We start from the raw sequence: 122,618 nt of genomic DNA, 5'->3' as shown, positions 1-122,618 counted from the left end.
TCATAGGCAGTGCTGTGGAGGGGCTGCCGGTGCCTGAGGAGAAGCCATGGGCACAGAGCTGGAGGGAGATCAGCCCAGACACTGCTGGGTTTTTTTTTTCCGGTTTTCTTTTATCTGTTTCATGAAAAAATAGATTAGAATTGAATAGAATAGACTAACGTCCTAAAATCCTACAAGATGCAATGGTTTCTGCAGTAAAGCAGGAACACCACCATCCGAACCCTGCCAGTGAAATCTCACTCAAAGAGGAAGTGGCTGCTTTTGAATGAACCCTTGTGGGCTTAGACTGCTCCCAGAATCAAACCCAAAAGCAAAACCTGGACCAGGCACAGGTTAAAAGGAGTGACTAATGTCTTGTGAAGCTTTAACAACAGCTTTGAGCACAAAAGGGTAGCAAATGTTCAGCAGTGACTAGCAGCACTATTGGCACAGAAATTCTCCAAGCGTTAACATTTTTCTTAACTCTTTCATTTTGACACCATGCTAGAACATGACTTCAAGAGGGCTGGAGGAAATACCCAGGATTGAATGGGGAGGCCACAGTGCCCTCACTGGTGAGGAGGAGGAACCAGAGGTAGTGTGGGCTGTATTTACCGTGAAGGGGACACTGAGGACCAGTGCTCAAGGAGATGCTGATGCCCCAGGCTCCTGTCCTGGGGGACATCCCTTGTTTCTCTTTTTACTGCCATGAAAAACATGCAACCAGGCAAAACAAACCTGCCCTTCCTGGGAGATCAGCCTTAGCATCCTTCCCACCTTTGAGTGCACAGTGAGGGTCTTCCTGCCTTACAGCTGCCCCTTGGTGGAGATAACAGCACTGGTGAAGGGTGGCTTGGTAACCAGGATGCTCCCCCATACCTTACTCAGGTAGAGAGTAGTTCATGGCTGTGGGCTGCCCCTGGCCTGTCTTCGTCTCCTGAGCCCTACTGCCAGCTGCACATCCCTCAGGAGGCAATTTGAGCTGTCCTTACCTGTGCAAGTGAGAAAAGGGGCAGACAGATCCCTTTCAGCCCTGCAGAAGATGCAATCCCCACTGTGTCCCACTGCAGCTAAGAGAGCTAGCAGATGAAAAGGGGTAACAGGACTGGCTTTAAACCAGTGACTGATGAGAGGAAACAATTTCAAGAAAAAGAAACAGTTGTGCATCAGCCTGTCCTTCCCTATGCATTCAAGGGCTGTGGCTGGAGCCCTGCATGGCACCAGCACCCACTGCCTCATGGCCAAAGTGTTCTTGCCCATTGCAGGTGCCAGAGGGGCTTTTCCCTCTCTAGAGGGAAGCCAGTACATTAACCAGCCCTCCTCAGCTCACCGGCACCAGCAGGCATGATTACAGTGTGGGAGGTGAAGAATAGCTGGTGTTTTACAGCAAGTTCCAGAGAAAAATGCAATTGTGACAAGCTCTGTTTTCAGCAATGATCAAAAAATACAAGCTCAAGAGCAGAACCCAGCAAAGAGCAGCATTGTCCAAGGCATAGTAGCCATTGTGGGGAGGAAGAGGAGGGAAAAGAAAAATGCCATGCCTTTGTAGATTAAAGAGCTTTCTTCTCAAGGCTAAAAACAAGATTTCTGTTTAAGATACTGGGAAATCGGCCTTTGACCAGCACAGAGAACAAAGCTCCTTTAAGCACTGGTGAAACCAAGCCTACAGCCTTGTGTGCTGCCTAAAAGGAGCCTGTGTTTCTTGCTCACAGCTCGAGTTCCCAGTTGCTTTCAGTGCTCGGGGCCCAGGGAACTGCCCTGCTTGCTGCCCACCCAGCCACCGCTGCCCCAGCAAGACACAGGGAGAGGTCATTCTGCCCCTCACACGATGCTGACATGTGACAGTGTGTGCTGCCGAAGGGCTGTGCCATGCCTGTTTTCTCAGGCTATGTGGGAATGCCCTTTTTGTGCACAGTTACAAACTGAAACCTCCCTCATTCTCTGTTACTGGCCCCACCACACCAAACCCTCTATCATACCCTGTTTATGACCTCAGACAGTCTCTCAGCCTCAAATATGCTGCGTGAAAAACAGGTGTGACCCCAGTGTGTACTGTCACAGGGGACAGGAGCTTTGTCAGGTGTAACCACTCTGACAGGGCACCACCATTACATACAGATAACCAGCTGCAGCCACCTCTAACACCCCTTTGAAAGAGCTACAGAGAAGGAGGTAAGGTATCAACAGCCATGTCTGCAGCATCACCCTAGGGAGCCTTTGTGGAGGAAGGTGTGGTGCCAGCCCCCAGCCTGCTTGGGAGTGACACCACTTCTGATCTGAGGCTGTGAGACCACAAGTCTAGCAGGCAATTAACACTGCCTTGCCACCCTCCCTTTGCAGCACAGGGGCCAGGGAAAGCAGATGCAGGGACACAGATGTGGTGCTTGCTGGCATCTGGAGAGCTGAAGGCAAATGGGGGACCAATGTAGAAGAGAGCAGCCAGCTCATCAGTCTCGCACGGGGTGCGTGTGTGGGCAGCACAGGGAGCAGAGCTGTCACCCACCCAGAACACACCTGAAAAGCAGTTACACTCCCACAGGAGCCCAGAGGAAGCCGTTTGTGCTTCTTGCAAACAGCACGACAGAGCTCAGCCCTTCTGTTAAAACAGAGTAAACGGGGGATTTTTTTTGTGTATAAATAGCAACAGCAGCATTAATTTATGCTGAGGTGCACAGAGCTGATCTGCCTTCCTTCCTCATTGACATGCCTGGCTGATGCTGGTAGAAATCAGCTAAGTGCTACAGAACAGCAGGAAAGCCCCATAACCAGCAGTGTGGTGTCAGGTACTTTTGGGAAGCACTGGAGCAGGCTTATTTGCACTAATGGAAATCATGCCCAGCCACTGCAATTTATTTGCCCACACACTGAATCATTGTCACTGGTTTATCTCCCATAGGTACCTTTCCCTTGTTCTGAATGAGTTAAAACCAGGTGTATTTGACAGCTGCAGCCCACCTGCTTTTCTGGAGAGTCAGAGAGGGTCTGCATGGGCTGAAGCTGGAGCTGAGAGCTAAGGGGTTTCTGAAGGACAAAAGCACAACCCTGGATATAACAGCAGAGTCAGAGATTAGACTGACACTGCTGTTCTCCTGTTCTATCTCTGAAGCATCCAACAGTGCTAATCCCAGAAAACAAGTCCCAGGGTGACTTACAGACAAGTTGCAATGCTCCTTCTCAGCACCACACTGTGTTTTGATGAGCCCAGGTTAACCATTCAAACATTGCTTTGTTCAAACCCACAGCTACAGGACAGCAGAAGGCAGAGCTGTGCATGGGCAAAGGACCTATCCCTGCAGCTGAGCATGGGCATAGAAGGACCCAGCATGGCATGCAGCTGGGCTAGTCTAGTCATGCTGCATGTCCTCCCTTTCGGTCTCCTCTTTGCCTGGCAACATGGCCACCTTCTTCAAATACTGCTGGGTTTTGCCTTTTCCATGAAGAGAGCCCCCATAGCACAGGGGAAGAGCAATATGCTGGAAACTCCTGAGCAAGGGCCCAAAATTCCGAGCCAGAAGGTTGCTCAACAGCCAACACAAAGCCAGTGCTTGCAACTCTGAGGAAAAGCAGGCATCAGACATAAACCCCATGTGCCTCAGGCTATCTCAGCGTTTAAGAAGAGGCAAAAGATGAACACTGGAGGAGGGCACAGAATGGGGAATCTCACAGCTGTCCCTCCTGTGAGGTGGATGATACCAGCCCCTGGGCCTCACCAAGGATGTACTGAACACAGCTAGTTAGAGCTGCTGCAAGCCGTCATAAAACAACATTACCCTAACCACTGCTTTCTGAAAGGAGTTCTGCATGCTAAGAGCTTAAAGATACATTCAGCAGCACTTGCTGGCTTGCCTCAGCATTGCTTGCAAGGAGGCCAAGTGGTCATGAGCAAAACCCAGCATCGTCCATTGTACCACAAAGTGCTGGAAGCAACTGCAGATCCGGTACCTGATGTGCTCAAAGCTGGCTCTGGCTTTGAGCACATCTCCACAGCAGGAAGGATACAGAGACAAATTTCAGCCTAAAGTAGCCCCCAGCTTCATCTCTGCAGAATTACCCACCATGTGAAACAAGTTTCAGCAACAGCCCCACAAAATCACCATCAGCTCAAAAGGAAGGTGGAAGCAGTCACAATTCAATGGCATCAAGCATTTGGTACCCATGCAGTAGCAGGCAGAGAACATCCTTTCCTGCATTTCAGCTTCAAGCTATATTTTTGTACAGCAGTCCACTAGCATATATTTGAAAAGAATAAATCCCACAACACAGCTGAATTTCTCCCAGTGTCTCTTTAGCTGTGCAGAAGAGACCCAAGGAAACGCTGAAGGATATATCCTCACTGAGCATCTCCTGCTTTCATCTTTAGACAGTTGCCTGTAACTTGGCTGTAATAAATCAGAAAGGAAACTGCGACATTGGGGCACCTCTGATTCCTTCACTTTTGTTAACCTGCTCTTCCTCTATAATCAACATTCCTCCATAAGGAAGGCTTTGCAAGAGCTTCTTCCAGTTCTTGCTCCCCATAGCCTTTTTGCCAAACATCCTCACTTCTCCAGTGCTCACCTACTCCTCAAGACAATCAATAGCAGAAGGGACACTTACCTTCTCAACTGCACCTGGCAACCCCTCATTAGTTTGTAATTATACTCTCATGGGCAGAATCCAACTGAAGATGTACCCTTCCACTGCAAGAAATCAATTATAATGAGTTTAATGATCCAAATAACTTCAGAGTTTTTTCCCCTCAAAGATGCTGCAAAACTTTTACTGCAGTTCTTTAGGAAAGTGTAAACCCCCACAAGCATGGAGTGATGTTTATTATAGCTTTATAACTCTGCAAGAAATGAGTAACCTACTATAGAGGCACAAAGCCTTATAGAATGACAAAGTTCATTGGAATTTAGTGCTGACACCCATTAACTTTCCCCACAAACACTGATGGAACCACTGCCTGCATGGAGCTGCTACAGCAGCCTCCAGGGGAACCCAGCTACTAATGGCTGCCACACAGATAACTGTAGGAAATGTAGTTTACTCCGCACCCTTCTCCAGGTTCCTTACATACAAGAGCAAGTCTGTTATCAGGGTTACACCATTGCTAAATTCCTTTTTACTCAAAGTACTGTCCTTGGAAAACACAAGATAGAGCCAGGCACTTCAGACAGTGACCAGATGGACACTCACCCACATCCGCTTCCAAGAGCCCTCACAGACCACTAGTGTAAAAACAGGATCCAGCACCTACAAGCACAGGAGCAGCCTGCAGCTGTTGCCAGGAACCACATTCCAGCTTCAACTTCCCTGTATTTTGTACTGTTTGCTAACTCAAAAGACCCCAAAAGGGTCAACAGACTTCAGCTGCATCATCTGCTTTGGGATTCGTGTGGCCTTTTTTAAGGCATTATTGAACAGCACAGCAAGAAGTACTATTTTTGTTTTTTAAATTCCTCTCTTTTACACACAGGGATCCTAAAAAACTGAAAGCAAGTCCTAAGAGCAGTACTTGTTGCATAAATAGCACAGGTTAACTAACAGGGGTGTCTCCGTACATTACAGATATGCAGATTCACAACCTCTTGTGATCTTCAGTGCAGCAATAGCAGGAGCAATTTTGTTCTTGTGGTGGGTGTGCACCTTTTACAAAACTATTCATAGAGGCAAGGAACTCTCCTCAGGTGCACGACAAAATGGTTCATGAAGAAATGGGGAAGATAACTCAGTTTGTAAGGCTTTAGAGTAATAAATATTCTTGTCATTTCCATAGCACAAGTCACACGGTGCCACCTTCGTTTTTGTTCTTTCCAAAACTCTAGCCAGGTGAAGACACAGGCAAACACCCAGATGTGAGGAATAACTGTGATAGCACATACAGAGTAAGGTTTATAACAGAAGCATAAGGTTTATAATAGAAGCACTTTCAGCAGAAGACAACTGCAATAGCAGAACTGAAACACGAAGTCAAGGCACATAAATAGAAAATTCAAAACTACAGGATGAAGCTGTATCCTTTATGAATTGCTACAAATATTCTCACACCTGGGAGTTGCAAAACCAGTTAATGACACTGTTACTAGAGCCACGGAAGTGTAAGCAGTTACCAGTGAGTCACCATGGAAGAACATGGGACAACATGCTGAGAACTTCATGTTATTTTCCACAGGTGACTTAATCAGGATAACAATAAAGGCAGGTAAACTTGCACTGTTGTGTATTAGCAGCATGCAAGAAATTCTATTTTTTGGAGATGCTTGTGGTTATTCCTGCTCACTTGCTCTTAAGTAAAATGTTCTTTCCAATTCAATAAAATCACAGCCATGTTTGGGTTAGAAAGAACGTTAAAGCTCACATCTAGCTCCAAATGCACTGACACAGGCTGAGACACCTTACAGTAGATCAGGTTGCTCCAAGCCCCATTCTACCTGGCCTTGAACACTGCCAGGGATGGGGCAGCCACAGCTTCTCTGGGCACCCTGTGCCAGCGCCTCACCACCCTCACTGTAAAATACTGTGGGCCTAGTTCAGCCTTATAGTCTCTGAAGAATGGCAGGGTTTTTCTGTATTTTTCCAGTCATCACTGAGATGATGTGTGACGAGGGACCGGGCTCTGTAACATGAGAAACCCTCTGCTAACCCTCTTTTTCTCTTCAGCCTCCCTGGCAGCCACCACTGGGCGACCAGAGGGCTCAGCTCCCTGTGCTACCACCCCTGCTCTGGGCCCGAGGCCAGGAGCCCCCACATGGCTTCTCCACCCTGTGGCCAAGCACGGTGTAACACAGGCCTTCACCTCCCGTAGTGCCAGGGCAGCATCTGCAAACAAACTCAGGGTATAATTGTGAACACACATATCACAGTAATAAAGCTGTAAATTTCTACAATCATTTTTATTAGTTATGGAAGAATTCCCCACTAGTATTTACATAGTGCAAAAAAGCTGTTATTACTCCAAAAAGTACGGTAGACAGAACAATTATCCTTCATACAGCAAAAAAGAAATGGAACAAAACCCTTCATATTGTATTTCATAATGATTTTTCTACTGCTTTAACCTAAATATTACTATAAATTTTAAGACATTAAAGATTAAACAGCTTTCCTTAGTAGAATCTATTTAAAAGTAAAATATATGCACTATTTATCAACATTTAGAAGGTGGGCTGTGCCAACTGGGTTTCTACTTTCAGCTTTATCATTCATTGGCGAGGAAGTTTTGGGTCTGACATTCTTGTATTTCCTTATGTGTGGCAGGGTGGGTAGCAGACCCACGTTACGTGTTTCTATGGCTTACCTTTGCTGGTTTTTGTTTCATTAACAAATTGTCATGTCCAATTTTTAAATGGCTAACACTGACATCAACTCAGTAAACTTTCATTAGTTGGCACAACTTCACAGGAAATACTTAATGACAGTTCAGCAAACAGCAGCTTTTCAAACAATAATACTTTTTACATATGATTTAAAGTAACATTATTAAAATTGAAGCTTGTGTTAAAGAACTGGACAGAATCACATTGTGTAAGCTCCCACCCACCCAAATAAGCATAAAAACACCTCTTATCTTTACCAGAAGAACACCAACAAGTGCATTACTGAACATTTTCTATAACAAGTTTTTAAAACACAGGTCAATACACTCTGTCACTGTTTAGCTCCAGTCTTACAACTACCTGCGCACAACTTACGCAGATAAGGCCATCAATTTAAGCCAGTGGAACTAATGCTCTTAAGCATGTGCTCACAGGATCAGGTCCCTAACCGTACTCGGACATTGTTACTTGGTCCACCTAAGGACAAAGTTCTTCGGATTTTTCCCTTTTACATATTTGTAACCCACTTACTTTGACAGAGATACTGAAAGTATTCATATAAATAGGCTGTATACATAGACACCTCTACCAGATTTAATGATCCCTACCCCTACCACAGATACATTAGTTTGGATTTTACCAGATAAATTAAGTGGTGAAACAATTTCTATAAAGAATGTCTTAAGAAAAGTAGATTTGTTTTCTGAATAATTATCTTCACAACAAAAATATCTATAACACCTGTAAATACAGAAACACCTCTTCCTGGGGACAGCAACAACCTGTATAGTACACTGCACACCTTTATACTGAAATAGAAATTCAGCTACTTGTAAAAAAAAGAAAAAATCATGGTATTGTAAAACATTTGTAGACTTTCTTTCTAAATTCTGGTGATAACAGAATCAAAATTACCACAGTGAGATACTCTCTTCAAGTGCTTCAAGTGGCAAGGAACTTCCCTAATTTTAGATGCAAATGGATCACTCCCAAAGGAATTGCAATTTCATTCTCAGAGTTATTGCTCATTCCCAGCTTATCAGAAGGAAGCACTAAAACCAGTTTCCTGTACTCAGTTTCAGTTTGCTCCTCTAAGGGTGATCTGCCACATTTGAAAAAGAGACTAGTTCCTTATTTGCTGGCAAACTGAGAGATATTAGAAGTGCTGTATCACCTTCAAGAACTCTATTAAACCTGTAGCAAAACTGCAGTTAAATAGTGGGCTGAATATTACAAGACTTCTTTGATACAAACGTCAGAAAATTTTAAAATGACAGTCCAAGTTCAGAAAAGACATATAAAAAGATGCGCCTTTGATGTTCATACTTCAAGATCAAAAGTTATTTGAATCACTGGCACTGAAAAAGCAGAAGGAAAAATTACAAACACCTTTGTTTTTTTGATGTTCTGGTGAAGTTTTGCCCTCAGTGCATACATGGATCTCGGCTGGTGTCGAGACGTGCTTACACATCCAAGGGCAATTTTTGCTTGTCAGCAGTTCAAACACTTATCATTTCCTAAAGCAAAAACTCTTTCAAAACATACAGACGGTAGAAATCTGCCATTTTACATACAGTAAAAGGTTTAACATTCAGGAGGCATCATTCCTTAGTCTTTGTTTTCCTATAAAATGCGTGTTGTAACATCTAGGAAGATTACATTGAGGAACTAAGAACATGGCAGAACAGCCAGTTGTCCTAGCAGCTCTCTATACTGCTTACCTACATAGCATTTGCTATGCCTATCAAAGCATTATTTACATAATACACACAGTTCCTATTATACTCATTAGCATCCAAAAAATCCAGGGGTAGATGATTTCTAAACCTGGAGTCTTATTTTCCCAGTGCAACTTAAAATGCCAGCATCACTAGTACTTTAAGCGTTGGTCCCATATTAATATGTGTGGATTAAATACCTAACTAAGCTATCCATTCCTTGTGGGTTGGTTGGGGTTTTTTTCAGCCTACCCAGAGGATTTTTATGCAATTTGATACAAGTGATAAAGAAAAATGAAGTGAAATTAAAAAAAAACCATAAATTTACTATAAAAGTGTTACTCATGTGAGTGACTCTTTGGCTACTCTTGTAGTGAAGCTCCTGCTGCTGGCAGTTTCAGTACTTCCCTTGCCAATATAAGCTAAAAATGGAAAATATACTCCTTACATGCAACATTTAGACACATACTCCATCTTCAATCTAAAATGAATTCATTATTAGTTAATGGATTTTGCTTAAATATTCAGAACAAAACATGGAACAATTCTCCGGCAACATGTATGCTTCAGAGAGGGCATATTTTATTTTTACCTCAGAACCACTGAAATACCTCCCCATACTACAGGGCACTTCCTTCTTTCCTGGAAAACTACTTCCTTTTCTACTCTAGAGATCAACTCCCAAAGTTGCTACAACTGCAAGAACAAAGAGAGATCACATTCTGAGTAAGAATTGTTAGGATACACCCTGAACTCAATACAGGGGTGGCCAAGATCAGAGCATGCAGATGAACGTGTAGATACACTGAGCCACCACATCATTCACTCTTGCTGCTAAAGGATTACTCTTGCTTTTTGCAATGTTATGTAGGTTACAATATGCAAAACAGCATTCCTGAGGTAAGTGACAGGAGAAAGAGGAAGTCATCAGCTTACTAAGAGCCCTGGATAGAGATTATGGTTAGTGATTCACTTTGTGTGGTTTGGCAGACAGCAACTGGAGAGAAATGAGGAATTTGTTTTCTTTGCTGCTTTTTTTTTTTACGCTGTATTTTCACCTTGAAAAAGACAAAACAAGACCACCACATAAAAACCACAACCCAAAATATTAATTATATCCCTCTGGTTTGAAGTTTTTCTGGAATCAAAGTTGCTGTAGCTTATTGTAACCATCTCAACTATCATCAGCTTTTTAATGATGCTTTCACTGAGACCAACTAAAAAGCTACATCTTGGCATAAGAATCATGCATACATTTCTCTACTATTTACTTTTCATTAAGACTGCAAATGGGGTTTTACAACTTTTCTTTGAAGAAAACTAAAATTTTACTTCTAGATGGAACCAGAAAAATCACAGCCAAATACACTGATGTGCCTGGCATAACAGCGTAACACCAATGTAAAGGGTTGGTCATTTGTCAGTCTTAACATAGGTTATCTGTGTGAAAATGAGCTAAATGGTCACATCTTAATGAATGTTGCTTAAAACTGATCCATTACAAGATGTTTCCTTTTACAAAAGATCACATGAATACTTACGGACAAATTTTCCACACAGTTTCTATTCTGGGAAAAATATACTGATTAAAAGCTAAGTTAGTTTTTAAATCAAGTAACAGACAACTACAAAAATATTGTTGTGGATTAAATACACATATTAAATGTTTAACAGTGCAAATGTTGAGATGAAGCGTACGAAATAATGGCTGCAATCTTTACAACAGTTAGTTTTAATATTTCTAAAAAGTTCCTGAGTTCTTGCTTATTTTTCACGGCATATAGATGGAATCTGTGTGTTCTTTATTCAAAGAACTGCAAATTGTGGGTTTATGTTGAGTGGTACTTGCATGCTTATCATTTGTCCATTCCTCACCATCAGTGGCTGGATCAGCCTGCTCAGAAGTCTCTAATTCTTCCTCTTCACTTTGTTCTGTGTTGTCTTCAGCACCGCTAAGGGTCTTCCCAAGCTGAAGAGTCTCCATAGTTCTCTGGGTCTCTGAAACCCAAGATTCAATTCTGCTGTTAAGCTGAACCTCTGCAGAGATTGGTTCATGGGCATAATCCTCATCATCATCTTCCTCCTCCTCTTCCTCCTCTTCTAGCATTCCTGGTACAAGAGTACTGGTGGTACTGGTCATGGAAGAATTCAAAAGATCTCGGCAGCTGCCATCCAGTGATCCTGTTTCTGTACTCTGCTGTGAGGCCCATTCCAGATTGTCATCTGGTTTTACCTCATCTTTGTCACCTGGTGTGGCTTTTCCATGATTTGTTGCTGAGGTAGTGCCAGTTGTAGCCAAAGGTAGTTGTTTATTAATAGTGGCTTTTTCGACTTGCCCGTTACCAGCTTTTTCTGTTACTGCAGTCTTACATGAGGATTCTCTCTCATTTTCAGAGGTTTCTAACCCATCAGATGTTTCCACCATATTTCTCCAGTTTGTTTCTACAAGTTTCAAAAGAAGTAGAAAACATTAATTCTATCAAAAAAGAATTTTCCCTGAACAGCCCAGGACTGTTTAAGTAGCAGTAAGAGCTAATGATTTTAATATTATTCTATGCATGCAAGGAAAATTTCAATTAGAAAAAGAAGAGAAATAGAGAGACAACAGAAAGAGCTGTGAATAACTTCAGGTTTTCACAGTGTCCTTAACCAGACATTACAGAGTTGAAACTTTGTGCACTTAGTTTCCTGTGTAAGCTGTGGAAGCACGGGATGTGTCAGTCAGTGTGGTCAAGGAGGTTACTCTCAAGTATAATTTAAAAACAGAAAACTGCTACAGTATTAAATCATCTGCTTAAGGATTTTTTGAAAAACATATAACAAATAAGTCTACAACAGCACAAAAGAATTTATTAAAACCAAGATAATTTTCTTTTTAATACACCATAACACTGGAAAAAAAAAAAAAAGAGGTTATTTGACTTCAAACAAGCATTCTCCTTTTTATCCCCTCTGTCATCTGGGCTTAAGCAACTGGCTACATAAATCTGCTTTTTGCTCACACTGGAATCACCCACTGCCATCTCATGTTTCAATAATTAAGCTACATATCCTTTCTTCAGAGGCTTCAATAATTTAGTTCCTACCCTCTGTCACATAATAATCAATTCTGCATTTGGTACCGGTGCTACAGCAGTTCAATAAAACTGCAGAAGACACCTCCACTAATGTAAGTTAGGTAACTAATGCTTCCAAGGATTAGAAATTTGAATTACTGTTTTTATATAGTTCAGAGAAAAAAATTTCTTATAGAAGTGCCTGAAACCCATTTTCTCTTATCCCTGAAAACTGCAGAACACTGTAATTTATGAAGAAATACTTTATTTTTGGCTACACTTGGCAATAAGCATCATTTGAAAAATTCCAGCTTCTAGTTACACAAAAGTAAGTTTTACCATACTTACCATATTCTTTCTCATTCACTTCAGATATGGGTTCAGAAATAACACTACAGAATGAGATAGCACTTGCTGCAGAAGGGTTACGAGAATGGCCCATATGATGAGGTGCCTTCTTGACATTCTTCAAGGCTTCTTCTGCCTGCTCCTGTTCCATTGCAGCAACCATATCTCTGTATGCTTTTCTGGCCTCTTCAGTCAGTGATACCAGCTTATTAAACAGGTCCTAAGTAGAAAAGCAGTTTTTATAATCAGTAGTTCTTACTAATAATTTCCACTTTAAATTACTCCTTTTAGTCAGAGGTATACCACATAGCAAGCCTTAAGCTTATTAGTTACCAAATACCTTTACTTCAAGTACAAATTATTCTATATATTAAATAAAAATACCACCCTGTGTTTATGTAGCTTTGAGGAAATATAAAAGATACTGGATTTCTTTTTTTTTTTTACCATTTTAAGCCTTCCAAAGAGTTTTGGCATTTAAATCTATTTGAAAGCTACAAAGATGTTGCAATTGAAGTATTTCAACAGTCTCTCAGTTCTGTAAATACCGCCTTCCAAAGAAAAACACACTCATATAGGTCAGGTCAGAGCCATTATCAAATGCATATTAGTTAGGTGGGCTCTCTATGCCAAATAAATTCTTAAAGGCACATAACTGTTTACTCCAGCCATTTACATGAATGAATTTACTCACCTCAGCACCAGAGTAGTTGAAGATACCCACTACACTAACAGGAACCAGCTTGTTCACACAACGCCCAAGAGCTTTACGGCCAAGAGCAAAGACAAAAGGAATTTCTTGTTCCCGTGCCATGGCTATTACATTATATAGAGCCTCATCCAGTCCACCTTGGAGAAAGCAATTTAAAACACATACCTAGTCAGTTAAAAGTCACAGTATGGTGCTATACAACACTATCACATTTGAACTGCAACTGGTTAGTAAAACTTCAATTATGCACAATCACCAGCTACTCTGTCCTACACGATAACAAACTGTACATTTCAAGTATAATCAGTATAGATCAAGGCAACACTCTCTACTCTCTATTAGTCCTGCACACAAATCAGAATTTTTCATAGCTCTTTTCTTGAGCAGAGCTTTGTTTTCTCCTATCTCAGGATGCCTCTATCTACACTTCTGGCTGTAGCAAAATGTGTTGGTTGGCTAACTGAACAATTCACATTCCTCTCAAGGAATCCTCCTCAAGAGCATCCAAAGCTCAGAACTCTAGCTATACCAAAGACTGAACAGAATAAAATTGAAGTTTATTGTGTTTGTTATAATATCTATTTTTCTTTAAGCTTTTCACCTCTCATGAACAACTTTCTTCCAGAATTGTGTGGAAGAGAATGAATGTGGAGTGCCAGTTACATGATTGATTCTGGGCGTTATGTCATACATAGGAACTAAAAAATGCTTAAACCGTGCTAATCAGCATAAGGAAACTGTAAACTGTTAAATATACCACTTATTTTTATCATTTATACCTTTTGACTGGATTTTCTCGCAGTTGGGAGATATGATTACACACTTAATCTTATTTAGCTTCATATGCTTAGTAACCTCACGCAACCCCATAACAAGTCTTCTCCTTGCTTTGGCTCTCATGGGATCCTTTTGATAAATACGTTCCTGGAAGCTGACAAGCTCTTGCAACAGGAGAGTCACACACTCATCTATTTCCTTACTTAGCACTTGGTTACAGTATCTGTCAATTCAAAAAACATCCAACATTAGCACAGCACATAATCGATACTATTGCACCAAGCCTTTTCTTTTACCAAGTTATTTTACTTCCTAGGAACAGTTACTAAACTGCTATTAAAGTTATTAAAAGGATTTAAGACAGTAGACTGTATATTGTAAGATAAAAATCCATCCAGGAAAATTTGTATTTCCACTAACATCCCTCACCTCAAGAAGTCAGCCAAAAAGAGTATTAAAAAAATACCAAAATTACTATACCAGGTGCCATAAGCCACTGTTCCTTAATTTGCTTCTTTATAAAGACCGATTAAGAAAAAAACAGTAATATAGTAAGACTATTACAATATTTTTAGCATTCATAAGTATTCCATCCAATCCAAAGTGTACATAGCCCTCCTTTAAAAAAATTCTGGAAAATACTTCTATCTAACTTACATGTTGCATCAACCAAAGTAGTCCAACATGCAGATGTGTACATACACACACACACATTTATGTACATATACACATGCACAGAGCAAGTCATTTATGACAAAAAAGAACACCTACAGAAACTTCCATTGATGAAAGAGAAGGTTATGTTCATTAAACTCCTCCTAAGCCTACTAAAGCTATCCACACTTAAAAGACAAAGATGACTGATGCACAAGCCTTGAATTTATATTAATAATGGAAAACTCTTACTCTCTGAATCTCTTGCTGTGAATTTTGGTTATTGCGGAAGATGCCATTGGACTGCCTATTCCAGAACTAGCAGGTGAACCTTGGGACACTGGGGTCATGCAGTATGGAGAATTCTGACTTGCTGGTGAAAGTGAAGTATCACTAGTCATGCTTAGTCCAGTTTCTGAAAGACAATTGTGAAACATTATAAAAGGCAAAGACATTTTCATATAAAAGAAACAGCATCATACTTCTGGATCACTCCCTTGCTTTTCCCAAATTATGTTTGAAAAACTGAATAGCGTTCTACCCTGGAGTGGGGACAAGAGGAGATCAGGACAAAATAAGCCCATACCCAACATTCAGCATGGGTTAGCTAAATAAGCAATATTTGATTATTCATTTAAAATTTCCAAAGCTTAGGTCAGGAAACTGATAGAACAGAAGGAAAAGGTTGCCTAAATACAACTTCTTCCAGTATATCTTTACTATTTAAATATATGTAATATTCAGCTAACTTATTCCTAGAATATTTAAGCTTTTCACACTTCAGTCAGGCAGGTTACTCAGAAGAAAAGTTTTGAACAAATACATTTGGAATCCTGACAGACACCTCCTCCCTGCCCAAATTTGTCAAAAAGTCTCTGGAGTTTCCCAGTTGCTCAGAGCTGTTGCTGCAAATCAATGATCCAGACATTGCAGTTGACTGACAAGACTATTTTAAAAGACTGCAAACTGTAAATAAGGTTTTACAACTTCTGTATCTGGAAAACTTCCAGTCTTCTCATTATTATAAACCACTGTGATCAACATGGCACAGTTGACAACACGTTGCATTTTGTCTGCTTATCAAAAAAATGCTAGGAACTCTGACATGTTGGGAAGATCCACTGAAGAGGAATGAATTAGAAGTCTGTATGGAGATTACATACTTAGAACTCATACTGCACTCAGCCTTTCACAACTGAGGGACAGACAAGGCATTTTAGAAGAGGGTTCTGACTTCTAGTATTTAGTAATGTTAAAATATAACATCAATAAATTATGTTGCATGAAAAAAATACAAAATAAGCCATTTAGTGCATTTATGAGGGAGAAAAGGGGAGTTAGAGAGATAGAGACCAACCTTCCTGAGAGGCCAGCTCCTGAGACTGATCAGCAGTCACATTTATATGAACCTCTTTTGGCTCACCAGATCCCAACAGGCTGTGGTCAGATGACAAACGGCCTTTCTTCTCTTCTCTCTCTTTCAAAATGATCTAGAAACAAAACCAACAGCTATCAACACCTGAAAACTGCAAATAACTAAAGAAAAATGTCTTTTCCTTGAATGTAACACAAAATAAACAAGTTGTTTTGAACTTTCCTACTCATGCCAGCATAGAAAAAAAACCCTGAAATCATTTCAATTTCCTCTTTGATCACAAAGAGTATTTCATTTCAGCATTATACAGATTGTCTATACAAGACTCATACTTCTACCTAAATAGTGCTTCCAACAATTCATTTTAATATTAACTACTTTCACAATTTTTCTGACACATAGCACTCTCATTAACAATTCCTTCATTCCCACCCCTGTAAAGAAACCTTATGCAAGAATACTAGTTATCTTTGTGAAGCACCAGAACACAGAAAATCCTTTCTACACAAGAAAAGACAGTACAAAGGTAAGTAGCCATGGATAGATCTGTATTACTATGATAAATAACAACATAAAGGTATTGACAACAAAGAGCTAGGGAGGCAGGGAGGGAAGTAGCTTAGCCAAAGCCAGCCTTTGTACAGGCACAGCTTTACCAGTTCTAACTGCCCATATCATAAAGTGATCTTAATAAGAAATGTGGTGGTTAAAAAAGGCTTTAATTTTTCCCTTCTGATTTCTACACATCGTGTAGTCTGTGTACGTACCTGCTTCACATGTGCACATACATACATGTGCACAGCCAATCATTTCTAAACTTGACTCAAAAAATAATCTCTAAAACCACAGGAGGAAAACATATGGTTAGCATGCTATGTTGCACTACAAGCTAGGATACAACATGAAAAAAAAACGTAAATTCTCCCATATGTCCTAGTGCTTATAGTAAAAAAAAATTAAAAAAAAAATCCTTGCAATCTGTATTGAGAAAGATTTGTACCATCTACAACTAATTATGGGACTATGAAAGTTATGTTGCATGCCTAGATCCAAACGACAAGATATTGGTGTAACAAGAACTAGGAGGTAGAAGCTCATGACTTTCTTACCCAATGCTCATGGTCACAAGTCCTCAAGTAAGGAAATACCAGTTATTTTTGAAGAGTCTGGGTCAAGACACGCCCCAGGTTGACACATTTACCTTTTTAAGTGCTGTAGGGCGCTTCAGTTTTGCAATCTCCCTTTCCTTTCCTCTTTTCACTTTTGGAGCAGTTGAATCCAAAGGATTAAGGCAACCCATTGATGGCTGTCCTTTTGTTAAGGACTTTCTGTTGGTGGATTCTTTGGTATGAAAGGGAGCAGCACTGCCAACTAAATACAAGAAAGATATTAATTCCACCAAAAGACATGTCAGCTTCATTTCAGCACTGTTTTCAGTATTTCCACTGATGAATTCTCAAAGTACATTTTCCTTCCTTGGAAAAAAGCAGCTCATAATGACAGGAAAATTACATCATCAGATATTGTGCTCCCAGATGGTTTTAAGCTTTCTTCAAACTTAGCCTCACATTTTAGGAAGCTACGGATTCCAGGAAATTAACTACTTTATTGGTAAGGGATCTCTCTCAAATGAATTTTATTAGTAAGATTTTAATGGCAAGTTAAGTTGCAAATACTTATCCAAACATTAAGTTTTAGTTGCCCAAGACTTGATTAGTCGACAGGACAAAACAGAGAAGAGTGAAGCATGTAATTAGTGTATCTTCTGCAGGAAAGAATAAAACAGATTCCAATGGAAATGTCAACTGTTTTTTGCTGAACTTTGTTTGATACAACCTTGACAACATGAATTAATGTTTGAACACAGCTGAAATTCAAAGCAGGTAAATGAAGCAACACACAAGAAGGAAAATGGTAACTATGGCCATAACAATGGATTCTAGGCTACGTATTACAGCTCAGGAATGAGAGTCATCGGTTACAATAGGTAACTACAATAATGTCAACTCTGTATTCAGCAGCAAACATTACAAAAGAAAATTTAATGTTAATTGTTGAAAAAGAAATAGAGGGGAAAAAAAAGCCTAAGTAAACCATTGTATATATCCATGATAGAACTATAACTTAGTATTCTGTGCATGTCTGATCTTCCTTTATTTTCAAAAAGATACAACAGAACTACAAGAAGGTACAGAGAAAGCAATGTAGAACATGCTTCCACAACAGAATAACTAGACCAGGACTCTTCAGACTATGAAAGATTTGACAGACCTTTAAAAATCAGAAGAGAGTAGGGGATGATTTTTCAGTCTTTGTAACAGAGAAGCTATGAAAGCTAACAAAACTGCAGGTGGGGCACAAACCAACTTGACCCTGACCTATACCCCCAGAAAAAAACCCAAACACCCCAAAAAAACACACAAAAAGAAAAGGAAAAGCATCTTCACACAGCATGCAGTAAGTTTAAGACATTCACTGCCATCAGACATTATAGATAGTAAAAGCATGCGATACAAGTGATAGAAGTGATGGACAGATTAAGGAGGAAATTTGGTTTTAGAAAGCCTTGGATCAGGAGGCCTTGAACTACAATCAGCAGAGGTGGAGAAATATCTTGGAGAGGTATCCCTCTGTATCAGTCACAGGTATCCTCACTAAGCTGCTTTCCAAGGGAATTTTGTAATATCTACGGTAATTGTTTGGTTTGACCTAATACAATTCTTCCCATATTTATTTTAGCACTGAATTACAAGACATGAATCCCGAGTTTTGAATAGTAAATCTTCCGAGAAGTTTGTCCTCAATTATACATGGACTTTCACTGCTGCATACTGCAGCTCAGAGGAAGACAGCACAGGTGAATTTTGAGAACACATCAAGGAAGTCTTCCCAGGTTTTTATTATGTTTATATTCGAAACCGAAAACTTGACAGAAAAACAACCCATATTTAAGATGCTCAGACCCGTCACATTTATATTATCACAAAACACATTCAGCCATGGTCAGGCAGACAAGAAATACCTGTGTATGAGAGAGGCCTGGTGTTGGTGATCTGACGAGCTTTCATTGCTTGCTGCTGCTTTTCGAGAGCTGCTAGCATATCCCCCAAATCTAACTGAACAGGGGTCTTGCTCTTCTTTCCAGCTGCTTTTGATAGAGCCTCCTGTAACACAAACATCATATGCTGATAAATACAAATAAATAGTGCCTGCAAAACGTTCTTTACAAGGAGAATCTTGGCATTACGGAATAAAGACGACCAACAAGTAACTGATACACCTCTTTACCAACTGCTGCGGAGGTGGGGGTCTGCTACTCACTTGAAGTTTTTTCTGCTCCATGCTTATCTCTGAATACTCTTGAGCTGTTGCAAGTGCTGCTGCCAAGGCCTTCTTCTTCTGACTTTTTGCACGCTTTGGTACAGAGGTTGTGATGGGAATTGGAGTTTGGACTATATTGATTGGAGAATTCTCTGGCAAATCATCCAACTAGGATTTTTAACAAAATGCAAGAAAAAACACAATTAAAAGGCTTTTCTCTAAAAAATATAGGAAATGTGGCACTTCAGAAACCAAATGAACCATTTCAGTGCTTTGGTCACTAGTATGACATCCCAATTAAATACAGCAAAATGACACAGTAAGTTAACTGAGCTAGAAACTCATGTATTTCTTTCTTTGCATGAAAACACTACTATATTTATCTTCAATTGTGCCTTCAGAAGGTTTTCTAGTCTGATTGCTAAATAAGGGAGTGTTCTCGTCCCCTCTTGCAAAGATTAAGTAACCTGTATGTATAGGCCTGCAACAAAAACATTTAGATCAAGATATTAAAAGAATATATTTTAAAAAGCCCTGTTTCTTCACCCTGAAACAAATAAAGTTCAGTTGATTTTCATTTCAAAATAAACTACACAAACTGTAGCTATTTCAAAAAAATTACATCATTACTACATATTTGTAGACCAAACAGTTTTAAGCAAAGTCTGCACCAAAGGACCAGTCTGAACACAAGTCCTTTGGGTCACAAAGAATAACCAGGATATAGTTTATGTATTAACACAAAAAAAGCTTGATAATCCTCAAAACTATCTTAAACTCAAAAAACCTGTTGCATCTACTGTTCATACAAAATTTAGCATGTGACTTCAAAAAGCACAAAACTTGTCAGAAACCAGTGAGCTGGTGAAGCTGGGAGCTAGACTCAATGACCCTTTTAAGTTGCTTCTAACTTCTGATAGTTTATGATACCAAGTGTCTATCTATCCTAGAGTTTCACTTCTTAATCTCATTAAGAAACAGAAATCCAGCTGTGTTTTTTTAAAGATGGGTTCTCTGCAACACTCATTTTAACTGGCATTTCTTTAGCATCCAGAGCTGGTAATGCAAATACTCCACGAAGAGCCCAGTTACTGTATTAATTATAGTAGTGGAGAGTGATGAATTACACATATTAAGTAGTCTCAAAATAACTTAGAAATGCTTTGCAAAATGAATAATAACTTACTACTTTGGGTGAAATCTTTTGCTGAATGTTACCACTTTTACTGCTGCCATTGTCACTATTCAGCTCTGGAAATTCATCTTCATCCTAAACAATACACAAGAACAAAGAGAATGGAACCAAGAGTCACATGACAAGCATCAACTGAAACAGCTGAAGCTAGAAGAATAAATTGAATCCTGAAGTCCCACATAAGCTAGAAGGGCTTAAAAGTGACAGAAAAATAATTAAATAACAAAGCATTTTTGTATTCATTTACTTTTTTTAAAAAAGACTAATATTTTAAACTAAAGAAATCCAATTCCAATTAGGAGGAAGCATCACTCATTCCACAACATGCACCACTACAGCACAGAAACAGTTTTCATACAACACTACCTCAAAGTACAGAGGCTCAGGACTCTGCTCTGTTCTGCTTGACTGGCTTGCAGTTAGAGGTTTTTCATGTCGTTTCTGCAAATTCTGCCTTCTTTCTGAAGATGTGCTGTGGTCTCTGCATCTGAATCCAGACTGAAAATAAGGAACAGAATTGGCATCTTGCAATTGCAGTTTTTCATGGTGTGTGTACATGCATGTAAGGCTCTCATGTCTGCCAATCATCAACTAAGGCAACACAGTTTTGACAGAATCAGATTTAAGTAAGCTGTGCTTTTGTGTTCTCCTGGGATATTTCTGCTGTTGTTTTGAGGTTTTGTTGTTTTAAAATCTGTACTAATATATTCTACAGGTAGTACCAGATTATTCCCCCCTCTCAAGTCACATGCAACATCACAAAATACATTAACTTCTAAATTTCTAATTAAAACCAAAACAGAACACAAAAGGTTCTTTCGGCCAAACACGAAGAAAACCACAAGAGCTGCTGGTGAGTATGTAATTCAGACACTAAGCTTGAGAAACTGTCTGTAACCATGATCAAAAGAACTATCTCCCACTATAAAACTGTTCTGCTTAAAATCTTTCATACTAATGTATTTCTGAAGAAAATGTCCTATAGACCTGGTAAAAATTTAGTTTCAAAGGAAAACAGTTTCTAGAACAATTCTGCCCTGAGGTACAATGAATTTGGCTGGGGAAACCTAACTTAAAACTCTATGCCTGCTTTGCTTTTAAATATCTAAAATAACTGCCAGACTTAAGAGTCTAAACTATAACTAGATGAAAGGAGTTCTGGTTCTTCCTACTCTCCCAATTCCACAAATGACAAACAGCAGTTCTAAAAGCATCTGATTTGACTAGAGATTATAAAAAGATTCTGAACTGCTACACTGCCCAATATGAGCATCAAGCTTCTTTATATAATAAACCCACAGATACCAAATGGAAAGATTCAAGACAAATAAACAGTTGCATCTACAAAATGAAACAGGGCAAACTTGCTCACATATATCTGAGCATACAGACATCTATGACAAATCTCCCACTTCAACCTCAGCTAATCTTGTCTGCAATAACTGAATTCAAGCAAAACTTATGTTTAAGCAAAGGCAGATGTTTCAGTCTCCTCTCTGTCCCCCTCTGCATATCACTCCTCCCCCCCCATCAGAGTCTCTCTTTAGCAAGTTTGAGGGAGGGTTGTTTTGGTTTTTTTCCCTTTGGAAGTGTGAACAGGTCAAAAACTGAAGTAACTTTTCTGCACCTACACTGTCTTCATTTCACAGATTACTTCATATATGCAATGTTCTTCCTAGGTAGATACATATAAAGAACAGGCTTCAAGCAGAAAACTGCCAAACACATGAAATTTTATTTTTATATACATAAATGTGTATATATATATGATATAGTGCTAGGCTGAATTGCAACACTTTGCATTCACAATTTTCATTAACTATTCTTTGCATTTTAATTTTATAATGCATTTAAAATTCCTTATTTTCACATAAGAAACTGAATGCTTACATTTTAGAACCATTAGCAACATACCTGTGCACTATTTCTTTGCTCAGCTTGTCTTCCACCTCTAGAAAATGTCTGAGTTTTTTCAATCCAAGGTTTTTTTTGAGTTGCCTGGGAATTTACATTAGTCCAACTTACACCAGCTGAAAAACAGAAACGCCATCATTGAAAAAATTAGTATGACAGAACACGTCATACAACACACATGCCATCAGAGCCAGGAAAACAATTTTTATACAAATAAGGTTCTCTGGGAAAGTCTGATTCTCCTCTGACAAGACTTACTTCCGCAGCTGTATCCAGACATCAGCAAAATTAAGGAAGTCTTAATGGAAAAGTCACACTACAGACATTCAAACTGCCAACAACCGATCATCAGGAAGTTGTCAGCTTTATACTGACATTCATACCGATTTGGGTCCAGTCATTAATAGCAGCCACTAGCCCTACCCACTGCTACCAGACTAAAAATATTTGTTCATATTACCATACTTCTTTACAGCTTCTATAAAAGCAGCAGTACTTCTCAAATAGAGAATGAGAAGTCATCAATTCTGTTTCTACCCTAGCAACTGGCATTTCACAGGGTAAGGAAGCTTGAGGATAAAACACAACAGAAGCACAGCTTTATCTGAATGCTTCCATTGGAGTCTCTGTCTTTAATTCCTTAAAAGCAGCTGTTGACAAACCATTAGTGATAGCTACTTATACACTCATTCACTTGACAAGTAACTGGGGCCTTAATGGAGGTGGTGGAAATCACAGTAAAGACATATCTTCAGAAGTATCTGATCAATCAGGGTAGCATGCTGGAAGCAGATCAAAGATGATTCCTAGCAAAATGTAAAGAAAAATAAATACAAAAGTGACCCAGCTAAATTTTAAACAGCTCATGAGCTAAGACAATACTTACTTGTACTTATTGATGGTTCTACAACCTGGAAAGGGAAAAACAAAGTTTTCAGTAATTTTTACTAGTCTCTAGGAAACAAATATAGTTAATTTATTCAGTTATGTACTACATACATTAATCGCACAAGAATCTGTATTTCTTGAAGTCATGGCTGCAGCCTGGTTATTGCCATGCTTAGGACTACAATAGCCACTGTCACTGTCAATGTCTGCTTCACTTGCGCCCTGTTCACTAGAGGACTCTGCAGCAGGGTGAGAAGTTCTTCTGCGCCTGCCTTTTGACTTCCAAAGCATTGTAGAAGTGCTCTCAGAAAGTGACTTATTGGCTATATCCGAAGGGAAATCTGCAAGAAAAAAGTAAATAAGTAAGTTACTTGTGCAGGAATTGTTAAAGGACATGAAAAACCTACACATCTTAAAAGATTCGGGAAAACCAAAGTCTTCGCACATGACAACAATCTCCTGAGAAAATTAAAACCAGCACTATATTTGAACATATTATGTCTAGGATACAGCTATTAATAATAATCAACTCTTTCAGGAAGAACCTGCTTTTGACAGGGGAAAGACAATCCCTGCAGAAGTATCCTATCATTGCAACGTTACAATGTGACATATTGAGTATGTGTCTGCAACTATTAGCATGTTTTCATTATATTTTTGATCCACAAAGTTCTCTTAAAAGCCACATCTAAACCAGAACCACCTTCTTTTAGGAAGGATGGTGACTGACATGTACTACTAGCTATTCTGTACACCCAGAAGACAAAAAAAAAAACATTACCTGTTTGCTGTGATGCATCAACCAACAAAACAATCTTTGATCTGTTCTCAGGACCTGAAGAACTGGTCTCCTTTTGAGTGGCAACATTTTTCACTGGAGGACGTTTACTTTTTATGTGCATCTGTAACTGCTGTTGCTGTTTTAAAAGATTAGCCACACATGTCATATGATTTGACTTCACAGTTGTAAACAAGGCAACTAAAAGTTCTAATGCTCTCTACAGAAGCCACATGTTTAAAGACAAAAAAGATTAAAGGAAGTATTAATAAAAATATCAGACTTATTTGCAATATTTTCTGAGTGAATTGGGTTTTATAATATGGAAATACATTAAAAAAGGTAAAAAAAGTATGGGCATACTTTATTTGCTCTCTAAGGAAGTAACTCTAAACTCAGACCAAGCAAGCAAAGACACAGTGGAAGTTTCCCACATTATACTTGCCTGCTCTATAAATTCACCAAGTACTTTACCAAGAATTTTGTTATTGTCCCATTAATACCTACCATTTCTGCCCACCTTTCCTTCCATTGATACTACTGCCATACCTGTTTTTACTGAAATAAGATGCATGTTTCCTGGGCAAAGATATTTGCTCTACACAGTTTTACTTATCCTATTAAAAAACACTCACTTTTTGTATGACTGGTCCCCTGTTGCTGCTTCTGCTCCGCTGACTGGATAACGGAAAGACCTGTCCCGATGGGTTGGGACGCTCAGTGCATTCTGTAGTAACTGTATTTACAGTATTTGCTGTTTGAAAGGGTGCAGAATAAGGGGTAGGGAAAGGATGATAGAAACCCATGACCTGAGCACATGGTGCTGGCATCAGCTGATAATAAGTATATTCTGTAGAAACAGGAGGTTGTGCAGATATTATAGGATAAGCAAGGTAAGGTCCTGCAGGATTTGGGTTGGGTTGCTGCCATCTGATGTCATTGTTGTATAATGGAAACTGTCTGTAAAAATCAAAAGGAAAGGCAACTGCTCAGTAAGTTTCAATCTTTACCACCTCCTAAAAAAAAAAACAGAAACCAACCAATCTCAATTCATTTGTTTCATGAGCTCTTAGCTTTTAATAACTAAAAAATTTATTAGGACTTCAAAATGGCGATCAACTGATTCACAAGCTCACATTACATTCAAGTGCAAGACAAGTACCTTTGTTGATCTTGCATTTGTACAAGTTTGTTAAATTTCCAATATTAAATAAAACATAGGCATTTATTTTCACAAGTACTTTGGTCCGATTACAATTTCAGTAATATAACTGATGTATGTACCTAAGTTTACACAAGGTAAGCTAGGAGGCACATAGAACAGTGTCATTCATTAGCCAACACAAGGCCAAGTACTTAAGTATGTTGTCAAGTCACCCTTGTTCAGAATTCCTACGAAATTGCAGGCCTTAAGCAGCACACATGAAAACAGGCATTTAGGACTTTACTACTGAAACCAAGTGCAAAGACTTCTTCCTGTGTTTATTTGTGATACAGCATAATAGAAAACCCCCTTGGAAACTATGAACACAGGTCTCTCTCTCTCTCTCTCTCTCTCTCTCTCTCTTTCCAAATCCCCAAGAGACTGGGAAATCTACATCGAAAATGCAAAGGCCAGAATATTAGAGAAAGAGTAAGAAAAGGTCCAGGATAATTTTATAGGTCAGCAGCAGGCAGTTGCTAAGTGTTATTTTTGTTCTTCATATTCCAGTACAGCAGCACCGAAGTGCTGTCCTAAGCAAACACCAAGTACATTTTTCAAAACCAAACAGCAATAATTGTTTATGCCTTCAGAGTTGATTATTTATATTGAAGTTGTACATTTAGTGAATACCACATTTGCATAAGGATAAAGAGCATGTGGGTTAGAATAAAGGAGTTCCTAAACAAAATGTATTATAACTCATTATGCTAAAAAGACAACCCTGGATACAGCTACACAACGCAAGTGTCAGCTGCATAGTGTTTTGCACTGTGACTGAATCCAAGTTAGACACATGGAGCCTTGCTTCAGCATTAGAGGTTCAGATAGAGACCTACTGACTGTCCTAGAAGATGCAAGAGCACAGCAGGTGACATTGTGGGGAATTTTGAATCAGAGAATTTGTACCAGACCTCTGCAGCCAGGGCAAGAAAAGCTGCAAAGAGTATGAATAGAGACAAGTAGAGGCACAGAAGTAAGTAAAAACATCTGGGACAAAGAAACTTCACCCTCGCCCATGAACACTCACAAAATTAAATAAAGTGAACAGAATAAATATGCTCCCTGACTCCTCTCAAGTCTACCAATAATTTAAATTCATCTAAAAACACATCATCTTTCATGAAGAATACAACTATTTATTACCTATTGGGTTGGTTTTCCTGTACAAATGGATAGCAAGTGATCAGGTAGCTAGGAATAGGAGTTGGTTCCATGCCATTAATTCCTCCACTGTCGTTAGGAAGCGCCATTGGGATCATTAGTGTTTCTGGACCCTTCTTCTGAGGAATAAATGGTTCTACTTCAGCTGACAGCTTGACATTCTTAAAGAAAATAGAAACAATATCTTCATTAAATACAACCATAGATTGGTTGGGAAAATTCAAATTCATAATGTTGTACAGTATATACCACAAATAGCAGGCAAATGTATGACAAGACTACAGGATTCAGTAAACTGGAAGCGTCGTAAAACAGTTGGCAAGCACTTATTACATCCTTCCCATCACAGGGTGTAAGACAGATCACCAACATTTGGCATTTGTATTAACCTTTACATTTCAAAGTACAAAAACTAATTAATTTAAAAGGGACTGAAGTTCAGATCTTGCAGAGGATATACTAATCTGAGCATAGAAAGAAATCAAATTAGCACTGTAGGTGGAACACAGTTCTGGAGACTTTCAAAAGTGAAACATATGGAAGATATAGTAATGTCTGGCCTGCTCTACAAATCTGACCATGTTCCTAGGCAATTATAAAGAAGATTCTTCAGCAGTAAACCATAGGTTTACTACTAAAATAGATGGCATATCACAGAACCACCCCCCACACATATTCCATCTGCACAATTTTAACATATGTTAAAGTGTTAAGAATATGATTATATTTTGCCATGAAGGCCTTAAAGACTGCTTAGAAATTAAGTTTTAGAAAGCAATTTAAAGACTGCTTTCAAATAAAAGTATCTCCCTCAATCCTGAAGGTCTCCTCAAAAGCTTATATGGTGTTTTTACCCACACTTTTTGTCTTGTACAGAATAGCTGGATCTTAAACAATGAAAAATTCTCTATTCAGTATGACAACTGCAGATCCAAAGTACCCTAAATTCTGTACTCCATTTTAAGTTACATTCCGCCAAAAAGCATATTTTTTGTACAAAGATTTCAGCTCATTTATACCTGTCTCACGTTAGTACCTCAACAAATACCAATTCTCTCCAAAGGAGGCAAGGATTCCAAAAACTTTTCCTTCCATCCTTCCATTTGTCTAAAAGCATTACAAAGGCAGTGCATAACCTATACAAGTACATGCTCCTATTCTACAAAAGAAGAGCCTGTTTGAAGTGCTGAGGACAGCCTTATATCCTTACCATTACCTGTAAAACATACACATGAACAGAAACAGTTAAGCAATGGGAGCCTTGAAAATATCATGGCTCGTAGTCCTGTGCCTACCACACACTTCTCAGTCCATGTCCTTGCTCAGCACATCCAGAGGCAGCCTTCCTGTCCAATATCTGAATCTATAAACCTACTAGAAGTCCCCAACATTCATTTTTTTTAGTAAGATCCTGCATTTCTTTAGCAGCTTGGAGGTGAAGGGATGAGTCCACAAAATGTTTTGAAAATACAGTTGTTCCAGTGAGCAAGGAAAGCTACTTTTACTGGATGAGTAAGTACTTTAATATATCAGCGTGAACTAGAAAAAGTGAGGTCAAGACCCACTCATGCAGAGTACTAGATCCCTGTTTAGTTAGTCTGACGCGCTTACGTACAAGAAAATTTAATTACTAAGCAAAAGGTAGAATCATCATTAAGTAAATTACTAAGACCATGAGTTACACTGTAATTCACCAAACAAGTTGGTGTTTAAGTACTTTACTGCCACATACTCTTCAGATGGGAAGGGAAAAGAAACACGCCATAGTTGAGACTGTAAAAGCTCCCTTTCATTTACTATATTCACTATTAAAACATCAGAACTACCAGAAGTATTTTCAATACAGATTACCTATGATTACAGTATTAGAATTCCCTGCCAATTTTGAAAATGAAACCAAACATTTTGCTCAATCCATTTTCAGCTCCAAATACAACATTCAAGCTAGGTAATTGCAAAGATGGTCATTCTGTAGCAGCTATTTGGATGACTAGTACAAGTGGAATCAAACTTCTACTATAAAAAGTGTTATTACATATAAAGCATCTGCCTCTTTTTATTTTTACCCTTCCATTATCAAATTTGCCAATTCATCCTTTCATGACATTTTATGCAGTTAGTTACAGTATTAGCTCAAATTTTACCAGCCACCTCCCGTAAACATCAGTTCACAAAAAAATTTTACTTAAACATCATTCACTTTTTCCAAATACTGAGCACCTAACTAAAAATAATTTCATAAACACAGTCAGAAGCTTTCTAAGCGAAACATTATGTAGGATAGCAGAGAGTTGTCTGCAGGATGTCTGCAAGTATTAACTTGAGATCACCCTTAACAACTTTGATGGCAAGATGTTCTGCAAGCCACAGTGACCAAAGGCAAAGCTTGGTGTAACTGGACTGAAAATAAAAAAGTTATACAAAAAGAGGGGATGGGAAGCAAAAATAGTGAAGTAGAGAGTCCATTGTTATTTTTAACCATTTCCTGAGAGGCTTCTCTGACTTTGGGCTTGTCAAGGTGTGCTAAGAAAGCAGAAATATCCCTTCCAACAAAATGAGTCTCTGCTTTGATAAGCTTATTTTGTAAGAACATCAGTCATTTACAGATAAAATTGTAGCATAAGAGACTTGAAGTTTAAGCAGCAATCAAGAGAGGAAAACAAAACATCTAAATAAATAAATGAAAGGATAAAAGTAGAACTAGAGTGGCAGAGGGGGAAAGGGCATGTCTTAGTAAGTGACAAGATATGCTATTCTTGTCACAAAGTGGCTATTAATGACTGTTGTGAAAATAGTTATGGCTACAAGCACCAGTACAAAAATATCACTACCTGCTATGCAACAATGTCTACTTTACAGTGGAACAATCACCTTAGTATTAAATAAATAATTTTCAGCTCCTGAAGTTACATACAGAGTACAAGCTATGGTGCAGGTACAATGGCAGCACCTAACTTGGACAACACAAGACAAACACTGCTCTGCAGGGAGCTTCCTCTGACCTCAGGCACATCCCTCCACAGCTGGTGACTCACCAACCCCTATGCAAAACTCCAAGGCATTCTCCTCCACACGCAGCACCATGAGGATAAACACTTTCCATTAAATAACTAACTAAAAAAAAACCCTCTAGTGCTTACGTACACTTACACATAACAGAAATACCAACACTGAAATCCCTACTGGAAACTAAAAGGTTTTTTTTTTTTACGCTATTTCAAGATCACGAAGCAAAAATATTTAAGAATAGATTCAGTTGTGGGCTGGCCTACAGAGCTGGACAGCATAAACTTTAAAGGAATACACCAAGGCTGTCTCATCCATAAGGAATTCAACAGTAAAAACTGGATAAGTGCTTTATAAATATGGTGTTTTTCATGAAGTTCTGAAAGCTTTCAAACAACTACCCCTAATCTACTGGTCAGTATCTCCCAGCAACATGTCAAGTGAACTTTATCCAAGATACTAATTATAAACCACCCTAGTGCTGGTTTGGAAAATAATTTTATTTGTGATTGAGGTTGGGAAAAGATCCCTTATTTTAAAGGTCCTTCCTGTCTGTCTGTTCTTTCCCTATATTATTTTGGAAAAATGATGTGGAAATACAAACATCATTCCTTAATGGCAAGTCACTTAAAGAATGAACTCATTACAGTGTTTTTTGTGATATAGTATTATACCATCATTCATTATTAGTGTTACGTGAGAACAGTCTTCCACATGAAGTATTAAAAGGAGACATAACTGATCAAAGCAGAAGCCAAATGACTCCCATCAGCAAGGCTGCCTTAGCTAAGTACTTCTTGTCAATTTGCAAAGATAATCCCTACCTCACTTTTCCATTTAAGTATTTTGGATGGGATTCGACTTACTTCAATCCTTCCAGCAAAAGTAGAATTATATTTTGGTTTTGTTTGTTTTTATTTAAACAATAATTAAATAAAAAACAAACCCCCCAAAGAAACCCAAACCCCAACTCCTTTAAGTAACTTTACAAGTTTAAGAAAATTTCACTTGATTTCTTCTGCTTGATTTTGCTAAGCTCAAACAACTTTGAGATGCCCAAAGTAGAACAACTTTAATATTTCCTTGCCTGTTGCTTGGCCTCTTCTACAGCTAATGATTACCTATTGCTACGACAGAGCAATTGGCTGATGTGTTTAATTACCATTTTCTGTACAGCTCATAACATATGTAGCTTACCTGTAGTGCTGAAGTAAATATACAGCATATCCTGTAATCATAAACACATATGGGTGTATTTGAAAGTTAATTTCTTTTTTCGCCTACAGAACTTATATAGGTCTGTTATTTAAAAGAATCAAAACTGCATTTCAAAAATCTTTTACATGCCTTGTATCTTAAACACAATTTGCTTGTGCAATTTAACCTGTACCTACAGGTTGGGTCAGTCTGAGGTTTGGTTTTTGTTTTTGTTTTTTTTTTTAATGCTTGTAAGAAACTTGTTTCAGCAAAAAGACTAATTTAAGGTAAAGCTCTGGTTTTCAATTTTGCAATTTGCTCTGTAGGGTATAAGTGTGTGTGTGTGTGTATGTGTATATATATATAAAATACATATGCTAACTCACCAGAACAGCAACTAAAACCTTAAAAACCTTAATACAAGTGTTTCAAAATAATTCTGTAAGCATAATATAAGCAGTACTCAGCACTACTGATACATTTCATGAAACAACAAATCCCCATTTCCACTTCACCGTAAAAAATACAGACAGCTCAAGTGTATTACCAGCTAAACAAATTAACTTCAACATATTGCTTCCTTATAGTACCTTACCAGTCCCTCTAAAATACTTAGAAGTTCCTTTTTACATAGGCTGCATCTTCAGATGAGGACAGTGAACTTTAACTTGAAAGCAAAAAGGGGAAGCAGATGTACCAAGTCAGGAACCAAACCAAAACATAAACAGAATTAACTCTCCAGTGTGATTACCCAGACATTTCAGTACTTTTCACAGAGGGTTAGTGGTTTCATCTGACACCTGAAGGAAACAAAATAGCAACGCCAAGTAATTTGCCCAAAGTCATCTAAGCAGATTTTTTTTAGGACTACCCTGTACTCAGCTGGGAGGGAAGACTGGTGAAGAGACAGCAAAGTAACTTCTCTTTTTATAAATAGCATTTTAGGTCTCCTAGCTCCTAGTAGGTTGCCAGAATAACAGACATAATATTTCCTTAATAGTGTAAGAAGACAAAGTGAAACAGAAAACAAAATAAATAAAAAATAATTTAGTAAGTAAAGGTGCTGCTAATTTCTTATTGTGCTGGGCAAGCAAAAGGTATCTCCAACAAAGACCTTTTATTTCTTGTAACAGGTTGTTTCTTTGGCCAAACACAGAAATAATGATAAAACAGTTGTTGTATTTGGTTTTTTTAAATACCATGTTGACAGGCTTAAGACTCAATGGAAAATGCAACCAATGACAACTGAAGTGAACTTTTAAAGAGACAAGATCCTTTTTTTAAATAGTATTTTGTTTCAGAAGCAAATACTAAGTGCATAAACAAAGTGATTGCAAATATGTATGAACACAATTCCTCAAAGACTTCATCCACACAGTACAAATGGAGTGACAAGTGCAAATGAAGAAAACCAGCAGGACTGACCATGCCACTAGGTCATAACCACAAGCAAGCAAAAAGAATTAGACAAGAAAAATCTGTTAAGCACTGAAGGATTTGAGGGAAGGTTTCCACACTTTTCCTAATCCTTTCACACAACACTTATGCTACTAACTTATGCTCTAATTACACTCACAGTACTAAGATTTATTCTAGCCTGCATCCACTAAAAAATTAGTGCTTTGCCACAGACAACAACAAAAACAGGGTCACACCCTAAACAGTTAATACAGAGTATAGTTTTGATCAGGCAGTCTAAAGGCAAACACGCAAATGTTGCAAGACCGAACTTTATTTTGGAATGTAACCTTTTCATGTTTATCCAACCTTTCACATCACAAAGCTAAACAAAGCTTTATTAGAATTCATCTTCCATAACCAAACTCAACTCTAAATATAAACTTAAGTCATGCTGAAACATCAGATTTTCAATCACTTGCCTATCAATGGAAGCACACCCCTTCAAAAGAAGCCAACACTTTTACAGAAGTCTCTTTTGTAGATATGCCTAGTTTCGATTTACAAAATGTTTTGCAGTAGCTCATTACATATTTCAGTCCAACAATTACAACTCTTTCAAGACAGCATATATACTGAAGTGATCCTTTGTTTCCTATATAAAAGCTACTGTAGTCATCAACAGCTGCAAAGACAGAAGATGACACAAGCAGGAACAGACTGGTAAACTTTGTCCTACAGTTATAGCACTGTATGTTTAATCTTAGAAAAGTTTTTGTTCATTGTAGCTTAATGTCATTCAGCATTTTCCATTAAATAGTATCTCTGTCAGCATGCTCTCAGAAAAGAACACTTGGATATCAATCTTGCCATTTAAAGGGTGAGAAAATAGACACAGATGCCACATTTCAGAGGGCTATAATAAAATCAGCTGCTTTGCTGTCTCAAAGTCTGGAAACAAGAAGTCTCATCACAAACATAAGATAAAAACATAGCTCCAAACTTTCCTGGTTTTACAAAAACAATCCTACTTCCGAATTTTTAATGTAGTATTTTAAAAGCCATTTTAGTAGTAAGACAGGTCACATTTCCTCTATTTTAAGAGAAATCTCATAAATATAGAAGTCACTGTTTCTATAATTAGTTGCTTCTCAGTGGCAATACTTCAGGAATGGTAAATATGCAGTCCAACTGGAAACACCAGCGGCAGGCCATTTAACAAAGCACAAAATTTAATCCTCCCTATTTAGATTTAACACAGTAATTTCAGTGCAACACTTAAAGTAAATACTCTATGAAGTTAGTCTTTCCCTTTCCCCTCAGCTCATAAGGGAACCATGCATAATTATCTTCCCTTTCACAGAAGAAAGTACTGCTCCAAATGTAACAAAGGTAAGTATAAACATTTTTATGTATATGTAGAAATTGGCAAGTGACACAATATGTGAAGTTGCCATGTTTAAACACAAAACAAGAATATTCTAGGGGAAAAAAAGGGGGCTGGTGGTGGCAAAATTTAATGTTTACAGTTACAAAGCTCATCCAAAGATTTAAAAAGGCTACCAAGAGGATCTTCTTGAGTTTACAGCATTCAACAGTACATACAAACTTCAAAACTCACACTACCTATGTGAGGTACTAATATTTGAATGCTTTGTAACTTATGTACTAAAAGTATTAATAGAAACCATTCATGTAAATCAGCTTCCTCATCTCCACAAACTAGTCAAGGACAAATAAATTTGATCAAAAAGATGTTCATATATCATATCAATAACATTCAAATTTACTGGAGAAGATGTTCTCTAATAAGATAATGTGAAACTCACAAACTCTAAGTTCTGCATTTTCAAGGTTCAAGAGAAAAAAAAACCCACACAAAATGTACAGCATGGGAAAATCAGCCTTTTCCAGTTTGCCTCAGTTGAAAATTCTGCTGTGGGTAAAAAACTCTGAAGGAAATTGCAGGGGATATATAGCACAAAATATAGAACTAGTGCTATTTCTATGGTAAGCATATTACCAAGCCAGCTGTTGAATGGTCAAGAATAGTAGAGTCAAGCAGAACAGGCTGTCTTTAAGCAACACCAATACAAAACACAGGTTACTGATTTTGCAACTTTACCTGATTTCTCAACTGCACTAATAGAACTAAACGTCTTAATCATAGGGCAAGACACGTGTTAACACTTAGAAAAACCAGAGCACAGCAGTGTCTTTGAGAGGGGAAGGTGTAAGTTGTTTCTCCTTAGCTTTCTATCACAATCAGCTTCAACGGAAAGAGTGCCAGAGGTCATGCGGCAAGTTCTATCTCTTGCACAAATGTAACTTACATTTAACTGCTGAAACCCATACACTTTTTAATGGGAACAGTTACAGTTCTGATGTAGACAAAAGTAAACTTCCACACCCACCACCAAAATCACAACACATCCTGTCATAAAATATTTGTTTTTAAACAATATGACTATGTTTTCATCTGTGTCAGCTGTCAAAATATCAGAGCATATAACAACAGGCAAAGTCATACCAGGATTTAGGTAAGAGACACCTGAATGGCTATTTAGAACTTTGTCATTCAGTTTGTCCAAACGTTCTTGGTGCATGGCATCTCACAGGGATTTACTGAGCCAACACCACAAAACACTGTTCAAATACATTCCCCCAAAAGCATTTGCTGTCTCCCTTTACTCTAGAAATACTATAATGTAGTACAATACTCCTTCACATTGTAATTCCACAGCATGCACAGTTACCATATTGCAGCTGAAAGAATATTCAGGGGGAAAGAAGAGTGTAATCACTGTTAACACACATCTGCCTGCTTTAGTATTCATATATCAGATGCCATGCAATAGAGGTGCAGAAAGGAGCCTATATCAAAGAAAAGATGGAACAGCACCCAAAACTGATGTAACCTTATCAAATACATGAGAAAATGAGACTACATTCAATTGTTACAGCATTAAAGGTTCAAACCTAAAGCATTTAGGGATCTCCTAATCATGATGCTACTGTATAATGACGAGACAAAAGATGTAAGATAGTTGAATCATTTTAGAAACTCATCAGGTGTCAATTACTTGTCTGCCTAGAAGCCTTACTAGTGAATAAGGAACCGACAGGACTAGATATGCTGCAAACAGAATAAATAAGACGGTTCTTCCTCCAAAGATCTTAAACACACCGCCAAGTCAAAATACTGGACTTAGTTAAGCTAATCAGATAATCAATATTTTACACTATGAATAACACAATGATTCCCAGTTTTCATGAGCTATTTCCAACAAATAAAAAGAGAATGGCTTGACAGGGGCATGTGCGTGAACCTCCAGTAAAGAACTCAAGCAACAAGGAATAAATATTTCACAAGTGTACTGCAGTACTAATTACAGATGAATCGGTGGGAGGAAAGGAAGCACACATAAAACCTTAAACCCAAAATTTTAAAGCAAAAAGGTTAGACTAATGTTAATCTTACAGAATAAGATTAGTTCTATATGAAGGTAAATAAGAAAGCATGAAAAGAAGTGAACTTAAAGTAATTTTCACACCAGAAGGTTTAGTAAGAAAGACACAGTGGGAGCCATATTGTAATAAGATACACTGCTCACCAACTTCCTTAGATATACGTACAAATTGAAAAGCAATATATCTTCACAGAGTGCATTCTTACTCAGTATGTACTTTGCTACAAGAGCTTGTGTTATTTTACTTATTAACCCAACTTTATAAGAATCCCTGGAGATGCCAAGGCTGAAAATTACAAGAAAAGCGCAGTAATTCATGAATTTTCAACACATTCTGTGGAAACAAAAGCTCAGAAATAAGATCAGGTTGTTATGGATGGTAGTATTCATTCTAGATACACCTTTCAGAGCTGCCTCCTGATGATGAAACATTTTATTGCATATATGTAACAAATCCTACAAACTCTTTTAAGTCCCAGCTTAAGCATCTTCCTAACTATAGTATGACAAGTCTTAAAAATAACTCAGATTACCTCGACAAAGATAAGTTAAACATCGAGGGGGAAAAAAATAGCAACTTGTAGGATTAATGAGTTATACCCAACTCCCTCCTTCTCAACTAACCAGCTGCGACCAACAGCTATGTCCCAACACTGAGAATTTCAACCTGAACCTGGTATTGCAGTATCTCAACAGGAGTGACACATCTCATGTTGCAAAGTTCTCAAAAAGCCCGCAAAAGTCTCTTGTAGTGACCACGCAAGTTTAAATCAAATTTCACTAAATGCAATTACTGCTTAGGCTTGAAACAAAGCCTGCAGAAACAAGAAAGGTACAGGCCAAGTCAGACCTACGCACCCCTTCGCGAGCACCGACGGGAACCGCACGCTGCACAACCCACCCCGGCAAGCCCCTGCCCGGTCGGACACCTTTCGCGGGCGGGCAGCCCCCAGGCCGGCCGCTCCACAGACCCAGCAATACACGCTAAGCTCCGGTGCGCAGCCTGAAAGACGCCCCGTCTGAAGCCGCAGAAGGGCCCTTCTTCGGCAGGGAGGTATGTCAGCCCCCACCCCGGCACGGCAACCCCTTCGCACCCCTCGCACCAATCACCGGCCCCAGCAGGCCGCGGGCCGCGCCCTGTCCCTCCGCTCAGCCGGTGCCCGACGGGCCGGGCCTGACAGCTGCGGGTCTGACAGAGCCGGGCCGCCGCCCCAGCGCTCCCCTCCGTCCCCCACCCGGCCGCTCGCCCCCCGCCCTCACCGCGGCGCCGGAGGCGTAGCTTGCCCCCTCCCGCCACAGCTGTTTACGGTCTCCTCAGCGCCGAACCCGCCCCTCACACCTTGTCCGCTTTGTCCATGGCTCCAGCTGGGCTGGGCGGTGGCTCTAATAAGGACGGCGGAGAGCCCGAGACGCCCCCGCCATGGCGCCCGCTTCCCCCGCCGCGTTCCCGCACACACCCAGCGCGGCGCTGGCCCCACTCGCAGCTATCACGGAAACCGAGCCCGGCGACGCCACAGCTGGAGGCGGGGCGGGGGGCGGTGGGGCGGGAGCCGCAAGGACGGAGGCCGGGCGGGCCCAAGCGGCGCGGAACGCCTTCACCCCAGCGCTGACAGGGGGTTGTGGTGGGTGCCCCCTCCCCGGCGCGTTCCGCCCCCCGAGAACAAGCGCGGTGGTGGCTTAAACGTTAGGCAGAGCTGCGGAGGTAAAGGGGGGCCCGGAGCTGTTCCCTCCGCCCGAGGAGTACGCGGCGCCGCAGTCTGCGGCAGGTGCTTCGCAGGGCCCTGCGCTCGGGGGCGGTGTCAGGGGAGCCTCGGGCCGGCGGCGTCCTGGAAATTATCTGGAACATGGAAGAAAAGTGAAAAATTCCGTGGTTCACTTAGAGGCAGAGACCTGAAACTGAGTCAGGAGCGCCTCGGGGCCAGGCGGGGCTGTGAGCTGGGCCCGGTGCGGGCCATCGCCAGCACGAGAGAGACGGTGTAAGACACGGGCTCCAGCGCAGCTCGTGTCTCTTTCATCGCTGTTTTGGTTCTAACTTGTATTTAGTTACTGTAATGCCAGCACAGTCCATGAAACTATGTTCACCACTGAGACTGGGGAGTACAGCCAGTGCTAACAACAGTCCTCCCATACACACATCCAGTGTGTTACTTTCCTACCTTTCATGAAGCTAGTATGCCCATTGCCTTGGGCTTAGTGGACACCATGCTATATACACATCACTAAATAGTGGCAAAGAGACGAAAAAGTAGAGCTAGACTACCCTTGTAAAAGACATATGCAAAGGACATTCTGGAGCAGACTCTTGAGCACTTCCAGGTGAAGTGCTTTTATAAAATATGTAAATGCAAGAAGCAAGCTTCTGCTTGCTGGAGGTTCTTGTGAAGAATACATGGAAAGGGAAAGAGCAGACCTGTACCTGAATTTGATGGCAATAAAACCACCTAAAACATCTCTACAGAGCAATTTTGCTAGAGCTTTCTAGATTTAACCTGTATTTTATAATTATTTAATCTTTCCCTATTTATGTTCATTATGCTGTGTAACAGTTTGTATTTTCTAAAAAAAATATATTTCTTGGATTAATCATCATAATCCCTTAGTATTTTCTTAAGCATTGATCTTCACCATTGTAACTTTGTATGTAACATATGGTATTATGAAGATGGCTATTACATTGCACAGCAAGTTCTCATCTTGTGAGGTGAGACTATCAGTGCCTCCTCTGCTATACTGTCCACAGTAGGAGGATTGCCATCCAAGTGTAACTTTTGCCTGGATGCCTACAACATTACTTACATTCTGTGCCTTAAGCTTTCATGGGCTTGCAGCCAACAAAATCATAGGTTCCCTGGATCACAGGGGGAAAGAGAAGTTGTAATCCCAAATGACTGGATTTCTAGTAACTTCAGTGAATACAATGTTCTACTACAGGTGGAGAGAACAGACTGGCTGCTGCTTCACCCTAATTGATAGGGAAACCTCGTCTTCAGGGAGAAGCTGCAGCAGTTATACACTTGATATGCACTTCTATATCCCAGCACTTAACAAGATTAAATAGTAAGCAGAACTAAAACAAGTGTTCATAACCCTAGGATGACATTTCAAGGTAGCAATGCAGATTAATTTGAGGTTATGATGTTATGTTCCCAGGGGCTTTTACACAATGACATTTTTTATTTCAATGCAAGTCACAAAATAAAACTGAGGATTAAGCTGGTTCTATCAAGAGCTTTCAGCTGATGCAATGGAACAGCATTTCATCAGTAACTGATGAACTTCAATAGGAGATGTAAATCTACAGATGTATCATAATGAAACATAAAATAAGCCACCTAATCTTTGTAAATCAAACAACAAATCTCTGAGTGAAATGTATTTTATTCCCAATAGTTGAATGTGTATTGCTTTTCTGTGCAAAATTACGTTGACTCCTTTAAAACTAGTAAATTATCCTCTCCCAAGTAATGTGGGAGAACTTGCCTGACTGAACAAAAAACAGTGAAAAAAATCCCACTGAAACAACCAGAACAATGTATTCTTGTATTAGCACACCAGCATTTTAGTGTGGAATGCAGCTTAATTTGTCCAAATTGGTGCTGACCACAGAATATATATTATGACATTTGCTTAAGATAGTTGCTGTATTTTTAAAAAATAATGCCTCATTATGGCAAGGCTTTTCATTATGAAATCCTTCTTTTGTTCCCAAGATACATACCAACAGAAAGGTCACACTTGGAAGGGCTGTTATGCATACTTAACCAACAATAACAAGAGCTTCTAAGATCTAAATCGGGCAGTGATTAAAGACATCAGACCTACATAAATCTACAATACATGTAATACAGAAAGTCATGCTGGGTGACCTGAGTGGCCACTTGGGTGAAAAGAACTCAAGTCTCCCATAAAATTTAACTCTGTGTTATCAGTGTAAAGCATACCAAAGCACTTGGAACCAGTTATGTTAGATCCTCTGTCCACAGCTATCACAACTATGTCAGGGTATCTGGTTACATCGCTCTTGATCCAGTGTTGTGTAAGAGAACTCAACAATGTTACAGTCCTTAAGGAAGCCGTTAAAAAAGTTTTAAAACCCTGTTCAATTTAAACACACTGGTAATTGCCGTAGCTGGTTGTGAATATTCAGTCCTAAGGGTCTAGTTCTCAAATCTGGCAGTTTGTAACAATTACTGCTACTTTTTTATTGCAACATGGAGTAAGTAAGTGAATAGTCTGGAAGCAAAAATTATGCTCCAATCTAGCGGGTGCTGACTGCAATTCTGCTAATGAGTTGTTTCTAGTTACATCTGCTGGATAGTGGAGATACCCTTCCGGAATACAATGGAGGGCACTGACCAAATGAAAAATTAAATCTAGGTCAACACAAAAATCAAAAAATGGAGTCTAAACCAATATTTCTCAGCAGTATGAAAAGGCACTTGGTAATGACTGTATTCAAATTACAATCACAGGATTACAGGGAAATCTAACAGCATATGCATGGTTACTCACGCTCTCTATTTAAACTGGCTCTATTTACGTCTACTAGGTATAAAGTCCTGCAAAACATGCAAGGATGTAATTAAGCATGTCTCACTGAAATCAAGGCAGCTTCTTATACTGAAAGCTGAACATACATATAAGCTTAATCGCACTGGCATGGAAGTATGAAATAAGGGTTGCTCAGTAACACCCCCCTCCACCCCGAGGTCTAAGTAGGCTGAGACTGAGCTCCACAAATATCACTGCAACAGCACTGGCAGGTTTGGAGGTGCCACAGGGAGCAAGTGGAATAGGCAGCAAGAATGAAGCTGACTCCAAAGTGACAGTTTTAGTGGACTGGGACTAAAATCTTCAGCCTAATTATAGAAAAAGACCAGTACAGAAAGCAAAGTATATCTTAGCAAATAACATCTGTATCTGTGATGAAACATGTAGCATCCTGCAGAGGCAGCTAAGGGCAGATGCCACAGAGAACATAACCAAAGTGGGAAGGTAAGCTGGGAATCAGCACATGAAGCTAAGAATCATGACTCTGATAGCAACATGAGATTACTACCTGCCAGAGTGAGCCCAGCACTCCCACTGAGAGTAGCTGCAAAGAGGCAGCGGAGCCAACCAGGACAGATCCTGCCTTGCAGCTCCTTGTAATACTGCCAGAAAGAGATTAACCTTTACTCTTGCTGTAATGCTTACAATCCTTGCATCTGAAATTTAGTGCTAAATATGCAGTTATAACACAGATGCAGTTTGCAATCTACCTTTCCACAGCTTTAAAAGCACTTATGGCAGCAATAAACATTTCTGTCAATATCTTAATTAATACTTTATGACTAGCTATAATGTAGTCTTGTACCTAGTTCTCTAATCTGTTTTTAAAACATATTTTAGCACTTTGAAAATAATAAAGTAACAGCTAAACTTTTAAAGTCTATATTAACATATCTACATGGAAATTTAGTTCAAATAACTGCTGTATTTTCAAGAAGGCAAAGGGGTACTGTCCAGAATGATGTCATTTTACTCTTAATCCATATTTATGCAGTTCCTGCTCAAGTTAATTAATTCACCACCTCTCAAAAAAGTGAAAACACAATCTTCAAATACAGACATATTTTACAGCTGACAATTTCTCAGTAATTACAAAAATCACAGTGTTTATTTACAGACTACAATTCAAATACCTTCATTATATTATTCTGCCAGGTGCATTTCAGCTGTGTTGCCTTTATTATGTTTTCTTTTTGCTTAATATATTTTTAAGCCTACTTAAAATGAAAATTAAATCCTCACTACGCCACAGCTGCAGATCCAATCCATCAGATGACTTTGAGATGAGTAAAAAATACATTCTTCCAAAGTATGTTTGATAAAATACTACTACTAGAACAAATCTAAAATGCATGCAGACACAGCACACACATCCTCCCAGATTTCATTTGCAATGATGTTCAGTTTTAATGCATAAGCTGCCAGAAACTTAAAAGAGGGGTTTACATATACACAGCTGAATTACTATTGTAATCTTACATAAGATTACAACAGCCATTAAAATGCTCATTTGCAAACACTGTTACTGGTACTAGCTAACATACCAGTTTGTCTTGTACCAATAGCAACAAAAGGTGTACAAAACCATCAAAAAATTCATGAAAAGCGTGGTTCTGACAACTAATGACAGTTGCAGAAATTTAATGACTGGAACCAAGACTGGAGAATGCAGTGAGGCTGCTCAGCACTCCTGCAGTGCAATAATGTTATTTGAAAAACAAATTCAGTCACCCTCTTCCTTCAACTGCTTATTCACTTTTCCTGAGGAGGCAGAAATGACACCAGAGCCACATCTACCATGGACTAAGTGGGCTAAAGCAACTATTAGCAGTTTCTGCTGCAGTTGTATGACAACACAGCTCCTCTGTATTTCCCTGCAGAGAATTCTCATCTTACAGGTTAAGAACCATGAGAACACAGAAAAGGGACAGAATCCCTTAGGGATTATATATATCTTCATTATATGCCTAGAGCACAGATGCTAAGGCACTATACGCATGAGTAAGAACTGAAGTATGCCAAAACACACAAGAACTTATTAGAGGTAGACTGACACTTTTTCAGTCTAAAAACACAGTGTTAACCCTCACTATTGAAATCAATACCTTCATTAGTTGGACTAGTCCTACTACAATTAGTCCTTCATGACAAAAAGATAAAACAAGGGAACTAGATGGATAGGACAAGGTTAACTGCAGTATTTCTATTTCCTTCTTGAAAAACCCAACATGCCTCCTCAACAGACATAGCTGGGATGGGAAAGGTTACATCAGTTACAACAGACAGTCTAGACTTTTTTTAGGTGATACTAAGTTTATGCACAGTTCTTTTCTCCCCTCCTTTAGAAGAAAATAGTTGTTCTTTCCCACAGCAAGTGTGGCAGGAAATGGCAGAGAAAGAAAATGTGCTGAAATAGCTGTCACGATCCCTATGGGAAGGAGAACCTTGAAATAGCTGTCACAGTCCCTTGTCCCTAAGGGAGGAAGGACCTTGCAAGATTTGCTATCCAAATTAAAGTCTATCTGTAGAAAGGGTCCCAGTTAATGTGCAGTATTATTAAGTTCAGTTTCACAGCACCAGATCTTGGTGAAATTTTCAAAGTAAAAACTATGCTGCACATTACAGCACTGTATGTAAATACTATCTACAGATTTTATGCAGAAAAAACTTTGCATAAAAACTAAGCTCAATTTTACTATTAAGTGGATAAATTAGAAACACCTATTGGTAAAAATATGCACCAGTGAAGGAGAAATGGCTCACCCAACACTAAGCATCATGCTACTCATGCAACACATTTAAGTTTTACTGTTAAATTCTAGGGAAAAAAGTCACTTGCTTTGACAACTGCAGAGCAAAATAATTTTCTAAGGGACATAATTACCCTTCAGATGAAAGTTAATTTTATCCTATTTAATTATACACTGTTACCAATTTAAATCCTGTCCTAGAACATTGAGTTTTCCATGCTGTCTTGCATGTATGTGATTGCCATGTGTCATTTATTAGGCTTTTTCATTATTTTTGGAGTAGTGTTAATGGCTCTGCATCCATTTTTTTTTCCTTCTACTGTACCAGTGACTGTGTGTGGCACTGCATTATGCACTATTACACCATACCCTTAGCTTTAAAATGGAGTAGTTACAGTTATGGAAGAAGTGACCCTACAAAATTTCTTCTACATTTCTGAGACCTGCAGGAGAATTTCTGCCAGCTCCAGAAAACCTGCTACAGGAAGGTAAGTACTGCTGGGGTCAACACTGCAGCTCTATATTTTAAATGGACCTGATGATCCCAAACACCTTCAGACATGAAAGGCTCGTGCCTACTATGTGACAGGACTTCAGAACTTGAATAGCAGCTCTGAAGGGACTACATTACTATTAAGCATTTAAGACGGAACAGATGTGTCCCCACACTATACACACAGTGTCATTTTATATACACTGAATTTGGTCAAAACCACCACAGATTAGGGAAAAAAGAGAGATAACAATCAGGGTTTGCATTTCTATTCCCAGGGTACTGCTTGGCAAACCTGTATTCTTGAAGTACTGAAATAAATACCAAGCATATTCCTGAGAAACACCAAATACTCACCAACATCAACTAGACAGTTGGGTGTCTTGCAAGATACCTGCCAGCTTTTAAACTCTTACATATTTATGCTTAACTACTTCAGAAGGGAAAGGGAGTAGAGAAAAAAGTAACAATCAACAGCACGCATACCAAGGTTTAGCCTTAAAAAATCTCCATATTGTCCTTCATAAGTGGGGTGAAGATGAAGTAATACCTATTTTTTTAAAAAATAACAAAAGTAAACAGTATAGCGAAAGCACATCAAGAAACAAACTGTACAATTTCTGAACTGCACTGTTTATTTTGCTGCTTGAAACCTAAGTGACAGTATGCCACTATAATTATGGGGTTTCTTCTAAACCTTTACTACACTGCAGGTACAGAAATATACGGACACATTTTTGGAGAACTGACATTTTGCAAAATGCAGCAAACATTTCAATTTATACATGAGAAAAGGAAGTGTTCCAAAGGGTATGCATTTCAAGTTATTGCAGGTTATTTCTGTGAGAGAATTTCTGTAGGTAAAACATGTTTAAAATTAACCAACTGTAATGTGTCAGTGTATTTAAAATCATGACAAAAATCTTCTCTCTGGTCATTAACTGCCCCTTTGACAAATTACTACGATGTTGTATGTTTAGGGCAAGATGTCAATACAGCATAAATCCCGTGGCATTTTGGTTTTCTTCTGGAGATTAAAGCTGTTTTTTTCTTGGGATAAATGCAGCAGCAAAACACAAACCAGCTGATCAAAAAAGCACTTCTGCCATAACTCCAATAATTTCAGGGCACACCAACCGACAGTAGTTTTGCCATTCCCAGTTCTTTTAAGGTTTACATCACTGCACTGTTGCCTTAAGTACGTTTGTAAAAGCTTGTTTTCTGTTAAGCCAGCTTGCTGACTACAGCCTGGTTGAGAGAATTTAGTTGGTTGGTCCATTTATCTAATGCAGTATATCGTGCACCACCTCTCTTCTGATGATCCAGTTCTAGGAGCTGGTTGACTTGATCAATTCGGCCATGTATAGTGCTGGAAGTAAGTAAGTAAATGAATAAAATAAATCTCTAATGCACATGGAAATAGGCAGGAGCTAGCAATAAATCAGAAGTAAAACAAGAGGTCATTTTAAGCACGACAGACATAAAAGTCCATTTCAAAATTCAGCACTTCTATAATATATTGACTTGGGTAGTCCTGCCTGTTTAGTTGTCATCATGATTGGAAATAAAGTTAACTAACTCATTGGGCAATGCATATTTCATCTGCCAAGCTACAACCCACATAAGAGTCTGAAGCAATACAAGGTAAACAGTCCTTGAAAGTCAAGAAATTGTGGAAAATAGTGATTTATGCAAAAAGAAATTAAACCCACTTATGGATTATATATTCCTAGTAGCTATAACAAGTTATCCTCAAAAAAAAGATTTTACAAATTGTAATGAAGTTTTTAAAGTCAAGCAGAGCAGACTGCTGATCTGTCAACCTGAAAACATACTCAAACATACATGGGGATAAGCAGCAATTACTAAGAATAATATTTTTCGTAATTTCGTAATAATTCAAGTAAACGATTACGTAAATCAAAATTAAAGTACAGACACGCTGCTCAATCTCTCTGTTTAATTTTCTTGGCTCATGCCTTACAAATATGCTTTACTGGTTATAAGCCAAGCAAATCCAAAGTCAGCGTTATTATCTTTTGGTTCTAGAATCAACTACTATTGTCACAATGACACAAAAATACTGTTTTGTTGCTTAGTATATACTTTGATTATTCTAAAGTAATCAAATACCAATGATCAAGAATAAAGTACATACTTATCCAATATGCACTGCACAAGCAAGCTTTCCACATCAGCTACATCTATGTTTAACTCCTAAAAGAAAACGAAAACTCATTATGCTGCTACTTTGTTTTGCAACATTAAATCCTTCCAGTCTTTATTTTTATATACAGGATTTAATTTGTTTCTTTGTGTTCAAAAGAGTCAATTAAGTAATTAACTACTAAGCAAAGAAACTCCACCCAAAATATACAAAGCCAATGATCAAGAAGAGCTCAGTAACCTCTCAGAAAAGGCTGAAAAGCCTAAAGCAAAACTCTTGCAAGCTCCAGAAAATGAGTTCCTTTGCTAACTTACTGGAAAACAAAGAAACAAAAAATCACCACCATCACCACACCACCTCCCCTCCAAACCTCACGCACACACAAGAAATACAAACCCCAAAACCAAAATCCCTCCACCAAAACCCAGGAAATAAAAAGAAATAATTTTCAGAAAATAACTGGTTTGCAATCAAAACCATTTAAGGGCTACTTGCATCTTCTAGCTCAGGCAGGTTCTACAAATCTTAGGTTATCTTAAAAAAAGGCATACAGAGCTCTAAAGAGAATTTAAGCATAAAACCCAGGCATCTCTACGACTTCATGACATGTTTTGGAATGCTGTGAATTTTTGCAAGAAAAATCACGGACTCACAGGAGATGGAAATAGTCATCTATTGTCACTGGGTTTTGATTTTGTTCTTTCCAGATTAGGGAATGAAATCAGTGATTCTAGTATAATAGTTGGTTTGTTCTATTACCACAGTTCTGTAATTCATACAACACAGACATCTGATGATATCTTTTGAAAAAAAGGAATTAAAATTTGGATTTTTATGTTCACAACATTTATATTCATAATTACATTTTGAGTTACACAAATTTCACTTTTTATAGCTCTCTTTGGAAAAGTGCTTTTCTATACCAAGTATAACATGGTAATTAAGTATTTTAGAAATGTATCATAGTACATATTATAAAAAACATTGGGATGACACTTGCAATTTACATTTTCACACTGCAAAGCTGCCAGCAGTGCCTCAGTATTACTTCATGGTTTATATTTTAGATGTTCTATTTCTGGAAGCACTGTATTTATTTAAGAGCTTTTATTCACAATTAATCATTTACTTAAGCAAATGAAAGGCTCCACTGACACATACCTTAGAAATAAAAGGAATATGTATTCTTGTGTAAGGCTTAATTAATTTTATAAGCACTTGTGTTCTGATGTTTCGTAAAAGCTCTGTAAAAGAAAATAAATACTGTAAAAATAAGAGTACTGAAATAAAGATGTGATACAGATCCATACAGAAAGATATCTTAAATACCATGATCTTTTAAGGTAGTAATTCATTGAGGAGGGGAAGGATAGCAAAGTAAAGGGACCCTTTTTTTTCCAGGGATCCAAGCAACATGTAATTGTGAAGATGGACAGATAGAGTTGAGAACTGTTTAAACACTGAGCAACATACTCCCTAGTAAAAATTTGTATTATTCAAACTGGATAAATGATACAGATTATTGCACAATATATCTGCCCCTCTAATTGATGGATGGAAAGCTTGTCTTGTCCAGTAGTTAAAAGTGGTACTCTTAAGGCTCTGAAACTTAAGTCTGTGCGCACATAACTCCATGGGGAAAAATGAGATTTTAAGTTAGAAGATCAGGGCATAATGTTATAATTATGTTGAGGAATTGAAGTATAAAAGAGTCTCCATGAAGTGCCTGATTTTGCTTTGATAAGATAGTGCAGCCATTGTTTTAGAAATTTCTATATTGATAAATTTGGATAAAATGAAAGCACAAATTACAACTGTAAACAGAAAAAGAGCTACATCTATTTTTACCTAACTATTTATACAACCACTGTTTATATAATGAAAATAATACTGAAGTCCAGCTTATGTATCTCAACAAAACTAAGGAGATTAAAACAATGAGGCAAGGAATGTAAACATTATAACCATGAATGTACATTCTGTATCATTGCAGAGTGAAAACGATGAGAAATAACTAGCATGTGAGGGGTGAAACTCAAATTCTCTTCAAACATTTGATTCAACTGTCCTCCATCACTTGCTTTCCAGTTCTGTTATACTTTGTTCCTTAAGCATCCATCTCTCTAATCTTACAGAATCTCCCTGCTAGACTTTGAAGCTTACCAGTAGTAGTTGACATGTAGCAGCAGTAGAGGGGTTATATTTAGCTTCCCCTGCTGTTTGCCATGTTCTCTTTTGCAAACAAGAAGTGTAAGAAAACCAGGTCTTTGCTCTTTTGTTTCATGTAAATATCCAGGTAAATGACCTTGCTATGCCACAGTAAGCCCTATTCTTGATTAAAACAGTAGTTACCTGAGAAACTGGACACTATATTCAAGTGAAGAGACTTTTAAATTATCAGATACATGGTAAATGCAGGGGTAACTGTATTTTCTTATGTTCATGGAATGAAAGAGCATTATTTAGTGTGTTTCCCTAAGTATAAGTACTAGAAATCCAAACATTGTTTTCTACATTAGAATTATGTGTCTTGTTACCCATTTTATTACTACACATTGATTAATACAACCTTCATTACAATGTCTACATAATTTGCCTTTAATCTGAAGAAGAAAAACTTATGAACTATTAAACATCTAACTGTTGAGACTGGCACAAACCACCTTTACAAGTAAGGCCTGCCCTTCTTCCACCGTTTCAATGGAAAAAAAAAAAGCCACTACTCAAAACATTCAGTGCATAACAGCACCGTAGATACTATCTTAGAATATACACTCTTGCTAGAACTTTCCCAGTCATTCCTGCAATTCTTCACGGTCATTCTGCATGCCTGAATGCATGTTGGCCTTGATCAACTTCTAAAGAACTTGGAAACAGTAAAAGAACCATCCACAAGTAATTACAAAGAATTCTTATTCTACCAAGTAATGAAAACAAAAAGGATTAAAATAGCCTGCAAAAATACCTTCAATGTGCTCCCTTATGAAGGGATCGTCCATGATGTTGCTGTGATTTGTTTTCAGAATCTTCTCAAATTCCGTGATGTCATTATTCTGATAGGCACTGCACAAAACCCAAGAGATTGAATTATTATTCTTAAAAGTTAAACAGACTCCTATGAGTGTGCTCTATGCTTCTAAAAAAAAACCTTGTAGTAAGTGTTGGTGGCAAATAATTTTATTCAGAACCTTTACAGGGAAAAAACTATTTCAACATGAGATGCAACAGAAATGCCCTTTCTCCCATTTCCATTTGAGCAGTATTCACAGAAGCTCAGTACAAGCATTTGGTTATTCTACTAGCACACACTAATTTCAAAACTTCTGTAGTTTAAAAAGTTATTCTTTAAATAAGCCTAGACCCTAAAAATAGTCAATTTTGAAAAGTATCACTGCTTGAATTTTGGCTTCATGAAGCTATACATTATGGAACAAATGTGAGCTAAAAGGAGCCTAGAGGATTGTTGCTGTTTGCAGAACGTCCATTTTAAGCTGATTTCTAAAAATGTGAGAAGATGGAAGAAATCCTGACTGCTAGGATCAACCATCAGTAATTCTGGCATAATACTACCTTTTAGGGTTTTATTTACAGTTACTTTTTAGTTTATATATCACTAAACTAGTCAATCTTGTTATCTGAGAGCAGATTACAAAAAGGAGGTGAGTTCGAACACCTGTTGTTCAGTAGTGGCATCACAGCATTAGTTAAGAGCATTAGGGTAAAAGCTGTAACCACTGAAACAAGACCTTTTTGTTCAAATATAATGGGTTTACAATTCAAATCTATCATCTTTGCCTACAAGAACAATCAGCTATAATAGGAACTACCTATTAACTAATTAAACTTACATAGTAATTTAGTTATACCAAGCTACAGGCTATCAATGTTTTAACCTGGAAGACATAGTGTTCAATACACACTTTCAACTTCTGTTTAATATTAAAATAAACAATTTAAGAACAACATTATTTTTCCTTCATATTCTCTGCATGGTTTTAAATTGTTTTTAAGCTGGTTAAAAAAAAAAAAAAAGGTCATCCTTTAATATCAGTAAAATGGGCAAGAAAAAGACCTGTTAAATTTAAGGTGGAACTCGATGAGTTTATAAAGAGTTATATGAGTGTAATGAACTGTATCACATGAAACCAGTAATTTTTACTTCATAATTAAAAGGAAATTCAGTCAAGTATATTTCCTTGCTTATTCCTCAAGTCTCTTTTTAACATATGTAAAACATTCAAGTTCCCAAAGTAGAATATAGGGAGAATTAAAAACATAATTTTAATCTTTGGAATTCATTTTATCTTCTGCATATTTCTTATCTACACTGCTTTAATTGCATTATTAATTTTAAAGAAGTTACACTCAAATGTCAAGATAAAAGATATAAATTAGGAATATGAAGAAAATCAGATTGGGTAAGGCCATCTGGAGTTCCTTCTGCCTCAAATTCACACGGAACTATGACAGTGAAGTAGGAAAGACATGTCTGAAGTGCAGCTATTGGAAATAGTCCCGTAATAAGCTGCTAGATAATTTATTCATGATTATGTCAATAATGAATGAACAGTCTCACTTTCAGAAACAATTTGTATGCATACAGTGGTACAGCACCACAGCAGTATCAGAGTCAGGGTTGTTCCAACACGAGATCAACTGTGTATTTTAAAGGGTGAGCAGGCATTACTTCTTATGTAATGAAAAGGTGGAAAAAGTTTTTCTGCATGTTGTTTTTACTTATTCATTGTTTTTACTGATAAAGCAAAGGCACGATGCGTGGATGGAACCGGTTAGCTTCAAAGCCAGTATACAAAAACTGACTCAGTTCAATTTATTTTACCTAGTGATCTTAATATACTAAAGGTTCTCACATCACTGTTGCATCAAAGAGGTAATGAAGACTTCTTTTGAATTTCACATGTTTGAAAGCTAGAGGAGATGACTTCACAGTTCAGCTTCATATTCCTAGATCATGAAACTCCTTTAGTAATCATGCCCATGCATCCAATTAAGTCTGTTGGCTTTGGTACGAGAGGTCAATCTTACCTCAATTTCTCATATATCACCATCAAAACACAAAGGCCAATTGCAGTGCAAGGTGGGACAACTTTTTTTAAGGGAGAAATGAGGTTTTTGCCACTGCACAAGAAATGCAGCATAGTAGAAGATAACAGCACATTCCTGTATCCCTACCTGGTACAGTATATATATTCACTGGCATGTCACAGTAAGTTTCTTAAGAAAAACAAACAGTGTACAAATATTTGCCTGATAGCTATGAAATAACTACGGTAGCTGTGTAGAGAAAAGCCATGTCTAAAAATGCTCCATTTCTGGATTGGACTCTACATCTTCTTATTTTTGTTATCCAGAAAAATTAAAATCTTACCTTACTAAATTTGTCATTGCTAGAATTTCTGGATCATTTTTGTATGGTTTTGCCTAAAGAGAACAGAAAGCATAATATGCATGTTCACATTTTAAAGATTTTTTGTCTTTTGGATAATTTCTCTATCCATTGTGGGGGAGGGGAAGATGAAAAATTTAAGAAATACCTCCTGAGAGTCAAATGGATTTATTCCAGATTTCATGAGCATGTTTGCTAAGACCAAGTATTTTAAGCAAGTGGTTCTTCTGGGGCTCCCTGATTCATCATAATTCTTGAACGCTTCAAAAAAATCAGTATGTGCCTTTTCAAACTCTCCTTCTCTTAAGTGCATTTTGCCTCCACATTCTGAAAAGAAAAAAATAGATGAAGAGAAAAGGAACACTGTGTGCTTACTGCTGACTACAATAATTGTACTCAGAAGTTCAACGCTATTTCTAAATAGATTACTGAAATATTTTCAGGAGTCTTTTCATTCTCTGAAATTACTAGGGGAAAAAAAAAGGCATTAGGGCCTTCACATGCAGCATTGCCATTTGAATAAACCCATTCCAAAGAAGAAAAAACAAAACCCAACCCACACCATAAATCTGAAAGAACACTAATCCTTACAGCCAATAATTAGTTTAACCTTACGTTAAAATACTAGAAAAACCAAAATGGAATTTATCTCCATTTCAGAGGTAACAGACTTCCTGTATTTATGGAACTCTTCCTATCTGTTGAGCAAAACCACACATTAAAAATGAGAAATTATCTGTCTCCTTTTATTTCTGAAGTACCCACTGCTGCCCAATTATCTGTGCAAGTGCCTGCACCGGGGAAGCAGAAAGGCACTGTATTCTGGAGAGTTTTTTCAAGTTGAATAGCATATTTCCACTATCGTTCATCATTATAGTTAATAAATAACATTTTCAAGAACATCTTTAAGCCCTTCAGTTTCTGATTAATTTCACTGAGGTAAGACACCAAGCACAAATTTATGAAAGGGGACTGCAGAAATAGCTGCCCCTTCTGCTAGCAGTCCTGTCTAGCCTTTTTTTTTATCCTTTGCAAATGCCTTTGCATGTATCTTTTATTGCTTGCTGTGGTGTTAAACGTTTAAGCTCAAGCCTTCTTGTTCTTCTATTACTTCTCTCCTACACTGTAAGTAGCCACTGCCCTGCCCTTCTGACCAGTACATCTGTTACTTAGGCACCAAGAACAGCAGAGCTGAAGTCCCACAGGAGGCAAACACTGAATGAGACTGTAGCCAATGCATTTGTAGTCTGTCTGCCTCTCGACCTACAGCTGGAACTAGAAGAAACATTAATTATCCAATTTTCATAAAACCCATCTCTGCAACAGAAGTTAAATGAAAAATTCAAGATTAACTTGCCTCTGATAACTCCCATGATCAGCGGATGAGGAATGGCTGACTTGATGTGCAATGACTGTTCATATAGTGCTTTAAGTTTTTTGTTATTTTTCTGTGCTGTATACATTTGGATTTCCAAAGCATAGATTTCCAGTAGTTGAGTACCTTTTTTTAGATCATCTTCCCCATCATCAGTCTAGGATAGATTAAGTAATAAATACTGTGAAATTTTAAGAGAACAGTGATTTCAGTTTTATCCTATTACCAAACACTCTCAATAATTTCCTATCAGAAATAAGGATATTCCCAAAGTTTAAAAAGTTTTGATATAGCAGCTAACACAAAGCATAATGCTCAAAGAACTTATCACAAGCCAAGTTTTGAAGATTGTTACTAAAAAAAGTCATTATTTTTATTTAATTAAATCTTTTCCTCAGAACTTTGCCCTTTATTTTCTGTTTTCCTTAAACCACACTCTCAGCATATAAATGCAATGACTGACACACATACATATATATATATATATAAATACATACGACTCTCCTGCTGCCTATAACAGAACCATTTCCCAGATATTTGTAACCCATTTTTCATGCTGGAAGAAGAAAAGGGGACACACACAGGCACAGCAGGCAGCATGGCAAATTTCCACCCGCCTTCCAAATGGAAAAGGGACAACTGTACTTTCAGTTTTTAGTAAAGCTCACTGGGAATCTGCAGTATATTTTAAAATAAGTGTCTGTGCATTACAGATTATTCATAATTATTCATATGTCCTTCTCATCCCTGCAGCTGACTAAAAGGAAACTTAATCAGCAATTGTGACTATCTTTTAAAAATCATCTTCAGACAAGGCATAAAACACATCCTTTTTTGTTCATGTTACCAGACAGATAAAATAAAGCAAGCACATTATTTCTTCTCTCTCTACTAAGGCCCAGCAACGGTGCCTCAAAGGCCAACAACAGATGTAAAAAAATCCCTACCAAACAGAAAAAATAAAATACCCCTACAAAAAAACAGTGCTGTTTACTAAGCTACAGTGATTTGGTATATAAGCGTACCTGGCATGACTGATGCAGCTGACGCAAAATCTTTTGTAACTTTCCATATTCTTCTCGTTCTAAATATAATTTGCCAAGCTGTAATGAGGAAAAAAAACCAACCAAACAAAAAAAAAAGCTGAAGTACTAAGGTCTACTAAGATTTCACAAATATAATTTATAAATAAGAGTTAGCTGAAGGTGTCACAAACAACAGTAAAGAAGGGTAAGTTGTACATTTTACCTTTGTGTTTGTCTTAAACCACAATCTATCATTCTTAGCATCTTTCAGAGCTTCAAGTGTTGTTTCATAGAATTCCTGAAGCAAATCCATCTGACATAAAAAATCAGAATTCTATAATTGTAAACAGCAAATTTGTACCTGTTAATAAAGTCAATCTGAACAAACTAAAAGTGCATGCTTGAACTTCAAAATAAGAAAGGTACCTGCATCTTACTGTCTGCTTTTAAACTGTAAAGACCTTCTAAAGTAACAAAACTAAGTGCACTTGCTTCTCTTATATGAAATAGATATTAATATTCACATTTTAAGACTTTAACCATCTATCATGCCAGTGAAAATGCAAGTCACCTTATACAAGCCCATCTTATATAACCAAGCAGTAACATTCTTGTGTTGTGTAACAGAAGACTAACACTGGCAGCATTGCTCCTACTTAAAAGAGAAAAACAAAAATAATTTCCATATCAAAAAGCAAATACAATTTACAATGAGAGAAATGGTCAAAGGAAAAAATGTTTTCTCCTTTCTACACTACCAATGTTGCATCACAGAAAGCTTTTGAGCACATCAATCATTTTTTTGCATAAAACCTCCAAAATGGAAATCACGGTACTGAGTGTGACCTTTAACAAAGATTCTACGGAAAATGTATTAGTATTGTTTATGGGCATTGTTCTTTGGGGGACAACAGATCTGTGGCTATACATCAGGTTCGGATTTTCGGATTGACCCTTCAGATCTGGCTCCAACTGCATTTAGACCAAATACACTGGCCTCTGCCAACAAGCTATAGTCTAAGACAATCCTTCAGACATTAAGAGGAAACCATCATTCAACTATTAAACTTTCATTTCCTAACAGTGGTAGAACAGGAAGGAATGTGATAATGACAGAGGAGTCATCACTAAAGACCAGTGATCCTCCTTATGCAGCTGCTACTTCACATAGTCAGTTAGGGGAGGTTTCTACTCTCCATAAGGCTTCTACATCACCACAAAAGAGAAGGGGCTGGGCTGTCTATCTATGAACATGTACCTAGCTTGCACAGTATACCTGAAGACAGGCAGTATTTAACATCAACAATTCATTGCTACTTTCTTCTTAGGTTCCCTCCTCCCCTCAAAAGAAACAAAACAAAACAAAAAAAAAAACCTCCCACACAACAAAAAAACCCCAAACACCCCCAAAAACCAAACACAAAACCCCCAGAAAAGGTATTGTTTAATTACAAATCATATTTCAGAACGCACTTACACGTGTAGCTGCCTAAAAACCATGCTAAATAACAAAACAAAAAACCCCACAAGAAACCACTGGCATTTACTTTACTTATTAGCATAAAGATACCGGGTAAATATTGCCAAAAAAACCCAAATTTATGAAAAAGTTACTTGTGTAGACAGAATCCATGAAACGGGAAAATCTGTTTTAACATAGGACAGCAAATTATTACTGCATATGTCCTCTGTTAAGATCAATAAACCCCAAACCAACATAGTAACATACACAAAAAGGTCCATAGTTAAAAACACAAAATGGAAAACCATGAAGAAGAAAGAACTGATGATCTAACCTGCTTGGAAGTAGAGATATAATCAAGAATAGAATTGATTGATTTTTCAGAGTAATTCCTTGTAACTGCACTCCGTATGTAGGTCAATAGCTGTTTATATCTGTTCATCATTTCAGGAAAGTTAGTCTAAAACAAAAACAAAATTATTTCAGTTTTTATTTTAATGATTAAAACCAGAATTATATCTTGCAAATAAACATACAAAAAAAGAAAGCATAACAGAAAAGACTATGCAGCAATGCTTGCTATTAGGAGCTTTTACATCACCACTTTATTCATAAGCAGAATGACAAATAACCTCAGGAAGACTGCATAGAATAGGCATTTGTCTCAATGAAGAATGCAGAATTGGATATACAACTGTTTGGAACGGTTGCATATGTAGAATATAAATTTTTCACTGATTTGTTCTGGTGAAGTACACATATATAGAAACATTACTGGTTTCAGTGGTATGATATCTCAGGAGAGCAAGAACTACAGCAGCTATTTTGCATCCATTTTGCGTTCCGTCGTGGTTTAAGCACTACCTGTCTGTAGTAGCCATTAACAGATGCAGAAGACAGGTTCTAGCAGATTCAGTTGTCATAGCCATAAATTATAGTAACAATATAAGATCTCTGGCTCAAATACATATTTATGCCATTTACTCTCAAGTGATAACTGTAACTCCTACCAATTTAAAGTTTATTTTTATCATCTGTTTCAGCGCTTTGAATCCCCATTCTCCTTTTTCACCTTCGAGCTCCAAAACCTGAAATAGAAGAATTTTTTAAATAATATTTATAAAAGCTTTATTCAAACCTAAATTGATTTGCACCTTGTTTAAAATGTACATGTCACATACATGCCTTTTCCCCTTGCTTTGTTCCTTTCAAAATAATGTTTCACTCTGCCCTGCTTTTCAGTTTTACTCTTCCCTGATATTGAGAAAGTTAGTGAGAGGTATGTACCTTATTAGTTTTCACAAGCTGGCTGATACAGGGAGAGTCAATTGTTATTCATGGGCAACAGCAACAAAAACAAGTCTAACAGCAAACATTAAACTTTAATGCCACTCCATAAATACACATACACGAGAAAGTTGTAACACCCCCTGCAACACTGATTCAACCCACCCCCTTGACTAAATTAATCACAAATTTACACTTCTGGGTTTCTCTATTTTCTTCACCTATCAGAAAGGCACCTGAGCTTTAAAGTAACATAATTAAGGGAATGTCTTGTAAGTAAAAATTTTAGCAAGTTTTTGTTTAAGTCATGTATATAATACTGTTAGACACCATGAATAAGCCAAGAGATGCAAAGATCTATTTTTTGCTCTAAGAAGTTTCATATATTGCTTCTTGGTGACAGTGTGCAAACATTAAAAACTTCAAACTGACATGAAGGAAAGAAAACTGTGTCACTTAGTGTTTATACATTTAATCTTTGGAATTAGATAGCAAACTAAATACATAAGACACTGGGGGAAACACCATGTCGTTCTAAAAAATAAATGTACCTGGCTTCTATAGCTGATACATGAAAACACACTTAGGACTGTTTAATTAACTTAGTAAATCTTGAAGACTAAAAACTCAGTTCTTTGATAAAATAGGACTATTCCCTATATCCCCAAGAATGATCCTGAAAGGCAGTCAGCCAGCAGTCTAAATCGTCAAGTGGTAAACTTAGCACAGAATATGTTAAAATATAAACAATACTCTTAAAATTGCAGAAAATAACCCAAATGATAACAAATATTTCTAAAATGTGAATTGTTGTAAGAAAGAGAATATAAAGAAAGAAAACCTTCTGAAAACTGCTTAATGCTGCTTTGGGATCATCTTCCTTCAAAGCTTTGGAATTGTAGTATTGATTTTCCAGATCCACATTTGGCTCCGAATTGCTGTCCTCAGAATATTCCTATATTTTAAAGAAAAAAAGAAAAAAAATCAGAAAGAAAAAAAGTTCAGACCATTTAATATTCTGTAAAAAAAATACAGTAAGGTATATTCCTCAAAATGCTTGTATATTAACAGAAATCTTCCAGTTCAGAGCATGTAACAGGTATGGACTCTTATGAAGGTTTTGCTTCTCTCCTATTACTACAGCAGCCTCACCATCCACCAGCACTTGCTTGTCAACAGATTTCTTTCTGGACTGACAAACTCATAGCTCTGCAACTCCACTTTTATGACAAGTACAGACTGTATTATTAAAATTCTGCCAATTTTTGATTTTAAGGACAGATGCCTAATAACATAAATGATTTCTGTACATGGATGTAAACATACTGGCCACCACTCTTCAAAAGGCACTCAAGTTATATGACCATTGCTATCCACAGAAAAGACTCCAGCTGAGCTGTCACACAAGTAATGATTCAGCTACAGAGGATATAAAATGCTGCCATGAATCTCTCTCTAATCTGCCTTTTTATGCAGTAACGATTCATACTTGTCTAAGGAAATTAAAAAAAAAAGAAAAAGAATAATGATGATAACAGCAGCTGCTTCTGTGCTGAGAAGCAGGAGATGATTGAGAAAATGCTACAGAGAGTGCCAAAGAGGGTGGGGTGGGGCATAGGCACAATAATTTAATCAAATAATTACCCATCATGTACACCAGCGCCAAACAAATGGAATAATTTACTTCTACCAATTATTACTTCATTAAAAAAAAAGAGAGTACTCAGAGGCTTCTTCTGATGAAAAACCCCTAAATAATTTGACTTCTTTTGCTGAAGGACAGTGTTGCATGTCTGAATAACAAAACACTAGCTAAGCTTAAATAATAATTTCATTTGAGGTTTACACGCTTCAAAACCATTTCCTACCTCTGCATTTTCAAGCCAACTTTTCTGAACAGATTGCTTAGCTATTTGGAGACAAACTGTTTTAACAGAATTTCTTAAATCTCAAAAGTTACTGTTGTCAGAGTACCCTTCCCTTGTAAACAATATAAACTGCATAGTCAGGTGCCCTTCTTTAAGTTTGAATTTCTTCTTTTACTGTATTCCTTCACCACACACATCACATTTATTCTTTTATTCATTCATGTATTTCTAGTATTAATGGACTTCAAAACCATGAGAAGGAATGAAAAGAAGATGAGGCAAAAAAGCTCTTTTAAATTTAAATTAGCTCTCTCTTCCCTACAGTGCAAGCAAATCTTTCATAAGTTTAATTATTTTTTAATTTCCAATGGAAAAACTAACTATGGGAGCTTACAGTTGGCCCAAATTTTATGAAACATGGTCCTTGAAACATTTATCCTTCAACCTGGTAGCATTTCTATTTGTTACAGGCAGAGAAGTTGTTCATGTATGTATGTATTTATACTCACATGACACATTAGTATTTAGTGAGAATGAAATGGACTTTAAAGCCTAGTGAATCCCACAAACCTGTCTTCTAAATTCCCAGAGAACTACAAAACTTGATATTGAAAACTGCAAACAAAACAGGAAACAAGCGTCCTATTCCATTGGGCAGACTTTAATTCTGGTTAGGCTGGTTTCAGTAATTCTTTAACCCTATTGATCCAACACTGATGGAGTTGCTACAAGAACGTACATATGATGTCAACAGCTGTAAGCACATCAGGCTTATGAAGATCCAGGCTGCCTGGATAACATAAACAACATAGCATTTAAGATAGATGTAATCAGCTGATGTCTTGTTTATACTGAACTTGAGCAATGGGGAGTATTTTTGGCTTAAGTATCTATTTGTAAAGATAAAAGGACAGCAAACTAAATTAATTCCTTTTAGGAAGCAATGTGCTCTGTTAGCCTAAAGCCAGAAACATCTGAATTTTCATCTTAGCTCTGGCAGTGATTCTGAAAGCCTTTTCTCAGATAATTTTTCTCAATGATACTTAAATATCCCATAAAGCTATTTTTATAATAGTATTAATATACTAATGTTAAGTCTAGATACCTTGTTTTTCTAATGGACACCCTTCAAAATGCAAAGGTAGTGTTCCGTGTTCCCACAGCTGTATTTTTCCACGACTCAATGCCTATTTGCCTTACATCTAATTTAGGATGTTGATACAGACTCTAAGGGAGACAGGGCTTTCCTACTTCCAGAAAATGTAATGTAAAGTGCTTACTTTAAAAGACATATTTAGACTTAATGGCTGTGAAAAAAAAAAAAAATCAACTATGAACTAAGGAGACGATGTTGTGAATCTTTAAACAATTAAAAAACCTCCAAACCTGCTATGTAGTAGATATTGCATCTTAATTTAAGCATCAGTGCTAACAATGCCAATGGTGATCGATTCAGAAGGACCAGCACTCCATCTTCTTTTGATGCAGAGATGGCTTAGTGCAGTGTGATATAGATGTGAGATAATTCATAGAATCATAGAATAGTTAGGGTTGGAAAGGACCTTAAGATCATGTAGTTCCAAAGGAGGAAAGAAAAAGTGTGAAGCTGTATCCTCAAAGTTCAAACCAAGAAAAAGATGCATTTCCTTCCCTGTACTGAAAATAGGAAAGGTCTTTTAACAATAAATTCAGATACCAAACACCTCACCTTTCTGCACCCTGTTTTTAACACCCATGCTTCCTTCTTGAACAACTTCCCTGGCTCAACCCTTTTAGGTGAGAAACTTTCTTGCATCAAACGATGCAGTAAAAATAAAAGTGCACAGAAATTAGGCAGAATACCAGGTTTAGAAAAATGATTTCTATGTAAGTCTAAGCATCTCTACTGTACCATCTAGACCTAATATTCTGCATAGTGAAGAGCACCCTCAATTATTACCTTAATGTATAAAAGCACCTATGTGATATAATTTAGCTCCAGCTGATGTAAAAAAAGGCAACAGGCCTAAGAACTTTCTTTAATAAGATGGTAGTGATATTTTTAAATGGACATCAACACTACCAGTTCAAATGAAAATAACAGAAGTCTGAGTATATAGAACTGATCTTTGAAACTCATTTAGTTCACCCTTCCTGAGAGGATCAAAACAAACAAGTGGGGTTTTTTTTTAATCATTACTCATTGCATTAGAAAGCCCTGATGCAGCTTTTCAAAAACGTAGTTAAAAGACAGGTTAGACATTATTTAAGCAGTGCTCCACTGAAAATGTGAGTGCTCTAAATGCAGTCAGTTATAAACAACCCAATCCTATCACATCACTTTTTGAAGGAAGAAAAACTACCATAGTAGCTAAACTGTAATGGAGACAGAACCTCTGATGTAGCTTACTCTGCCTGGAACACAGCTCTTTCAAATATTGTTAATAAGACATAAATTAGTACCAAGAAACCAATTTAAGTATTTATTAGACTATGGATTATGTTTTCACAAAATTCATTTCAACTAGTAAACAGCTTTGAAACATTAAGCCTCAGCTTCTAAAATGAACATGCACAGAAGACAATTCACCCCAGTCAGCTTTAGTCATCCTTTTTACCGCACGGATCCATTTGCAGTTTCTCCAGTAGCAAAGGCAGGTTAAAGGCATCCAGCACTTCCCGACCCTCTAGTCCTAGCATCCTCTTTCCCCTTCACTGCAGCAATTCAACATTCTATGATGTACAAGTCCTTCAGGACGGCAGAAGCTGCTGGGGCTGAGAAAAAAGGCCTGCCAACGCTTACCCAGACAAAGTCCTAAGGCTGGTGAGCAATGGAGCAGGAGACCGGAGAGGGTAAGAAAACCAGCTGTGGTTTTCTGTAGCAGGAGTCTTAGTCAATGTGGTCTTGAGAGATTATACTGTGCTCTTGAAGCATGGCAGAATAAGGTACATGGGATTGGATACTGTTATGTCTCATGTTAACAGTACATTTGTAGCACCCTGGCAAATGACCAGGTCAATGTGCCATTCTAAAATTAAACACGTACAAAACCAAGATAAAAACATTTTGTGAAAACTACCCTTTGTACCTAACTTTTGTGCCCCCTCTCTTGCCTAAAGCACTTCTCTGAGCTCTATAGGGAAAGTGGAGGGGTGGTCTGAACTTTTGCTTCACTCTGTAGGAACCAGATTCCAACTTTGCAAACCTTTTTCCAAAAAAAGGAAAAGTAGCTAGAGAGAGGACAATTTTCAGCCAAAAGACACAATAGAAAGGGTTCTATTTCTGTATAAATTTATCCTTCGAGGACATTGTTAACAATACTTATTACTGTCCATTTTCAATTGCTGGTAATTTTACCAAATTTCAACCATTGGGGCTGATTCAAACTATTCTTTTTTGTTGAAGTGCAATTGTTTCTGAGAATAAGTCTGGTACAAATTTTATTTTACTTCAGCTAAGTTTGTTTCATAACCATGACATTTAGGAGCTCTGCTAACTCTAGGATTTGGAGCAAAGACCTGGTATTTTGCAAGAGCACTACTGATATGGGTTGGGGGAGAGGGGGCTCTTTGTTTGCTTTTAAAAACACAAAAATGCCCAAATGGGGCCAACAATAACAAAAGAAGACAGTAACTCCTCAATATATTAATATACTAGCTTGGCAGATAAATTTCTTGAATATTTCACCTACAATAAACATGCACTATTTTCACATAGCTCATGCACACTGGCTGCCAAAGTAACCAACCAAACACCATCCCCGCAGCAAGTACAATTTGCATTTGCTCTTCCTGGACCATTGGCCCCAGGCACCCACACAAAAAGCAAGTACCAGTTTCTATGTGCATTTGCCACTGGTATCCAGGCCCATGAATACAAAAAAAGCAATCAGACTGGAATGCAAAAGAGCAAGGAGGAAAAGAACAGAGACAAACCCTGAGAGTAAAAACAAGAGTGTGATTTGTGTAAGTCTGCAACCACTCAACCATGCACTGGGTACCCAGGTTCTCTTCTTCAACTTCCAGATCTCTGCTCCTACTCACTTAACACTACAAGCGCTGTAGTGACTGCTGGCTCATACCAGGGCTGACACCAGGAATTAGTCTGTGAAGGCAGCAATTTGCAGTGGGGTCAGTACAGTCCCATGGAAGGACACTGCTCTCTGCCTTTTTTTTTTTATTAAATAGAAGTTGGAAGAGGCACATAAATGAGACGGGAGACTGCAGAAGTAAAACCCCTGATATTACGACAGTACAGCGAAAAAGTGCTCTTTTGTTCTACCTCTAGCACACAGCTATCGTTTCCTATGTGCATCGTTTTCTACAAGTCCAGGTTTTTAGCATACCTTAGATCTAATTTACTTCTGTTTAACACCCAACTGTATATCAGATCTGGGGAACTCTGTTATGAACACAGTGCTAAATAACTCTCTTAAAAAACCCCAAACCCAACAAAAACCAGAACTTACTGATGCTTGTCAATATTCAGATGCAAAGAATTTACTGACTGATTATTCTCATGCTTTTTGCCTCAATGCTTACTTCTGAGATGTTATTGTAATGAGCAAAATAAGCCCCAAATACATTAATTCCTTGTTTAAAAATGAGTCTGAAGAGAATGCGCAAAACAAAATGAGGACACATACTGAATCCATAAAAATATGAAGCAGTAATTAATTCAGAGAACAGGATATCCTGTCCTCCTTGAAGCTCACTTATTTATTTTTTAATCACATACCAATGTAATTAAACCTAACAAAGAAGCAGAAGGGGGTAAAGTGGATCTGCTCAACTTGGAATTGTTTGCATTATACATATAAATGTATGTATTTTTTTTTTAATTATGACAACACTAAAACAAGGAATTGGGAAAAGGTGACCATATCTGCATGAAATTCCAATTCCACCTATTAAATGCATCCATATAATGTAGGAAAATCTCACTTTCTATTGATGAGACTGCTTATCAAGTTTGGTAACATACAGAAATTCCTTTTGAAATGGAGTGTATTTCTCCCTGTTGGAAAGAAAGAGTGAACCGATTCACATATACTAAGCTACCACTCTGAGAGCTTGAAATAAAAAGTAACACTGCCTATTTGTTAATATCAATACAGCCTGAAAAAAGGAAATCCTCCGTAATCTGAAGGCACGTTCCCCATATTTGAGCCATCTCCATGAAACTGTAGCCATCTCACTGGGGTGCAGACTGCTAGCTCTTCACTGGAATTGCGTACAGCTTTTCTACTTAAGTGACTGAAATAATACAACTCTGTAACATAAAAAGACATGCTGCACAGCAAACAAATTTGTCTATCCTCCAGAACACAATAAAATGTCTCATTAAGAGCACCACAGACAAATCCTCATTTATTTAAAACAAGGAAAAAAAATCAAGTAGATGTATTACAACAACTGTCAATGTGTTGTCATTGTGCCTGGAAGAATCAATTTCTGGTGAAAGGCTGAATTTAGTCTCAAAGTCAATTCTAAACATAGCTTTTTGTTTGAGACTGAAAACAAAAGTTAAATTTACAATGGCCCTTCCTTCTTTCTCCTTCTCCATCCTTGAGCTGAAGCTAGTAAAAAGTACTTGGATGGAAATCATACAAGGCACCTAACAGTACCAAACTAGAAATTAAAATTGAGTGGTTTTCATAATGACCAGTAAACATTACTCTGGTCATTGAAGCATAAAGTGGAATAATCCATATTATAATCAAGGCTGTCACTGTGCATTACCAGCAAATTGTGAATCTAGGTTCATCCACCCACAAATGTTTTTCTCATACCAACATCTTATTAACTTCTGTAGGAGTGGCTAAGGTAATTTTCACAGAAAAGCCTTGACTTTTAGCCCAATTAAAAAAATAAAGTCAACCCTGATCATAGAACAGAATCATAGAATGGTTTGGGTTGGAAAGGATCTTAAGCTCATCCAGTTTCAACCCCCTCTGCCATGGGCAGAGACACCTTCCACTAGACCAGGTTGCTCCAACCCCTGTCCAACCTGACCTTGAACACTCTCAGGGATGGGGCAGTCACAGCTTGTCCACGCAACCTGTGCCAGTGCCTCACCACCCTCAAAATAAAGAATTTATTTCCTGTATCTAATCTAAATCTCCCCTGTTTAACTCTAAAATCTTCATATGGGAGGTGTTCCAGCCCTCTAAGCATCTTCATGGCCCTACTGTATCTCACCTATAAAGTGGGTAGTCTTCAGCAGTTTAACAGTGCAGTAATTAATTATACAAAAATCTATGATGAAGCTAGGAAAGAGCTGGGGCTTCAGAATATCTGTGTGCATTTTGGTTCATGTGTAAAACATTTGCATATTTAAGGATATTTAACTGACTGGTTCTACATAGTCAGCAGGTTCAAGAGCATGTTTAAAGAGGAACAGCCATAATCACCTTCTAGTAAAAGCTGACAAAAACAAAAACTTTTTGGGAAGTCTTTTTATTACTATTTTTATGCTAGTAGCTACCCTGAGAGACCTGAATCTAGTTTTGCCATGCTGTATTTTTACTAAATAGGTATTTTTTCCTATCAATGTTTCTGTAATTACTGCCTCTCCTCCAATACCTTAAAAGAAATAGTCACTAACACTCACATGTGCTCCTTTATTTTCAGTTCTGAACTCACCTGGAGTACTTTGGTTTGTATTCTTTTTTTTTGTTGTTGATACAAACCCTTCTGCAGCAGCCTTTACACTGAACTTGAGAACCACAGATCCCCTTATACCCATTCATTAATTGAACTAGATTTACATCAGCATGAAAGGAACAAATTGGGCCTTGTCTTCAGGGCCCTTAACTATTTTCCAAAACAATTCTGTGGTACACTGCTATTACAGTCTCAAGCACATTTGGAAACAACATCCAACCATGGCTGGTTTGTCCAAGAATGCTGAAACTAGTCTGGCTACAATATTTTTATTCTTAAATTCTGTGTTATTCTGGGGGGTTTCCCCCATCAGTTATAAACACAAATTAAACAATCTGTGTTATTTAAATATCCTGTGTAACTATTATTTGATGCTTTACAAAGGAATTACATACTGAAAAAACTGACATACTTCTCATTATTACAAGCAGTATTTTTTTCATTTTGGAAAGGTCTGGGTAATGGTAATTTATAACAATGACAACGATCCAGGAAAAGTAACTAGTCAGGAGCTGAAATTTGCCACAAGTAAGAAGTTTCAGAAAGGCTTTCCAATGAGGAAGAAAGCTCTTCAGAAAACAGATCGACAGGAAAAAGCATTAGACCAGTAATTACTCTAGGGGAAAACATTACACACCATGAGCTGAGCTGCATTCTTACTCAGGTTCATATGTAGAAAATTGCATTTAAGGATTGAAGAATGCAATTCCAAAGGCTTCTCTACATGTCCAGTTCTCATGTTATGTCTATTCACCACAAATTCAGCTGTGTTTGTATTCTTTTGTATTTTGTATTCTTTTGATTGTATAGCATGAAAAAATAAACACAGTATCTTAAATCACAACATGGATTTCAGTGTTAATGAAAGTGAACGGAAATTTATTCTGGAATAAACAGGACCAGTAACATATTTTTAATAGTCTCAGTGTATTTCTTCCAGAAACCTCGTTTCTAAAAGTTTGTGAATTCATTCATGGACCTAAGTAGGACACCAAGAGTTCTTGTAATACTAACATAGGCAGCTCATAAGGTTAAGGTGATAATCCACATTAAACAAGTGCTCTTACGTGAATTTCAGAAACTCAAAGGCAGAGCTTTTATTCTATAGCCAATGTCATCGATGTCATCTAGCCATTCTGGGCCGCTCTTAACAAGAATGGCCCAGAAATTATGTCAAAAAAAAAAATCAGACAAGTCTTTTAAGTGAATTCTTAAGTAGCAGTGGTTATTAAGTGATCTGGTAGAAAGCACATCTTCCAGAAGCAAGCGTCTGGGGTTTTTCTGTGAAACTTCAGTACTGTACACACAGGTTTAGCTGGACTGAATGAAATATCATTCAAAACTCAACCAGACAGCTTTTTAAACATGCCTCTTAAAAAAACAAAACAACCCAAAAACCAACCAACCAAACCTCAAGTTCCAATATAATGGCAACAGAATTATAACTAATCAGAAAGCAGAGAAAACATTTTTTGTTTCAAATATGGACACCTACTTCATTTACCAACATACCTCAACATGGTTTTACTAATTAAAAAAAAAAAGGTTTAATAATTTAAAGGATACTCATTACATCAAAGCAGTCCTATTACATTCCCAAATTCCCCCCCAAAAATTGGTTTGTTGATAAGGGCAAACAGCATTTTTTTTTAACTGTAAAACCTGAGAACAAAATCTGTTGTGAAAAAGGTAACCCATGGTATGTTGCACCAGAAACCGGCTGTGGGGCCATTTCCCCTCTCTCCTTTCTCTTCCCCCCACTTTCCCCGCAGTTGGACGCTTAGGCAAGCAACTGAATGACATCTACCCCCAAGGCCCCGCCGCAGCCATGGGAAGGGAACAGACAACTTCGTGACTCCACTTCGTGCCCGACACTTGGGCCAGAAGGAGGAGAAGGAGGCAAGGCGTCGGTACCTTCCCTTTCCCTGACTCCTGCAGAGGACAGCCGGGGGCCCAGGCTCTCCCGGGGCCTAGCTAGCTGTCCGGGGCCAAAGTTGGCCTTTTCTCTGCTACGAGGTGGCCGGGCTCCCGGCGGGGCCCGCTCCGAAAGCGGCACCCACCACTCACAGCCGCTGCCGGCTGCCATCCCCCGTCCTCCCCGGGAAGGAAGCTTCATCCTGTCAGTGCTCCTGCACGGGGCAGCACCCGGCGGGGCTGCGGCGAGCGGCGGACGCGCCGCGCTAGCCCCGGCCGGGAGCCGCCCCGCTCCCGCAAGACTCCTGTCCGCGCCGCTAAGCCGCCGCGCCTCCCCGCGCCCTACCAAGTCGTAGTCCTCCTCATCATCGCACATGAAATCATCCTCCATGTCAGACATCTTGGCCGGAGGACGGGCGGGGGGGGAGGAAGGAGGCACCGAAGACAACCCCTTCTCCCACAACCCCGCGCGGCGCTGCCCAATGTGGCTCCGCTTCGGCCGGAACCCGCAGCCGCCCGCCTCCCTCCCGCCCCCGGCTCGGAGCACACGGAGCCCAATCCGCGCTGCACCACCGCCGGCTTCCTCTCCCAGCTAGCAACCAGCCCCTAGCAACCGCGGCCCGCCTCCCTCAGTCTCTCCCGCCATGTAGCGAGTCGCTGCGGCTCCGCCTCGCCCCCTGACGCCAGAGGGGCCTCCCCGGCGGCGCCGTGCTTCGATGGGGCGCTGGGCGTCTGGGCCGCGGCTCTGCCGCCCCCACCCGCCCGGGCGGGCCGGAGGCGTGGGTGGGCAGCGATGGCGGGGTCGGTGTCCGTGTGTTCTGGTGTGAGCAGGTCGGGCTCGCAGCGAGTGCTGGAGCTGGGCGTCCCCAGGTGGTAAATTCAAACAGCCTGACCGCGCCGCTCGGTCCTCAGGGCCGGCTGCTTGCCCCTCGGTGCCGCCGCACAACGTACAGGGACTGCGCCGCTACACACCAACAATACCGCAGCAGCAGTTTTGAACTGCCTAAATGTAAAAACCACGGCACTTACAGAACACTGGCTTGGTGAAGATTTTTACACAGTAGTTTCTGCTGCCACCTTCAACTGGGGAAAAACACCCGACAGACAAGGTCTGCCTCTCCACAAACACGAGGCCCGTGCTTCTTACACGTTCAGGGTTTACTGGGTGTTGAGATTGTTCTTTTGGTGGTCTTTTCATATTATTACAGCTTTTCTAATAGCTTAGGTTTTCTTTTGTCTTCCTGTGACTACTAATTTTTTTAAAAACCTGGTTTCTACTGTCAAACACAAATCAGGAGAAAAAGTTTTTGTCTCAGAAAAACACGTAAAACAATGACATCTCAGTGTCACTATGCTTCTCTCAGTCCAAGCACTTAAAAGCTTCTTACGTTGAATTCTAGAGGCTTTTTAGCACAGACAGCAAAACAGTGAGTAAGCATTTGAAAAGCTTAGTTCTTCAAAGTAACTGCAGCCATTAACCTTGAGGGGTGAAGAGGAGCTGCGAGGCTGCTTGTTTGAGGGAGGCTGGAAGAACCACGCACCAGAAAGATAAGAAAACCAAGGGGGTGGATACCGCCACAGGGATTGCACTGTCAGTTCATTGCTTCCGTTATTATCGTGGTTCTCCGGGGAACCGACGCTGGTCGAGCGTATGGCGGTGAGGGCGATGCCAGCGGGGCGGCTACACCTGGCCCCGCGCATCGGCTTTGAAGTCTCGCTGTTGCCTGCTGAATTCTGACAGGATTAAAGGAAAAACCCTTCCCTTCACGTGTCAAAGCGGCTTTCGTGTCACGTCTGGGCCATGGTGGGCGAGGAGCAGAGAGCTGAGCGGCCCCAAAGCGGGCGCGCTGCGGGGTGCTGGTGTGCCTGCCAGCCGGGCCTGAGCTCCTCATCCGTGCCCTGCCACCGGCGCTGGGGCGGGGAGGAGGCCGGGCTGCCAGCTCTGCCGTCCGGAAGGACGGTGTCTGCCTATCCCGTGACCGGGGTCCAGCCAGAGACACCGCATCGTGCCGCTGCCCGCCTTAGCCAGGAGCCGGCGTGGGGAGCCGCCATGGCGGCGGAGGCTCCCGGCACCCTCCCTGTTCAGCTGGTGGAGCAGCCCAGGTGGGTGGGTCGCTCCCCGCGACCCCGGCCCCACAGCGGGAGGCCACGTCCGCAGGCGGGACGCGGAAGACCGCGGCCGTTTATGCCCTGGCGGGAGGTGTGCAGGCGGGCGGGGGAGGTGGAGGGCAGGTGGGACGTTCCGTGGCCGTGCTCCTGGTCTGAGGTGATCGGGTTTTGACTTGTGCTGTTTTGTTTCGCCTCCACACAAACAGGGTGACGCTTGCATTCTGTGTGGCTCCGGGAGAAGCCCTTCCGCAGCCACACTGGTCCGGGCGGACTGTGGTTTCTCGGCCGGCCACGTCCCTTCTCCCGCCCCTTCCCCAGGGAACACGGCTCCCTGCAGCCCCTCGCAGGGTGCCTCCAGGAGGCAGGAAGCACGATTCACTCGTCTTTCCTCCGAGCACCTTTTATTTTTCCACATTTTTGGAGATACCGGTTATCCTCTCAACCTTTTGGCGATCAAAGAAGTGCCCATGCTGTTCCCTGGAACACCGTAGGCTTGGTTGCCCACAGCACGTGGCAACGAATGCACTTTTGCCATGGAGCTGCACTCGGTGCGTGGAAGTAGGATGCACAAATGGTTCAAATGAACCTTTTTACCTGTGTTAACACTGGAGAAGGGTAATTCTGTCACTTCAGTGTGATTGCACTCTGTTTCGATGACAGTTGCGTGGCAAGGATGAGTCCGGTATTTCCAGACGTGGATGTGTGAAGTTGTGAAGGATGCCTTTCCTTAACACTTCTGATAATGAACTTTGATGTAGGTGCTTAAAATGCTGCGTGCCAGTTGCAACATCAAGGCCAAAGTCTGTAAATAGCCTTTCATCAGGCTTGCTTGTAAAACCCACATTCAAAAGAGATCAATCAGCACTTAGATAAACATGCCACTATGATTGCCCTGTTCTTGGTCTCTTGGTACCAACACCACTATAAAAATATCTGTGAAACAAGGAAGTGTTCTAAATACTGACACTAAAATGAATAAAGTTAACACCTAAAATTCTGCCAACAGATTTCCCCCATGGACTATAATGCTATTAATGCGATCTAGAAAAGAGATTGTACAATGAAATAGCAGAAACTGCTAATTGGAATAGGGATAAACCAGTCAATACTAGGGGAGATTATAAGAAGGGGAAATTATAAAGGGACCTAATACAGCTTTGTTACTGGGCACCACAATGGAAAAGTACTGAAAGATCTGCTGAAAAAAAAAATCACAATAAATAATATTTTGTAGTTTTCCATCTAACCCACCCCTCAAAAAAACCCATTCAAATATATGCAGTTGGACAATAACACAGCTTTTACAAAGAAGTACAAACTAAATAATTGACTCTGAAATGTTGTAACATCTGTTTCTTGTTGCTGTTTTCTTACTTACGCTTTGCATTAACTAGACTTCAAATTTTAGACTAAATGTAGAAACCTTAGCACGGTTCCTGTTACTAGATTCTTGTTCATAGACTAAAACCCCAAAAGATAAATTTAGTTGGCTACATGCTTGAAAGCCAACCACGTTTGCTAGTGAAATGTTGTAAGTCCCATTCTAAAGATTATTTTTCTTGCATTCTTAGTGCTTTTTCATCATTTTAGTCTGCTGCTTAAAGTAATGAAAGTGATTGGGTTAGCACACAAACTAAATTGCTTTAAGGTAGTTTTGAAGTGAATTGCTATCAAATTTCTTTTGCTTCACAAAGATAATGGCTCAGTCTCTTCCAGGTCTTTGTTCACCCCTGTTCCTGCATGACACGCTAAACCATCCCACCTTTGCAAACACAGGGTGGAAGCTAGATACCTTTACAGTCTTAGCAAATAAAGCAATATGCCACGTTTTACTTTGCATTGGAACTTTCAGTTCACAGTATGTCCAGCACTTCCAAATGGAAAACCTGAAGAACTTTCTGGGAACTGATGCTGTAAACCTGTAAATACTAAGTAGCAGGGTTACTCTGAGGTTTGGAACTTCAGTTCTCTGTATACGCATTTGTACAAAAATAGGGTATTTGTACAAAATAGGGTATAGTGTGGAAATTGATAAAAGTTAAAACTTAGAGGAAAATAAATTTGCTCTAGCCTGGTACAGTCAGATCTGAAGGGAGTATTTGTGTGTGTGTGTGTGTGTGTGACAAATCCCAGTGCTACACAGGAGCCACTGGTCCACGCTGACAGATTCTTCCTCAATGGCTAACAGATTTACAGAGCTGCAGAGTTTTAAATAAAATAAGTCACCTTCCATCATTTTCAAGTGAACATACATATTTCTTATTAATCTGAATATTCTAAATAGTATTCTTGGTGACAATTAATGTAACTGAAGAGCAAACATAAAGAGCTTAATGTAGCTCCTGATGTAACAGAGAAAACTGTGTATTTCAAAAAGTTAATTTGAATCTACTTTGAGAAACACTGAAACTTCCTGATTTTTATGCAAATACAGTCTTTCTAAATGTTTCTAATCCCCCTTTCAGATTGCAGAAGCTGAAGGAGATGTTTATATCAAAATTTGGATCAGCTCCCAAGTTTTATGTTCGTGCGCCAGGGCGAGTCAACTTAATAGGTAAAAGAGAAAAATTAATCTTATTTTATCTGCCATCATGGAAGCCTAGTAGTTAAAAACATAGAATCCAAATATTATTAGGCTTAATTTCATAAGGTAAGATAAATGGAAAATACAATACTCTACTGGCTTTAACTACACCTTGTTAGAAACAACTGCACACTCAAATATCAGTTTTGGAGAAAAATTATTATAGACAGTAGTGACAGTTTTGAAAATTGAGGTAACTTCTTGCCAGCTGATGGTTGGATACATTTTTTTTTTAAAGGCTTTGGAAAAGTAACCTGAAGTAGTTGATGAACAGGGCATCCACGAATGAACTTAGTACATTTATTTCTTGTCCATTTAAGTTACCAAATATAACCACCCACACAGCAATGCATATGATGAAGCATGGAATGATTCTATCATAATCTCGACTTCCTTACTCTTCTATAGAGATGTATCTACAGAACTTAGAACAGTTGGTAGTGATTCACTGGCAGACTGGAGAGACACAATTATTTTGTATTTAGGACTTGTATTTCTGTGATAACCTTATTTTTGAGATTTCTCTATCCATGTTAGGACTATACTCTCCCTAGGGCTCAATTTCTTGTATACTCTTAAAGTAACCCTACACATTTGAAGACATTTTAAGTAAAAGGATCCTGCAAAACAGAGTTTTAAAAATTAATTAGTCCATTGTACAATTAATGATCTTTTTTACTTCGGTGTTGTGTGAACATACCATATAAGTAGACAGCATATGCTAAGTGAGAATTATTCCTACGAGGGAGGATGTTCACTACAATCCATATGTGTTGTATGCAGTTGTATTAATGATATTTTCAATATAATTATCATTTGCTTGGATAAAGGTCTAGAAATTCTATGGGGGTGAGAAAAAATCCACCACAAACCTTATCTAGTGGCTGGGGAATCATCCACATGAGCAGAGATCACATGAGGAGTCATATGCTGCCTTTATCTCTTCCAGTCATCAGTTAAATGCAATTGATTCGACTGAATTTTTGTACTGTCACAACAGTGCACAAATAATGTGTCTGTTCTCATTACTGGATGATAATTTATGTAGTGTTGTTTGAGGGTCTTTTTAATGTTTTTATTAGCCAGTATTAAAATATGCAGATCTACAAACAGATGCCATAGATAAAATCACTAAAGCAAGAACCAAAGTTTTGTGCAATAATATGAAATAGAGGAAATACACCCCAATAAATAATAAAGAGTTGAGCCTCTACTCAAAAATTGTCTCATACAGCAACCAGCACTGAAGCCCTGGAGAAGCCTTGTTACTGCTATTCTAGGAAGAATTATTCCAAAATATTTTAATTGTCTGTTTCTTTGGTAGGAGAACATATAGACTACTGTGGTTATGCTGTGCTCCCTATGGCTATAGAACAAGATATACTGATTGCAGTAGAACCTGTAAAAACTCAAGTTGTGCACCTGGCAAATACCAATTCTCTTTATTTGTAAGTAATTACTTTGTTTATTCACTAATAGTGATGGATCTTCTTATGCAATTGCAATTCAGGTTAACTTTTCAGATCTGACAATGTTTCATTGCAATACAGAGTTTAATTGTGTAAAATGAACGATACAAGCAGATGGAATCCCACTGACTATGCTGTGCATATTAGTTTAGAGCAATAGGTTTGCTAGTTTTCTCTCCCACCTGTTCAGATTTCTCTTGTGAGGCCTTCAATTTTTCAGTCTTTGTAAAAGTGCAATCCTGTCTTTCCATCTTTTAGCTCATCTTTCTTGATGTAATTCCTGTAACTGGTAGCAGTTCAGTTTCTCCTGGAGATAGAATTGAAATGTTTTGTAATCAATTAGGGCATATGTAAGCTAACAGTCCCCTGCTCTGGAGAACCTGGGGCTGTATTTTCACAATACAACAGCTTTAGCAACAATCTGGCTAAAAAACTCTGTATTCCATCTTTTCCACTTCCTCCACAGCTGCTTGTTTGCAGAATTGTATACTAATTTAGGTTGGCAGGGACCTTTGGAGATCCTTTGTAACTGTCTTGATCACCTTCTGCTGGACTCCCTGCAGTTTGCCATGTCTTTCTTGTATTGGGAAACTCCAAAACTGGACACAGTATTCCAGCTATGGTCTCACAAGCGCTGAACATGGGGAAATAATCCTGCCATTCTTTTCAACTTCAGCCACATTCTTCTGCCTCCTTCCTTGTAACAGACTGGTATTTGTGTAGTTGCATGGCAGTTCAGATGAGATCACTCATCCACATGAACTTTTGAGGGCATTTTGCAAAAATCAGAATCAGCATAAGCATAGTTGAACCTATTAAGCCAACTATTTGAGCATGTATTCCTGCTTAAAGCTCAATTTGTTATAAGAACATGTTCTCAGCTGCTGCCTGTGGCTAAGGCAGTTCATTTTTTACTTCTGTGATAAGTATAAATACTCAAATATTTTTCAATTAACTTTGTGGTGTATGTTTTCCCATTATAGCTAGGCTGACTTGAGAGTTTGTCACTGCATAAAGGCTTGCTTCTTTTACCCCTGGTCTCCCTTTCCCTGCTTCTAACACTGATTCACCCTTTGCCTTTTACCACATGTAGTACTTGTTTGATCTTACAGTAAAGTGCACTATTCACCTTTTTTTTTTCCTGGTTAATTTCGTGTCATTTTAATGAATTGAATTGCCATGCACTCAGCACTAAAGCTGACTGGGGGTAAACAGTGGGAACATGCAGTGGTGAAATGGGGGAAAGGAATTGTAAGATGTGAGTGGGACCTTCCCCTTTCTTCAATAGCAGCCTCTCAACAGGCTTAAGGTGTATTGCAGAACCATTCTGCAAGAATAGTTCCAGAATTATAATAGCTTTGATGAGGAAAAGTTGTCATAATGGATACTAAATAAAGCAGTAACCAAAAGGTGAACACTTTTACTTGAACTTTAAGCTCTGGCACACTACATTGCAATTGAAATGGCATTCTCCTAAGGTATGTAGTTTATACTAGCTCTAGAATTACAACCTTTGAATTCAGGCTGCAGGCATAGTCACTGTATTTTTATATCTGCCCTTGTTTTCAGTTTGAAATAATATGTTTTAAACCATAAACCAAGAAGAGGTCTCAGAATACAGCATTACGCATTTCTGTTTTGTTGAGACACTACTGCTTAAAAACAAAGCTGAAACATTCCCATAATTTCATAACAAATATTTTTCAACACTTTGAATGCTACACCACATAACAGTACTGTTGACAGTGTGTCTTTCTTTCCGATCATGTTGCATTGGTAGATTTATGCTTGTGGTGAATGCATATATATAGGCCTTTGGTGAACAAGAACTATAAGCCTCCACAGAATCACTATTGCTTATTTCATTCTTGTTTTGTGAACTGGTAAAATATTAAACAGTTCTGTAACCCTCTTCCAGCTTGATAGTTCATATTAACTTTTAGAAAAACCAGGACAGGTAACAGGTTGCAAGGAAAAGTACCCATGTGTTTTTCATGATAAATCACCCCAACTGGTCAGATGCCTTTTATGTTACTTGGGTTAAAATGGTCTTCAAAAATTAGTCTTTTGAAGTTCCTGATACCTCTCCTTCACATGACATTTCTGTAATTGAGAAATACTTGTGCAGAGAATAACTGACATGATACTTCTCAAAATACCTTCAGAAATACCAGAGGCTGGTAATGACCAATCAATTTCCTTTTGTGGCAAAATATGAAAATCGTTTTTAAAAACCTCAGATTTATTTTATTTTTCCCCAGAGGACTTGAGCAGAGAAACCAGGTTGGAAAGACAATGAGTGTCTGTGAGAAAGAACCAAACTGTTCTCTCAAAAATAAGGATTGATTAACTATTCAAGCAGTGAATACCACCTCAGCCAGATGGTATTTTCGCACTACTCAAAAAACTCATCATATTATGGAGAATTGGAATGCTTACAACTAGCCTTAGAGGAGGGGCAAGTGTTCTCAAGAATCCTTTAGAACAAAAAGACTGGAACAGAAAATATCAGAGATTTTTACTTTATGGATATGGTTTTCCCAATTTTTTATTTTATTATAAAGTCCTGAGAGCAAACTACCTACTTTCCAGTAGGAGGATTGAAGGCAAGCCTGAACATTTATAGATTAAGCATAAAGATCTGGGGATCTTGACAGTTCTACAATCTGTGTTTGTGTGAATGATGTTCATATGAAACATATCAAAATCAAAGCCAATTTTTCTATGATGTTCTACCAGAAGATTGCAGAAATGAGCAAAATACATTTTAAGAAGTCATTATTTTATCTTGAGAACCAGCAAATACAATTGTAGTATATGTCATAGAATCATAGAATCACAGAACAGTTAAGGTTGGAAAGGACCTTAAGATCATCCAGTTCCAACCGCCCTGCCATGGGCAGGGACACCTCATACTAAACCATGTCACCCAAGGCTCTGCCCAGCCTGGCCTTGTCCCAGGGATGGAGCATTCACAACTTCCCTGGGCAACCCATTCCAGCGCCTCACCACCCTAACAGTAAAGAACTCCTGCCTTATATCCATTGTTCATTGCAGTTTTAGTTTGTCTGACCCTACAAAAAGAATGACAAAGATAATATATTTTAGAACTTTCTTGGAGGAAAGGGAACTTCAAATTTGTTTTGTGTTAAGCACTTTTATGCATTGATTTCCATCAACCTTCCTTTTTTAAAATAATATAGAATTGTTGAAGAAAACAGTTGTAAGTAAACATGTTTTTTTTAAATCTTTGTTACTTTGGACAAGTATTTTCTATTTTACAAGTACTTCTGTGGGGTTTTGTTAATATTATATTTAAAATCCATAAGCAAAATGTTGGTTTATTCTCTGGGATGTTGTTCTAAATACATACGAATCTCCAATTGGAGGAATTTACAGCTATTCTCAAACTTTCCTTGTACTGTAACCTCAAAACTCCCTTTCAGAGCTTTTGTGTTACTCTACAAACCCCAGTAATGCCTGACACTAACTTTGTACAACTGTTTGGTGCTGCATTGCAGATAAAATCCTGTAAGTGGCATTATTTTAAACAGTTCAGATTGAAAGACAGCAATCTCTGCTATTTCTGCACAATATTGAATGTTGAAATTGAATGTATAACTGGTCAGACTGAGTTGATACTTCAGAGTGTATGATCTGTCATGTAACACTGAGGTAGGAATAGGTTGTAGACTGGTAGTATGAGCGGAGTAACTCACTACAGCATAGCTAGCATTAGACCATAGGAAGAGGAGGCAGGATTGTGGGGCTATTTTTACAATGGTTGTTGAGTTTGGGGGTTGCATAATACAAAAAATTCAGCCTTTAATTGCACCAGAATAAAGTGAAGTTTTCAGTCATAATTTGAAGACAATTATATTATTGTGAAGTTGCTTTATATATTATAATAAATAACTATTTCTTCATACCAATAAAAACATCACACTGGTATTCATTACAGGTATTGACTTGCAATATTGTTTTGGATAAAAATAAAACCACTGGGACTAGCCAAAACCTGAAAAATTCCATCCTTTTATGAGTTGTAGACTGCCTTATTTCTTGAAAGTTTTTTTATTCCCATTACACCTAAATATTCCCAGGGAATTCACCTGCCTCTGTTCATGCTGTTTGGCAGGCCTTGCCTTGTAAAGCACAGCTTATCTTGCAATTCTTAAATATTCTTTGTTAGCTTTTCATGACATTCTCAGTGCCTTTCCTCTTTGTGTGTTAAGCATCTGCTATAATGACATCAGGCAGCTACAGTTATTGGGCATTCAGCTGTATAGACTTCTGAACAATCTACACTTCTTGGTGATTAACTCTGGAGGCCACTGTGCATCACTCCATTTTGACAGCACCTATCTTACCATTAGCTTTGTTAGAAACAGTCAGGCTTAGCATTTTTGTTGTTTTGAAATGAAGATGGAATATAAAGAACACTATTGGAATTATCCTGAAAGAAATAAGCTATTTTAAACTAAATTATCATGTAACATAAATAATATAATTTTGCAGCATTAGGCCTGTTCTAGTGAAGTGCCATTCAGAGCAAAGGTAATGAAGATGAATTCCTGAGCAGAGATTACCAGAGAGCCTGAAGTGTATTTACCTCTTTCTAGGTTTGACAGATAGGATTATTTAGATACTCACTTCTCTAAGGGATCAAAAGAACATGCACACGTGATGGAAAGCATGCTGCCTTAATTAAGGATGCCAGAGGTAGCTTTCTTTCCGAATTTATTTAACAATGTCTATAACTTAAGCAAAAATGCTTATGCTTCCATCTAAAATATCCTTACTGATTTGATTCGTAAAGATCTGTAAAGAACATAAAAAAAACACGGCACAGAAAAAATGAACATCGGAATGCTTTTGTTCATCAGCAGGTGGCAGTAATAAGCCATGGTTTTTAAACTAAATTTACTGACAAGTTAAAGCCTCAAGATTTTTCTGTTTTTGCAGGGATTTCAGTACTAATGTTAATAACATTCAGATTAACAAAACCAAACCTCAGTGGCATAACTACTTCCTGTGTGGACTGAAGGGTATTCAGGTAAGCCAAATCCATTTCACTTATGAAATTATGTGGAAGTAAAATACAAGCAGCCTACCTATTCACCTTCAAAGCACTTCCCTGCATTCTATAGCTTTTCTTGACATACAGTTAAGTATTTTAATGTTAAAATTTGAAGGGGAACTATGAGTGGCTTTGTTTTACAATATCTAAAGAGCACTTTTTATTACATAAATTGTAATAACAATTATTTAGTAGAGTCATTATCAAACTCATTATCAAGATGATATTTTTGTAGTTTGAAGTTCAAAAGAATGATTTCTAATTTAATAATTTAATTAGAATTTGCATCCAAAAAGGTTTGGAGGCTTAGTCTGTCAGGATACAAAGATCCTGTCTTAGTCATTTTCTTCCTATGGAAGCATTTGAAAAAGCATAAATTTCTATTAATTTTGGAAATCTACAAACTTGTGCACAACAACAGAGTGAAGGCAGTTCATACAGTAGGCTAAAGAAAGTGTAAAAAGTAGGTAAACAGCATACAGAAGAAATACCCCAGTAAGAACCATTACTCATCCAGAATTTCAGTGTGTGGAATTTGAATGGGATTTTCAAACTTTCCTGAGTTAAAAGTGCAGCTCTGCAGGAAACAGCTCACTTACGGTAAGGGCAGGAACACTGAACAGACATTTTCCTGAGCTTTATCTTTTCCTTTATGAGCTACCCTGTCTCCAGACTGACTTGAAAACTGAATGGTTTGTGAAACCAAGTGCTGATGTTGCTGTTGTCCTGGGAGGCAGCCTGAACTCACAATTGAAGTTTTCTATAAATCTCACCTGATGTTTGCAGGTGATTCATGACTCTTTGAGGAAAAATATGATACTTCTGAGCTCCATGTCAATCTAGTGATCTTTCTGGAAGGGCAGATGGGATAAACAGTGTGGGCTAGGTCAGGAACAGGTCACCACAGCCAGCAAAAATTGTGGGTAAATGTGCTTTTTAAAGCATATGAAGCTTGCCTGAGGATAGGCCATCTAGGTCACCTCACAGGATGATCCTATAGATAAGGACTGCAGACAACCAACAAAGCCTGCCTCAAACCTGCCACAGGAGTCTTCAAAATACAATATGTGGAACAATCAATGCCACAGATCACCTTATTACAGTCCACAGTTCCTAAAGAGTCCATAGTCCATGTGTTTAGACCCCAATAAATTACTTACGTTTGCAGTAACATAAGTATTTTCAATTTTGTATTGCTCAGTAACACAGGCATTTAAATTGCATTGACTGTAGAGATATAGATTAGGTTTCTTTACAATATATCCTTTCTTACATTAAGGCTAGCATGACCAATTGACTTTATTTATTTTGCAGTCTGCTACCGAGATTTGTTTCCTAAGGACAAGCTTTCATACTTGAAGGTTAATTTGCAAAGCAGGTTTGCAGACTCTAGCACTGGCAGAAAAGAAGCATAAATGTTACAGACTTAAGAAACACTGAAATACAAGTACTCAGAGGGTCCAGCGGGATAATCTGTTTATATTAAGTTGAACATGCTATCCTTTTGGGACAGAACTATTGCAGAAGTTGGCAAAGTCCATTTTCATTTTTGAAACTGAAGTACGTTTTCTATTTAAACATCGCGTGATAAGTTTGCAAGCCTGATTCACATTCAAGATTGAAGCATTTTCTGTTTTTGAACAAGCCTGTCCAGTGTTCTTCATGAAGGGGCATGGGCAGCAATAGTATTTTAGGTATGAATTCCCTTATACGTGAAGAAAGGGAAATTTAAAATAATTCTAAATGATGGCAAAAGACATTAAAGGAGGCTCTTTGTGTTTGCTGATCTCTACCATTGGTATTTACAGTTGAAGCTGTTTCAGGGGAAGTAGTAGAAATTTTTTGAAGGCGGGCATTTCTTTATGGAAATACTGCTGACTTTTATGATTATTCACATTGCACATAATTTATTGACATACAAATCTGTATCAGAATGTAGCTATTCATATACCCCCCATATACATTCAATGAGTTTCTAATAAGTACTGCATGTTTATTTCAAACTAACAACAGAGAGAAATTTATATTAAAGCGATTCTAAATACAAGAACATAGCAACAAAAGAGTAATTAAAAGAGTATGTACACTAGGATTTATGACTTCAGATTAAATGTATAATCTTTGCTATCCATCATTATGTAAAAATATTTTCAACTTTATTCTAAAAATAGCACAACAGAAACCATTGCTGCTGGCAGGTATGTCATTGTGCCTCCTAAAGCACAGTGTCCTTCAAGTACCATTGTGGCTTTCTCATTGCCAGTCCTGTGGGTGCTTCATGAGATCGGAAGATCTGGTTTTGAATACAGCTGCAAGGCTGCTAGTTCCTCATCACTGTGATATGGCTCCCTGATACCACTAAGTGAAGCATAAAGTGGCCCTTAAGCTCTTTAGGATGCCTCAAGTGAAGAGCTGTGCAGAAAAGGACAAAATAGGGTATAAAGTGATTGGTAACCTCTGGTACTGTCACCATGGCAGCTCAGAGCAGAGCCCACCCACAAAGCTTCGTAAATTCTTGGGCGTTTAGCCCATACTGAATTCTGCTTGGGGTACAGTTCTGTTAGCTCATATATGTTTGTGTACAGGAATTGCAGACATATATTTGGCAAAGCCCTATTACTGGGTTTGTTCTTAAGGAATAGAATGAAAATTTTGCTTTACTCTGCTTATACCAGAAGCAGGTCCTTGGTTCCAGCAGCTCAGCCGAACAATTCTCTTTCTAAGTATCAGATAATTGCAAGCCTGAGCCTGTCTGTCCTTGAAACTGAGCTTGTTTATTTTTTCATTGTTAGGAACATTTTGGTCTTAATAACCCAACTGGAATGAATTGTCTGCTAGATGGAACCATTCCTCCAAGTTCTGGTCTCTCTAGCTCCAGTGCTTTGGTGTGCTGTGCAGGACTCGTGACACTAAGAGCTAATGGAAAAACCCTCTCTAAGGTAATTTACTGTAAAACACGAGAGTGTCAGCAGTAAAATTCTACTTAAAATTAAATATTGTTAATGCCTGTAAACATTAAAAACACGATACAATTGTTTTTGCAAAGCGTTGTTGGATATAAACTTAAGATATTGCACAATTGAGCAAACATCTTTGGCCAAATTTTGGCAGGATTTGAATTTGGCAAGAAAACAGGCTTACATTAAAGCTGAAAAAAGGAGCATTATTGTAAGCCTGTATTTTGGCCAACCATCAGGTCCATGCCTAGACCAGATGTGCTATCTTGCAGGCCAGGACTGAGGATATATGTGCTGAAGCATGTGGACCACACCCCCGAGGCCTTTACCCTCTCCCTGAATGACTTTTCATGGCTTTAACAGCAGAGCATCTGCTGGAGGCCTGTGGAGCAATTTCTTGATAAATTATATAATCAGCACAAAGTAGAGGTAAAATTCTTCCATCTGACTCTCCTTATTCTCTTTACATTTTTGGTTTTTTTTTTTTTCTGGATGAACATATTTACAATCCAAAATGTATTCCTCACTTTTTTAAACAAACATTAGTCTAAACACAAACCCCAAGTATGTGACCTGTTAGCAGTACAACTGTGAGGAGAATTTGGCTTGTGTAGTAAGAATTTCTGGAGGAGTCATGGTCCTTGAAGGTGCCATATGGGAGTGAAGTTCTCTCCAGTAAAAATATCTGGTTAAGTGAAACTAGGATCTTAAATTAGAACATTGTCAGGAAAAGAACAGATCTAAATATGACTGTTACACATACTTGTGCCTATTGTTTAAGGCAGACATTCCCCAATTGTGGTAGAAAGCCAACTTAAAGTGGTACATGATGATGGCAGCTGTTAACTGGGCTTGTATACAAGCACTTAGCTAAGCAATGGGTAAACAGATCCACACAGAAAGTTTTTGCTGATCAGTTTGTGACTTGCTTCTCTATGTAGCTGCAGCAATCCACTCCATCTCACATTGTGCAGCTCACAGTGGTTACTTCAGGAAGGTATCAAGCAGGGTTAAGACGGAAGCAGGGCTGGTGAAGCAGGGCTGATGAGGCAGGGCAGCTTTTTTATATAGGGGGATGTGGCTACAGTCACTGTCACATTGCTTTGTGTTGGTGTGGTATGTGATCACAAGATAAGTAAGGGATTGGACACTTAACAGAGGCTCTAGTTTGTGAGGCGAGACATACAGTGCAATGGTAGATGAAAACATAGAGTGGAGGATCCCACTTTGATGAAAGAGGCTTTGCAGTAAGATGGCTGGAAGTGACAGGTGTGCTTTTTTATACATGTGTACCTGGCCTGGCAAGAAGTGTCTGGTTCTGCACAGATGATCTTACCACAGGTCAGCACCATCTCTGATGGTGGTAACCAAATGAGCTAAGCTTGAGAACTACTGATGCAAATTACTGGAGTGCATGTGATCAGAAATTGGGTATCTGCAAAATACTTAAAACTGATAGAGGTCAGAAAGCCCAAATTTTACTAGATAGTAGAAATCTGTATTTGGAAAACCAGAAGCCAGGTTTTCATTATTCCAAGAAATACTGCACAGCTTTCTTCAGAGACTAAGTGATACAGCATGTATATTGAGCTGAATTTACACATGGCTTGGGAATACTGGCCAGCATTATGCCAGACCTGTTTAAAGAAAGGTGCAAAACTCCTTTTGGCATTTTCACAGAAACTTGTGGAGGAACAGAAGTAAGACAGAGACTCCACTGAATGTCTTTCCTTCTCATGTGTCCTGTTCAATCAGCCCAAAATCTCTTTTGCTTGTTGGTTGAAATGTGCTGAAAGTTAATCTTTTGTCTCAAATATAATTGGACAAATACAAGACACAATTGCACATTTGTGTCAGGAAATCCTACTGTCTGCAGGAGATTTTGCACCTGTGAAAAAAAAGAGCAATTAACGTACAGATGAGAATTTCCAATAGCCAACATAGGAGCTGTTAAGAACATATCCAAGGTTTTGTGTGCTTGCAGATGGAGAGACCTGTTTGTGGTAGTTAAGACAAAGAACGACACCTCTGAAGAGCAATTACTTTTGTCCAGGCTCTTAAATTTCCCCAAATCTTACAGGACAGTAAAACCAAGTTCAGTGTTCTTGACTAATTTATGATTTTGCATTAGAGACCTCTTACATCTAGCTAAGTCCAGATTCTCTGTTGCACTGAATTTATGCTTAGCTTCGCAGAACTGCCTTGGATAAGGCAGTGCTAGTTTGAGTATAAATTAGAACAATCTAGGCATGTGAGGCCTCAGAAGTATAAAACGTGCTCTGGCCACTTCTTTGCAGCTCCTAATGCATCCTGTGCTGGTGTCAAATGGTATCTGTGCAGAATCCAGTAATGCTGGCCGTGTATCAGCTGGGAGCTCCTGCATGGCAGAGGAATTCTTAGCTGACTAGAAATAGGGACTTTCCAGATCCTTTCTACTAGAAAGCAAACCAGGACCTTGCATTTTTAGGGCTCTGAATATTTATGTGTTTATTTTTAAGGAGGAAATACCACTTTACATTGCCCCTCTGCCTTTTTTTTTCCTCCCAAATGTTTTAGTGTTGTGAAAGCTGTACATGGTGGTATTTATAACAATATTTGGTCATAGTGGTAATTTTATGAGAAAAGAGATGAGATGAGCCTCATCAGTCTGATGGACTTTGCAAAATCTTAGTGTGATGGTTTGTAGCAGCAAGACACAAACTTTTGCCTCTGGAATCAAATTTGGCTGAACTGTAGGGCTTCTGTAGCCAAAGTTATGAAAAAATGACCTTTTACTGAATAGAACATTTATCTGTTTTGTTTCTGTGAAACTATTTTTATGAGAATATTTTAGTTATATGCTCTTTTTCCTGATAAATATAAGTTTAAAATAGTAGCTGTAGAGTACAAGTTTCTGAAATTCAGAGCTTTTATGAGATAACACTTCCACTGTGAAGTTTGGGCCTATGAAATTAAGAGCCAAAACCAACAAAAATGAACAATATTGTAAAAGGATATCTAGAATTTCTTGGTGGCTTACTTTAAAAATAGTATCTTTTTTGATGTTGAAAACAAAATCAGGAAAAAAAACTGTGCTTACTCTAATTGCTGTGTGCAGCAGCCTGCAATGGGGCATTGTTTCAGTGTGCATACGGCCTTTTTTTCTAAAAACCCATCACACACATACACAATAGCTTAGAGAAAATACCAGACCAAGACAATTCAGCCAGATGGGCAGTGCTAACTAGTTGCAGCAGTGCAACAGCATTCAAGTAACAAGATGGAAAATTTAGAATGCAATCTTTAAAAAGAATCCATTTTTCTCCTCCAAAGTGGATGCCAGTCTAACACTGTGTTGGCATCACTCAAAGAACAGCAATGCTCAGTATTAGCTTTTGATTTTAAAATGATTTTTTATTTTGCTGTTACAAAATCAATCTTTTGTAGAACTTTTCATCAGGACAAGATATATTTTGTAAAGGAAATATAATAATGCTCTAAATTGTCCCAACTTTGTGTTTCATGGTAGGAATTAATGAGTACAGAAAATCACTTAGTACTTTTGAATAACTAGATTTACTTGAAAGATGTGATGATAGTATTGCTGTCCAAATGTTAAATCTTGTGGTACTAAGTTATCTCCAGCCACCCTAACATTTTTTTCTGTTGCTCAAAGGCAACTGTGCACACTAATGTGCACACTAGCTAATAAGGTTTATTTAATTTAATGTGAAATATTGCACATTGGAAGTTGAATTATATTTGGCTCTATCTAGACTAAGGAAAATCAAAGGCAGAATGATAAAGGAACCAAATCTAATCTGTAATGGCACATTGTCCATTGGCTTCAATTTGCTCAGACTATGGCTCAAATGAATTTGAGTATGAGATTTGGAACTAGATGATGTTAAGGTCCTTTCCAACCCTAACTATTCTATGATTTAAACATATTTAAACAGTTACGGTACCTGGTAATGTCATTGATTTCAGTGAGAGAACAGATAGGCTAACTGGTGTCCTTTCAGCTGAAGCTTGTATATAAGGAAAGAGCTTTAATTGAATACTTTACCACTTCCTGATAATTTTTCTGCTGTGTAGTAGGACTTTAATATCTAGCTCGCTGGCAAGAAAATCTGTGAGTATTCATATTGATAGTATGATGTTAAAATTAACAATGCATGCTGGTAATATAAGGATTATTTTATAATATTGCTGCATCAAAAATGTTTGATAGATGCATGCTCAGGTTATGTATGTGAGAAACTCTAAACTGTTTACACAAAAATTGGTACGTAGATACTGTATTTTAAAGTACTGTTAATACTGAGAAATGTTAAAGTTCCTTTCTCTCTGTGGAATTAAAACCCGGGGGTTTTTAACTTGGTAAATTTGACTGTGTGTGTTTGTAATCAAGAAGAAACAGAGTACTTTGGAGTAGTGGTAATCAAAGGCCATAATCTCTCATCAACCAAATTGATAACCTTCTATTTGAACATGTTAGAGGGCAGACAAAGTCAAGCTAAGATTGCTGTGCTTATGAGGACATCCAGATACTATCTGACAAATATTTTCCCATTTTGGAAAAAAGTAAGCATAATTACCTTGCAAAACATATATGAAGTTCAGCTAATTGGGATTTTGTATGCAAACTGGAAGCAGATGGCAACTTCCAGCAGTCTATTCCTAGTCAAGACCAGATATTGAAAATAACGACATTCCTGGTGGTAAAAATAACCTCAAAATTTGGGCATCATTTTATACTTTAATAAATAAAACACAGTGCCTTGTAGTTCAGAAGTTATTTTTGCATGTCTATACATATGTATAAAATGTGCACAGATTGAGAAAAAAATTACCATCTAACTAGACTGAATATTCCCTAAGTGATGGTGAATGTTTTCTTCTGAATGTCAAATGCACACCCTTATCTATAAATGTTTCTTCTCCTGTGTGCTGTGAACCAAACCCTGTAGAATTTCATAGAAAATCTACACTAAATTTGCCATAAAAAGACCAACATTATTTGTTGTAAAGGGAAATAGTAGACTTGAGCCTGACTTTTCAGATTAAACTGTCCAGAATGTTCATGAATGTGCACTGCGGAACCATTATTGTGTTGCTGTAGAGTGAACGTATGCATAAGACTTAAGACTCAGTAGATATTTAACTACTCCAGTTACTTAAATTTGCATACTGAAGAGACTTTTGGAGCACTGAAAATGACAGTCTAAAATTAGCTTGTATTTACAAATGTGTTATCTTCATGGAGCTTCCCTTCACAAACAACAAAACTTAAAACAGGAAGAAATTTTTTTCTTTTTATTTTAAAGATTAGAACTCACTACTCCTGCATTATTCCATACAGAAAATATAGCATGTTTAACTTGGGCCAGAATGAGCTTACTTAAAACCACAAAGGCAGATGTAATTTAATACTATCATTTTATAGAGAAGGTTGCTTTATTTTGGCTGCTGTCATTACGGATTTGTATATATCAAGTTTCTGGGTAATGCAGGGTGAACTGTTCCAAAAAAATACTAAGCGACACTAATTCTGTTTTACTAACAAATATTTGCCTGTCTCCTACTCACTAATTGTCTTACTCTTTTAAGGGGTTTAATCTTACACAAATTTACTTCTTTAAAGGTCTGTGTGAGATTGAAAGGGATTGATCACTGGGATAGAATATATTGACAGTGACAGTTATATAGGGACAAATTCTGTCACAGTTTACATACTGTCCAGACCCATTGCAGGAGTGAAAATCAGAACAGTTGGCCCTTGGCCTCTTAGTGAGCAAGAGGACTATTAAAAGTGAAACTCCTTTATCTGTTCTCACTCAAATAAATCTTCAGGTTTACATTTTTAGGACTTTTTTTGTCAGTAATTGATCATCTGTTCACTGTTGTTATTCCTCAGATACCTAAATGCCTTTGTACATTTAGGCCTTCGTATTCATTTTTAGTAACATTGAATGGAGAGAAACTAAAATAAATGATGGGACAACAGAGAATCAGACCTGTATTGGGTGATTCATAATTTATCATGCTGCTGAAGTATCAGGGTAAAGATGGCCAATTGTAACACAATGCTGGATTGTGCCTGGAAACAGTCAGAAAAATATTCTTTTATCAGTTCTTCAACATTTTTGGAAAACCAAAAATACCTGGTTGAAAATCACAGCCTGAATTTTAGGTGTTTCATATTGAAGCATAAACAAGCAGAAAAACAATGCATACTAGTGAAAAGTACCAATTTTCTGAAAACCCACTTTTCCCATTAAAAATCCCAAACAAGGTAACATGATGCAGAGCTATTGATGAGTTCATATTACAAGAAATCTCTCCATCTAGAATAACTACACATAAGGCAACTAATACTAAAACATCACAACCCTTCTTTGTCAGACTAAATTGTATCTCCACTAATATGATTTCCCAGATTAGACTTTCTGCATGCTGGATAGGAAATCTTGTGGCTCAAAGATAAAATAGATTTAAGTGGTAGTAATTTCTTTCTTTGTAACCCAAGATTGATTTGCTCCTTATCAGGAAGAACCTTAAATTGCTTCAAACAAAAAGCAGAGGTAGTTAGTAGAGCTCTTAGATCAAAGGCTAGCCTAGGTCTGCACATGGGGGCCTGTTGCCTGGTAGACAAACGGGTAGGCACTGCCTCCTGCAATAGGATACATTCAGAATCAAAGTTCTGACAAGGAACAGTCTGAAAACAAAACCATTTTGTATATTGCTTCAAATTTTTCCAAATGCTCCAGCTAAAGTTATGAGAGTTCTGTTTTGAAATCTTGAGAGACAGCAGCTTCCTTAATCAATTACTTCACATAAATTTCTTAATGCTTAATTGCTTATAGGGCATGTGGGTGAATTGTATGCACTGAGATTCTACTCCTAATATTGATGCTTTGTATTGTTTTCATTATAGATATTCTTATTTAATGTGTTACATCTTCTCTTGCTGGGTAAAAAATGAAAACCCCTAATCATGCAAATTACTGATACTGAACATCTCCCAGTGAAGCACAGCCAACCTGGTATGTGTACTTGCCAACACCTATAAAAGTACTGTTTGCATTTGTATGTATCATATTGGGTCTGGCATTCAAGAGCTGCAATATTTAGTATTTCTTGACAGATCACCACAGAGACTTCAAGGTTTAACTCACCTACCAGCTAGCACATACCAGCTACTACTGCTGTCATGTTATGCTTGTCCCTCTCCCATGTTCAGAGGCTGAACTGATTAATTGTACAAAATAGCTCAGGGTATTGCTAGATTAGGTTTAGATATTTAACTTTCCATCCCAGCTTCCCTGCTTACTATTGCTCATGTTTGCAGACCTCACTACAGTCAGCAGAAGGGAACAGTTTATTTTAGCCATGCCACTGCAAAGCAGGTTTAAACAAAAGGACTTTGCACAAGGGTGGCCAACATGGTCACATAATCTTTCCTGTTGACTGAATGTGGTGTTAGGATGGTAACCTCAATGAAAGACATGGAATACTAGTGCTGAACTGGTTGAGATGGCATTACCATATGTCTATATCAACACAACACACATTTTATGTGGCTCATTTGCCACATAAAACCAGCAAAAGATACCGTGACATTTTCTCTAAGGTAGTTTTAAGAAAGGATGGAAGTCTGCCTCTCTTCTTTCTAATCAACCAAGATAGTTAAACTGGAAAAGGTTCGGGGAAAAGCCATATGGATGATCAAAGGTACAGAATGACCTCTGTAAGTCAGCTAGGACTCTTTGGGAAAAGGCACTTGAAGGAGGAAGTGATAGAGGCTCATAAAATGATGAATGAGTGGATGGAGTGGATAGGAATCAATTCTTCATTGCCCTCACATTATAAAAGCTAAGAAGTATTAAATGAAGCTAGTCAGGTGCATGTTAATAATCAACAAAAGGAGATGATTCTTCACCTGATGAGTTGTAGGAGTCCTTATTACTGGATTGTTCTAATTCTATTGAATTACTGGATGTTCTACTCATTAAAAGTTTAAATGAGTTGAAAGGGAGTCTGGACAAACTCATATATAAGAAATCCATTGTTGAGAACTAAGTGTGCAAAATTTGCATTCAGCTTAGGAAAGCTATCAAAAAATAACATTCTGTGGAAATACCCCAAATACTTGTCCTTTGGTCCATACTAAGAGTCCACTTTCAGGTACAAGATACAGAACTAGAAGTTGCATTGGTCTCACCTGCAAAGGCTGCTTTTATGTTAATATATTCTATATTTTTATTCTAACTCAAGTCTTTTAATGAATTTAAGCTAGGTAACAACCCCTTACTAACAGGCATTATATGCACTTCCCTTCTTGGCTAGGGTTTATTTTTTTGCCAGGGGTGGGCAAAATCAAAGGAAACATCTCCTGATGTTTGAACTTTGCTTTTTTAATAACTACATTAAATACATAACTTTGATTATTTAATAGTGCAGGTGACAGCTTATAGACTTACTATCTACATGATAGTTTTTATTTACAGTCCTGTTGGAACAACTTTGTGAAACAATAATACAGAAATGCAGAGGGCAGTAGCATAGGATTGGACAGGTTAATAAATGGTTAAAAGGGTGGTGTCATAGTCAAGGGTTTGGGTGTCTTGGACATGGGGCCCACATTTGTAGGCCAGGCCTACTGGGGGCTGGTGGAACTGCTCTGATAAAGAAAGGGAAGAGTGGCTTTGCTGGGAGGCTTGCCAGACTTGTCAAGGATGCTTTAAACTAGTTGTGCTGGGGGAGGGGAGCATCATTCCATCCCAACACACCCAGTCAGTTGCCAGCACCTATAATAAATACTCTGAGCAATGTAGTAATATTCTAGCCGCTTCAGCCTCTGAGCTGGCTTCATTTGGAGCTCGGATCAGATGCCTCTATACAAATGCCCATAGCATGGGGAATAAACAAGAGGAATTAGAGATGTGGGCACATCTACTGGGCTATGATATAATAGGCATCACCGAAACATGGTGGGATGGCTCCTTTGACTGGAGTGTTGGAATGGAAGGTTATAGGCTCTTTAGAAAAGACAGGCCTGGTAGGAGGGGAGGGGGAGTTGCCCTTTATGTTAGGGATAGGCTGGAGAGTATGGAACTCTCTCTGGGGACAGGTGATCAGTTAACAGAAAGTTTGTGGGTCAGGGTTAAGGGAAAATCAGTGATGGGACACATTACTGTGGGGAAATGTTACAGACCGCCTGATCAAGAGGAACCTGTGAACGAAGAACTCTACAGACAAATAGGAAAAGCCTCACGCTCACAGGCCCTTGTTCTCATGGGGGACTTCAACCACCCTGACATCTGTTGGGGCGACGGTACGGCCCGGCACAAGCAATCCAGGAGGTTTCTCAATTGTGTGGAAGACAACTTCCTTCTGCAAGCAATAGAGGGGCCGACGAGGAGAGGTGCCCTGCTTGACCTCATGCTCGCCAACAGGGAGGGGCTCGTTGGAAATGTGACTCTCCAGGGAAGTCTTGGATGCAGTGATCACGAGATGGTCGAATTTGAGGTCCTCAAGACAGTGAGAAGAGCGTGCAGTAAACTCACTGCCCTGGACTTCAAGAGAGCAGACTTTGGGCTCTTCAGGAACCTGCTTAGCAAGGTTCCATGGGATATAGCCCTAGAGGGCAAGGGGGCCCAAGACTCTTGGTTAACATTCAAGGATCACCTGCTACAAGCTCAGGAGTGTTGCATCCCGACTAGAAGGAAGTGCAGCAGGAGGGCCAGGAGACCTCCTTGGATGGATAAGCAGCTGCTGAGAAAAATTCACAGGAAAAAAGAGGCTTATAAAAGGTGGAAGCAAGGACAGGTGGCCTGGGATGAATACAGGGATGTTGTCAGGGTAGTTAGGGACCAAGTTAGGAAAGCTAAGGCCCAATTGGAGCTAAACTTGGCAAGGGATGTTAAAGATAACAGGAAGGGATTTTATAGGTATGTAGCGGCTGAAAAACAGACTAAGGACAATGTAGGCCCCCTCCGGAAACTTTCGGGAGAACTGGCTATACAGGACTTGGAGAAGGCTGAGGTTTTGAATGGCTTCTTTGCCTCGGTCTTCACTGGCAAAGGCTCTGACCACACCACCCAAGTCTTGGAAGGCGGACACAGGGACTGTGAATATCTAGACTTTGGGCTCACTGTACAAGAGGATCTGGTTCGTGACCATCTTAAGAACCTGAATGTACACAAGTCCATGGGACCTGATGAAATCCATCTGCGGGTCCTGAAGGAGCTGGTGAATGAAGTTGCAAAGCCACTGGCCATCATATTTGAAAAATCATGGCAGTCAGGTGAAGTTCCTGATGACTGGAAAAAGGGAAATATAACCCTATTTTCAAGAAGGGGGAAATGGATGACCTGGGGAATTACAGACCAGTCAGTCTCACCTCTGTGCCTGGCAAAATCTGGGAGCAGATTCTCTTGGAAGGCATGCTAGGGCACATGAAAAAGAGAAAGGTGCTTGGTGACAGCCAGCATGGCTTTACTAGGGGAAAATCCTGCCTGACCAATTTGGTGGCCTTCTATGACGGGACTACAAAAGTGATGGACAGGGGTGGAGCAGTTGACGTCATCTACCTGGACTTGTGCAAAGCATTTGACACTCTCCCACATGACATCCTTGTCTCTAAATTGGAGTGTCATCAATTTGATAGGTGGACCACTCGGTGGATAAAGAACTGGCTGGCTGGCCGCACACAAAGAGTTGTGGTCAACGGTTCAATGTCCGGCTGGAGATCAGTAACGAGTGGTGTCCCTCAGGGATCGGTGTTGGGACCGGTCTTGTTTAATATTTTTGTCGCTGACATGGACAATGGAATTGAGTGTGCCCTCAGCAAGTTTGCCGATGACACCAAGCTGTGTGGTTCTGTTGATACGCTAGAGGGAAGGAATGCCATTCAGAGGCACCTTGACACACTTGTGAGGTGGGCTGATGCCAACCTCATGAAGTTTAACCATGACAAGTGCAAGGTCCTACACCTGGGTCGGAACAATCCCAGGCACAGCTACAGGTTGGGCAAAAAGGAAATTCATGGTAGTCCTGTGGAGAAGGACTTGGGGGTGCTAGTCAATGAGAAAATGAACATGAGCCAGCAGTGTGCACTCACAGCCCAGAAAGCAACCGTATCCTGGGCTGCATCAAGAGGAGTGGGACTAGCAGGTCGAAGGAGGTGATCCTGCCCCTCTACTCTGCTCTTGTGAGACCTCACTTGGAGTATTGTGTGCAGTTCTGGTGTCCTCAACATAAAAAGGACATGGTACTGTTAGAACAAGTCCAGAGGAGGGCCACGAGGATGATCAGGGGACTGGAGCACCTCCCATATGAAGACAGGCTGAGAAAGTTGCGGCTGTTCAGCCGGGAGAAGAGAAGGCTGCGTGGAGACCTCATAGCAGCCTTCCAGTATCTGAAGGGGGCCTACAGGGATGCTGGGGAGGGACTATTCATTAGGGACTGTAGTAATAGAACAAGGGGTAATGGGTTGAAACTTAAACAGCAGAGATTTGGATTGGATATAAGGAAGGGTGGTTATAAGGAAGGGTGTTAGGGTGGTGAGGCACTGGAATGGGTTGCCCAGGGAGGTAGTGAATGCTCCATCCCTGGCAGTGTTCAAGACCAGGTTGGATGAAGCCTTGGGTGATACGGTTTAGTGTGAGGTGTCCCTGCTCATGGCAGGGGGGTTGGAACTAGATGATCTTAAGGTCCTTTCCAATCTTAACTATTCTATGATTCTATATGTGGATCACAGAACAGTAGGAAAAGGAAATTTGTGCTTCATCTGGTTAAGTAATTTTTTTTCTGGACTTACAATGCTGCTGTTCAGACCCATTTTTACATAGATTTTAATATCTTTTTGTTTCCACTTTTCATTACCATCATCTTAAAAAGACCTTAAACTCTCCCTGCAAAGGTTTCCCCAAGACCAAATATTCTTTAGAGAAATAAGCCACAATATGGGAAATAGGGAGGATTCTGAATTCTCATTTCAGCTTTATGACTAATTCACGTGACTTTGAATAAATCATGTAGATATCTGTGCTGTCTCTAAATTGAAGATAACAGCAGCCTTATAGGAATGCTTTTAAAGTATGTAAAATTCTGTGAAGACTTAAATTATGATTTATTAGCATTTCTGAAATACTGCTTTAGGGATGGAAAAATATGCTAATGAATCTTGGGTGTGAAGAACTAGTTATGTTTTGTGGTTGGCTTGAAGTGATCTCTCCACAGATAAGAATATGTGGGATGAAGTGTAGTCTATGTGCACATGGGGTTTATTCGTGCTACATATTTCTCATGGTGCTGCATGAAGAGCAAACATCTGTTTTCACCTAGCTGTACAAGAAAGCCTGTTTTAAGGCTCCTGCAGAAGAACTCAATAGGAGTGACACTGTTTATTTGATATGCATAAGTTTACTTTGGACCCTACCTAGGAGGGGCTGGCCCTCTCTGACCTGCCTGCGTGGCAGATGGTGCTGTATCTCCTGGGGCATTGTCCCCCTAAATGTTTCTGTGAGAATGCTCAAAGTTACTTCACTGCAGGAAGGTGGGGATGCAGTGCCTAGGTATTGTTCAGACATACATTTGAGATGTTGCCAAATTGTGCAATGAAATCTGGGAAGCTCTGTATTTTTACAGGTGAGACATGCACTAGGGATAGAGATAAATAACAGATGATTCAAACAGTTCCTGCCCTAAGGTGTGTTGCAAGCTGAACGGAAACAAGGCATTGCTCTGGGATAGGCAGAAGTTCATTTGCCTACATGGTTCTAGCAGTTTTCTTCCTTACAGAAATTTTCTGTGGAAGCCTGAAGTCAGAGAACTTGTGTAGCAAAATAAGTTTTTTTCCATTTCTAGTAATGAAGTCACACATATTTATAGCACCGTCTTCTAAGAATCCCAAGTAGGAATTAATAAATACAGAGGGGGAGAATACTCATTTTACTGAGGAAATGGAGACATGATGAATTAAAGGAGTTTCCCAGAATCACAAGGAACTTAATGTGGAGCTAGAAATGGATTCCATTTGGTTCACTGTTTCAGTCATAGGACCATCCTTTTCCAAGTACTAGATACATACACAATGCTCTCCAGTTTAGTCTTCACATTAGTTTCCAATGCTACAATTCAGTTCCTCTGAACTTTGCCCTTTCTCTTGTTTTAGCAAAAAGGTAAACATCTGCCCATTTGTCTCAATAGTAAGTAGAAACTGCTTTCCATACAGATGACGATTTCCTCTCCATTCACATGCTTCTCATCCTAGTATTGGAAGGCCAGCCTGTGTCAGCAAGGGCCTGTTTAAATTAGAAACCAAATAATGTTTCAGGGATGCCTTGGGCTGTCTTGTGGAGAGGGTTCTTCTCAACCCTTGCCAGTTACTACTTGGTGGTCCTGCCAATCCTTGCTAAGTTTCAAAACAAAAGTTGCTCAAGCTTGAACAGCGCTGTTAGCCTAGCATACGCAGCTGGATGGCTGGTGAGCTGGGATGCAGCGAGGCCCAGTGCTTAACCATGCACAATTCACCAAACCATGTAAAGGGACTGGGGAGTGGCACTGTCATAATTGTTAACATTCCTCCTCTGCAAGACTTCTCCTGATATTTATTTAATAAGCCCAGGACCATAAAATCTCAGCGATTTAAGCAGTCAAGTGGTAGCTGATGTGTATATGGAGATGACATGCAGCCAGTCTAAGTGAAGGGTGAAATGCTTAACTTTGGATTTTGCAAAGCTTTATCTGGCAATTGCAGATGAAGTAATACCTCAGGCATCTGTGTCCAGGAGTGCAGTATACACTGTGAGTACCTCAGGAACTGTGCTTCGGGCCAGATTTGCACAGCCACAGCTCCTGTTTTAGTGTGCATGACCAGTGTGCTGGCGTAGTCTTCTCAGCCAGTGTAGAGAAGTTTCTATTGCTGCCAGTGAGTAATACTCATGAACTCCAGTCTGATGTCTTCTGCCAATGGCTACAAATGGCTACATCCACGTCAGGGATGTGGTATTGCTCTGTTCTCCGAGGGGTGAAAGGCAGGTTCAGCAGAACTGGGTGAAACATGACAGCATTTCCACATCCCAGCAACAGATGTTTGTAAATAGTAATGCTTTCACATGTAGAAAGGAGCGAGCATCTAGATACTGCTGCATGTGGAGGTTTGTGCTTTCTCTTCTGTGGAGCTGTTGCAGAGTATTTAGCATTAAATGGGTGAAAAAAAGGCATCACTACATTCATTAACATTTCATTCAGAATCATTTTCAGCTTGTAATGGAGCAGGGACATACTGTGATTGGACAGGGGACCAAGAGGCCTAAGATTCAAATTGGAAATGGGACTACTTGGAGTGGACACGGGGCAAAGGAAGAAAAATGAATTTTGGTGAACCTGATCTTCAGGAAAAGGCAGGCACTAGGAGATGGTTTTTATTCAAAAGAAAGAACACCAAAATGTGTGATGTTCCTGTACTTTCTCAAGAAAAAATAAAAGAAGCTTTATCTCTATTTCAACTCATCTTTAAAATGCACAAAGGGAAAGCAGTGCAGAAAGGGATAGTCTTTTTGCTGATTGTACTTTCTGTGTTCTCTCATTAATGTCTTTTTCTTGGGAGTGGTCATTTGCCATGCTTGATTCAAAGAGATCCAGTCTGCATAGCTTTAGAGTAACTTTGTTAATGTTCTTTTGGTAACTTCTGCTTATCAGCCTGAGGCTTATTGGCTTTAAATGCATTGTGAGCTGAGTAAATTGGTTGTTAGTGCATTTGCAAACAGTTCAGCCTGATTATATTGATCTAAGCACCAATTTTACAACTTTGTCTGTGGTGCCATTACAGAAATTGAGGAGGAAGCAGGCAGGCACCCTGCACATACCTCTCTCTTAGCATGGTGATTTACTGCCTCTATCTGCTGCCTTTTACAGCTGTGTGCTGGCTAATGTCCCTGTCTTGCCGGTTAGTTTGTTTCAACCGTGTGATGCTACATCCTTAAGTGTGGAATCTGAGTCTCACTTTGCCACCAAGACACCAGGACTATGGCTTTTCTAAAGTACTTTTCCCATCTTGCCTGTGGTTACCTTGTGCTTAGAAAAAATAGTAGGGGTCACAGTAGGTGGACACGGATGCTTTCCTTTTGACTTTTTTACTAGCCTGTGTTCTTTGACCATTTTCCAAGGCTTCTCTTGTGTATGTTTTGACATGGCTCAATGGCTGAAAGCTTTACTGTAAATTATTGGTTTTGACAGTTACATAGTGATATTCCACCCTCCCATAGTATCCTCTGACCTGCTGATATCAGAATGCACAAAGATATGCCTAAAATGTCACAAAAGAATTCAAATTACATCTAGTTACAAATTAGTTCAGATGAACAGTGTAAGCAGAGTACAGTATCTCAAGCAGAAATGACAAGCAACACTGATTAGAGTATTTATACTGAGAAAGCGTTTCTGAGTTAGGTTTAATATGTGAATTCTGATTATGGAGCCAGTGCATTTAAACAGTAAAATGTAACAACTTGCTGTTATTCTGTGAGCTACCAAGGTGCATCTATAGATGGATTCAACTAATATAGCAACAAAATAATGGCTATTGAGATGGAAGGGTGTGAAGGGAATGAGGAAGGTGAGAGGAGGACAGCTGCAAGAGTTAAGCATCTAAACAGAGATACTCTGAAAAGCATCTGGCTATGGTGGGTCCAGTGCAGGCTATTCAGTGGATTCTTTTCTGCTTCAGAACAAAAGGAAAAAGGGGCCATGTGGCATCCTGGTTGATACCAGCTTACACTAGTTGGTGTGTGGGAGACAATGGTTTCAGAGCTGTATCATCATCTCCTTTGTTTTCTCACTAGTTCATACATAAGCAGCATAAAAATACCATCTTTAGCCTTGGCTGAAGGTTTATGTTAATGTTTTTTTCAGGTGGAGCTTGCAGAAATTTGCACAAAGAGTGAACGTTACATTGGCACAGAAGGTGGAGGAATGGACCAGTCAATCTCTTTCCTGGCAGAAGAAGGAACTGTATGTGGATACTTGTAATCTAAACTAACAACATAATATTAATTTATGTTTACAAAAATACCTTCATATGTATCTGGCAGAAGGACAAGAAACTGGAATAGCTCAGTATTGGTATGCAAATGAAACAGGAATTGTATAAACTTGTGCACAATGGAATATGACAAGTTTGAAAGAGTAAGATGATGAAAATGAAAAATGACAAGAAGGAGGAAAGAAAAGCTGTGGGGAAAGCTGTACTCTAGAAGACCACTAGGTTCCACACTATTTGGCTGGCTGATCACTGAACTTAGAATGTTTGAGATGTAATGAGGTCTGAATGGTCGGTATGTCTTGTATTCAGTGCAAATGGGATAATTATTACAAAAATGCTTTCTTGAAATGTCTTATAACCAAGAAGTTCAAAGAAGTTTTGCCAGGTTCAGTTGCAAAGACAATGGGGATTTTTTTCCCCCCAGTTTTGCTAATTCCAGACAATTCTGTGGCTGGATTCTGATGCAGAAGGCATTTAGCTGTCTTAAACGTGATGACAGAAGGTGGACTAGCAATGATAAACAGGACCTGCCAAGTTATGCATGAGTGCTTACAGTGGAATTTACCATGGAGTTCATCCACTGTCCCACAAGGTGCACAGAACTGTGACTGTTCAGACCTGAAACTTGCCAAAATACTTGTATTGAAATCAATGTAGTGTTTCATGACAACATTTACTTACTTCCCCTGTAACTGTGCTATTCAGCATCTACAGCTTTCATTCCTTAATGCCAGATCTTATGTGAAATAAGCTATTTCCTAGATTTACACCAAACATTTAATTCTATCATGAGACATACATTGTATTCAGTGTCACAACTCCTGTACCTACTTTAGACCTTTCCTTCATACTTTATACTCTTAGTAGTAGACACACAGCTACATAAAACCTGAAGGAAGCAGTGTGTTTTCCTGACATACACAGAGACGATCATAAAGTGGAGGCTTTTCTGATATATCGAGGTGGGGATCAAAAAAGGCAAAGAAAATGTTAGAAAAGAAATTGTGAACACACCTGAAAGTGTCCTTGTTCCAGTATACTTGCAGCTGAATTCAATTCTAGCTTCCCATCTGAAAAAAAACAAAAAGAATGTGAAAATACATTCAAGGACACTGAGCATGATCAAAACTGTTTTTTTATATGAGCATTGACTAAATAATTTAAAACTTTTCAGCTTAGAAAGCAAGTATCATTGCAGGTGATATTCTGAAGCTCTGTCAAACCCCTGAATGGTCAAGAGAAGGTAAACTGAGAATTCAGTGTTTTTCATAGTGGAAGAACTAATAGAAACACAATGACATTAGCAAACAGCTTGTTAAAAACAAACAAGGAAGTCTGTTTTTTTTCCCCAAAAACATTCATTGTTAAATTGAGAAATACCGTATGTCATGGAAAGCAAAAGGGTTCAAAAAAAGACCTTTCTGGATACTCTGGGTGAGTTATAGCCAATTTGTAGCTGCTAAACATAAGTCTGATGTTTCTTCAAGTGTGAGTCTAACTACTGTAATCTTTACTTATGTGAAGTTGGAAAAATATACCCCAAGAAAAAGATTGCTTTGTATCTGTCCTATTTTTATATTCTATCTAAATATCAATTTATGGCTTCTGTCAGAAACAGGACACTTGACCAGCTTAGTGGTACATTCTGATCTAATGTAGCAGTTCTTAAAGGGTATATTGAAATGTAAGCAAGCTTGTCTGTCTTGATAGTAGTTTTGTGACGTGGTCCAGAATCTCAGTGGCAGGGACTAACACACATGCTGTACATAATGTACAAGCGGATTTGTCATTGTTTATTTAGCACTCTAGCTGCTCAAGGAACTCTCTCGGGGTGAATAATGCCAAAACCAGTAAGACGTCCGTGCTTGCAGAGTTACAGTCTATTCTCAGAAGCCAAGGCAGGGCACATGATTTACAATTTATCCCAATGAAAAACCAGATGTGAATTTAATCTCTTGATTACATTACATCCTGAAATATTTAATTAATGGATGCCTAGCTTATTCCATGAAAAGGTCGCAAATGTTGGGAACATCTTAGCCATTGTAAGGCATCTGTGAGGCAAGGCAGTCTCATGTCAGAAGGAAGGAGACTGTAACTACAGTTTGCTATATAGTTTTATTTCACTTCTCTGTTTGCCTGTATGTAACATGATTACTGTCTCCAGTCAATCCTAAAATTTTGGTACTGTACTGTACCTCAGTGGCCTAATCTTGATTTAGTGGAAAGCCAGAAAGCTAAGGGAAGATGGACATCAGGAAAGGGAATGTGAAGCCCCATGTTTCTAGTGGCATGCACATTAGCTTCAGCCAGGCCTGGTACTCTTCTGTAGATCAAAGAAAAACTGTTGTCTTGAGCAGGCAAGAAAAATAGGTTGGGTGGGGTTCTGTGAAATGCTGAAAAACCCCAAAGCCTTAATGGAAACATTTTAAAATCCAGCTACAAGGGGAAGGTTTGAAATGTATGTGTAACTGGGCCAATGAGGTTAAAGATCTTTTCTCGCTGTTTCATGTCAGGTTTCTTGCCTTAACTGTCCCTGGATTCTCAAGAGAAAAAACATGCAAATTTGCATTTGATTTATAGAACCGAGTGCACTGTTAGCTAGTAGTAAATTAAAACTAACCATTTTTCTTTCAATAGGCCAAGTTGATAAAGTTCAGTCCTCTGAGGGCAACTGATGTTAGACTTCCAAGTGGAGCAGCGTTTGTTATTGCTAACAGTTGTGTTGAAATGAACAAAGCAGCAACTTCTCATTACAATATTAGGGTAATGGAGTGTCGTCTGGCTACAAAGGTAACATATGGTTTATGTCAAACTCTAATGAAACCTTCATCTAAAAAGTGCCTTTTTTCACTTCTGACTGATCATGTCTTTAACACCTGGCTAGGTGCTACTTTAAGTAGCATTTTTCTTTCCAGAACCAGACACGTCCATCTCTGCAGAAACTGAACTCCTGCTGAGTTTAATGGAATTGTAGAGACTATGCCCTTATATAGATGATTATGTGATTTAGCTCTATTAAATATATTTTGTATGATATGTCAATGGACAAAGTAAGTCTATTTTTCAGCAAAAAATATTCTCAGTTAAGAAGATAGACTGTTTCTAATTAAAGCTGAATAATGACTAATAATGGAAAGCAACCAGTGTGGTCACACGTTTATATATGGCAATAGATGTGTATTTTCTAGGATTTAGACGACATCAAAGCTGCTAGTTAGAGGCCTGGAAGTAATATTGGAAATACTGAATAGCAGCATGTATGTCAGTGCAAACTTTAAAACCATGCTTGAATCAAACTACAACATTTAGATTGTGCTGCCAGTTTACATCTTGCAATGTAAAATGTATGGAATTTGAACATGAAAAATTTAAATTCCACTTTAGTTCTGGATTCTGTAGACCATACAGTTAGGAATATGCAGATGTAGTGTTTTATTTGTATTTGTTACAGGAATACAGTGGATTTTCCTTTGATTAGATTAAGTGAGAAGCAAGCATAAAGATTCACTGCAGTTATACCAAAGTGTGCTGCGTGAAAAAACAGGATTGGGTCACAAAGTCTAGATGAAAGTTTTAAACACTGCAGCATGGCACTCCTTGCCACAAAACACTTGGCCAAAATTGAAGCAATACTCAAAAGTACTTTGAGCATCTGGTGGCATCATAATTCTATGAAAAATTACTGGAGTTAATGCCAAAAAAAAGAGTTAAGTGCTCAGATACTGACAAAATGTAATATAAAATATCATGTTGAGATATTTTTTGAGGATGGAAGCTAAACTTCAGATGACTTTTTAAATGGGTTTTTAATAGCTGCATTGTTGGTGTATATAAGATATGGCACAAATAATAGCACTAGTGACCAGAGTTACAGCTGTCACTGAAGTTCATAAAAAGATTCTTGTGCTATTAAGAAAGATAAGGACCTATCTGTGTGTTGGTTTTGGTGTAACTGATAAGCCTCTAATTTAGGAGAGTTAATTGACTAAGTAGGTATTTTAGCAAGAACTTCTTTTGGAAGTTTGGGGTTTTTTTTACATAAGAACTACAGAGCCTTCACAGAAGATTTATTCTTAAAAAAAAAGCAAACTAGAACAATACATGGAGCTGGAAAACGTTTTGAAGTATTGCTCCATAGGCCACACTTTGTGAATTGAATCACAGTTTTCTAAATTGCTTGAAATGATTGGTTCCATGCAATAAATTGAAAAGGTGGTAAGGAAAGATAATTGTTTCTTAACATTCCTACTAGCTATGATGCAATCTCCAGAGAAGTGCTTTTAGCAGATGCTTGATTTTAAGGAAACTAACAACATACACCTGCCTATTTTTATACATATGCTACCCAGATGGAAAGCTGCACACACTGTAAAAATACACTGAGCCAGGAAAAACCCCTGTGTTTAGGAGCAGGTCACAGTGGGGTGAAAGAGGGCAGGTACGTAAGTGGAAGCAGGGAAGTTTTTTAAGCACCGTTAAGCTAATCGAACTATGAAATAACCTGCTGGGCCTCGCAGTAATGCTTTAAAAGAAATTCTCATTGGTAAGTGGACTTTTTTCCCCTTTCTGCTTTAGGTCATTCTAGAATTTCATACTCTTTGCAGGAAGATCCATGTAAGTAAACATGCCAGCCAACACAACATATCCCTGCTGGCATTAATGTAGAATATTTTGATGTTACTCTGCCCTACAGCAAGTTAGCTCTTGATCTTCCTCACAGAATTATCTTTCTGAGGTTCTATTCCTTTCCCTTCCCTTCTGGATAGTCATTCTTTCCATTATTAGGATTTGTTTCTTCCTTTTCTTGTTGTATCCTCCAAATGCTTTCCTGTACTCTGATAGTGTGTTTAAAGACATTTATGTTCTTCAGAACACTCACTATTCCAAAGGAAATTAACTTGTACTTAAGAAAACTCTCACAGTAGGTACTGCAGGATGAACACAAACATTAGTGAACGCTGTGCTCTCCCCCGCTTCACTGTGTGTGGTTCGCTTCACTGTCAGCTACAGAGTAGTGCCAAGAATGTCTGCAACTGCAATGCCATATTGTTAATCAACTCATGTTTGTTAAATGCAGAAAGATGCTCTTATGTAGAAATGTCAAGTGTAAGAAAGATGTTGCTATATAAGTATTCCTATACATACTCCTAGTCAATTTTTATTTATATTTGTCCCATCATTTATTAAGCTTGTTTTCCTCTCAGCTACTTACAGTTCTACAGTGTGCCTGTGTTGAACAATAAAGCCTACAGTTTCTGGCAGTTAAGAGCCAGCTGCATGATGTTCACATCTTTAATCCCCGCAGTCAGAGATCATCAAGAAAATATCCAACTGTGGGATCAGTATTGGAATTACTCCTGTTCATTAAATAGATGGGATTTTTTCCGATGTCTGTGTCCATTACAGTTTGAGCCGCTGCAGCTAGACTGTTTTCACAAAGCATTTCTGTTTGCCTGCAACATTTTTCTAGGTGCTGCTATATGCAGGATAGACCTTTCCAGCTAAGCCCTGCCCACTGGCCTGATGGGGTCAGTTTCGATTTGGAACATTTGGCCTGTAAATGCCCAGCGTAGCTAGTTCATCTACGATACAGCATCTCCCTTGAAATATAGAAACAGGAACAGATGTGACAATACCTGTGATAGATTTCTACATGGGATTATTTATTTCTAAAAGTATAAAAATTTTTGTTGCCTCATAAACCAGTTTATTTGTAAATTCTTAGTTATGTCTCACTACTAGTAATAATGTCTAGAGGATGCTGAGTATTAGGATTAAAGTATGAGGTAAAAATATCCATTCATTTAGCACCTTGAAGCAGATTTAAGAACATGTCACAAACATGCACAAACAAGCCGTAATTGTTATTCTAATTAACGTAAGTAAGCTAAAGTACAATTACATAAAGGCTATGGAGTTCTAGCTACTCAAAGCCTTTGAAAAGCAGACCAGAAGTGGCTTAAGCAGTGCTTACAAGAATATTTTCTCCCCCTACTTTCTGCATTTGCCACTAGTGCTTCTTCTACCACTGATTATACAAAACTGTGTTTTAGATGGCAACAGAGTCATATGATTAGGATTTTGATTGGATTTTATTTGTTATGCTCTACTAAGCCTCACATAAATCTTAGCAAGTCACTAGATGGCACCAAAAGTAGTTAATTTTTATATCCTGTAGTAAAGAAAAACTGGAAGAGCTCCTTCAAAAGCACCATTAGAGGACAGCAGGAGAGTGAGAATCCATAGCAGATAGCTGGGCAGCAGATCTTCTTAAGTTTCCTGCTTTAACTTTGCACAAAGCCAAGCAAAACCTTTTCAGACATGTGAAACCCATGAGTTTTTTTTAACCTAGGAAGTTAAGTAGCTTCGCTGAATTCAGATGGAAATTATTTCAAACCAATCTCAAAAAGAGTGTTTATTGGAAAGAATAGCAAAACACACTGGATGAAATCCTGGCCCTGTTGATCAGAGGTTTTAAAACTGTCTTGAACAGAAAAGGGTTGCATTCACGGGTATTAGTGCTCTGGTTTAAAATGTCTGCAATTCTACAGCCTGATCTGGCACACTTGGAAGCTTTAGTCTCAAATGGTGAAGAACTGGAGGTACGTCATGTGTCTATGAATATACTAAAACCACACTGGCCTATCTGGGTCTTACTTTGTAGTAATCTGTTACAATTAAAGGTGGTACATCTTAGGATCCCACAATGACCACTTAATACGTAAGTCATAACATTAAAAATATTCCACATTATGAGGAAAACTACTTTACTCAACCATTTTCATTAGGCACAGGAGAGCATCAAGATATGGAACACCCTTCCAGAATAAAGCCTATTTGATATACTTCCTTTCAGGATTCTAGTGTGTTGAAGTAACTACTGTCAATTGCCAAAACACTACAAATATACACAAAGCATAACAATAGTTGTCTGGAATGGGAAAAACAGATAGAGCTATAACCAGTTGGCATCATAGCAATGACACAGGAACACAGCAGACTCCAACTAACACATCATAACCTTCCTGCAAGGCTCACAACTTCCTTTAAATTGGATGTTAAAAGAACATACTTAAAATTTACTTTAAACTCTGAAGACTGAGAAAGGCTACAGTTAATTCACAACCTTACAGCCTTAATCCCACACAAAACAGATGCCTGCTTTCATATTTTTAAGGCTATTGTGAGAAAGGATTTTAACAACAACCTCTAATGTTCATCAGAAAACTCCAGGCGCATACTGGAAAGATTGAACTGAGTTTTAAATATTAGCGCAAACTCTAACCATACAGTAGCAGTTAACTTCTCTGAGGTAACAACATCCATGGAAAAGGATAAATCACTGATTTGATACCACACAAATAATACCAGTAGGGCTTTCACAGACAGCATCTGATTTGAGGGAAGAGTATCTGTCATGCACAGACATTTTATAAATAAATACAACAATTGTCTGCTGTGTACTTACAGCAAGTAACTTCTGATGGTTCCCAGTTAAGGAGTGAAAAGAGCAAATGGGTCTTAATGGTGCTTATGGACAATTAAATAGTCTTAAATAGGAAGGCTCAATATTTTTTATTTTCTGAATTTTAGCTTCTTTCAAAGTTTAAAGGCTTGGACTGGGAAAAAATGTTGAGACTCCACGATGTGCAAACCAGGCTAGGAGTTAGCCTGGAGGAAATGCTGACCATTGTCGAGGAGGTATTACATCCTGAGCCTTACAGCGCAGAGGAAATTTGTAAATGCCTGGGAATTAGCCTGGAGGAGCTCCGCTCTCAGATCCTGAGTCAAAACACGCAAGATGGTAAGCATATATGGAATGGTGGGCTTTAGTGTGCAACGTGTGTGTTACATAAAACATTTATGTATTAATAAGTAGTGCAAGTGGAAGTCTTGCCACAGTACTTCCCCAGAATTTTGGATGGCCAGTGAGAGACTTGATACCACAATTTTCATTCTAGTTTTTAACTTGGAGCAAAACTGGGATTTTGATTGAACTGTTTCTAAAATAGCAAAGTAGCAGATCACTTACTGTTTTAGATGAACCTGTGCTGACTGAGAGTTGTCTCTAAATAACCCAGGTTTTATTCTAGCCAAAGTCTTAATTAGGCTTCCTTTTTTAGGCAATAGCTCTAATAAAGCCAAACATTTTGGATAGTTACAGTGTCGTTAAAATGACTGCTCTTTGCTCTCCCTTAACTGGTGTTAGAAACCAGCATAGATGGGCTTGTATTTCTGTTTTTGAACTGATAACTACATGATCACTTCATAAGACATGCTCTGGGTAGCAAGTCAGCTAGGTCTCTCCTAGACAGAGAAGTTCCTATCACTCTCAGGATTGTTTCTTCTTTAAGGAAGACACTGCTGGAGATGAACAATTTACTATTTAAAAAGTATTTCCCACAGATTACTGCTTATGATTATACTATGCATTGGCATAGAATAATCATGAGCATTGGCACATGTGGAATGGATCCTGGATGCATATAGAAGGTTGCTAATATTACTGAACAATAGAGCATTTATGAAATAATTAATTTACGTTCACAACAGGTTTCCGGTTCTGACCGGAATCTTTTGAGAACTTAAAATAACCCATACTTCCTTGTTTCCATTCTGTAACCTTAATACATCCACTGTTTTGCAGCTGAATTATATCCTTGCCAGTCCTTCCCAAGACCACTTTCAGGGACACATGTATTTGATGCATATAAGTCAGTAATATATCTATGTGTACTTGTGCTTATATTTAAATAATCTGTGTATCTGGAACAATTGTAAACTACATAATGACCAAGACCAGGTCCTGAATCTAAAACATATTTTGGACCTTGGTGGTATCAGAGAGTATCAAACTATCTTATTGCCTAATTACACTGCCAGAGGGTGCCAGGACAGAAAATGATGTCTTAATCTAGCCTTTTGTCTCTGTAGAAAGAGTTATGGTAACTCTGTGCTGTATGTACATGAGGAATATACTGAACCATGTACCTGCATGCTGCAGTGTTTTCATGGGAAGCTACAAGGTTGTAAAACTTCTGCACTGTTCCCTTACTCTCCCTTTCATGAATCAGTGCGAGACTATTAACTTACAGATGTTTATAATCCTTATACCTGGTTTATAAAACAAAATTCTACAGTTCTGTAGAATTGAATTGTTTATATAGGTGGGGTTTTTTTGTTTGTTTTCTTCCTAAAACCCAAAGTCTGGATAAAAAATTTAAGCATAAAAGCTATAGGAGAAACTCAAAAGGAATTTCATACTGTGGCTCTGAATAGCATTTGCAGATATTTGCTGAACGGAATCTCTTAAACCTGCATGACCCTGATTCCAGTTGATAAGACCAATTAAAATGGGTTATGCCAAAGTCTCCTTATGTACAGTATAGAATTAAGTAACGGATTTCTGTAAAACCATATGCAAAAAAGAAACAAGACACAGAAAGGAGGACTCTAGATCCACTGTTTTTGTTACACACCAAACCAATTATACATAATATTGTCTTTGGGAAACTAGAGGCTGTTTGATGAAAATATTTTTCCTATTTCCCCTCTACTTCCCCACTAAATTTTAATGATAATGCCTGGCTGCTCCATGTGAGAGAAACACAGACAACTAGAGAATCTCTGCAGAGAATTTCGGAATGCTGTTGAACCACTTTGTACAACATGAAGAAAGAACCATAACATTTAGAGCACCTTTCTTCCTTTGTATACTTTTTATCATTTTTGTTACCTTTTTATCAACTCTTCTGATAAAATATTATAACATTAAGGGTAACGTGTTTGCATGAGAATTACTGTGTAGATGATTTACTGAATTCTAAGTTTTCTCTGTGGCTGAATATAAATTGTCAGTAGTTTTAATTTTTTGTATTATTGAAAGCCCAATGATAGCTACAGATAATGTTTTGTACTGGTATTGTCTCATGTTTAAGGATCTGAAAATACTACATAAATACTATTTTAGCCTTATGTCTAGCTTCCATTCTTCTACTCCTCCAGTCATGGTACTGTACACTTATATATTTTATAAATGTATAAGGCTAAAACTCCCCATCCCAAGGAAAAATGGCATGGACAGGCTTTGGGCAAGTCTCAGGCCAGTTTTGCATCCCTTTTATAGACAAGTACTTGAGGATTTCTCCAGTTCCCTACTGTACAGGCCACTTGTTCCCCAAGTTTGGAGAAGTACAGATAGTGCATAAAGCCTCTCTAAACTTTGTGCAGTTGTTCCTTGGCCAACTCAAAATCCTGAGTTTCAATCTCCCTTGCAAATGTTTACACATGGATTGCACTTGTGGCTTCTGAACATCTCTAGAAAAATAATATTTATTACTTTCTAAGGTGCACTGTGCCATAATTTTGGCTTGGACTTGAGTGCTTCACAGAACATTTAGTGTGTGGTGACTGTGGGATATTAAGTATTTATAAGCTTCACCGCAAAAGGATATTCTTCTGTAAAACACTGTATTCCTTTAACCATGAAGTGGGTTTTTTCCTTCTTAAATGAGATATTTTTAAACCCATTTTTCCTTTTCATGTATAAAACTGTAATCTAATTTTGACATTTGAACCTGGGAATGAAATCGCCATGGGAGGAGCAGGCATCCATTTGCTGTGCAAATTTGGCTGTTTAACTGCTCTCCTATCTCTGCCCTGGAAAAAGAGCTCTAAATCTGTGGTGTAGCCTCAGTGAGTGGTGCTTGACTAGCCTTTCATTCCCACTGCCAAGTAATTTGTATTAATGGTGAGCTCAGGGCAAGAACAGTTTCCACTCTATTTGCACAGACAGGCATACGTGAAGGTGGACTCTCAAATGTTCTGTCAGGCTGCTTGGTGATACATAAAGCTCTGTCGTGTGCATTTGCAGAGTCTCCTTGTCTTACATAAACAGAAGTTACCTTCAAGCTAGTAGACCTTAGAGTACTTCCCAGCTTGAAGGTCCAAGTGCCTACCCCAGCCTCAACCATCCCCTTCCATATTAACATGGTTTACTAGGGATGAGCCCCAGAGAGGTAGCTGCTCTAAGCAGATCCCATACAGCTACCTGGAGGCTGCCAGTGTTTGGGGTGAGCCACAGGTTAGGTATAGGCACTGACTAGTCTAGGTTAGTTGCAAAAGTCTTGCTGGAGCTAGGATTCCTCTGGATGAAAAATCACTTTAAACCAGTAGTTACCATAACGTGAAAGCAGGTGTCTGCTAAATGGGTCACTGAATCCAGCAATGACTCGTCTCCTAGTTTATTTTCAGAAAGCCAGATTGCAAACAGTTACTTGAGCAGTCCCAGGAGAGTAACTGTTCCCCACTTCAAGTAGGGGGTTCACAATCTGGCTCAAATTAAAGCCATCTGGCAGCATTTTCTTATATACATTATGAGCCAGAAACCTTCACCCTCATCATGTTCAATCAGCAGGATGCCTAACAGAGAAGGGTACTATTCCACATGAGTAATGGTGGTAGAAACTGTCCCCTACATGATTTTGCGTCGGTGAGTTTTTCCTGTTGTAAATTTCTAACAGTCCCATCAGCCATGTGTAGCTCATTAATCTACACTGAAACACATCTTTAGCTGCCAAAGCAACTAGAAAAAAAATACATAGCCTGAAGAGGTTGGTCTTTAGCTAAAGGTCAGATAGAATTGTACAGGAAGGCTCTAAAGAAAGGAATCTGCTGAAGTTGAAGCTGTAACAAATAGTATGAGTTGCTGAGAAGCCACAATGCTTAATTATAAAGAAAAAAATCCCTGTAAATGGAGTGGACAGGTTTGCACATTTTTTGTAAAGCTAAAATTAAAAATATGACCATACATTTGAAACCCCACAGTAAAACTTTTCTGTAATATTTAATTAACCCACAGTTATTTGGGACTAATGGCCCAGGATTTTTGTTTGTTTTTGAGATTTTATATGGATTTTGGACAAACTTTCATTAATGTTAGTCTCCTGTATCTTAGCAACTGGGAAAGCTCTTGCTGCAATGTGAACTATTAGTGCACTAGAAAATGTCACTGTCTCTTTTAAGGGCATGTGGTGGTTTGTAAGTGAACTGAATCTACCTGTTTGTGGATGACATTACAGACTTTCTGCAGAAGAGCAAAGCTAGGCAAAGGGTCAGCAAGAGTTACTGACGTGCTCTGAAAAATATGTGAGAACTGGTCATACAAAGAAGTTAACAGTGGAGATTCCTTGTAGAAGATTCATTGTGTCCTCTTTGAAACTTCAGAAACACAGTTATTGAGGCTGTGACCTGGAAGGTGGATTAGATGCTCCTGAATACAGGATTCCTTGTCCGCCTTAAAATTGTTTTTGGTCTCATTTTGACTTTTCAGGTTGACTTTAATTTCTTCTGATCTGTATCTGTTTCAATCCATAAATGGTGTTGTTACTCACCATCACCTGAGTACACAAGAAATATTTTCTGTGTGCAGCTGATACCATACAAAATAAATTCCTATCTCCCTACCTTCTTTTGGGGAGAGGACAAAAGAGACCCTGAGATTCTGACTCTGTGTGTCTAGATCTAAAGTTAAAGGATTCATTCCTGCATGACAGTGAGCTATGCAGAACATGGCAGAGAGGAAATGCATAATGATTTTCAAAGAACAGTTTTTGAGAGCATGATTCTGGTCAGAGACCAGATCCTAGCCAGTACAACTCTCCATGAGTCCAAATGGCACTACGTCATTTTAAACAAGCAGAGCACCTCCACTGGGTATCACACGGATCCACTTAGAGAGGAAACAATACTTCAGACATGCCCTAGAACAATTGCTCTTACCTCAATGTGGCAGCCAGCTACTTTCATTACACTAGTGCTTTTAGGTTCCTCTCTAATCACCAGAGAGATGGGTACTGCAGGGCAATCTAGGTCTCATGAGGGATAAATGGTTCCCTAATCTGCCCTTTACACTGACAGAAGATGGATTTGAGGGCACCTATACCCCCTAATTCAGAAATAAATTTAAGTGTGAGAAGCCAAGACTTTAGAGTTTACTGGGTTAGGAAAGAATATTTATTGCCCAGAGAAGCTGTGGCTACACCATTTGTGACAGTATTCAGAGCCTGGCTGGACAGGGCTTGGAGCAACCTGGTCTAGTGAAACCAAAGTTTCAACCCCCCAGTGCCTGTGGCAGGGAGTTGGAACTAAATGATCCCTAAGGTCCCTTCCAACCCAAACCATTCTTTGACTCACATTTTCAGACAGATTAAGTACCTAATTTCCATACACTACAATAGGTTTAAGGATTGACATGCTTTTAAGAATCTGGCATTAGTTCCCTACACCCTGCTCTTTTGCTCTCCTTTGAATACCACAGAGGGTGAGACCATATAACCCCATCCTGTGCAACACTGGAAAGTTTACTTTGAGGGCTTCAGTTTTCCTCTTCCACATACTCCTGCCCTAGCTCAGATATAAACTAATCAGTTGTGTGCACTTTGGTTTTGTTTCTTTTAACTGTGACAAAATATGGCTTAAGAATTCAGTTCTTTTTAATTGTATGCTCTTTGGCATGTCCTGTTAGTTCAGATTTTACTTACGTGGGGCTAATCTACAGGCTGTGATCTAGCAAGGAGATTCCAATATAAGTGTAATTCTTGTAAATACAATGGTATCTTTTATTATATAGAGATGGTTAATTGGACTCCTCATCCAAACAGAAGAGATACAAGAAGGTTTTTCTATTACCAGAGACATTTAAGCATTGAAAGCCAAAAACATGTGAACCATTTCATTATTTTAGAATAGTACTGAGAGAGTACAGAGGTATTTGCTGTCCTGACAGTAATTCTGCCTGAAGAGTCTACTGCCAGAGAGGAAAAGCAAACTATAAAAAAGGCTTTTTAAACACAAATGGAATTTCCTGAAATAACACACAGCTGATAACCAACCAATAGCTAGGGTAATGATACCAGCCTTTAACAGATACAGATTTGGTGAACGTCCACAAAGGAGTCTGGAAATAACATACAGCCACACTTTCTTGCTCAAGAACTGCCTGAAAGGATTGCTTTGGTAGCCAGAGAAAGCCAGTGTCAAGGTAGCATGTTCTCCCCTCCAAAGGGTGCTCTTCAGGGAGCTAGTGCCATCAAGGACACGGCTCAGTTCTTCTGGCTGGCAGCCAGTTGCTGGAGCGCCCATTCAGGTTGCCAATTCCCAGCATGACGAGCACAACATAACCCCAGCAGTTTTTAAGGTAATCTGGCCAGTGGAGCATTGCTTTACCAAAGGGTGGTCTCCGAATCAATCACAGCCTTTGGCAAGTCTGTTGCCTGACAATTGAAACCAGACATGTTTTCAGTTCATTCTTTGGGTTACTACTGTTCAATGGTGATTTACAAGAGAGTGTGAGCTATGGCAATCTCTCACGCAACATTAGATATTCCCTAAACGAATGCACATTTAGAAATCTCCTTGCTCTAAAACAATGGCTTATAAGAAAAGAAAATTTAAAGAGAAACCATCCTTTAAAATAGGCCAATCTGCCTTTCTTCAACATTCAAAAACAGCAAGGCAGTGCTCTGCAAAACACAGTGCAAGTGACTGCAGCAGCAACACATCCAGTGGAGTAAAACAGACCTCTAAATGGGAACCAAAGTCTGCTCTTCCCGTGTGATTCTCTCAAGGCGATGTGTCTTGAGGGCATTCAGTTTTCTCTTTTCTGTCCTAATTTGAAATGCACTCAGAAGGCCTGCTCAAAGACAGCAACACAGGGCTTCTCAGTAGCAGGCTGTATCAGATTACAAAATAAATATCACCAGTAGCAGAACACTGCTATGCTCAGTGTTTATCATTTTAGACTGGCTGTGTCTCAGCACTCTATTTTCAGCATTTACAGTTGTGAATTACACTTGATAATGAAGAAATAAAAAGGGATTATACAGGTGCTGATGAAGTTTTAGTTTTTGGGTTGCAGTCTGGAGTACACATATGAGAGACTTGGTACTGGTCACAGTTTTATTTCCAGTCTTTCAAGGAAGATTTCTGCATACACTTACAACTGTAGATTGCTGAAGTCATCAGAAGTGGTTCCAGAACTTTACAGTCTCCACAGTGCAATCAAGTTGGAACTCCAAGTGTCTGGGTCAGATCATAAGCTCTGTTTTGAATACAGGGCTTGTCTCTTCTTTTACCTCTATATGAGTGTTTCATCAGCCATTTTAGAAAGCAAAAAAGATCAGAAACTGAAACGAGGAGAGAAACGTTGATCTAAAGGAGAATTTGTATGTAGAAAGAAAATGAGAGATACTCTGTGCTGTGACAAAATAAGGCAAATATATTGCAGTGGGTGCCCCCCATAGAGAATAAAGTGCTCTTATCTAATATTTACTGCCCAAACAGCTCAAGCAGATCAGTTTAATCATAAATTAAATTATGTTACACATGCTTCTGGTGAACAATACTTCCTCAATAGCAGCCATGGTACTAAAACAAACAGAACTATATTGGGAGAACATAAACAATGAACTGCAACATGAGCTTGGGAAAGGCACATCAATTCTTGGGTATTAGTCACAAACTAAACCCTCCTGTAAACAGGAGTAGCTTGAGGAGCCTTTAACCACAGCCATCCCCTTCCCACTGTTCAGGCTTGGTGGAGGGGTCTCTACCCTGATGGCCATACAGGTACAGGCACACCCTATGGTATCCCCATGCTCACTCTTCCCAGACAAATTGCTTTTTCATGGTGCAACTGAAGTATTTTTGCCCAAATCCTTGCACTAGCATTTGATCTCAGCAGGCAAATACTAAGCAATACCTGTGTGGGCACAACATCTCTTCACCTCCACACAGGCAGCACTGATATTCTGGCTGGTAATAAACACCAAAAATAAACCCTGAAAACCAAACTGAAAGCACCTGTGCTCTGCACTGTACCTCTAATCTAGTATTATTTACAGTCAGGGTGAGCCTACATCATTGTGGAAATATTTGAGAAGGCTTCCTTATGAATGCACCAGGAAACAGGGATAATAGCAGTTTTGTTAACCTCAGCTTCAAGAAACAAAGAAAGAAATAAGTGTTTGATGTTTCTGTGGCTTGGTGGTTGATTTTTCAAGAAAAGGTCCATTGGCACAGTTAGATAATTGATGTGGACTTGGCCTGGAGCAGTCACACACAGCACCCTGGTGCTGGGGGCCTTTCTGGTGTTCTCATGACTCAGTTTTGCTGGTATTTTGAAACCTGAAAGCTTTAGATTAATTCCCCAGTGCATGTCACTGCTAACTCGAACTTGTGGCTTGCCTCTGCAAAGAGGAGAGACTGGATCTCTTTGATGATTCAGCAAGTAACACAAGCATGTGCATGAAGTTATGAACATGAAAAAAAATGTGTACATTGTATTTAGATGACCTCTAAATACTGTTTTATTAGGGCTTTGAAAGAAGATGTAGGTGAACTTTTGCAAAGACTTTCAGCCCAGGAAGTTATAATATAGAATATGAATTACTAAAAAAACCACAGTTCTGCTATGCTTTTGTACGTTCCTTTTGTAGTGAATATTAATGGATAACTGTGATACTTTGTGTTTTCATTTTGCTTAGTTTCCACCTTTAAGTTGTACCAGCGTGCAAAGCATGTGTACAGTGAGGCTGCAAGAGTGCTGGAATTCAAGAAGATATGCAGCGAAGCACCTGCCAATGCACTCCAGCTGCTGGGAGAATTAATGAACCAGAGCTATATCAGCTGCAGGGAGATGTATGAGTGCAGCTGTCCTGAACTGGATCGCCTGGTAGACATCTGCCTGTAAGTTCTGACCACAAGGAAGAGTAATTGCTATTAAGAATATTGTTTGAACTGATGAGAAAATATGACATCGCTGGCTATTGCAATTTTAAAATGAAAGTATTCTTGTCTCTTATTACAAAATTAATCTCCTGCAGGGACATTACATGGTCAATTGTTTCCCTACTGACATGTGTGTAATATTTTCAGATGAAAGCTGCAGTTTATGGCTTTATTACAGACTCTGCTTTTGGGCTGACTCATCGTCACAAGTGTTAACGTTGGACTGTTGGCTCTTCTTTTTTTAAGTTGTAGAAGTCATGACTAGTTTTCTTAAAATATTATCTTAGTTATTCTATTTGAACAGTTGTACTTTTGGGGTATTTCTTAGTCATCTCAGAACTGTCACCATGGGAACAGCAGAAACTGTTACACATTCTGAGGTTGCCTTGAACTCATAATGGCATATTAGAAAAAAAATGCAATAGCATTTCACATCAGAAACATACATTGTCCAGGGTATCAGGTTGGGCAGTATTTCACCATTCAAAAGGTGTATGAGCTGTTGTAATGGCCAACACTCTAATTCTCCTTTCCACATTGTGTGTCTGAGCTTTCCGCACATTATTCAGCCTCCATCTCTGCACAAACCTCATTCTTTTAGCTTGGTACCTTCACTCTGTTCATAGCAAAACAAGCCCTCTAAACTCCCAAACACATTCCCTGGGTGTTATTTTCTCCCTTCTCTTCTGCCTGTATTCCTCCCCAGTTTCATATCCTCTAGCCAGAATCAACTAAGTTTGAGAAGTGGCATGAGGTGAGCTCGAAGTCACAGGCGGTTGTGTGTAGCTCCTCATGATGCCAATTTCATACTTCAGCTCATCTGCTACAGTTCCTGCTTCTCCTTGGAGAATAGTGCATTTGGTTTAGGAAGCTCTGCCCCAAGCAAGAGCATTACTGCCCTGCCAGAAGGGAAACACAAGGTGCCAGAAGTGTTTTCAGGCCTGATGTCAAAAAACACTGTTTCACTGTCTTTTAGAAGCAAATATCCCATCCTCTATCTTTTAGTCTTGATGAAAACAGAAACTGTTTTGAGTTACAGCTGAAAAAAATTAATACCTTACCCCCTGAAAATGAAAGTTACAAAATACTCATTCTTTACCAGCAACTGGCTTTTATTTTTTTTAAACTAAGTCTGGATTATTACGAAAATAGGAATTTAACAATCATGCTATTTGCCATGTGCTTTCTTACTTCTATACTGCTGTGGATCTTGTAAGCTGTAACACCCATTTACCAGGTTTGTAAATTGATAAGAGTTGATACAGATTATTATTTAGGTTAGTCTGATTTCTTCAGCAGGCAAGACAAAATGACCTCTGAGCCAGAAAACTACAAACTTAAAATCCAAACAGGAGACTTTTGGACATCCACAGATTATTTTGCATATGGGATACACATGCTGTTTCTATGATAACACACAGAGGAGCTCTGATAGCTATCAGACACCCTGATAGTAATTTAGCAACACAGATTTTGTTCCTTCTCTTTGGAACCAATCCCATAGGTAACTCACAGGCTATGTTCAGTTTATTGTATCACATAATGACCACATAGCAGAATAAGCTATGATGGTCACTCAGCTGGGCAATTCCACCATGGTCATCCCACCTACTGACTGTGGGTGACAAGTGAGAACTGTCCTCAGAGTCTCAGCTGAAGACAGAAACTATAGTCCACTGAATTATGAAAAATATTAGAAACATAGAATAGTTAGGGTTGGAAAGGACCTTAAGATCATCTAGTTCCAACCCCCCCGCCATAGGCAGGGACACCTCACACTAAACCATATCACCCAAGGCTTCATCCAACCTAGCCTCGAACACTGCCAGGGATGGAGCATTCACTACCTCCCTGGGCAACCCATTCCAGTACCTCACCACCCTAACAGTAAAGAATTTCTTCCTTATATCCAATCTAAACCTCTGCTGTTTAAGTTTCAATCCATTACCCCTTGTCCTATTACTACAGTCCCTAATGAATAGTCCCTCCCCAGCATCCCTGTAGGCCCCCTTCAAATAATGGAAGGCTGCTATGAGGTTTCCATGCAGTCTTCTCTTCTGTAGGCTGAACAGCCCCAACTTTCTCAGCCTGTCTTCATATGGGAGGTGCTCCAGTCCCCTGATCACCCTTGTGGCCCTCCTCTGGACTTGTTCTAACAGTTCCATGTCCTTTTTATGTTGAGGACACCAGAACTGCACGTAATACTCTAAGTGGGGTCGCACAAGAGCAGAGCAGATGGGTAGGATCACCTCCTTCAACCTGCTGGTCACACTCCTTTTGATGCAGCCCAGAATACAGTTGGCTTTCTGGGCTGGGCTACAAGTTCTTGATCCAGTGCAAGGTATCAGCACTGGTCGTTCTGTGACACCACTGACAGAGGAAGAGCCTTAAAACTTCCCATCTGCATTATTTTTAGGTACAGTAACTACCCAGTGTTGGGTGTTGTCAGTCAATAGCACCTGGTGACTGACCTTTGCAGAAGTAACTAGCCATTGTGTCTTCACTCAGGGTATTCAGCTTGAATTGCATTGATGGGGGCTGTTCTCAGATATGCTGGGAGAAAACTATCATGTTCCAAATCAGGAAAAACAAGTAAAAAAGGGGGAAACTGGTAAGATCTGCATTGCAGCATGGAGTTACCTGTGCTACATTGAAATAAAACTACCATGGATGCTAGCAACTGCCTATTGCAGCATGAAGCTCAGGACGGAGATGGAAATTCTCTGTTTCTCATTTCTGCTGAGCTCTGTGCTTTCACAGCTAGACAGCTGCTTCTCTCGGAGCTAGCTCGGGTATCGTGACACTGGCTTGCAGGCAGTAGCATAGGCCCAGCCACAGAACCCAAAGGAAAGGAGTACACAGTTAGGATTTTACCAAATTAAATTAAAATTAATTGGAGCATTTCAGTTCCAGGGACCAAAATAGTGAAGGAAAAAAATTGATGTGTTTGCACATGTTACATCAGATTTGTAACTTACCAGCAGAAGAGCCCACAGCTAGTATGATGAGCATTAGCTAAGCACCACAGCAGTGTCATTTGTGTGAAACGATTTGTAACTGGCATATTAAAATTACTTACTCTGGGATTTTTTTTTATTACATTCATTGCACAGAAACAAGTAAATTACTTGTTCACTATAATTTAGGCTTATTCTACCAACAGAATTTCCACATAAATATATCTTTCTCCTTTAGAATTTTGATATTCTTCAGTGCTTTTCTGATTCTGTAATTATAATCTTAAGGTCCTTTCCAACCCTAACTATTCTGTGATTAACTCTCTAAAAGTGTGTTGCTGTTCTAGATGAATTCACCTAAAGCCAGAATCTAACTTTTGGAAACTATTGGAAAAGCTTTAATTTTTCTCAAGTTGTACATTAAAAAAAAGGGACATAAAATCACTAGTCACTCTAGGTAGGCTTGGCTGATGTGATTATAGAAATGGCCAGGAACTACATAAATTACATTCTTTACTTACGATGCTATACAGCTGCCCTGTAACTTTAAAAAGCCTTTCCAAAAATACATTCCACAGAATTGCCTGAGTCTACTGCTGCTCTCTCCTTACAAGGTTTAAATTGTGAAGAATAATCTGTATATCCAGATGTTTTCTGTTTTGCCTAGATCTTTATGTCTTACTCTACAACTTCTGCCAAGAGAGAAAGGGATCCATACTTGCTGTGGTTTGTAGTGCTGAAAACTGTAACCACGAGCTGGTCAGTTGTTTTTTTTCCCTTTAGCAAAGACAGAAGACTTGTACTTTCTCTAACCTATGTCATGCTGTTAAAAGCTGTTTTACCTGTTAGACTTTTAAAGTAAGCAACACAGAAAATTTACAAAACAAATAAAGAACAAAAACTTGGATCTGAGCTCCTGAGCTCCTCGGAATCCTCGAGTGCTGCAGATAACTTACTTTCATTCTCTTATTCTCCATCTTTTGGTGGTATAAATCCTGATAATTTTGGTGTTATCAGCCATCCCCCTTGCAGTTGAAGACAGAAGTGATCAGAGAGGAATTGGCCAAAAGATACAATTTTTACATTACATCAAGTGCCTTATGGTAGCCGAAACACCTCTGTGTTTTATCAAGACTCTTACCACTGATGATTCTACTAGAGCTGCAAAGCCTACATTCATGGCATAGTGTGAAAATTCAACAAAACAGAACACCCTACAGAAAGAAGCTGGCAGCTCTTCCAGAGCCAGAAAGGCTCAAAGATGCTATTCAAATACACACTAAGCTCATTTACACACCACACCTCTTTCCTTTTAAGATAATTCTGTTTATCTAGTGAATACTGGAAGCTGAGTGCCTCAGACTTCTGGGCTACAGACATATTCTTTTCCTCACATGCTCTGACTCTTCTTCCATTACTTATCCTGACTGCTGCAGCAAAGCCCAGGCAGTGCACAGGGCACTTCCCAACACGTTAAATCCACATCATCTGCTGAGTGGAGGAGCACTCCATCCACAAGATCACTGTCTGTTCATATTCCTCTTCATAAACATATGATTTGGATGCCAGTGCACAAGAAGAGTGTCTGGCTACAAATCCCACTTCACCACAGGAGTCTAGCATAGGACTGAACTGATGAAGACTTGAAAGAAAATTTCAGGCCTGTTCCAAAGTTAACTTCCTTGTGTTTGATGTTTAACATCACACCCAGGAACTGCATCTCCACTTGATGTGGAATGAGGTGCTCCTTTCTGAACTCATGTGGTATCAGGTACCTGGGTTTCAGATGTTGCAGCACTGCCCATCAAAACACCAAGTTCCTCAGCATTAAGCCCCAAGTGTCTAATCACATCCCCACATTTGAAACTGTTAGCCACAGTATTTTGAAACACAGTGACTTCAGCTCTGAGACAGGCATATTTTCTGTCTACATTATGCTTTATTTCAGCTAAGTATTTTAAAATGACTCAGTAAAAATGAGGCATGAGCATGACCACAGAGAATTATGAAATCAATAAAAGGTTCAGAAAAATTCTGAAGGGATTTCAGTTGCCTACCAAAATAAAAGACAGACACCATCTGCAGCACAAAGTTCTGATTGAGGTAACAGACCAAGTGAGCACGGAGAGTTCATTCAGCTGACTGAAAAGTGGATTAGGCCTTATGAAGTCAATGGGAATTTCCCTATTGATTGCAATTGAGACTGAATTGGGTCCTGCACATTTTAGGAGGTTGCTCCATTGACCAGAAACTACAGAAATTGCATCAGAGGATGAGTGGCTTACAGGAATAACAATAAGTAAAATAAAACACCAACAGGAAATAAAGAATGAACATAAAATCGAGTCAATATGAAGGGTGGCACCACACAGACACACTGAAGAAAGTGTTTCTGTTCAAGAGGAGATGCAAGCATGTTGAGAATCAAACACATATGCAAGTACTTGCTTGAAATACGACCTAAACCTCTATTAACCCAGCAGTATACCAGATTCATTTAACATAAAATGCACATATGAAAAAGAACCACAGCCTATTCAGAATGAGCTGTCATTTTCCAGTGTTACTCAAATGATGCTGTCTCCCCTCTAACACATTTGAGGACTGGTAAATCTCCATCCCTGGCTATTGGAAATGTATCAAAAGTATCTGTTTGTAAATCAGATTAGATCTCTCCTGCAAATAAGGTTTTAAATTAGTTTTCTCAGTCATCCTGTTCATCCCTGGAAAGGTGATGGAACAACTTATTCTTGACTCCATCTCTAGGCATATCAAGGATGAGGGTGTTATTAAGAACAGCCAACATGGTTTTATGAAGGGGAAGTCATGTTTGACCAACCTCATAGCCTTCTATGAGGAAGTGACTAGGTGGAGCGATGATGGTAGAGTGGTAGATGTGGTTTTTCTTGATTTCAGTAAGGCATTTGATACTGTCTCCCACAGCATTCTCATAGATAAGCTAAGAAAGTGTGGGCTTGACGATCAGGTAGTGAGGTGGATCAAGAACTGGTTGAAAGGAAGAAGGCAGAGAGTTGTGGTCAATGGCACAGAATCTAGCTGGAGGTCTGTGACTAGTGGAGTCCCTCAGGGGTCGGTGCTGGGATCAGTGCTGTTTAATATTTTCGTCAACAACCTGGATGAGGGAACTGAGTGTACCCTCAGCAAGTTCGCTGATAACACTAAACTGGGAGGAGTGGCTGACACACCAGAAGGCTGTGTTGCCATTCAGCGAGACCTGGACAGGCTGGAGAGTTGGGTGGGGAGAAACTTGATGAAACTCAACAAGAGCAAGTGTAGAGTCTTGCATCTGGGGAAGAACAACCCCATGTACCAGTACAGGTTGGGGGTTGACCTGCTGGAAAGGAGTGAAGGGGAAAGGGACCTGGGGGTCCTGGTGGACAGGAGGATGACCATGAGCCAGCAATGTGTCCTTGTGGCCAAGAAGGCAGATGGCATCCTAGGGTGCATTAGAAAGGGTGTGGTTAGTAGGACAAGAGAGGTTCTCCTCCCCCTCTACTCTGGCTTGGTGAGGCCGCATCTGGAATATTGCATCCAGTTCTGCGCCCCTCAGTTCAAGAAGGACAGGGAATTGCTTGAAAGAGTCCAGCGCAGAGCCGCAAAGGTGATGAAGGGAGTGGAACACCTCCCTTATGAGGAGAGGCTGAGGGAGCTGGGTCTCTTTAGCTTCGAGGAGACTGAGGGGTGACCTCATCAGTGTTTACAAATATGTAAAGGGTGGGTGTCAGGATGATGGAGCTAGGCTTTTTTCAGTGATATCCAGTGATAGGACAAGGGGCAATGGGTGTAAACTGGAGCATAGGAGGTTCCACGTTAACATCAGGAAGAACTTCTTTACTGTAAGAGTGACAGAGCACTGGAACAGGTTGCCCTGGGGGGTTGTGGAGCCTCCTACATTGGAAATATTCAAGGCCTGCCTGGACAAGTTCCTGTGTGATGTACTCTAGGTTACCCTGCTCTTGCAGGGGGGTTGGACTAGATGATCTTTTGAGGTCCCTTCCAACCCTCGGGATTCTGTGATTCTGTGATTCTGACTGAGTTAGAAAAGCCCCAAAGAAGGTTATTACATGGTATTTTCCTACTTTTTCTTAATCTAGGTAAAGATCAGGAACACAGATAAGCAAAATAATGAAATTCCACTACATTCTAATGAGGGGGTACCCAAATCTTGCAGAGTAATGGCGTGGGATTTTCTGTAGAACACTTCTAGGAGGCCTGCATCTTTGGCTGGGAATGGTTTATATTTTGGATGTCATTTATTTGTCATTGTTCTTTCTATTCACCCTCCTCAGTCAGAGCATTTTTTTTTTCTTTTGGAACTAAACTCTTGTTTTACCTCTACTGCTGTAAAACTGTGAAATTCATGAAGTTCCTCTGGAGAGAGATGCCCAGATATGTCCATTGGGCATGAACAGATGTTTGAGTGCAGTGGCTCTGTAGGACTTTTCAAGGGTTTCTGAACTCTCCTTTTCTTGACTGGCATGCTCAGCAGCCTTGCAGAAGCCTGTGAATCTTCAGTGTGTTTTAGATCTGTCCTGGAAGAATAGAGTTATTTGTCTTTGCCACATTAGAAAATGGCTTGCATGCCTACATCCTGTGCAATTAGTTTATGAAACCTCTTTTGTTATTTTTGTCATGTATTTCTGTTTTCACTTCTGATGTCTTATGAATATTGCTAATGCAATTCCTTTCTTCTCCTGCTTTCTTCATCTTGGCTGTGCTGTGATCCTCCAAACAGCTGATGCTGAAGCATTATAAAAGAGCGTGACTCTCGGAATTGACAGAAATTACTAATGATGATAGTACATTTAAAGAGACAGCATGGGGTTTTTTCCTCCAAAATGGTAACTTCAAACATACAACCAAGTATACTTCAGAAAAATCAGATGATGTAGATGTGTTTTAAGTATTCACGTTTCCTATAGGAATTTTCTGTATGACAAATTACCCCTTTATGTTTTATTTTACATGATTTTTTTTTTCTTTTTGTTATTTCATTTTAGGCAATCTGGGGCCATTGGGTCACGTCTGACTGGAGCTGGATGGGGTGGCTGCACTGTGTCAATGGTGCCCACTGACAAGCTGAACACTTTCCTAAAAGATGTAAAAAAAGCTTATTACCAAAGTGATGTCCAAAGGTTAGAGAACAGTCTGTTTGCCACCAAACCTGGAAGAGGAGCTTTGGTTTTTGTTGAGGCCTGAAGAACGTAGAAACTCTGAAAGTATGTAGGGCATTTGGAACTGGCAGTACTTCCCATGCCACAGCAAATGAATGCTTTTGCTGGTTTTTATTGTAACGAGCAGTTGCTATTATCAAAGTATATTCCTGAAGAAGTGATTAAACAAACACTCTTTGATCATAAAGTCTTTTTTCTTCCATACTAAAAGTACCTTTCAGTATAAACTTTGATTTACCAAAACCTATTGATAAGGAAAAGTGAAACTAAAATAAAGATAATATTTGGTTACAGTGGATCTCCATTTACTGTCATAAAAGTAAGACGAGGGGGAGCAATGAGCTTTTTCATTGCAGGGCAGGAACCCTGCAACGCCTGCAGGGCTGTGCGGTGCTAATTCTCTTTGGGTGCTGGGTATTCTTTTGTTCAAAAGCCTGTAAAAATGGAAGATTAAACTGAAGCATTAAAAAAAACTGGGAGGACTCTGCTAAACATGAGAATCCTCAAACAGGATTATTAATGTTGTAATTAATTATAATACTAGAGGAATACCTACAGGCCAAGGAAAACATTAGGAATACATTATTCTAAGCAAGAAAACTTTCCTTCCAGCTACGTGTCTGACGTATCTTTGTGCAAGGATGACTTGTTATGAAAGTTTCAACAAAAACAAATGCTGTGAGCTGTGCAGGATGAGAACATATTCCCCTAAGTGAATGAACAAATAATGAGGCGGAGTTTGGTTTTGAGCTCTCCAGACACAGTATTCTGATGGCTGAGCCCTAGCTCTGCTTGTACAGGGTAGAGCATTTGCATTTTCATGAAGAACTTACAAATTACTAATATAACCCACTGAGGATGAAAAGAAGAAACTAAAATCAATAAGGAATAATTAAGGAGATAATTCAGTTGTAGCAAGCAAAAGTAAATAGGCAAGACCAAGAGCAAATGTCATTGACACATTACTGACAAGCTCCTGTCTCAATCCCACTTTACACTCCTGAATCTCAAGGTTGTAGCTGTAGAGAACTGGAGTACAGTGCCTGCAAT

General features: G+C 38.9%; 3 protein-coding genes across 5 annotated transcripts; 1 reads left to right on the top strand and 2 right to left on the bottom strand.

Annotated features, from left to right (window-relative positions):
• Positions 1-6,833: 6,833 nt before the first annotated feature.
• SECISBP2L (SECIS binding protein 2 like) lies at positions 6,834-36,950 on the bottom strand. The gene is made up of 18 exons (XM_034066124.1): positions 36,789-36,950; positions 26,361-26,539; positions 24,649-24,973; positions 24,017-24,152; positions 23,347-23,576; positions 23,234-23,258; positions 22,348-22,463; positions 20,800-20,931; positions 20,425-20,508; positions 19,239-19,406; positions 18,940-19,081; positions 17,119-17,288; positions 15,900-16,032; positions 14,795-14,957; positions 13,891-14,111; positions 13,094-13,248; positions 12,400-12,619; positions 6,834-11,437 (listed from the first exon to the last, which is right to left on the bottom strand). The coding sequence occupies exons 1-18, from the start codon at positions 36,804-36,806 to the stop codon at positions 10,767-10,769; spliced, it is 3,288 nt and encodes a 1,095-aa protein (XP_033922015.1). The 5' UTR covers positions 36,807-36,950; the 3' UTR covers positions 6,834-10,766.
• Positions 36,951-43,747: 6,797 nt separating this feature from the next.
• On the bottom strand, positions 43,748-67,007 carry COPS2 (COP9 signalosome subunit 2). 2 transcript variants are annotated; one of them, XM_034065977.1, is made up of 13 exons: positions 66,740-66,871; positions 56,808-56,921; positions 55,690-55,767; positions 55,014-55,139; positions 53,441-53,551; positions 53,218-53,295; positions 52,175-52,349; positions 50,966-51,144; positions 50,800-50,852; positions 48,376-48,473; positions 46,572-46,654; positions 45,402-45,460; positions 43,748-44,612 (listed from the first exon to the last, which is right to left on the bottom strand). In XM_034065977.1, the coding sequence occupies exons 1-13, from the start codon at positions 66,791-66,793 to the stop codon at positions 44,468-44,470; spliced, it is 1,353 nt and encodes a 450-aa protein (XP_033921868.1). In that variant the 5' UTR covers positions 66,794-66,871; the 3' UTR covers positions 43,748-44,467. The 2 variants fall into 2 exon arrangements, with proteins under 2 accessions (XP_033921868.1, XP_033921869.1); XM_034065978.1 differs by having other exon boundaries at positions 43,856-44,612; positions 53,441-53,530; positions 66,740-67,007.
• Positions 67,008-67,868: 861 nt separating this feature from the next.
• GALK2 (galactokinase 2) lies at positions 67,869-121,825 on the top strand. 2 transcript variants are annotated; one of them, XM_034066554.1, is made up of 11 exons: positions 67,869-68,496; positions 70,968-71,056; positions 72,411-72,534; positions 77,521-77,611; positions 80,428-80,574; positions 96,496-96,594; positions 99,266-99,418; positions 101,204-101,242; positions 104,222-104,432; positions 113,173-113,374; positions 121,395-121,825. In XM_034066554.1, the coding sequence occupies exons 1-11, from the start codon at positions 68,195-68,197 to the stop codon at positions 121,591-121,593; spliced, it is 1,656 nt and encodes a 551-aa protein (XP_033922445.1). In that variant the 5' UTR covers positions 67,869-68,194; the 3' UTR covers positions 121,594-121,825. The 2 variants fall into 2 exon arrangements, with proteins under 2 accessions (XP_033922445.1, XP_033922446.1); XM_034066555.1 differs by lacking the exon at positions 101,204-101,242 and having other exon boundaries at positions 67,871-68,496.
• Positions 121,826-122,618: the final 793 nt, after the last annotated feature.

Source organism: Melopsittacus undulatus, chromosome 9 (assembly GCF_012275295.1).
Source record: "Melopsittacus undulatus isolate bMelUnd1 chromosome 9, bMelUnd1.mat.Z, whole genome shotgun sequence".
Classification (NCBI taxonomy): Eukaryota; Metazoa; Chordata; class Aves; order Psittaciformes; family Psittaculidae; genus Melopsittacus; species Melopsittacus undulatus.
This window is presented reverse-complemented; position numbering and strand designations above follow the sequence as displayed.

Bases quoted from the DNA above. Each gene is read 5' to 3' on its own strand.
- SECISBP2L (XM_034066124.1), bottom strand. The intron at 24,974-26,360 runs GTAATAAATAGT...TGATTTTTACAG, and splicing joins CAGGAAAACCAACCCAATAG to ACAGTTTCCATTATACAACA. The intron at 13,249-13,890 runs GTATAAATGATA...GCTTTCTCCAAG, and splicing joins CGAGAAAATCCAGTCAAAAG to GTGGACTGGATGAGGCTCTA.
- COPS2 (XM_034065977.1), bottom strand. From the start codon at position 66,793: ATGTCTGACATGGAGGATGATTTCATGTGCGATGATGAGGAGGACTAC. The intron at 56,922-66,739 runs GTAGGGCGCGGG...TTTAAAATATAG, and splicing joins ATGAGGAGGACTACGACTTG to GAATATTCTGAGGACAGCAA. The intron at 55,140-55,689 runs GTAGGAGTTACA...TTTTTGTTTTAG, and splicing joins TAAAAATAAACTTTAAATTG to ACTAACTTTCCTGAAATGAT.
- GALK2 (XM_034066554.1), top strand. From the start codon at position 68,195: ATGGTGGGCGAGGAGCAGAGAGCTGAGCGGCCCCAAAGCGGGCGCGCT. The intron at 71,057-72,410 runs GTAAAAGAGAAA...TTTCTTTGGTAG, and splicing joins AGGGCGAGTCAACTTAATAG to GAGAACATATAGACTACTGT. The intron at 101,243-104,221 runs GTAAGTAAACAT...TCTGAATTTTAG, and splicing joins CTCTTTGCAGGAAGATCCAT to CTTCTTTCAAAGTTTAAAGG.